This window comes from Homarus americanus, unplaced genomic scaffold (genome assembly GCF_018991925.1).
Source record: "Homarus americanus isolate GMGI-L3 unplaced genomic scaffold, GMGI_Hamer_2.0 scaffold13802, whole genome shotgun sequence".
In the NCBI taxonomy this organism is placed as follows: domain Eukaryota; kingdom Metazoa; phylum Arthropoda; class Malacostraca; order Decapoda; family Nephropidae; genus Homarus; species Homarus americanus.
In genome coordinates, this window is record NW_024740460.1 from 1 (window position 1) to 113,703 (window position 113,703).

Genomic DNA, 113,703 nt, shown 5'->3' on the forward strand with positions numbered 1-113,703 from the left:
ATCAAACAGGAGATTCCTTACCACCAGGATCCTTTCCTAGGCCTAACTAAACGTTTCACTAATACCTGATACCCCTAGGGCATTGCAGAAGACTGGACAAGGCACTAGACAAGGGTCAAGGCTAGAGAACGAATGGACACGTCTACCATATGCGACGGTTTTTCGCTACTGGAGAAGCGTGCCCACGTGGTGGAGAAGCGCGTCTCATATCACGTGATCCAGGACATTTGCTAGATAGTTTATATGATTAATTAATACTACTCTTGATTTGACTTAACAGAGTAAGACAATGATGCATATTAATAACATACATAAATATACAATTAACCTAAGTAACTAAGAACAATAATAATATAATAAGTACAATTAACAAGTTAATAGCTTGTGTGAAATGTAGGCGTGAACATATGCCTCACGCTATGCGAGTTCCCGAGCGCTCAGGCACGTGACAGTATATACCTGGCCGCTCCTAGACACAGGAAAGGGGTAGTACTCACAGCGGCATACACAGGAAGAGGGCGACGTTGGAGTCCTTTATGATGTACATCTGTCCCTTCAGCAGTAAGCCTCGGATGCTCTGTAGGGACGACTCTTGGGAGGCCCACGGCGCCTGGCTGGACCCTCGCCTAATGGGACTGTCAGGTGAGGAGAGATGGTTAGGTTAGGTTAGGTGTTATTGTTGTAAGTTGGTTGATTCTCTGATGTGTTATTGTAATCATTATTATTATTATTATTATTATTATTATTATTATTATTACTCATGGTTGTTCTACAGGAGTGCAATATATTAAATATAAATCATACTAATAAACAACAATAAATAATTACTGAGATCTTATTTAGTCAAAAGTAAACTTCTGGCAATAATTATGGAAGACAAAAGATGAAAGGCTTTGATCATACAATTAGGGATGAGGGGATATTGGTAGAGATATTAATGAGTACAATTATGGTTACGGGAAGACAAGAGACAAGAAGCGGAGAGTTAAATTAAAAGCTGTGATCCCTGGAGACATGTGCTGGTTGAGAAGGTTGGCCATCACAGCCCAGCCCGATATCGCTTGAAGTGGAGGGATGTGGTAGCCAACCCTCAGAGATGAAATTGGGCAGCAGAAACCAATGTTATATGACATTGTATAACTAGCCTAATGTAACAACAGGTGGCAGATAATTTTACTCAATCACGGAAGGTTAGGTTAGGTTAGGTTAGGTTAGGTTAGGTCAGGATAGGTCAGGTTAGGTTAGGTAATTAGCTCACTTGTCTCTGACACTGACGAGGCTTGTTGCCTTGGTTCCCGCACCTGCACTACCTGGCGTGCTTCCCGTCCCCACGTTACCTGGGTGGGTGTCACGTAGGGGCAACTTCTTGGACACTACCTCCCACGTCACGTTCTGGAGCTTCGTGATCTGCAAGGTGAATACATGGAGTTAGTGGTGGTGTGGTGTGGTGTGGTGTGGTGTGGGGTCATATGATGGTGGTGTGGTGTGGTAGTTGTGTGTTGGATAAGTTTAGGTTTAGGAGGGAGATAGGAAGGAACTGGTTCACAAATAGGGTGGTGGACGAGTGGAACAAGCTTAGAAACTTTGTAGTAAGTGCTGGAACTCTGGAAAGTTTCAAAAGGAGGCTATGTAGATTCATGGATGATAGAGAGTGGTAGTAACTCTCGACAGGAGCTGCCATGCACAGGCCAACCGGCCTATTGCAGATTCCTTATTTTCTTAGGTTCTTCTTATGTTCTTTTGTGGTGGTGGTGTAGTGTAATAAAGGGTCACGTGATTGTGGTGTGGTGTGGTGGTGAGATAGTGTAGAGTGGTGGTGTAGGTTGGTGATGTGGGGTAGTGTGGTGGTGTGGGGTAGTGTGGTGGTGTGGGGTAGTGTGGTGGTGTGGGGTAGGGTAGTGGTGTGGGGTGGTGGGGTGATGGTGTGGTATGGTATGGAATGTTGTGTGGTGGTAGTATGTGGTGGTGGTAGGGTGTAGTGGTGATAGTGAAAGTCAGAATCAATCTCTCTCTCTCTCACACACACACACACACACACACACACACACACACACACACACACACACACACACACACCTACACCTCCTTTACTTACCGAATCCCAGGATAGGGTCACGTGAGGTCGCTGAATACTGAAGTACTCCACAAACTCTGACCCCAGCAGCTCCTTCCCCAGTAGGTGCAGGATGCGCTCCCCGGCGAACCGTACTTTCAGATCCGGGTCGAGGACGATGCCGAAGGGGAAGAGAAGAAACTGTGGGTGAAATAGAGACGTCAGTGTGGGTTAGTTTGGGTTATTGACGATTTGTGTGGGCTAGTGTGGGTCTTTGTGGGTTATTGGTGGATAGTGTGAGTTATTGTTGATGAGTGTGGGTTGCTGTGGGTTAGTGTGAGGTATTGTCGATTAGTGTGGTATGCTGTGGGCTTTTGTGGATTACTGTGGGTTAGTGTGGGTTATTGTCGATTAGTGTGGGCTAGTATAGGTTATTGTGGGTTAGTGTGGGTAACTGTGGGTAACTCTATCTGTATGTACTGCACGTAAATCTTCTATACATACATTTGTTTGTTTTTTGTTTTCATTAATAATACTTTGAATTCTCTCTATCTGTCTCTCTTTTCTTTCTTTCTTTCTTTCTTTCTTATTTCAAATTTTTCTCATATTTTACTTTCTTTTCACTTTAATCATTCTCTCTCTCTCTCTCTCTCTCTCTCTCTCTCTCTCTCTCTGGTTGATTGTCTGTCTGCCTGTCTCTCCCTGTCTCTTTAATTCTGTCTGTCTCTCTCTCTCTTTAATTCTCTCTGTCTCTCTCTCTCTCTTTAATTCCGTCTGTCTCTAGTTGATTGTCTGTCTGCCTGTCTCTCCCTGTCTCTTTAATTCTGTCTGTCTCTAGTTGATTGTCTGTCTGCCTGTCTCTTCCTGTCTCTTCAATTCTGTCTGTCTCTCTCTCCTCTTTAATTCTGTCTGTCTCTCTCTCTTTAATTCCGTCTGTCTCTAGTTGAATGTCTGTCTGCTTTGTCTCTCTCTCTCTCTTTAATTCCGTCTGTCTCTAGTTGATTGTCTGTCTGCCTGTCTCTCCCTGTCTCTTTAATTCTGTCTGTCTCTCTCTCTCTTTAATTCCGTCTGTCTCTAGTTGATTGTCTGTCTGCCTGTCTCTCCCTGTCTCTTTAATTCTGTCTGTCTCTCTCTCTCTTTAATTCCGTCTGTCTCTAGTTGATTGTCTGTCTGCCTGTCTCTCCCTGTCTCTTTAATTCTGTCTGTCTCTAGTTGATTGTCTGTCTGCCGGTCTCTCCCTGTCTCTTTAATTCTGTCTGTCTCTCTCTCAATCTCTTTAATTCCGTCTGTCTCTAGTTGATTGTCTGTCTGCCTGTCTCTCCCTGTCTCTTTAATTCTGCCTGTCTCTATTATTATTACGTCTGTTTCTCTGTCTACCTTCATCACCTGAAAAAAGTAAAAAATTGAGAAAAATTTGAAATAAGAAAGAGATAAAAGAAAAGAAAGAATATTGATTAAAAAGTGAAAAGAGAAGAGAGAGAGAGAGAGAGAGAACCATGCTACAGACACCCCAATTTAAGAGGCCTTTGAGAATCACTTGGTATGGGCAGGAGGAGGATGAGATCACGCCATGTAGGGCAGGCAGGTGGGTAAGATTGCTGGTGGGGTAGGGGTGTGAGGGGGCAGAGTAGGGGGGTGTGAGGGGCAGGGTGAGGAGTGAGGTAGGGTGTGAGGGGCAAGAGTGGGGTGAGGGGCAAGGGTGGGAGCGTGGTGGGGTGTGAGGGCAGGTGGGGGGTGAGACTGAGGGTGAGACGTGAGGGTAGGGTGTGAGGGGGCAAGGTGGGGGTGAGGTGGGGGCAAGGGGTGAGGGTGGGGTATGGTGTGAGGGCAAGAGTGAGGTGAGGAGTGTGAGGTGAGGGGTGGGGTGTGAGGGCAAGGTGAGGGGTTGAGGAGTGTGAGGGGTGGGGTGTGAGGGACAGGTGTGGGGGTGAGGTGTGAGGGTGAGGTGGGGTGTGAGGGGCAGGTGGGGTGGGGACTGTGAGGGCCAGGGGTGAGAATAGGGGTGGGGGTGTGAGGGACAGGGGTGAGGGAGGGTAGGGGTGAGGGGTGTGAGGGGCAAAGGTGAGGAGTTAGGAGGGAGGGGTGAGGGTGGGGAGTTAGAGGGAGGGGTGAGGGTGGGGAGTAAGGAGTGAGAAGTGAGGAATGCAATGAGAGGTGAGGAATGGTGAGGACTGAGGCGTGAGGCACACTCGTCTGTCTCACATCAAAGGCACAACAATAATGAACCAGTCAAGGGTTTTGTCGGGGGTTCACCTCACAACACATGGCCTCCTGCCTACAACCAGAGGTTCTATTGTGGGTTCTAATAAGGTTCTTTCATTCTCTGGAGGTTCTGGTGAGCTCTGATGACCTACTGCTTTCAACGTTAGCCTCTGGGAGACTTTTGGAGCCTACAGTTGAATTTAGTGGAGGGAAGACAGGTGTGGAGGGAAGGACAGGTGTGGAGGGAACACAGGTGTGGAGGGAACACAGGTGTGGAGGGAAGCACAGGTGTGGAGGGAAGGACAAGTGTGGAGGGAACACAGGTGTGGAGGGAACACAGGTGTGGAGGGAAGCACAGGTGTGGAGGGAAGGACAAGTGTGGAGGGAACACAGGTGTGTAGGAAACACAGGTGTAGAGGGAACACAGGTGTGGAGGGAAGGACAGGTGTGGGGCGGGGTGTGGGAGGGGGAAGGGACTGGAGTGTGGAGAGGGAAGGACGGAGTGTGGGAGGGGGGGGGAGGACAAGTGTGTGGAGGGAGCGTGCTGCTTGCCCACGGAGAAGCTAGGTAAGGTGGGTCTGTTGAAGCCCTGTGGCTTTCTGACGCATCTCCCAGTGCAGGCCTCAGTTTGTTTGATTCAGTCTGTGAGACAGGAAGGTTTCATTAAAACTTCACCATTGGAAGCTTCACAAGTAGGCTTCCACCATTAGCCTGATAACCTTGATAACTCTCTATAACACCACAACAATGCTATTAACATCTTCTTTTTGAAACACTTGATAACATTTAATAACACCTGGTAACTTACTTGATAATACTTAATACCACCCAGTAACACCTGAAGTAAGCACAACTAGTAACATTTGATTAAATCTGATATCAGTAACACAGTATTGCTCATAAGTTTTTTGTCTGTGGTGACCTGCATTGGCTGGAGTCAAAGATTAAGGTAAAAGGTAGAATTAGAGGAGACATTAGAAATTAGAATTGAGAACAAAATTAGGGTAGAATTAGGAGAATTACAAAGGAGTAGGGAGTGAGAATTACAAAGGGTAGGGTAGGGTGCCAGGGTGAGGTAGGGTAGAAGTGGGTAGAGAATTACAAAAGGGTAAAGGGTAGGGAGTAGGGGTAGGGGTAGGGGAACAAGGGTGGGGGGGGTGGGGTACCAGGGTAGGGAGTGGGGTGGGGTAAGTGGGGTGGGGTACAAGGGGTGGGTGGGGTACCAGGGTGGGAGTGGGGTGGGTGCCAGGGTGGAGGTGGGGTACAAAGGGTGGGGTAGGGTGGATTTGATGGAGTGACTAACATAGGTTCGGGTCCCCCAAATTATGTATACTATCGTTAAAACAATACAAAACTTAATAATGAAACACAATTATGAGGCAAATTATATTAAAGATTTAAACTGAGTTATTAGTGATAATTGCTTGAATTTTCTGATGATTTCGTAACGAGCGGTTGTTAAGGTCATTACAGGAGAGGTGGTAATTAAGGGGCTAATGACGGTGGGGGGTCATAAAAGAGGGTGTGATGAATAATGAATCAAGCCAAGATTTTAATAATGTACTGAGTAATTTATTTGAGGTGATTAACTAATCTAACCTAACCTAACCTAACCTAACCTAATGTAATTTAACCTAACCTAACCTAACCTAACCTAACCTAACTACCTAACCTAACCTAACCTAACCTAACCTCACCTCACCTCACCTAACCTAACCTAACCTAACATAATATAACATGATTCATGAGAAGGTTACATATGGGAGTATTTAATAGGTTCATATATTACATAACAAAAGGTAAATATTTTTCAGGACCGAGCGGAAAACGATAAAAAAACAACAACACTTTTTAGTTTGTTTTTTGAAGTACCAAATTGTGTTTAATATCACAGTTAGTGTCAGTTGGTACAGTCAAGTGTCAGTTGGTACAGTCAAGTGTCGATTAGTACAGTTAGTGTCAGTTGAGTGTCAGTTGGTACAGTCAAGTGTCAGTTAGTACAGTTAGTGTCAGTTGGTACAGTCAGTGTCAGTTAGTGCAGTTAGTGTCAGTTGGTACAGTCAAGTGTCAGTTAGTACAGTTAGTATCAGTTAGTACAGTTGAGTATCAGTTGGTACGGTAGTGTCAGTTAGTACAGTTAGTGTCAGTTGGTACAGTCAAGTGTCAGTTAGTACAGTTAGTGTCAGTTGGTACAGTCAAGTGTCAGTTAGTACAGTTAGTGTCAGTTGGTACAGTTGAGTGTCAGTTGGTACAGTCAGAGTGTCAGTTAGTACAGTTAGTGTCAGTTGGTGCAGTTAGTGTCAGTTGGTACAGTCAAGTGTCGAGTTGTACAGTTAGTGTCAGTTGGTACAGTCAAGTGTCAGTTAGTACAGTTAGTGTCAGTTGGTACAGTCAAGTGTCAGTTAGTACAGTTAGTGTCAGTTGGTACAGTCAGAGTGTCAGTTAGTACAGTTAGTGTCAGTTGGTACAGTCAAGTGTCAGTTAGTACAGTTAGTATCAGTTAGTACAGTTAGTATCAGTTGGTACAGTCAGTGTCAGTTAGTACAGTTAGTGTCAGTTGGTACCAGTCAGGTGTCAGTTAGTACAGTTAGTGTCAGTTGGTACAGTCAAGTGTCAGTTAGTACAGTTAGTGTCGGTTGGTACAGTTAGTGTCAGTTGGTACAGTCAAGTGTCAGTTAGTACAGTTAGTGTCAGTTGGTACAGTTAGTGTCAGTTGGTACAGTCAAGTGTCAGTTAGTACAGTCAAGTGTGTAGTGATGGGTTGTCAGACCACAGCTTATATCTCAAAACTCCAGTCTGACCCGACATTAGGGAGGTCAAGTGTGAAGGAACTCGCACCCACCTGATGACTTCTCCAGAAGATATAACTTATAGTCTCTGAAACAGTCAGACTTGACCTGACATTAGGGAGGTCAAGTGTAGGGTAACTCTCACGGTTGACCAAGTTGTAAATCAGCCAGGCTCCTCCATGTCACACATGTAAGGGGGCACCGGCCGCTCTCTCCCAATATACCACGGCCCCACCTGATGACTTTGAAGATAAAACTTATAGTTTCTGAAAAGGTCAGACCTGACCTCCATTGGAGTCAAATGTAAGAGACCCTTCGCCCCACCCGACCAGCTGAACCATGACATAATATATAGGGCGTCCTAGTCCTCCTCAGAATTTAAGTCAGAGACACACAGGGATCGGGAGGAGGTCCACCACAGCCGAGTCGCTCAGGAGAGTCATGCAGAATTCTCCCGACTTCCCTCCGTGTCCCAGCTAAGCAGTCGCCCTCCCGACACCAGTGTCCCAGCTAAGCAGTCGCCCTCCCACACCAGTGTCCCCGCTAAGCAGTCTCCCAGGCCTTCCCTAGGTCACGTGAGTGTTTGTCAGAGCTTTCCATGGGATGAGTTACTTATGTGGGAAGTGTATTCATTTCATGTTCGTGTCCAGAATCAGTGTCTAGTAACATAATATGATGTCCTAAACGTAAATATAATGTCCTAGTAACTTCAATAGAAGGTGTTATTAATGTGTCCATGTCATGTTCATATAAAGAGTTGTAACGAAGCGGTGTTTAGTCGCCTTTAAGACGTAATAGATGTGTATTGACGTATAAGATACGATAAGTGTAAATAACTATCACGGTCACCACCAAAATCTTCTCTCTTTTATACTCTTATACTATCAATATTCGAACTATATGTAATCTTCTTCTTGCAAGATCCCGTCTTGTTATAAGTGTCAGTTAGTACAGATAGTGTCAGTTAGTACAGTCAAGTGTCAGTTAGTACAGTTAGTATCAGTTAGTACAGTTAGTATCAGTTGGTACATTCAGTGTCAGTTAGTACAGTTAGTATCAGTTGGTACAGTCAAGTGTCAGTTAGTACAGTCAGTGTCGTTAGTACAGTTAGTGTCAGTTGGTACAGTCAAGTGTCAGTTGGTACAGTCAAGTGTCAGTTAAGTACAGTTAGTATCATTGGTACAGTCAAGTGTCAGTTAGTACAGTTAGTGTCAGTTATTCAGTCAGTGTCAGTTAATTGATTAGTGTCAGTTAGTAGAGTTAGTGTCAGTTGGTACAGTCCAAGTGTTAGTACAGTTAGGTGTCAGTTAAGTACAGTTAGTGTCAGTTAGTAGAGTTAGTGTCAGTTGGTACAGTCAAGTGTTAGTTAGTACAGTTAGTGTCAGTTAGTACAGTTAGTGTCAGTTGGTACAGTCAGTGTCAGTTAGTACAGTCAGTGTCAGTTGGTACAGTCAGAGTGTCAGTTAGTACAGTTAGTATCAGTTAGTACAGTCAGTGTCAGTTAGTACAGTCAGTGTCAGTTGGTACAGTCAAGTGTCAGTTAGTACAGTTTGTGTCAGTTAGCACAGTCGAGTGTCAGTTAGTACAGTTAGTGTCAGTTAGGTACAGTTAGTGTCAGTTAGTACAGTCAGTGTCAGTTAGTACAGTCAGTGTCAGTTAGTACAGTTAGTGTCAGTTAGTACGGTTTGTGTCAGTTAGTACAGTCAGTGTCAGTTAGTACAGTCAGTGTCAGTTGATACAGTAAAGTGTCAGTTAGTACAGTTAGTATCAGTTAGTACAGTTAGTGTCAGTTAGTACAGTTTGTGTCAGTTAGTACAGTCAGTGTCAGTTAGGCAGTCAGTGTCAGTTAGTACAGTTAGTGTCAGTTAGTACAGTTTGTGTCAGTTAATACAGTCAGTGTCAGTTAGTACAGTCAGTGTCAGTTGATACAGTAAAGTGTCAGTTAGTACAGTTAGTATCAGTTAGTACAGTTAGTGTCAGTTGGTACAGTCAAGTGTTAGTTAGTACAGTTAGTGTCAGTTAGTACAGTTTGTGTCAGTTAGTACAGTCATTGTCAGTTTCAGTCAGTGTCGTTGGTACGGTCAGTGTCATTGGTACAGTCAAGTGTTAGTTAGTACAGTTAGTGTCGGTGTACAGTTTGTGTCAGTTAGTACAGTCAGTGTCAGTTAGTACAGTCAGTGTCAGTTGGTACAGTCAAGTGTCAGTTGGTACAGTCAGTGTCAGTTAGTACAGTTGGTGTCAGTTAGTACAGTTTGTGTCAGTTAGTACAGTCAGTGTCAGTTAGTACAGTCAGTGTCAGTTAGTACAGTTAGTGTGTCAGTTAGTACAGTTTGTGTCAGTTAGTACAGTCAGTGTCAGTTAGTACAGTCAGTGTCAGTTGATACAGTAAAGTGTCAGTTAGTACAGTTAGTATCAGTTAGTACAGTTAGTGTCAGTTGGTACAGTCAAGTGTCAGTTAGTACAGTTAGTATCAGTTAGTACAGTCAGTGTCAGTTAGTACAGTTAGTGTCAGTTGATACAGTAAAGTGTCAGTTAGTACAGTTAGTATCAGTTAGTACAGTTAGTGTCAGTTGGTACAGTCAAGTGTCAGTTAGTACAGTTAGTGTCAGTTAGTACAGTTTGTGTCAGTACAGTCAGTGTCAGTTAGTACAGTCCAGTGTCAGTTAGTACAGTTAGTGTCAGTTGGTAAAGTCAAGTGTCAGTACAGTTAGTGTCAATTGGGCGAGTCAGTGTCAGTTGGTACAGTCAGTGCCAGTTCAGGGGTGCCACAGTCAGTGTCACCCCCTACAGTCTCAACATCCAGGTTACATCATGGCACTACACAATAATAACACCGATAATTACACTGTACACGAGGGGGAGTTCTTACGAGTATTAACTAAAACAACTATGGAGGTGGGTGAGGTGTGAGTTGAGAGGGGGTAGGGAGTTGAGAGGGGTAGGAGTTGAGAGGGGTAGGGAGTTGAAGGGGGAGGTGGGAGGTCTGTGAGGTGAGGGCAGAGGCGATGTGAGAGTGGAGTGAGAGGCAGGAGAGTTGTGAGAGGGGAGTGAGAGGCAGGGAGGGTGGGGAGGTGAATGAGAGCAGGGGAGAGTTGTGGGGGGGAGAGAGAGGCAGGAGTGTTGTGAGAGGAGGTGAGGAGGCAGGGAGTGTTGTGGGGGGAATGAGAGGCAGGAGTGTTGTGAGAGGAGAGTGAGGGAGGCAGGGAGTGTTGTGAGAGGGAGGTGAGGCAGGGAGTGTTGTGAGAGGGAGGTGAGGTCAGGGAATGTTGTGAGAGGGGAGGAGGCAGGGGATGTTGTGAGGAGGAGGTGAGAGGCGGGGGGGTGGGAGAGGAGGGAGGCAGGAGGGGAGAGGGGAATGAGAGGCAGGGAGGTTGTGAGAGAGGAGAGGCAGGAGTTGGAGAGGAGGTGAGAGGCAGGGGTGTGTGAGAGGGGGGGAGGGGGCAGGGGGTGTTGTGAGAGGAGGAGAGTGAGGCAGGGAGGTTGTGAGAGGAGGTGAGGAGGGCGGGGGTGTTATGAGAGGGAGGAGATGAGGGGCAGGGGAGGAGAGGGAGAGGTGAGGGGGCAGGGGAGGTGTGAGAGAGTGAGGCAAGGAGGTTGTGAGGAGGGGGTGAGAGGCAGGGAGTGTTGTGAGAATGAGGGCAGGGCAGGAGGGAGAGTGAGGCAGGGAGGTTGTGAGAGGAGGTGAGGAGGCAGGGGAGTGTTGTGAGGAGGGAGGTGAGGGCAGGGTGTTGTGAAGGGGAATGAGAGGCAGGGAGGTGTTGGAGAGGAGAGAGGCAGGAGAGGTGAGGAGAGGGAGAGGACGGGAGGTTGTGAGAGAGAGTGAGAGGCAGGGAGGTGTGTGAGAGAGTGAGGGAGCAGGGGTGTTGTGAGAGGAGAGTGAGAGGCAGGGAGGTTGTGAGGGAAGTGAGGGCAGGGAGTGTTGTGAGAGGAGAGGAGAGGCAGGGAGTGGAGAGGAGAGGTGAGGCAGGGAGTGTTGTGAGGAGGAGTGAGGGCAGAGAGAGTGTGAGGAGGGAGGAGAGAGGCAGAGTGTTGTGAGAGGAGTGAGGCAGGGGTGGGAGGAGGGGAATGGGGCAGGGAGGTGTGGGGAGGAGAGGGAGAGGCAGGAGAGTTGTGAGGGAGAGTGAGAGGCAGGAGGTTGGAGAGAGGTGAGAGGCAGGGAGGAGGTGGAGAGGAGAGTGAGGGCAGGGGAGTGTTGTGAGAGGGAGGTGAGGAGGCAGGGGGTGTGTGGAGGGAGAGTGAGGAGGCAGGAGGTTGAGGGGAATGAGGGCAGGGAGTGTTGTGAGGGAGGGAATGAGGGCAGGGGGAGTGTTGTGAGGGCAGGAGAGTTGTGAGAGGGAGGTGAGAGGCAGGAGTGTTGTGGGGAAGAGGGCAGAGGTGTGAGAAAGAGGAGGCAGGAGAGTTGTGAGAGGAGAGAGGCAGGGAGTGTTGTGAGAGGAACTGTGAGCATTACCTGAGGGTGGTGCAGAAGGTGGTGTCTCTGTGTGTCTCTGCAAGATCTCCACATCGAGGTCATCCTGTAGAAGTCATGTGGCGATCTGCAGAAGTTGACCTGTGATACACGCAGGCAGTAGGGGGATGGGGGGAGGAGGGAGGGAGGGAGGAGGGAGGGAGGGAGGGAGGGAGGAGGGGAGGGAGGAGGGGAGGGAGGGAGGGAAGAGGGAGAGGGAATGGGTGGAGGGAGAGAGGGAATGGGTGGATGGAGGTAAGGAGGTAGGGAGGGAGAGAAGGTTAGTTAATGAGGTCCATAATAAATGCATTATTGATCCTTCCATCATCATGATCAGACTTCCTAATACTTTATCATTCTAATAGAGAGAATAACAGAAGGATAAGAAAGGGAGACGGAAGGACACAGGAGGAGACACAGGACACACATACACTCCCACTATTCCCATGTTTCCCTCGCCTCTGGACATCAACATCACATCAGGTCGAATCCCACATCTTCGCCAACAGATGCGGGTGACGTCATTCCTCACATCAGGTAATCTCAACCAATCATCTTTTTCATAGTTTATTTTATGAACTTAGAGTGGGATAGGGGAGGTGTGTGTGTGTGTGTGTGTGTGTGTGTGTGTGTGTGTGTGTGTGTGTGTGTGTGTGTGTGTGTGTGTGTGTGTGTGTGTGTGTGTGTGTGTGTGTGTGTGTCTTTCTCTCTGTTTGTCTCTCTCCCTCTGTTTCTCTCTCTTACCCTCTCTCTTATCTTTCATTCCCCCTTTCTCGCTGGTTCTAAAATCAACTTTAAAACTCTCTAAATTGAACCTTAAATACTCACAAGAATCATTCAGATACAGATAGATAAATAAAAAGATATTAACAAGGAAATAATAAATAAACACGAGATACATTACCATTAAGTCGAGTAGATCCTAAAGTCAGCTCATGTGGTTGGCTAGTTGTACAGTTGCTTACACTTTATGCCTGGTACATTGGCTGGTGTGTTTTGTGAGACGTGGTAACTATGTGGAAGGTTTATCAATCATCCTTAGTCTTGCTACTATAGTGAAGTTCCTTAGGGCCATTCTGAGAGTTTTAATATATGATGTAAACAAAAACATAGGTGCCACATCTCACAAAAACACGTCGCCACTGTACCAGGTATAAGTGCAGGCGACTGTACTCTGAGTCATAAGTTTAAGAGAAAATCATTGAATATTTCCTATGTATTCTTTACCTCGATGTCGCTTAAAACTTACTTTATCCATTTACTGTTCCTCTGAGTTTGTCTGTGTCAACTCTGGTTCTGTAACTTATGTCCACATCTCTGCCTGTCTCTGAACCTTTGTCCATGTCTTTGAATCTCTGTAATTTCCGCTTCTGTTTTTGTCTGTAACTTCCTTCCCGTCTCTGTAACTCTCATCTCTGTATCTCCTGAGTTAGTGTAACATTACGAGTCAGTGACGGGGTACAGGACTCATCTAAGACTCAGTGACAGGGTACAGGACTCACCTAAAACTCACGGGGTATAGGACTCACCAAAGACCCATTGACTCACCTACGACTCAATGACTCACCTACGACTCAGTGACTCACCTACGAGGTAGTGAGAGAGGCCGGGGCGACAGGAGCGGTACTGCAAGATGGCGCCGTCACTATCGTAATTCGTCACGACCATGGAAGGAGACTTCATCTTAGGGAACCTGAAACAATGACTAAATTATAATCTGGATGACGCTAGTGTGACCTGTACGACACAAAATGACCTGGACGACTCAAATGTGACCTGGATGACTCAATTATGACCTGGACGACTCAATTATGACCTGGATGACTCAAATGTGACCGGATGACTCAATTGTGACCCGGATGATTCAATTGTGACCTGGATGACTTATTTATGACTTGGATGACTCAAGTGTGACCTGGATGACTCAAATGTGACCTGGATGACTCAAATGTGACCTGGGTGACTGACTTATGACCTGGATGACTTAAATGTGACCTGGGTGACTGACTTATGACTTGGATGACTTAAATGTGACCTGGATGATTCACTTATGACCTGGATTACTCTAATGTGACCTGGAGGACTAAGGTGACCTGGAGGACTGCGGTGACCTGGATGACCCGGTTGACTTAAATATGACCTGGAAGACTCGCTTATGACCTGGATGACCTAGGCTGACCTGGATGATTCTAGTGTGACCTGGAGGTCTCAAGTGTGATGTGGATGACTCAAATGTGACCTGGATAACTATGACCTGGATGAATCATGTATTAGCCCGTCTCATGGTGAAAAAGGGTTTACAAGGTCTCGGTAGCAGGAACAGTTTACAACTCGGTTAGACAATGACGACATCTCGATGACGTCATCAAAGAAACAGAGAAAGCGGAGGACGTTTTCACTGGGGGACTCAGAAGGTTTTGTGGATGTGTAAGCGTAATATGAATCCTTAAGTTTAACAGCCTAGCCGTTATTACGATCATGACATCATGGCAATAACAATTACATAAATTTGGGTTAATACAGTATGCCGACCTTGAGAATGAAAGCCCAGTATCTCCTTCAGAGCTCCTCTCACAGGCACCAGTCTTGACTTGAAGCTCACGAGAATAGGACGGGTGACCTAACTCAGTCAAGCTGAGCCCCGTCCATTAGCACACTCACAGCTTAAGTTAATTACGGTGCATCTACTAATAGATCTGACCACAATAGTTTTACCAATAAATGGAGAAAAGACCATTTGGGGTTTGTAACTAACCCCTCAATTTTATATATAGCAGTTGGAACTCACCCAAAGCGAAAAGATAGAACCATTAACTGAACCAGTGAAGCAGTGTAACTAACTGTGCAAGGAACCGACGTCACTGTAACCCAAGTATCAGTGAAATTTTCCAAGTGTCATTCTCCAAGGCAACAGACTATATACCGTATACTGTATATTCTCGTGAGCAACGTTATATGTCAAGTGATATATTTAAATGTAATCCCAGAACAACATACAAAAAAAAATTCTCAATAACATTTAATAAGTGAGTTAACAATAATTCACTGTAGAGTGGCAACACCCTGTGACGACAGGCCGATGACTTGAGTCCCCATCTCAAGTGGACGTGGCCCAGTACATTCTTTTAGCCTGCTGATTGAGTACCCATCACTACAAAGACTCCAACATCTCAGACACTGTCCCCAACTCTCAAGTGTTATGGAGACGCTCTCTGTACATTTTTCCCCTCTCAAAGATCAACAGTACAACTCTGTGCCCAAGGCACAGTTGAGATAAATACCTGTTAGATATTCCAAGTTGTTTAACTAAGTGTTTCTGTGGTTTGTAAAAACAGAGTGTTGTAAATTCTTTGTGGAACCAGCTACATCTGGTACAGGCCAACTACTTGACCTGTCATACTCAATCAACTCCAAGAGGTCTACCAGCTCCAAGGTGCATTAACCTATGTGTCCTCACAGGATCGCCTGACGACACCAGTGAACTCCAGTCGCAGTCTGACCACATAAGAGGACAGACGTGTGCCCATGGGTGCTTCTGTCCTCCCGATCGTCAGACAAAGGACACCTCAGTCTCTACCTACCCCTTCGCCGGCAAGTGTTGCCAGCGATGAGGTCGACATATAAGCGCCCCAGAAGAGTCCCCTCTCTCATGGACAGTTTCAGAGACGGATGTCATAGTGCATCTATGGGAAACACTTGCCGGAGTGGCAACACCAATGCCAAGGGCAGCTCTCCCCTCGCCACCCGCCCCTCTGCCAACCAACCAAGTAAATTGCATCTGCACTTCCCCAAGGACTTATTGAAAACCGTCGAGGAACGGTTTAATTGGACAACAAAGTATTGGAGACAACGCAGTCTCACCATTCAATTCCAAAAAGATAAGAACCGTAACTTTATCAAGTGTCAGACACCCAAGGTCTATGAAACGCTCAGTACTGTTGGATTTGACCGGGTTGTCCTCGTGCCTCCACCTGCTGACGCAGCGGAATGTTGCCACATCCTAGTTAAACAGTTCCCCCTATACGCTGAAGTCGAAGATACTTGTAACTTTAATCCACGTATACTCAGTATACGTCGACACTACCGAGGGAAGACCCCACACTGAACCATATCACCCCGGGCCTGCTTTTTGTGTCATCTGCTCCCATTGGGGTCACACCTTCACCTCCTGCTGCCGATGTGATCGTCCCAGATGTCGCTTCTGTTCATGTAACCATCACTCCTCCGTCTGTGCCCCAAAAATCAAAGACCACCTCAATGGGGGTGGTGTGGGCTATGTTGTTGACCCCAGGTGTTGTAATTGTGGTGGCTGGCACAATGCTGACTCACGACAATGCCCCAAACGTCCGTCTATCCCAAGAGAAAAGCCTCCCCGAAGGCTGCGTCAATCTCAACCTCTCCCCCAGCCTACCGAGCCGCATCCCTCTGCGTCCCCTCTGTCTCCAGCAACGCCTTCTTCAACAACACCTGCCGCTGCCTGGCCTCACCTAGCTGCAACACAGCAGTCCCGGCCGTTTCCTAACTCAGCTACAACTGGGCCTTCTCTCCGTCTCTACTCTGATGCTGTCAGGCCTTGTGCCCCCCCACAACCCTCCTCCGGTGACATGACATAGATCATATCCCTCTTACACGAATTTACCAACCGTGTTGAAAGATTCTTTGATACTGTGCTCTGTACCGCCATCTCCAACCTACACAGACTACCCCTGCCTCCAGATGCTACTCAGTCACCCCCCTCTTCTGGTTTGACGCAACCTGGTAGCCTCCCTGTGTGCCCCTCTTGCTCACGGCCTACTCCACCGCCGCCTGGCACCACTGCTGGCGTCCACACCGAGCCTGCCACGTGCCCAGCTGCCCCCGTCCACACACCACGCGCTCATGGACCCGAGGACACCACCCCAGGCTCCCTGTCCCCCACCGGCATGCCGGCACCTGGGGCCCATCCACTCCAGTTCTCCACATCAATTGACCACCATGCGGACATGCTAGTGGACTACATATCTACGCCAAGAAGCACGTCCCCTACCAACCTCTCGACGACCCCCTTGAAACCGACCCTACCGACGTGCACTCCATCACACTCATACTAAAAGGTATGTCCCTCAATGTTGTCAATGCCTATGGCCTGGCACTTGACATTATTAGGGTCCTGCCACGCTTTGCCATAAACAGATAAATTGTACCGGGAACATGCTGACAAAACCCATGACCCTTCAGGCTTTTACTCCCTTAATGCATGAGTCATAAAGGCAAGCATGAACTCCGCATGCTTCCCAGTTGGGCGCTGTAAACGATTCTGCGCTTCACTTCGCACAGGATGTAAGGGGGTGCCCAATAAACTAGCCCCCTCGGGGGCAATCTAATCTAATCCAGTGAACTCCAAGTTCATCGAGTTCGCCATCCATCATCCCTCTAGTGGTTGACCGTGGTTACTCTCGTCAACACCGGACGCCATCACGAATTCTTCAAGGACGTCATCTTGAAGCCACACACCAGCAACCCTGACTGTGAATCTCGACCGGCTGACTGTCATCCAAGCCGCTGAAGTCTACAGGATTAAATGCCAGGTTTTGAAGAAATTCCCAGAATTCTACAAGCCAACAGTAATGGGTAGGACAAGGACACACTATATTAAACACATTAAAATATGCTACAGCACAGCATCACATGTTAGGATACGTCGTGTAGGATAATGTTAAATTTATAAGTGTCTTACTTATTATTATTTGATATATACAGTATATAACTACACTGTAGTTCTCTAGAACCAGTATTTTTTTTTTCTTGCCAATTATTACGATATTTTTCAAAAATTTACAGTAAATGGCTAGTCAAGGTTTTTGTGTAGATTGACTTTTCATGTCTATTTAACACTGATGGATGATTTTTTTAATTTAATGAGTTCCGATATTACCAATTTGAAGTAGATTTATGATAACGTTTCAGATAATTCTGAAGTAGGCACTCAAGACTGACACTGTACTAGCCACTGGTACTAGTGTAAAAACTGAACACATAGAATTAATAGATTCGCAAGAAACACAAGCGCCCTCACTGAGAGACACCTCTGTTGAGAGTAGTGAACACTTCAGCGATCAATCGCATAACGATTTATGTCGTGGAACCCTAAGGTCAGGTAATACATACAATACAACACCTGATTACAGGCAGGATACCTCTCAGTCTTCAGAATCTCACAGTGTCAGATTAGTTCCCTCTTGCATCCACGTATCTTTCAGTTAGTTCTAAGTTGTCTAGCAACTCACTAACCATGGCTACATCTAATACCAGCATGTCATCTAACCAACCTAACATTTGTATTGCCACCCAGTGATCGCATTCGTGAGTTTACGGCGGAGGATGACTATCGTGTAACCACATTTATAAGGTCATGTGAAGATGTAATGAAAAACATTCAATAACAGGCGATGATGAATGCAAGGCGTTTGTACGCGGTCACATCAAAGAAGGAAGTTATGCCAGCCAACATTTGGATGCTAGTGGTCTGGCACATCCTACATATGCGAAGTTTAAGAAGACTTTAATTGGTCTACATGAATTAGGCTCACAGCAGGGTCACCTGAACTGGATGTTTAGGTGGGCTGATCATCTGCCATGGACGCTACGCCCAGAAGACACGATGAGAAGTGTTACCCTTGCTGGCGAGGTCTGTCAAGATATCTTAACCAATTTAGGTGGTTCACCCTGGGTGGACGAGCACAATTATATGTCTCTAGACAGTTTTGCACAATTAATAGAGTTCCTTGGTTTCATTCTAACAATCCGTGACCCGGCATATATTCATGCAAAGACACATGATTATAAGCTCGATGAGGACACTTTGGAGTATGCAGCCAAGACCGCTATTAAATCATCACGTACTCCTCTAGCAAGGACAGTAACACCTGTAGCGTCAATTCAGCAACGAGTTCCCAAGAACTCAGCAACAAAGAAGCAACATTTAGTATGCACTCATTGCAAGAAAAATGGTCATACTGTTGATTTTTGTTACCAACTCCAACGAAGTGGTGCTGAGCCTAAAACCAAACCAACCGCTCAACCACCACAGCGACTAGGCCCACCTAAGACTTATGCTGCTTCAGACCAGACAGCCGACGTGTGGTGTTTATACCATGATTCTCCCGCCCATACTACGGAGGATTGTGTAGCAGCCCGACGATGTAGACAAATAGGGATGGAGTTACCCAGGTATCCCACCACGGTAAGTCGAGTCGTCGCTTTCACAAGAAGTCGGGGGAAGACCAACGTCAGTCCCAGATCGACATAGGGTAGCTACACCACTACCAACACGCTATAACGCTTCTGTTACAGCCTCGTTAATAGCGGCGCTAACCAAAGCGGAAGTGTTATCAATTCCGGCGGGGGGGGTTGGGTCAGTCAAGTTAGCGTTAGACATTGATAAGGGTGCTTGTGCAAACGTACTTTCTTTGGCATTCTATCAAGAGTTACAACATAGATCCCCTCACCGACAATTTTCGATTCGACTTACTGACACCGATCTCTCTGGAGTTTCCGGTACTCAGCTGGACATAACAGGAATGGTAACATTACCACTACGTTTTTCTAGACGTAGTATATCCTTTTCTGTAGATTTTTATGTGGTCCCAGACTTTAATTTACCAGCTGACGGTTTAATAGGTCTTCCAACTCTTAAAACTAATTTGATAGATGTTCAGCCAAGCAAACATACTATCACTGTTAATGGTATTTCCTACAGTGCCATGCACACGTCTGTACCATTGCTCTCCGCAGGGGTGAATGTGTTGTCCAACACTCCTACTACGAGGACGATGGATTATGAGTCAAAGCGAGTCCAAGACCCCACAGACTCACTTTCCCAGCATGATTGTAGCAGCAATAGTTGGACGATCGTACCTGCAGTTTTAACGGGTACTCTCCATTTTCAGAATGAGGAAATCACCAGAGCCACTGTTGTTTTACATGACGTGTACACGGGGACGGATGTAGTCTGTCTTACGGAAACATGCAAGGTTAAAGGCTTATCGTGCGAATCTACATTGAGCACGATTCGTCCTGGTAGTTTAACAGACGTTCTAGTTCTCAACAGAACAGGCGCGTTACGAATATTAAAAGAAGGATGTTATTTGTGTAATTTTCTAGTTTATCATAACCATGTTGCCCAACAGCCTACGCAATTCCCAATTAGTAGTGTTTCACCTTCAATTAAACAAACCAGACAGGGGAGGATAGATCATATAACACCACATGTTAAGGTGATTGATCACCCTCAAGGCAAGACTAAGCTCCTAGAGTTGCTTGCCGACGATCGAAACATTGTAGCTTTACCTGGGGAACAGCTAGGTCACACAAATTTAACCTCACATCACATATCCCTAAAACAAGGCACAAACCCAATTTACATACCAGCTTACCGACTACCACATAGCCAGCGCGCTGTATTCCAGGATATGGTTCAGGATATGTTGGATCAAGAGGTTATCACACATTCAAAATCCCCTTTCAATAGTCCACTATTTTTAGTCCCTAAGAAGAATGGAGGTTGGCTCCCAGTAATTGATTATAGACGCGTCAATGAAAATACTATCCCAGATAGGTACCCAATGCCTGTCTTAAGTGATATTTTACAATCCTTAGGCAAGGATAATGCTGTACTTAAGCAACCTTAATTTGCTTAGCGGTTATTGGCAAATACTTCTGGATGAAAAATCTCGAGACATTGCTGCTTTTAGTACGCCTTTAGGCCATTTTGAATTTCTGCGGATGCCTTTCGGTCTCAGAAATGCCCCACTGACTTTTAAAAGGATGATCAACACCTTGTTCGCAGGGTTGATAGGGACCACAGTATGTGCCTACTTAGATGATCTCATCGTAGTCAGTAAGGATGTAGATACGCATATTGCTAAACTCAGTGAAGTTTTCCAAAAACTTTCTACAGCAGGACTCAAAGTCAACTTTCTAAATGTGAATTTTTAAAATCTAGAATCCAATTCCTTGGTCATGTAGTTGACGGTGACGGCATTCATACAGTTGATGACAAAGTTAAGGCTGTTGCCCAGTTCCCACGCCCTATAACTGTTGATAAAGTACGTAGTTTTCTTGGTTTATCTGGATATTATCTTTCTTTTATTAAAGGTTATGCGACATTAGCGTCACCCTTGACTAAGCTACATAGGAAAGATGTAACTTTTGTATGGAATGTTGAGCAAGAAGATAGTTTTAGTGCATTGAAGACAGCACTTACTAATTAAGCATTTCCTGACTACTCTCAAGAATTTACTCTGTATGCCGACGCCTCAATACAGGGAATCGGCGCTGTACTTATGCGGCTGGACGCACGAGGAATAAATAGAGTGATTGCTTTTGTAAGTCGTAAACTTAATGATTATTCAGTAACGCATCTAGAAACGTTAGCTGTTGTTTGGGCACTGAGGAAGTTTAAAGACATAATTTTTGGTTATAAAATAACCGTCTATACAGATCACGTGGCAGTGACAGCTGTTCCACGGTAAAAATCTTTCAGGTAGACTAGCACGCTGGTATCTGACCATTCAAGAATTTGAACCCGAGTTCAATTATTTACTGGGATGAGCGAATGTGGTCACAGACACTTTGTCCAGAAATATAGCACCAGTGATGCCTCTATCATCGTTCTCCCACTCGCAAGTAAAGGATGAACAACGACTCGATCCATTGTGGTCTACAGTCATTTTCGGGGGAGGAGGCTAATCTTCCAAGGTTACCTCTTCCGTTCAATCAATTTGAACTACAACAAGACATACTCCTTCGCTCCAAGCAGACAACTGAGGGTATTGTTACACAAATTGTCGCACCTGATACACTTCGTGAGACGATACTAATGTTGTATCACGATGCTCCCCAAGCAGGTCACCCCGGACGTGACAAATGTCTGGTGGAGGTCAGAAAGAAGTATTTTTGGAATACTATGAAGAAAGACATAGAATTGCATATTGTTAAGTGTTTGTCATGTGCTCAGCATAAGGGTACAATATCCTACACCAGAACGTCCGTTTGACAGTCACGATCGACTTGTTACAACTTCCGAGGAGTCCTCAAGGATCCTCGTACGTCCTAGTGTGTGTGTATCATTTTTCTAGATTTGTGATTTTAGTCCCACTGAAGGATAAAACAGCCGAATCTGTGGCTTATGCCTTAGTTATTCACCTCATATGTCCTTTTACTACTCCCAAGGTTCTTCTCTCCGACAACGGATTAGAGTTCAAGAACCAACTTGTAGTGCAAATATGTCGACAATACGACATCCAACAAAGTTTTATCTCAGCCTATCATCCACCGGCTAATGGCCTTGTTGAAAGAACCAATTGCAAAATCCTAGAGATTCTTCGTCCAATAGAGAGTCAAATGCACTATGCATGGGAAGATTGGTTACCGCAAGTGGCCGCATCTATTAATGGGTCGATCACCAGCTCTACAGGCAAATCACCCTATTATATTGTTTACGGCATAGACAAACGTCTACCGTATGACGTCCTTACAGACAAGCCATGCCCAGTCTATAATGTGGACGATTTCGCTACCAGGAAAATCAACGTACTCACGGATATTTATGGTCAAGTATGTAAACATTTAGCAGCGTCACGCACTGAAATGATATACAAGCAACATAAACACGCTAAGCATGTCATGCTAGAAATAGGCGATGCTGCTTTGGTGCGAGAACTTGAACGAAAGTCCCAGCTTTCACCCAAGTTTGACGGATCATTCCGCATTATTGCTGAAGAAGCGTGCAACAAATTTAAAATTTTGAAGCCAAACTCACAAACTTCAGACGTTGTGCATGCGGACTGACCTAAAAAGGTCCATTCAGATTCATTCCCCAGGAATGATAATGATGTCTCAGACATCGATGTCCCAGACAACTGTTCAAACAGCAAACACGTCAAATACACCCAGTGTATCTGATGATTATCGTTTAAAACTACGTTCTGCAAAACGTATATAATAACGTTCCTAACATTTATACAATGATATTAACACAAAAAGATTTCTGATCTAATCATTTATTTTTTTTTTTATAATTTCATGAATTCAGTGCCTACACTGGAATGATTCATTTCTTTTTCCAAGCATTTTGCATGCTACAAAAACTTCAACTCAAGCTGCATCAATTAACAAAAGCGAACTAATTGCAAGTATGGTTGGTGCAGGGTTAGGACGAGTGGATGCACAGCATGTGTACTGTATGTGAAAATTCTTCTTGAAGCCTTACAAACAGCCAAGACGAGTTATCTGTTAACTCCAATTTTCGCAGATGAAGAGGGAGAATAATATATCCTTCTGTTAGAGTCAACCCTCAAGCACTATGCTTTCCTCATCCACGTAACTATGCTAGTGCAAAGCAATTTAATACATGGTATGTAGAACCTTTTCCATTATACTCTGATGACACACTGTTTACTCTGGATGTACCAACTGATCTTTTACTAATAGATGAAGACTACTCTTTGTTAGAAGTGGGTGATTTTAGGGTACGATCACGGTGTAAGTCTTCATGTATACATTTACACATATGCCCAGCCTATGTGTGCGCGTTAATTCTGCTTCAAATGGAATATACAAATTGGCGATCATACAAACTAACGTTCGCCCAGCCCTGAAACAATGTAAATATACACCGATTTGCCAGGAAAACTGTTTCATGCGCATCTATATAATGTTCAGTATATATATATATATATATATATATATATATATATATATATATATATATATATATATATATATATATATATATATATATATATATACATATATATCTTTATAAAAAATCACACGGAAAAGGGAAACAACGGAGTGCCTTAGCTTTCTCTTTATTCACATATCTTATCCACGTTTTTCATTGTGGGATTCATATGAAATATATATATATATATATATATATATATATATATATATATATATATATATATATATATATATATATATATATATATATATATATATATATATATATATATATATATATATATATATATATATATATATATATATATATATATATATATATATATAGTTGTTGTTATATATAGTATATATATATATATTTTATTTTTTTATATTTTTTTAAGAAACCTAACGTCACTTTACGATGCCAAGACGGTGGTAACCAGTTAGTTGTGAAAGGTTATTATAAGGCTCTGGATTACTGCACGATAACCTTTAGTTCGTTGAAAACCTTGCCTTCCCATCATCATTTTGCATTGAATTTAAATCTCACTTTGGATCTGATTCCATTGTACCAAGTTTCTAGTTTGAGTCCGTGAACTCAATCTTATGTTAGATAAATTAAAATTTATGTCTTATCTGAAAGAGTCACATTTTACTAATATAGAAGATAAACAGCTATTTTATTTTGTTTTTCACAGGATTTGTTATACCCAGTGTCGCGATCCCACTACTCTTTATACTTGGGGAGTGAATCCTACCCCAAGTTATTAACAAATAAAGGTACAAATAGGGAACACGGCAATAATTATCCCCACCAAATACCTACTCAACTAAATGTACTTGAAAAAGTAAGAACAGTTGAAATAAGTGAATCACAAAAGGGAAGATAATTAATTAATTCAATTTATGTTTTAAAGGGAGTAATGATTAGCAAACATGAATTTAAGGGAATAAGTAATTGTATAATAAAATAAGAGTGATGCCGGAAGGGCGAAAATATACTGTAAGGAGTTAGACCAAACAAATATTACTTAACATTACTATATTACACAAGACATACGAAATATATATATACAACAATCACTACAAAATGATTATCCCTACCAAACAGGAGATACCTTACCACCAGGATCCCTTCCTAGGCCTAACTAAACGTGTCACTTATACCTGATACCCCTAGGGCATTGCACAAGACTGGATAAAGCACTAGACAAGGGTCAAGGCTAGAGAACGAATGGACACGTCTAACCTATGCCACGGGTTTTTCGCTACTGGGGTGGCGTGGGTACGCCGCCGAAAAGCGCGTCTCATCTCACGTGATCCAGACATTTGCTAGATATTTTATATAATTAATTAATACTCTCTTGATTTGAACTTAACAGAGTAAGACAATGATGCATATTAATAACATACATAAATATACAATTAACCTAAGTAACTAAGAACAATAATAATATAATAAGTACAATTAACAATTTATTTATAGCTTGTGTGAAATGGAGGCGTGAACATATGCCTCACGCTATGCGAGTTCCCGAGTGCTACAGGCACGTGACACCAGTTTAAATATTCCCACTACTGTGTAATATTGGCAGTAATATTTTTGTTTTGCTCCTAGAGAACAGTATCATTTTAATTTATCATTGTACATAATATACTCTTCTGTAAGGCACTTAAGACTAGGACCCTAGTAACTGCTGAACCCCAGGTGGCAGTTGTTTAAGTTTAGTGTTTTCACACATATGTATGTAACATGGATAGGTTTATGTAAAGGGTTTTTTTTCTCTCCGAGAAGCTATTTCCCCGTAGAAGCTTGGAAGGTGGTGACCGAGCGATGTATTAGCCCGTTTCATGGCAATAACAATTATATAAATTTAGGTTAATGCATTTAGTTTATATAATCCAATCACCCTACTGTAATTTTCCATAAGCTGTGAGGTGCCATGTGCTGTTCACGTGAAGGGAAATTCCTCTATCAGTAAGCCGACCTTGAGAATGTAGGGTTAGCCCAGCCTCTCCTTCAGAGCTCCCCTCACAGGCACCAGTCTTGACTTGAAGCTCACGAGAATTGGACGGGTGACCAAACTCAGTCAAGCTGAGCCCCGTCCTTAGCTAACACTCACAGCTTACAGTGTTAATTACGGTGCATCTACTTATAGACTGTGACCAATATAGTTTTACCAATAAATGGAGAAAAGACCATTTGGGGTTTGTAACTTAACCCCTCAACTTATTTATATATAAGCCAAGTTAAGGGAACTCTACCCAAAGCTTATACACTCAAATATGACCTAGATGACTGAAATTTGACCTGAATGACTGAAATATGACTTAGATGACTCACCCAAACCTCATCTGTGAGTGGAGGTTGTCCATCTCCTTGAGGAACTGGCAGAAGTGTCGGCCCGTGACCCGCAGCATCTTGTCGTACTGGTAGTGGCTGCAGTACCTGACGAAGCACCTGTGTGAGGGAGGTGGTGGGAGGTTACTCTGTCTGTCTGTCTGTCTGTCTGTCTGACTAAAACACACACACACACTCTCTTCATCCTTGACCACCGACGGGTCAGACGCACCTGGCGCTGCTCAGCAGCAGCCAGGTCAACTGTTATGTTGGCCCATACCAGCTCTCTCCCCTGAACCCTCCTCCCCACCGGAATATCAACAAGTTCTCGCCAGAAGTTACTATTTCATCTGGGAAAGGAATGGAACTAGTGTTGAATAGTGGTGAACAGTGCTTAAGTCAGTGAAAAACAACTCGGCAGTTGAGTCTTACCCAAGCTAACCTTCACACAGTGAGGTCCCAGGTACCCAGTGATAATTCCCCTGAGACTCCACGATAGAGAGGCCTGGGACCACAACTCAGACCACGTGGTGTCCCCATGATGCTACGACACCACGTAGTGAATGAGTTGCTACAGCATCATGTGAAGTTCCTCATACACCATCTGTGAGGGAATTACTACGCCATGTGATGCCCCTCATAACACCATCTGTGAGGGAATTACTATACCACATCAGGCCCCTCATACACCATCTGTGAGGGAATTACTACACCACATCAGGCCCCTCATAACACCATCTGTGAGGTAACTACTACATCATCAGGCCCCTCATACACCATCTGTGAGGGAATTACTACACCACATCAGGCCCCTCATAACACCATCTGTGAGGTAACTACTACATCATCAGGCCCCTCGTAACACCATCTGTAAGGGAATTACTACACCACGTCAAGCCCCTCACAACTCCACCTGTGAGGGAACTAGTACTCCACGTGATGCCCCTCATAACACCATCTGTGAGGGAGTTACTACACTACGTGTCTGCTGTTCAACACCTCAGCTTACATGATCTTCGTGTGTAAACATTAATCTGTATGTTCACTCCATATGTTCCTTCACCTTTCTCTGATGAAGGCTTTTGTTAAACCACCAATGTATGCAATAAGTCATTTGTGTCCAATGTATATTTTCAGCCTTCGGGCTGCAAACTTTTTCAATAAACCGTTTATTATTATTATCTCACACACACACACACACACACACACACACACACACACACACACACACACACACACACACACACACACACACACACACACACACACACACACACACACACACACACACACACACACACACACACACACACACACACACACACACACACACACACACACACACACACACACACACACACACACACACACACACACACACACACACACACAGGAAATTTTTAACTACTGGAGAAGAGGGTCTTACCTGCCGAAGAACCTGAGGTGGTCATTATCATCCCCTTGGCGGGTGACGATAGCACAGGCGTTGGCGAGCTTACGGAAGATAGAGTCAGGATAGATGTGGTGGATATTGAAGTCAGCATTACGACATCCAGCTGTCTCCTTGATCACCTCCCACACCACCTCACCGTACTCCGCCTACAGGTGAGAGAGAATGAGGAAGAGGGTGTTACTGAGAGAGAGAGAGAGAGAGAGAGAGAGAGAGAGAGAGAGAGAGAGAGAGAGAGAGAGAGAGAGAGAGAGAGAGAGAGAGAGAGAGAGAGAGAGAGAGAGAGAGAGAGAGAGAGAGAGAGAGAGAGAGAGAGAGAGAGAGAGAGAGAGAGAGAGAGAGAGTGTGTGTGTGACGGAAAAGATACAGCAGCTTGTAATTAATTGCCACTTCATTTTCTCTTTTGTTATTATTGTTAGTTGTTATTGCTATTTCTCGGTCCAAATCCTACTAGGCCCCAACCTAACCTAACCTAACCACTGAAACTGCATTGCATTAAGACGAGGGCCCCTTATAATTAGGGGCCCATTAGGACTGAGGACCATTTTATCAGTCACACTTTGATGTCATAGCTGCTGTCACCTCCCCCCTCACCTGTGTAAAGGTAAAAGGTAGGAGGTAATTAACTCTCACGTGTCATCTCCCGGGCAGTGGTTCTTGAAGGTTCCCCAGGGTGAGTAGGTTAGGTTAGGTTAGGTTAGGTTAGGTTGACCTTATTTACCTTAGGGCCACCCACTAAGAGAAAGAGAGAGAGAGAAAGAGAGAGAGAGAAAGAGAGAAAAAGATACAGTGAGAAAAGGAGAAATTGAGTGAGAAAGAAAGAGAGTGATAAAGAGAGAGAGAGAGTGAGAAAAAGATAAAACAAAAAGACTGAGAAAGAAAACCAGAGAAAGAGTAAGAAAGAGAAGAAAACAGAGAGAAACTAAATTAGAGAAACTATACTAAAAGCTTACACCCAGCTGAGAACATCCGCTCCTCGACACAGGAACACACTCGTCAATATTATTCTCTTAACAGTGAGAGTCGCTCAGTCGTGTAACAAAATCCACCAGTGAATTTTGCGACAACGGGAAAGTAAATATTCTCTTTAAATTCAGGCACAGCATCACGTATATTCAAGACCCAGTACAAGCCCCAGTATTTGCCACCAGTCCAAGGTTAGCTAGACCAACACACATTCAAGACCCAGTACACGCCCCAGTATTTGCCACCAGTCCAAGGTTAGCTAGACCAACACACATTCAAGACCCAGTACAAGCCCCAGTATTTGCCACCAGTCCAAGGTTAGCTAGAACAACACACATTCAAGACCCAGTACACGCCCCAGTATTTGCCACCAGTCCAAGGTTAGCTAGACCAACACACATTCAAGACCCAGTACAAGCCCCAGTATTTGCCACCAGTCCAAGGTTAGCTAGAACAACACACATTCAAGACCCCAGTACACGCCCCAGTATTTGCCACCAGTCCAAGGTTAGCTAGACCAACACACATTCAAGACCCAGTACACGCCCCAGTATTTGCCACCAGTCCAAGGTTAGCTAGAACAACACACATTCAAGACCCAGTACACGCCCCAGTATTTGCCACCAGTCCAAGGTTAGCTAGACCAACACACATTCAAGACCCCAGCACGCCCCAGAACTTAACAGCGAAACGACTCACCAACCCAACAGCCCAAGAACCCAACAAGCTGACAAAGATAATAAAATAAATACACAAAGTAATTAAGTAGAATAGGTAGTGAAAGTCTTGATACTTCCTGGTGAGTGTGGGAGGAAGGAGGGGGAGGAAGATGGATGTCTCTCTCTCTCTCTCTGGCAACAAATTAAAGAGTAGTGTCAAGGAACGCGTAAACGGGGGATGAGTAATGTTTCATCCATTCAGAGAGAAGGAGAAGAGGAAGGAGGAAGAGGAGAGGAGGAGGAGGAGGAGGAGGAGGAGGAGGAGGAGGAGGAGGAGGAGGAGGAGGAGGAGGAGGAGGGGGTGTAGTAAATCTAGGAGAGAGATGATAGAGGTGTGACCCAGATTGTGACCCAAATTAAGGTGGAATAATAATAATAATAATAATAATAATAATAATAATAATAATAATAATAATAATAATAATAATAATAATAATAATAATAATAATAATAATGATAATAATAAAGCTGTAGGAGGAAAATAAATAACATTAAACACCAGAATAAATAAACAGAAACGAATACAAATATATATCAGATTTTTTTCTTAATAACGTTTTATATAACATACACAAGGAGGGAGGGAGGAGACGAGGGGGGGGACGGGGAGGGAGGAGGGGGAGGGACGGGGAGGGACGGGGACGGGACGGGGGACGGGGAGGACGGGGACGGGGACGGGACGGACGGGAGGGGACGGGGGGAGGAGGACGGGACGGGGAGGGACGGGACGGGAGGGACGGGGAGGAGGACGGGACGGGGAGGACGGGACGGGGAGGGGAGGGGACGGGATGGGACGGGAGGGGACGGACGGGGAGGGGAGGGGAGGGGGAGGGGGGACGGGGAGGGGAGGAGGGGACGGGGACGGGACGGGAGGGGACGGAGGAGGGGACGGGACGGGACGGGGAGGGGACGGGAGGGACGGGACGGGACGGGGGGAGGGGACGGGAGGGGAGGACGGGACGGGGACGGACGGGAGGGGACGGGACGGAGGGAGGGGACGGGGGAGGGAGGGGACGGGAGGGAGGGGAGGGGACGGGACGGGGGGAGGAGGGAGGGGAGGGGACGGACGGGACGGGACGGGGACGGGACGGGAGGACGGGACGGGGAGGGAGGGGACGGGACGGGGGGAGGGGACGGGACGGGGAGGACGGGAGGACGGGGACGGAGGGGACGGGACGGGACGGGGGGAGGGGACGGGGAGGACGGGAGGGGAGGGGGGGGGAGGGGAGGGAGGGAGAGGGGACGGAGGGAGGACGGGAGGGGAGGGGACGGGACGGGAGGGGACGGGACGGACGGGAGGGGAGGGGAGGGAGGAGATGGGACGGGGAGGGGAGGGGAGAGGGAGGGAGGGGACGGGGAGGACGGGGAGGGGACGGGGAGGGGAGGGACGGGGAGGGGAGGAGGGGAGGGGACGGGGAGGGAGGGGATGGGAGGGGAGGGGACGGGAGGGGACGGGAGGGGGACGGGGAGGGAGGGGAGGGGAGGACGGGGAGGGGAGGGGGAGGGGACGGGAGGGGAGGACGGACGGGAGGGGAGGGAGGGGAGGGGACGGGACGGGACGGGGAGGGGAGGGGACGGGGAGGGGAGGGGACGGGAGGGGGGGAGGACGGGGGACGGGGAGGGACGGGGAGGGGACGGGAGGGGACGGGAGGGGACGGGAGGGGACGGGACGGGACGGGGAGAGGGAGACGGGAGGGGAGGGGACGGGATGGGGACGGGACGGGACGGGGAGGGAGGACGGGGAGGGGACGGGACGGGGAGGGGAGGGGAGACTCACCTATCCCCTCTCCCCAGTGAGCCACCACTTTTAACTCTCGCCTAAGTGGGTTAACTCACTAAGTGGCCGGAACACTCAGGGTCGTGTTGTAGGAAAAAGGTTTCTCATGGCAGCGAAAACAGAATATCTCCGATACTTATATAGAGAAATATTGTTTATCTTAATTTATTCTTCACTCTAATGTCCACAAAATAATGTAACCAAACCAACCCAACCCAACCCAACCCAACCCAACCCAACCCAACCCAACCTAACCTAACCTAACCTAACCTAAATTAACGACAGAGAGACGAGCAGACAGGACGGAGAGTTTGACGGGTGGGCGAAGTGACGGGACAAAGATCTGGGTATTTGTATAGTCGTATTGAGGTGTACAATCGCCTGCACTTATACCTGGTACAGTGACTGGCACGTTTGGTGAGATGTGGCAACTCTGTGGAAAGCTTACCTATCATCCTTAGTCTGGCTACTATTGTGAGGCTCCTTAGGGCCACTCCTGGGAGTTTTAACAAGATGTAAACAAACAGTGTAATGTACTCCCAACACCTGTAAACTAGCACCATACAGTATACAGGATGTCCCAGAAAATTGTCTCTAAAATAATGTTGTTCGGAAAAGTACATTACACAAAATTCTTTATTTATTTTTGCTGTATTTTAATGCCAAAGTCTGAAAGTTTTTTTTCACACCACATGTTCAGTGTAAGCCCCTTTCACACCACATGTTCAATGTTTGTATTCTAACGGCTGGATTGTTCATCACTCTTGGGAAATTTTCAAGTGGAATATTCTGAATTCCACGTCGGATGTTGTCCTTGAGTTGTTCAAGGTTCCTTAGTTTCTTGTTGGCGTAAATCCCATCCTTTAAATACCTGCAGTAGAAATTCTCTAATTTCCCTTGCGGTATGTGGAGGAGTTCCATCTTGCTGGAACCACAGAGTTCTCGTACGTATTTGCCCATTCCTACGACGAACTTGTCTGCGCAGTTCTGGAATGTAGAAGTCCTCTAACATCTGACGATCACTTGATTGACAGTCACTGTTCTTCCATCACCACCCTCGAAAAAGTATGGTCCAATGATACCATACCAGCCTGTGGTCACCCACATTGTAACTTAAGAACAGACCGAGGAGTTTGTTCAACCCGAAACTAAGGAACCTTGAACAACTCAAGGACAACATCCGACGTGGAATTCAGAATATTCCACTTGAAAATTTCCCAAGAGTGATGAACAATCCAGCCGTTAGAATACAAACATTGAACATGTGGTGTGAAAACAAACTTACAGACTTTGGCATTAAAATAAAGCAAAAATAATTAAAGAATTTTGTGTAATGTACTTTTCCGAACAACATTATTTTATAGACATTTTTCTGAGACATCCTGTATTACCTGCCATACCTGTAAATCGGCACCATACATTACCTGCCATACCTGTAAATCAGCACCATACATTACCTGCCATACCTGTAAATTAGCACCATACATTACCTGCCATACCTGTAAATTAGCACCATACATTACCTGCCATACCTGTAAATTAGCACCATACATTACCTGCCATACCTGTAAATTAGCACCATACATTACTGCCATACCTGTAAATTAGCACCATACATTACCTGCCATACCTGTAAATTAGCACCATACATTACCTGCCATACCTGTAAATTAGCACCATACATTACCTGCCATACCTGTAAATTAGCACCATACATTACCTGCCATACCTGTAAATTAGCACCACATTACCCGCCATACCTGTAAATTTGCACCATAGCACATATACCTGTAAATTAGCACCATACATTACCTGCCATACCTGTAAATTAGCACCATACATTACCTGCCATACCTGTAAATTTGCACCATACATTACCTGCCATACTCCAAAAATTTGCACCATACATTACCTGCCATACCTGTAAATAGCACCACACATTACCTGCCATACCTAAATTTGCACCATACATTACCTGCCATACCTGTAAATTAGCACCATACATTACCTGCCATACCAAATTAGCACCATACATTACCTGCCATACCTGTAAATTAGCACCATACATTACCTGCCATACCTGTAAATTAGCACCATACATTACCTGCCATACCTGTAAATTAGCACCATACATTACCTGCCATACCTGTAAAATAGCACCACATTACCTGCCACACCTGTAAATTAGCACCATACATTACCCGCCATACCGTAAATTAGCACCATACATTACCTGCCATACCGTAAATCAGCACCATACATTACCGCATACCTGTAAATAGCACCATACATTACCTGCCATACCCGTAAATTAGCACCATACACACCGCCATACCTGTAACACCATACATATCCTGCCATACCTGTAAATTAGCACCATACATTACCTGCCATACCTGTAAATTAGCATCATACATTACCTACCATACCTGTAAATTAGCACCATACATTACCTGCCATACCTGTAAATTAGCACCATACACACTCCGCCATACCTATAAATTAGCACCATACATTACCCGCCATACCTGTAAAATAGCACCATACATTACCCGCCATACCTGTAAATTAACACGTTATTACCTGCCATACCTGTAAATTAGCACCATACATTACCTGCCATACCTGTAAAATAAACACCATACATTACCTGCCATATCCGTAACACCATACACATTACCCGCCATACCTGTAAATTAACACCATACATTACCTGCCATACCTGTAAATTAGCACCATACATTACCTGCCATACCTGTAAATTAACACCATACATTACCCGCCATACCTGTAAATTAGCACCATACATAACCTGCCATACCTGTAAATTAGCACCATACATTACCTGCCATACCTGTAAATTAGCACCATACACATTACCTGCCATACCTGTAAATTAGCACCATACACTACCGTGCCATACCTGTAAATAAGCACCATACATTACCCACTACCTGTAAATTAGCACCATACATAACCCGCCATACCTGTAAAATTAGCACCATACATTACCCGCCATACCTGTAAATAACACCATACATAACCTGCCATACCTGTAAATTAGCATTACCTGCACATACCTGTAAATTAACACCATACATACCTGCCATACCTGTATTAGCACCATACACTACCTGCCATACCTGTAAATAAAGCAACTACATTACACATACTCAAATTAGCACCATACATACCCGCCATACTGTACAAAAGCACCATACATACCCGCCATACCTGTAAATAGCACCATACATTACCTGCCATAACAAATTGAGCACCACACACTCACATGCACCTGTAAAATTGAGCACCATACACATACCTGCCATACCTGTAAATTAGAACACATTACCGCCACACTGTAACACCATACACCTGCCATACCTGTAAATTAGAACTACATTACCTGCCATACCTAAATTAGCACCATACATTACCTGCCATACCTGTAAATTAGCACCATACATTACCTGCTATACCTGCAAATTAGCACCATACATTACTCCCATACCTGTAAATTAGCACCATACATTACCCCATACCTGCAAATTAGCACCATACATTACCTGCCATACCTGTAAATTAGCAATCATACACACTATACCTGTAAATTGCACCATACATTACCTGCCATACCTGTAAATTAGCACCATACATTACCTGCCATACCTGTAAATTAACACCATACATTACCTGCCATACCAAATTAACACCATACATTCCCCTTCATACATGTAATATATATTCCAACCCATATGGAAAAGGGATCGTCTTACCCCACGCATAACCTCCCCCACACATAACCCCCATACATATACCCTCCCCCACACATAAACCCCCACATATATCCTCCCCCACACATGACGCCCCCACATATTGACAGCCTCCTAGAGTGATGGGGAGGAATGATAAGGTGATGGTATTGTACAAGTTGAGCCGGATGCTGGAAGATGCTGACACCAGATGAAAGGCTGGGAGAGGGGAGGGTCCTTTACTGTTGGGGATTAAGAAGAGGAAAAGAGGAAGAGGAGAGGGAGAGTTACTGCAAGATTAAGAAGAAAAAGGAGGAGGAGAGAAGGAGAGAGACAAAAGAGTACTGCTACAGATTAAGAAGAAAAGGAGGAGAAGAGGAGAAGAAGAGCTGCTACAGATTAAGAAGAAAAAGGAGGAGAAGAGGGACAGGAAGAGTTACTGCTACAGATTAAGAAGAAAAAAGGAGGAGAAGAGGAGAGAAGGAGAGAGGAAGAGGGGAAAAGAGAGAGAGAGGAAGAGTTACTAAGCAAAGAAGAACAAGAAGAACTAAAAAGAACAACTAGAACAAGAAAGGAAAAAACAAGAACAAGAACAACAAGAAAAACAAGAAAAAAAAAAACAAACAACAAAACAAACAACAAGAAGAACAAGAACAAGAAGAACTAGAAAAACAAAAACAGGAACAAGAAGACATTTGCCCCAATTAAACTTTCAATAAAAGTTCTGGCCATTTTAGCAAAAGTTATCACCTGGCATGGCGATAAGGGGGAGACAAATGGGAGATAGGTGAGAGACAGGTGAGAGATAAGTGAGAGATAAGTGGGAGATAGGTGAGAGATAAGTGGGAGATAAGTGGGAGATAGGTGAGACAGGTGAGAGATAAGTGAGAGATAAATGGGAGATAGGTGAGAGATAAGTGAGACAAATGGGAGAGGGAGAGACAGTGAGAGATAAGGAGAGATAAGTGGAGAGAAGAGAGATAAGTGGGAGATAAGGGAGATAGGTGAGAGATAAGTGAGATAAGTGGAGATAGGGGAGAGATATGGGAGATAAGGGAGATAGGTGAGAGACAGAGAGAGATAAGTGGAGAGATAAATGGGAGATAGGTGAGAGATAAGGAGAGACAGGTGAGAGAGATAAGGGGAGATAGGTGGGAGATAAGAGAGACAGGTGAGAGATAAGGAGAGATAAGTGAGATAGGTGAAGTAGACAAGGGAGATAGGTGGGAGATAAGGGAGAGACAGGTGAGAGATAAGTGAGAGATATGGAGAAGGAGACACGTGGGGAGAGATAAGGAGAGATAAGGGAGATAAGGAGAGACAGGTGAGAGATAAGAGAGAGATAAGTGGGGTGGATAAGTGAGAGATAAGGAGAGACAGGTGAGAGATAAGCTAGAGAGATAAGTGGAGATAAGGAGAGACAGGTGAGAGATAAGGATAGATAAGGAGAGACAGGTGAGAGATAAGTGGAGACAGGTGAGATAAGGAGAGATAAGTGGGAGATAAGGAGACAGGTGAGAGATGAGAGTGGAGAGATAAGGGAGAGATGAGAGATAAGGGAGACAGGAAGAGAGATAAGTGAGAGATAAGTGAGAGTAAGTGGAGAGGCAGAGAGATGAGTGAGAGATAAGTGGGAGATAAGTGAGAGACAGGTGAGAGATAAGTGGGAGATAAGTGAGAGACAGGTGAGAGATAGAAGTGAGGAGATAAAGTGGGAGATAAAGTGAGACAGGTGAGAATGAAGTGAGAGATAAGTGGGATAAAATTGAGACACAGGTGAGGAGATGGAGGTGAGAGATAAGTGAGGACAGGTGGAGAGATGGGTGAGGATAGGTGGGAGATAAATGGGGACGGTAGGGGGAGATAAGTGGGAGATAAGTGGGACAGAGTGAGAGATAGGTGGGAGACAGGTGAGGGGAATGAGTGAGGAGACAGGTGAGGATAGGTGAGGAGACAGAAGAGGGAGATAAGTGGGACGGGTGAGGATAAGAGGTGAGGAGATAAGAGAGAGGGGAGACAGATTGAGGAGATAGGGAGAAGGAGATGAGGTGGGGACAGGTGAGAGATAAGTGAGAGTGAGGTGGGGAGATAAGTGAGACGGGTGAGGAGATAAGTGAGGACAGGTGAGGATAGAGGTGAGAGATAAGTGGGAACAGGTGAGAGATAAGTGAGAGATAAGTGAGAGACAGGGGGAGATAGAGGTGAGGGAGTGAGACAGGTAGGGAGAGATAAGTGAGAGGATAGAGTGGGAGATAGAGTGAGGAGACAGGTGAGATAGAGTGGGGAGAAGTGAGAATGGGGAGAGATGGGGTGGAGATAAAGAGAGATAAGTGGAGATGGTGAGGTTAGAGTGTGAGGAGATGAGGTGAGATAAGTGGGAGATAAGTGGAGGATGGGTGGGGACAGAGTGAGAGATAGAGTGGGGAGATAAGTGGGAGACAGGTGAGATAGGTGGAGATGAGGTGGGGATGGGTGAGGAGGACAGGTGGGGATAGGTGAGACAGGGTGGAGATAGAGTGGAGATAAGTGGGAGATGGGGTGAGACAGATTGGAGAAAAGTGAGAGAACAGGTGGGGAGACAAGTGAGAGAAAGAGTGAGAACAGGTGAGAGATAAGTGGAGACAGGTGAGAGATAGAAGAGAGATAAGTGGGAGACAGGTGAGATAAGTGAGACAGTGGAGAGACAGGTGAGATAGAGAGTAATGAGAGACAGGTGGAATAAGTGAGAGAGACAGGTGAGAGATAAGTGAGGGATAAGTGGGGAGATAGAGGTGAGACACAGGTGGGGAGACAGGTGGGAGATAAGTGGGAGACAGGTGAGAGAATAGAGTGGAACACAGGTGAGGAGACAGGTGGGGAGATAAGTGAGAGATAAGTGGGAATAGGTGGGACAGGTGAGAGATGGTGAGGATAAGTGGAGATAAGGTGGGACAGGAACAGAGATAGGTGGAATGAGAAGTGGAGATAAATGAGATAGAGGTGAGATAAAGTGAGAGACAGGTGAGGAGATAAGTGGAGACAGGTGAGGATAAGTGAGAGATAGAATTGAGAGATAAGTGGGAGATAGAGGAGGGAGACAGGTGAGGAGATAAAATGAGGATAAGAAATTGAGAGAGATAGAGTGAGAGACAGGTGAGGAGATAAGTGTGAGAGACAGGTGAGAGATAAATGGAGATAGAGTGAGAGATGAAATTGAGACAGGTGGGAGGAGGAAGCACTACAGAGAGAGAGAAATGGGACAAGATAACACAATAAAACAAGTTGAGAGAACATGTGGGGAGAACATACAGAAGATGAAGGAAATAAAGGAAAAATATAATACTGAATAGATAAGAATAAAGAAAGAACGATGGGAAAGATAACAATGGGATAGGTGTGGAACAGAACTACTGCACACACACACACACACACACACACACACACACACACACACACACACACACACAGGCTGGCTGAGTGATGGACATTATCGGAGGAAAGGAGAGGGGAGGGGAAGTTATCAAGGCCGACTGGGAGCGATGGGCACCATTAAGTGAGTCACAAGATGAAGGAAGCGGCTGGATTCAAGGGATGTGCAACTCTGTCACGAGGAGGAGAGGGAGACGGGGGGAGGGGGACGTGGATGTGTGGGAGGATTGGGAAAGGATAAGTGGATAGTGGACACCCTCAGATATGTTCTATAAAGCGAGGGCGAGAGAAAAAGAAAGAAGTGGGAAGATTGGAGTGATGTGTACCACCATCATGAAGAGGGTGACAAGAAGTTGTGATGGTTGCCCAAGGACGACAGAAGGAAGAAGGACAGTATTACAAGAGAGGATAGAGGAAGGGAAGGAAGAAGACTGTACTTGTTTCTTGGCTAGTGTCTCCACCTATATTGTACTGTATATTAAACAAGTTAACAAATTTATTGACAGCTGTAGTACAGTTTCCTATTCTGAGTAATTCAGTCAAGTCTTGACACTGAGGGTGATATCACTGTTCACTGTCACGCAGGACAGAGGTTCATATACAGTAGACGTAATAATCAGTCAATGGGCCAGCAGCAAATTTGGGATAAACAGCAAGAATGTCCTCAAGCACTCCTAATTTAATGTAATAATTACATTCATGATACAATAAGTCAGGTGGCCAGAAGTCTTTGGCAGTGTCACACTCAATAATATAGTGTTCAAGCCTATAGCTTTAAAGGTGTATCCAAAAGTTTACATGCTGAGTGTTCCGGTATGGGTACAGCGTCACTAACTTGCCAGATGTGTCTGTATGTTGGCCACGACTACACCACGTTGTGTGTATGAGTGAGAGGGATGAGATGAGAGAGGGAAGGAGGTAATGGGAGAGGGTTGGAGAGAGGGGTGGCGAGTGAGAGATGACAGAACCAGGGAGAGGTGATGGGCGTGAGAGGGAAAGGTGATGGGCGTGGGGAGGGGGAGAGGGGTGAGGAGGGAGGGGGTGGAGGGCAGGAAGGAGACACAGGGATCCAGTCAGAGGAAGTTATGACGGTGAAGGAGGACTGTGTTAAGATGAATGACGACGCAGCCCTAACCCAGGAGAGGTAAGAACATGCAAATCAGCTGAAACAAATATGATCAGGCAAGACAATTTAGCACGTGATGATGTGTGTGTGTGTGTGTGTGTGTGTGTGTGTGTGTGTGTGTGCGTGTGTGTGTGTGTGCGTAGAGCCAAATGGTCAAGGTCAGGAACAGTGTAGATTAAGAGTCATATAATAAAACTGTGAGAGTAAAGACTGCCAAGAAGCCACAACCAACACCCAGGACCAGCTACTGTGTTGTGTGAGGGGTTAGTTAGGTTAGGTTAGGTTAGGTTAGGTTAGGTTAGGTTAGGTTAGGTTAGGTTAGGTTAGGTTAGGTTAGGTTAGGTTAGGTTAGGTTAGGTTGAGTTAGGTTAGGTTAGGTTGGGTTAGGTTAGGTTGGGTTGGGTCAGGTCAGGGTCAGGTTAGGTTAGGCTAGGTTAGGTTAGGTTAGGTTGAGTTAGGTCAGGTCAGGTTAGGTTAGGTCAGGTCAGGTTAGGTCAGGTCAGGTCAGGTCAGGTCAGGTCAGGTTATACCCTCAGCCCTCATCGCATCACTAAAAAAATGAAATACGAATATAAATGACTTGGTTATCTCTCCTGCTCCTGTTATCCTAATCTAACATCGGCCACTTTGTACGTCCACAATGGCGAACCTGTTCTCCCACCTCATCGCCAGACTCCCAGCTGTGAAAATGAACCTCCACAGCACATTAAATCATCTTCCTCAGGCTTGGCCAATGATGCAGAAGAAAATAAATAATGTGTCGGGGATTGGAAGGGAGGGATGAGAGGATGCAGAGAGGAGTGTTCGGGGGGAATTCGTAGGAGGGGGGGTCAGAAAGAGAGGATTTTTGGTGAAGCTAAAGGGACGAATTGGTCACTGGGAGATCAGAGGGAGAGGTCAGGTGAGGAGGGCTGGAGGTCAGGAAGGCTGGAAAACAGAAGAGGGGTTTAGTTAGTGGCGGTTGGAGTCACCGGTTACAGCGTCATAGTGGCGTGGTGTGACGCTGCCCTGTTGTTTCAGGTGTGTCCATTTTACGTCGAATGCTTCTCGTTGTGTGGCGTGTATGCGAGATTTGAGATGGTCAGTGTGAAGTTAAGATCTTTTTTTTATTGCCACCGAGGGTGCTAGTTTATTGGGCACCCCCTTACACCCTGTGCAAGGTGAAGCGCAGAATCGTTTACAGCGCCCATCTGGGAAGCATGCATAGTTCATGCTTGCCTTTATGACTCATGCATTAAGGGCGTAAAAGCCTGAAGGGTCATGGGTTTTGTCATTCTGTCACATAAAGTAACAGAATGATGAGTGTGTGGGGGAAAATTCCCGGTACAATTTATCTGTTTATTTTATCCCAAATTTGCTAGCCCACACTGATTAGTCTTCAATTAGAATATGACGTCCAATGTGTATGAACCACTGTCTTGCATGGCAGCGAACAGTGCCATCACCCACATGACTCTGACCTATATATACTGCTTATGAATATGATGCATTTCTTTGTGTACGAACCTCTGTCCTGCATGGGAGTGAAGAGCGACATTACGCACATGAATCTGACCTACTGTATATACATATATAGCTGTTAATGAATATGATGTATCTCTTTGTGTATGAACCTCTGTCCTGCGTGGCAGTGAGAAGTGATACCACCCTCAGTGTCAAGACCTGACAATAGGCAAACTGTACTCCAAGCTTTGTCAATAAATTTGTTTAACTAAAATTATCTATTTATGGCAAAGCGTGGCAGGCGAAAAGGGATTTAGTCAGTTTTTTTTTTGTGGGCACTCCCCTTACATCATTGTGTAAGGTGAAGCGCAGAAGCGTTTACAGCGCCCAACAGGGAAGCATGCTAAGTTCATGCTTGCCTTTATGCCTCACGAGTTAATGGCGTAGAAGCTGAAGAGTCAAGGGCGTAGAAGCCTTACTGCTAGGTGAACAGGGACTAATGAGGGCTAGGAAGTAAGTCCAAACAACTTCCACCGGCCTGGGAATCAAACCCGTGACATCTCGCTTGCGAGGCAAGAACGGTACCGCCTCTACCACCGGTCTCCCCGATTTAGTCAGTGTGAAGTTAAGTTGGGATGGTCAGTAAGAGGTCAGGGTAGGGCAGGAGGTCAGGGCAGAGCAGGGCAGGAGGTCAGGGGGTCAGGGCAGGGAGCTGGAGCCGAGTTGTCTGAGGGAGGGCGGTGGCAGCTGAACCAACATTCCGTCTGTGTTACGTGAGTCCTGACGCCTTGTACTGACGCTGCTGTAACTCTCCCCAGTGTGTTCAGGGAAGGGTGTTGTTGGGGGGGGGTAGATGGTGGTGGGGTGGTGTGTGGTGGTGGTGGGGGGTGGTGTGGTGGGGGGGTAGTGTGGTGGGAGGTGTGTGGTGGTGGTGGGGGTAGTGCTGGTGGTGGTGGGGGTGGTGTGATGGTGGTGGGGGTGGTGTGGTGGTGGTGGGTGGTGTGGTGGTGGGGTGGGGGGTGGTGTGGTGGTGGTGGGGGTGGTGTGGTGGTGGGGTGGTGTGGTGGGGTGGTGTGGTTGGGGTGGTGTGTGGTGGGATGGTGTGATGCCGGTGTGTGGAGTGGTGTGGTGGTCAGGGGTGGTGGGGTGGTGTGGTGGTGGTGGTGGTGGTGGGGTGGTGTGGTGGTGGTGGGGTGGTGTGGTGGTGGTGGGGTGGTGTGGTGGTTGGGGTTGGTGTGGTGGTGGTGGGTGGTGGTTGGTTGGTGGTTGGGTGTGGTTGGTGGGTGGGGTTGGTGTGGTTGGTGGTTGGGTTGGTGTGGTGGTGGTTGGGGTTGGTGTTGTGTGGCAGTTGGTTGGGTTGGTGTTGCTGGGTGGTGGGTGGTGTGGCACGGTGTGGGGTGGTGTGGTTGGTGGTGGTGGGGTGGTGTGGTGGTGGTGGGGTGGTGTTGGTGGTGGTGGGGTGGTGTGCTGGTGGTGGGGTGGTTTGGTGGTGAGGTGGTGGTGGTGGGGGTGGTGTGATTGCCGGTGTGTGGGGTGGTGTGATGCCGGTGTGTGGGGGAGTGAGTGGTGGTGGTGGGGTGGTGTGGTGGTGGTGGGGTGGTGTGGGGATGGTGGTTGGTGGTGTGTGTGGTGGTGGTGGGGTGGTGTGGTGGTGGTGGTGGGGTGGTGTGGTGGTGGGAGTGGAATGATGTGGCGATATGATGTCGCATGGTGATGGTTCGGTTGTGTGATGTGGAGTAATGTTGTGTTGTTGTAATTTGTAATGGCAATAATAGGTGTCAATGGTGCAATGTGAAAAAAATTATACATATATATATATGGTGTAACTGGATTTTAGAATTGCTAGTTTATTGTGCACACCATACCCGTCCTGTGAGGGGTGGCAGGCGAGGGATCACAGAGCTGACGCTACAAGGATCAGGTCAATGAGGCAGAGGATTTTTCAGAACACAATCTTCACGTAAAAGTTTCTATCCTCCCATAAACTATGACACAGTGTTTTAGTATGGCCATATCTCTGTCCAAATGCCATATTATATAAACTATGACACGAGGGAACGTATTGCCAGAGGTACTTACATCCTTACATTAGTCTCTTATAACACCTAACAGTCTAATGACCTTGTTATTTGCTTCATAATTATACTTGATACATCTTATTACGGTAGACAATTGATCAACTAACACCTGTGTCACCTCTCTACTCTCCTCTAATTAACCTAAAAGTTCTTTCTTAATTAGTGTCTTCAGGTAAGTTTAATTAAGGCATCAACTCTGTACTGCTTTAGGGAGGAGGGATGGGGGGGGGACCTGTGTGTTACTGGGTAGATGCTAAGGTGTTAGTTCTGTCTCGTGTGTGTTACTGGGTAGATGCTAAGGTGTTGGTTCTGTCTCTTGTGTGTTACTGGGTAGATGCTAAGGTGTTGGTTCTGTCTCTTGTGTGTTACTGGGTAGATGCTAAGGTGTTGTCTCCTGTGTGTTACTGGGTAGATGCTAAGGTGTTGGTTCTGTCTCTTGTGTGTTACTGGGTAGATGCTAAGGTGTTGGTTCTGTCTCTTGTGTGTTACTGGGTAGATGCTAAGGTGTTAGTTCTGTCTCGTGTGTGTTACTGGGTAGATGCTAAAGGTTGTTGGTTCTGTCTCTTGTGTGTTGCTGGGTAGATGCTAAAGGTGTTAGTTCTGTCTCGTGTGTGTTGCTGGGTAGATGCTAAGGTGTTGGTTCTGTGTGGGGTGTTGGTTCTGTCTCTTGTGTGTTACTGGGTAGATGCTAAAGGTGTTGGTTCTGTCTCGTGTGTGTGTTACTGGGTAGATGCTAAGGTGTTAGTTCTGTCTCTTGTGTTACTGGGTAGATGCTAAAGGTGTTAGTTCTGTCTCGTGTGTGTTACCTGGGTAGATGCTAAGGTGTTGGTTCTGTCTCTTGTGTGTTACTGGGTAGATGCTGGGTGTTGGTTCTGTCTCTTGTGTGTTACTGGGTAGATGCTAAGGTGTTAGTTCTGTGTCTTGTGTGTTACTGGGTAGATGCTAAGGCGTTGGTTTATTGTCTCTTGTGTGTTACTGGGTAGATGCTAAGGTGTTGGTTCTGTCTCGTGTGTGTTACTGGGTAGATGCTAGGTGTTGGTTCTGTCTCGTGTGTGTTACTGGGTGATGCTAAGGTGTTGGTTCTGTCTCTTGTGTGTATTTACTGGGTAGATGCTAAGGTGTTAGTTCTGTCTCTTGTGTGTTTGGGTAGATGCTAAGGTGTTGGTTCTGTCTCTTGTGTGTTACTGGGTAGATGCTAAGGTGTTGGTTCTGTCTCTTGTGTGTTACTGGGTAGATGCTAAGGTGTTGGTTCCTGTCTCTTGTGTCTGTTTACTGGGTAAGAATGCCAGGTCTTGGTTCTGCTTCCTGTGTGTTACTGGGTGATAGATGCTAAGGTGTTAGTTCTGTCTCTTGTGTGTTACTGGGTAGATGCTAAAGGTGTTGGTTCTGTCTCTTGTGTGTGTTACTGGGTAGATGCTAAGGTGTTAGTTCTGTCTCTTGTGTGTGTTGCTGGGTAGATGCTAAGGTGTTAGTTCTGTCTCTTGTGTGTGTTACTGGGTAGATGCTAAGGTGTTGGTTGTGTCTCTTGTGTGTTACTGGGTAGATGCTAAAGTGTTGGTTCTGTCTCGTGTGTGTTACTGGGTAGATGCTAAGGTGTTAGTTCTGTCTCGTGTGTGTTACTGGGTAGATGCTAAGGTGTTGGTTGTGTCTCTTGTGTGTTACTGGGTAGATGCTAAGGTGTTGGTTCTGTCTCTTGTGTGTTACTGGGTAGATGCTAAGGTGTTGGTTCTGTCTCGTGTGTGTTACTGGGTAGATGCTAAGGTGTTGGTTGTGTCTCGTGTGTGTTACTGGGTAGATGCTAAGGTGTTGGTTCTGTCTCTTGTGTGTTACTGGGTAGATGCTAAGGTGTTGGTTCTGTCTCTTGTGTGTTACTGGGTAGATGCTAAGGTGTTGGTTCTGTCTCTTGTGTGTTACTGGGTAGATGCTAAGGTGTTGGTTGTGTCTCTTGTGTGTTACTGGGTAGATGCTAAGGTGTTGGTTCTGTCTCGTGTGTGTTACTGGGTAGATGCTAAGGTGTTGGTTGTGTCTCGTGTGTGTTACTGGGTAGATGCTAAGGTGTTGGTTCTGTCTCGTGTGTGTTAGTCTGAGGCACCGTAACAGCTCTCTCTCACAGGCGGTAATGAGAGAGACACCAGTGTAAGATAAGGCGGTGTGATGGTAGTGGCATGTTGAAGTTATGGTGCACATGGTTGAGGTATAATGGTGGTAATGGTGACAAGTATGGTAGTGTGGAGAGAGAGTTTCTACCACTATAATGAGCCAATCCAAGACCTAGAATCGAGCTACAACCGACCAATAATGTCCTCGGGTACAAATCAAAACAAACACCTCAAACCCACAGGTGTATAGTAATTAAGACCCACGGGTGTAGGGGAAGCTCAGGTGTATTATGAGCAGGTGTGAGGAGCAGAGGGTGTTGAAAGGGGGGGGGGGAGGAGGTAGACACAATAACACAGTTGTATAATAGCGAGAAATTGTAGGGAAGAAGAAGGAAGAAGGAGAAGAAGAACAAGAAGAACAAGAAGAAAAAGAACAAGAAAACAACAACAACAAGGACAACAAGAACAAGAACAGGAAGAACAACAAGACGATGATCAGGACGGGCCAGCGGTATTTGTGTCGACTGACTGGTGACGTAGAGAGGAACACAGGAGGATATTTTAGGGTAGACCGATCACAGTAATGGAGGAACCAAGGCTGTGTGTGTGTGCTTAGAAACTTTAGAGGGAGCCCTACCATAAATCACCCACCCACACACACACACACACACCGATTGTTTTGTATCAACTGTGTGATCTATTTAGGTTAACGCTGCCTGCCTGTCTGTCTGTCTGTCTGTCTGTCTGTCTGTCTGTCTATACTACTACTGTTAATAAAAATAATAATTAATAATAATATACCCCGACCTTTGCATCTCTCAAGGGACTATAACATTCAACTTTAATTATCCTTCCTCCCTTCACTTCTATCCATCAATAACCTGATTGGATTATTACTCTAACGTCTAGAGTTTTGTTGTGATCATAGAAAATGTTTCGGATCACCAGATGATTAGACACCCCAGCTTGTTTTACCTAACCCTCTAATTCCTTCTTTAACCTTCCTCCCTTATTCCTTTCTCTTTCTCATCCTCTTCCTCCCTTCTTTAGTCCTTAATCTTTTTTTATTCCTCCTTTGTTCCTTTCTCTTCCTCCTCCTCCCCCTCCTCACCCCCCCTTTCCCTCCTCTCCTATCCCATCCTCTCCCCTCTACTCCTCTCCCTTCCCTCTCTCTTCTGTCTACTCCTATCCCCTCCTCTCCCATCCCCGTCCCCCCCCTCACCCCACCCCTCCCTTCCTCTCCCATCCCCGTCCCCTCACCCCACCCCTCCCCTCCTCTCCCATCCCCTCCCCTCACCCACCCCTCCCCTCCTCAATCCCTCCTGGGGTGGTGGAGTCGCCATCATTAATTAACAACTTGTGGTACTCGGTAGATAACTTTCTCGTCCCTCAGTAAAGCCTTCCGCCTCTGGAATCTGCCAGTGTTTGTAGAGGGCGGGAGAGGCTGAGGGCAGGAGGTGGGCAGGAGTGGAGGCGGGAATGGACGGGGTGGAGGGTGTGAGGGCGGGAGGGGAGGGGCAGGGCGGGAGGGGAAGGGAGGGGCAGAGCGGGAAGGGAGGGGAAGGGAGGTAAGAGGAGACGGCAGAAGGAGAGAGGGAACGGGAGAGGGCAGGGGGTGGGTATTCAGGGATCCTTATAATGTAAGTATACCCTAAAGCTGAATAAACTTAACTGGAAAAACCACATACAAGCCATTCACAGCCATAAACAGTGCGGTATCATGTATCACACTCGACAGTCACTCACTCTCACAGCAATGAAAGAAATCTATCATGATCTTGTTTACCAACACCTGATACACTATCACACACTATGGGGGCCTCTGGCTCTTCAAAAACACGATCTCTGGTTACTGCACAAAGGAGAGTTGTACGGACAATGACCTACTTGAAAAAAACATCACACAAACGAGAAATTTGCTATATTGAAAATTTTTAAATTCGAGGATATTAACACCTACTGCTGTGCCCTCTTTGTTTACAAATCTATCAATCACTTGCTTGACAATAATTATTTCCAGCTCCGGAATAATCAGAGATACAACTTAAGGCACCCAGAGCTACTAAGACCACCCCCCATGCGCTCCTCTCAGTCCCAGACCTCCATAAAATATCAGGTGTGAAGGTGTGGAACAACTTACCCCCACCCATCCGAGCAAAGACTACCCTCCCTTCCTTTAAATCATCTCTAAAAAAATATCTATTGTCTAAGTATTAATACTTCTTGTAACACTTACTATATTTACAGTACCTGCTGTTATTGCACCATCAAAACCGTTTTATCGGTAATTATCATGCAAATAAATAAGTAATTACCATTGCAATAAACATAATTGCCAACTAGACATAATCCTGACAGCTCTGTCCTCTTGTTCAACCTTATTACTGTACATCCCAGGTTGTACTGCTCCCCCATTATACTTATGTTTTTCAATTCCACTGTAATTTATGTATATACTTATAATAAAAAAAACAATAAGTAAATATATAAATAAAATAAATAAATATTGAAGTGATAACCGTGGTAACATTATGAGACGTTCTTATTACCACCATGCTATTGTACTATTCCAGATGATACTAAATGTTACATAATACTTCCTTGAGATAAATGTATAGTATATATCAGGTGCAGCTCAGGTTCTCAACTGGCTCAGCCATGTTAATATTGTTATTATTATCTACTCTGTATCTGTGTTTTTCTGGCTAAATAAACTGTTTCAATTCAATTCAATTCAAACACACACACACACACACACACACACACACACACACACACACACACACACACACACACAGAATACAGTAGCTACTTACTCTGCCGAAGTACATAACACTCTCAAGCAGCATCCCATACATTTTGGCGTCCTGTTGCTGTTACTGCTGCTGTTGATGTTGTTACTGTTGAAGCTGTTGTTGTCGTTGCTTCCGCTCGTAGAAGCAATGATGAAACTGACACCTTCAAAATGTCATCAATTATTCGTCGTCCATTTCAATTTGATGTTTATCTTTTACTCTATTTATCTTTTTAAGCGTCACAGCTGTTGTTCTTATCACTAACGTGCTTTAACAGCTATCAAGGTCAAGACACACCATCACGTGTCACGAGCAGAGGTTTTCTTTGGTTAATATTTAAGGGGTAACTATTGAAGATTTTCCCCTCTACCTCCTCCTCACAGTTTACAGAGGTGTGGGAGGTAATGCCACAGACGTTCGGGACTTTGGGTTTCTTCAGTTGAACGTGAAGTTATCTGAAAGGAAAAAGAAGTAAGTGATTTGTTCCTTTCAGAATATTTAATGATGGTTCAACCTGACTCTGCGCTTCGAGATTCAGTGAGTGAGTGAGTGAGTGAGTGAGGTGAAGGAAAATAAGGAGACGAAGAACTAGCAAGGAGAGAGTGAAACGTGGAGAGAGGAAGAGAAGGTAATAGGATACAAAGATGAAAGGAGGAGAGGAAGAGCAGGGGTTGAGAGAGAGAGAGAGAGAGAGAGAGTAGAGGGGGTGACTGAAAAGAAAGAGACGTACCGTGTAAATGAAGAGTTGGACCCCAATTTCCACCATTCAGAAAGCATCAACTGTTGTCGGGTGAGTCACAACCAACTGACCTAGCACCCTCCTCCTCTTCCTCATCCCCCTCTTCCTCCCCTTCCTCCTTCTCCTCCTACAGTATACACACACACACTCACCTATCTGTTACCCGACTCTACCTGACGAAGTAAATCAAATTAAACACTACTTAACTTAGCTTGGGGGACCTGAGTTAAACCCAAACCACACACACACACACACACACACACACACACACACAGAGGTGACCTTACCTTGACATTCTCACCTGATGTCTTGTGCCTGATGCTGTTGACGTCATCATCTAGTTATCTGAAGTCATCTCTCTCAATCTTTATCACTCATTGCCTCTCACCTTCTTCAACATGAGTTACTGAATCATTAATGAGTAACCAAGTGAGTTACCGGTCTGTATTATCGATGGATTACTTTCTCGAGTTACCAAAGATGACAGAATGTTTGGGGACGGGACTCTGAGTAACGATTGGGGAGGAACTGTTACTCACGACGTTTTATTGAGTCTTTAATTTTATTTAATAATATTTTCTTTAAACAATTGGACTTGAACGTGGCTTTTGATTGAGTGACGGCTCTTTAGTGACGGCTCTCGATTGACAGCTCTTGAGCGACGACTCTTTAGTGACGGCTCTTTAGTGACGGCTCTTGAGTAACGGCTCTTTAGTGACGGCTCTTGAGTAACGGCTTTAAGTGACGGCTTTAAGTGACGACTCTTGAGTGACGGCTCCTCGAGTGACGGCTCTTCGAGTGACAGCTCTTCGATTGACGGCTCTTGAGTAACGGCTCTTAAGTGACGACTCCTGAGTGACGGCTCTTGGGTGACAACAGAGTGACGATTTTTGTGTGACGGCTAAATGAGTGACGGCTCGAGTGACTGATTGGGCGTTTTTTATGAGTGACGCCGCTCGAGCGTGAGTTCCATGGCGAGTAACCAGTCAGTGAGAATACCTGTTGTGGGTGACTGCTTGAGTATCAAAGCCGGATTCAGCAACCACTTGAGTGTCAGGTCAGGGGATGAGTAACCGCTTGAGTTGCAATTCTCGTCTTGGATGACCGCTTGAGTGCCAGATCAAGAGGTGGGTAACAGAGTCTGAAATGAGATAAGATATAAATAACCATCTTACCTGTAATATACCTGTCTTAATTAATGTTTGTTTATCATCTTACCTGTGTACAGTCGACCACAGGAATAAGTAGCTGTTAGGCCTGAAAATGGTCTGGAAACGTTGAAACTGCGCATCCAGACGCATGATGAAACTCAGCTCCCCCACATGTTATCTCTAACTATTTTCTGTTTTTCCTTCTATATTCTTCTATTTACTCCTCTTCCTTCCTTTACTAATCCAAAAATCAGTAAAAAAAAGTAAGGCAAGAGAAAAAGTGGGGGAGGAGGAGGGAGCTGTACGATAACTGCAACCAGTGCCGGATTTAGACCTGTGGAGGCCCATGGGCAGCCTCTTTGTGGAGGCCCCCCTCATTATAACTACCCAAGAGGTTTTTTTTTTGTAGAGAAAGAAGGGGTGAAAGAAGATTAGAGGTGGGGGAAGGAAGTTACAGTTCGGAAATTGAAGAAGTTTAGGAGGAGGAAAGAGAGGGCGGGCTGACCGCCTAGCTAAGCTAATAGTGTGTTAGGGTTGTGTCATGGGTTAGTTATTGTCTGCCGGTACAGGCACTAGACAGCCTACCCTGTCCCATATATGGGTGTTTTAAGGGCCTTATTTCATATTCCGTCGACCCTACTGGCGGATGTTGGTCTAGGGAGGTTGTCTATTGCCTGGCCGTGTAGATCGGGGTGGTAATGGACCTTTTGAGATTTGGTAACTTTTTGGGAACCATGTATGGTTGTTGTCGTTATCTGGTGGGAGTCTTTGAAGGAGTTCTTGCTCTGATCGTTCTATCTTTTGCCAGATTCCGTTGGCCAGGGTGTGCAGCTGCTGGTTGATGGGTTTCATTCTCAGGTCTCTATGTATCTCGGCTCTGGTTCTGGTGAAGGGGTATCTTTCACCTGTGACGAATCTTAGGACTTCATTTTGGACCACCTGTAATTTTAATATTTGAGTGGTGCTCATAGTATGAAGAGGTATTGCTGGGTAAGTTAATATCGGTGTGATAAATGATGTCACCAGGCGGAGTTTTATTTTCTCAGGAAGCGCTTTAAAGCGGTATAGTTTTCTCAGCTCTCTTCTTGCTTTTTCCTTCCTGCTGTGGACATGATGGGAGTAACCTGTCGTGGATATATGTAGGCCCAGGAGGGTGCCTCTGCTTTTGTATTCTATCTGGGCATTATTGGTTACTAATGGATGGGTTTTCCTTCTGCATAAGGGTATCACTGTGAATTTCGGGAGACTGGTTTGGATTTTCCATTGTTTTTCGTAGTTATTTACCCTTTCTAATTCCCGCCTGGTGTTTTCGGCCTGTAACGCTCGCGATTTTCCTTGATGTGTTGTTATTTGAGTGATGTCATCTGCATACATAATATCTTCGTTACCTGTTCTAGTGGGAGGCGGGGTGTCACTTGTGTAGATAATATATAGGGTGGGGGAGAGGACGCTTCCCTGAGGGACTCCACTCATGAGTGGGAAGGTCTCTCCAGGGTAGAGTGGCTAGTGAAGCGAGCCTAAACATCCGGGAGTTCCGGGGGGCGCTGTAAGCCCCCCGGGAAAATGTTGAAATTTGAACACTTCTTTGGAGAATTTTGAAGCCATGTGCCGTTATATTGAGGAAATTAGAACATTGAGAAATTTTTAATTAACTGTACATTTTATTGATAGTGTGCAAATTCCCAACACACACACACACAAAAAAGTGAGACATGACTGGAGTCATTCATGTGGTTTCAAGTCGACCAGCCCTGATATAGCTACTACCGCACATGTCAAAAATTTTCAAGATACTTCACAGAAAAGAATATATTATTAGTTATTACAGAGAGATGATTCTTTGCATTATTAATCAGATAAACCTCTACTCAAATAATGGTTCTGTCCAAGATTGCATGTATAGGCTTCTTTAAGTCCAAGGTCAGATGTAATAAGTGGAGGCCCCCAGATTGTGGAGGCCCCTGGGCAGCTGCCCACTTTGCCCACTCCTGAATCCGGCCCTGATTGCAACAAGTTTACCACCATTGGATACAATATATTACTTGTAATATAAACACAAGACACTAGTAAAACATAACAACAAATGTATTTATAACATATATGTAGGAATACAACATAAATTACAGGTTATTTTGTAATTTTGTCTGATCTGTTCAGGACAGTGTTACCAGATACAAGGTCTCAAACACGAACCGTAGGTGTATACTTCTTCTTGTGGCCGACTGTACGCAAAAGACGCAGATATGTACGCAATACAAGCGTGTAAGTCCTCTCTTCCTCCTTATTCTCCTTCATTCTTCTTCCTTATTTCCTTTAACACACTTCCTTCCTCTTCATCCGTTTCCTCCTCCTCCTCCTCCTCCTCCTGCCTCTCTTTCCCCTTCCCTTCCCCTCACTTTCCTCCTCCCTCATCCTCTTCCCTCCCCTCTCCTCCTCCTCCTTCCCCCTCCCCTTCCTCCTTGAAGACCACTCATCCCTTTATGGCAAACCGGTCACCAAAGGGGCGCCACATACCTTCCCTGACGCCAATACCTCCACTAACACCTTTACTACCTGATCCCTTATACTCGGCCCTTATCCACACAGACCCTTATATAAGTCCACACTATCCATTATATAGTTAGGTTAGGTTAGGTTAGGTTAGGTTAAGTTAGGTTAGGCTAGGTTAGGTCTCTGGCCTGAACCGCCTCACCCTTGACTACAGGGAAAGACCATTAGCATAATATTATCAAGTGGATGACGTCAATGTCCTATTAACAGCTGATGCGAATGAAACTCTCTCTCTCTCTCTCTCCCTCTCCCCTCCCCTCCCACTCCTCCCTCCCCCCTTCCCCCTCACCCCTCTCTCCCTGGAGGTGAAGGAATTCTTTATAAGCCCATACCTCACCTAATGCCCCCGGCCAGAACACCCTCTAAACGATATTACATCCATCATATTTCCCGTGTGATAAAATGACAAAATGGCGACGAATTTGCACCGAGACTCCCGTTTATCTATGATGTTGGATGAGGGGTGGATGAGTGGATGGAGGGTGTGGATGAAGGGAGTGGGTGGAGGGTGTGGATGAGTGAGGATGAGTGGGTGGAGGGTGTGGATGAGTGGGTGTAAAGTGAGGATGAGTGGATATGGGAGGTGGATGAATGAGTGTGTGGATGAGGATGGAGGTGGAGTGGAGGTGTGGATGAAATGGATGGAGGTGTGGATGAGTGGATGTGGGGGTGGATGGTGGATGGAGGTGTGGATGAGTGGTGTGGACAGGTGAGGATGGTGGATATGGGGGGTGGATGAGTGGATGGGGGTGTGGATGGTGGGGTGTGGATGGTGGATGAGTGGAGTGTGGAGACGGATGAGTGAGGATGAGTGGGTATGGAGGGTGGATGAGTGAGGAAGACTTAGTATGAGGGGTGGATGAGTGAATATAGGGTGTGGATGAGTGAGTATGAGTGAGGTGTGGATGAGTGAGTATGAGTGAGGTGTGGATGAGTGAGTATGAGTGAGGTGTGGATGAGTATGAGTGAGGTGGGAGGAAGAGGTGGAAGGAGGTGTAGGAGGTGAGAGGAAGAGGAGGAGATGGAAGGAAGAGGAGGAAGTCTCAAAGTCTCAGCGTAATAAAGACGCCATTTTGTCCATCTTCTCCGTGTTAGGGTAGGTTAGGTTAGGTTAGGTTAGGTTAGGTTAGGTTAGGTTAGGTTAGGTTAGGTTAGATACATTCCTACACCTCCAGTTAAGGTAAAATAACATTAATTAACATTATAACTCTCTATCTATGTGTTCAGTTGGGTCAGTTAAATACATTCTGTCGTCTAAAGCTATTAAGAGGAGAGTTTCTCGTGTGTGTGTGTGTGTGTGTGTGTGTGTGTGTGTGTGTGTGTGTGTGTGTGTGTGTGTGTGTGTGGTCGAAGCAGCAGAAAGGAGGTAGGTGCATTGTCAAGGAGGAAGGAAGGAAGGAAGGAAGGAAGGAAGGGGAAGAGAGGGAAGGAGAGGTAGGGGAGTGAATGAAGGAGGGAAGGAAGGAGGTAGGGGAAGGTAAGGCAGGGTGGTGTGGCGTGTCTGCAACAAGCTTCACTGATCGCCAACATCACTCTCCTAATTGCCAAAAGCTCTAAACCAGACCTCGGGCGGATCACAGAGAGAGCAGTCCTACCCCCCCTGGCTCTGTGATGCAGTGAACGGCTCGTGGTTCATCGTCATCAACTACATGCAATTATTATCATCAGGCGACCCATTATCTGTCAAGGGAAGATAATTTGTATTCCTTCCCTGCAGAATTATACCACTGGAATTAATTATACCACTGGAATGAATTATACCACTGGAATGAATTATATCACTGGAAAGAATTATACCACTGGAATGAATTATACCACTGGAATGAATTTTACCACTGGAATGAATTATACCACTGGAATGAATTATACCACTGGAATGAATTATACCACTGGAATGAATTATACCACTGGAATGAATTCTATAGGTTTCTGGTCTAACGAAAGGAAATCGGGTTTATGTTGCATTAAAGTTCAACTATTTGGTACTAATTAGTTAAGGTGTCAACAGGTGAATCTATCCAGGTGAGTCACAGGTGGTGGAAGAGAAGGTCACGTACAAGCCCTACTCCCTGATTGACTGACTGACTGACTCTCTGACTGACTGACTGACTGACCGACTGACTGACTGACTGACACTCTCCCTCCATCAACACCACCAACATCAACACCACCAACATCACCACCACCAACACCCACTATCTCAACCACCACTACCACCACCATTACTTCAACAACCACCACCACCACTTTTATCACGTCTGTCAATACCAGAAGATGGAAGAAGATTTCGATGTGGTTTTGAGAAAGAAAGAAAGAAAGAAAGAAAGAAAGAAAGAAAGAAATACAGACAATGGATATATAAAGACAGACAGACAGACAGACAGACATTCAAAAATAAGGTCCACAATAATATTCAATAAGAAATTTCGATTACGTATTGACAGGTGATACAACTCCCACTAAAGAACAAAGGGACACGAGACTGGTAGTACTTGAGGGAGTGTGTGGGAGTAGGGAGTGTGGGGGAGTAGGGAGTGTGTGGGAGTAGGGAGTGTGTGGGAGTAGGGAGTGTGGGGGAGTAGGGAGTGTGGGGGAGAGAGTGTGGGGAGAGGGGAGGGGGAGAGGGGAGTGTGTGGGGAGAGAGTGGGGGAGAGAGGTGGGGGAGAGGGGAGTGTGGGGGAGAGGGGAGGGGAGAGAGGGGAGGGGAGTGTGGGGGAGCAGGGGAGTGTGTGGGGAGAGGAGGGAGGGAGTGGGGAAGATAGGGAGTGTGGGGAGTAGTGAGCAGAGGAGCAAGGAGGTGAGGGGAGAAGGACAGGGGGAGGGAGGGGGAGAGGGGAGGCAGGGGAGGGAGGGGGAGGGGAGGCAGTGGGAGAGGCAGGGAGCATGAGTCCAGGGAGTAAGGAGGTGTGGAGAAGGAGGTGGGGGAGTAGGGAGGGGGAGAGGGAGTGGAGAAGGAGGTGGGGGAGGAGGGGAGTGTGGGGGAGTAGGGGAGTGTGGGGCAGGGGAGCGTGGGGAGGGAGTGTGGGGAGGGGAGCAGGGGAGTAGGGGAGTGTGGGGGAGGGGAGTGTGGGGGAGTAGGGGAGGTGGGGGGAGTAGGGGAGTGGGTGGGGGAGAGGGAGGGGAGTAGGGAGTGGGGGAGTAGGGAGTGTGGGGAATAGGGTGGGGAGAGGGGAGGTGGGGAGCAAGGAGGTGGGGGGGAGAGAGTGTGGGGAGTAAGGAGGTGGGGGGAGAGAGTGTGGGGAGGCGGGATTGGGGGGAGGAGGTGTGGGGAGGCAGAGTGTGTGGGGAGAAGGAGGTGGGGAGGGAGGGGGAGTAAGGAGTGGGGGAGGGAGGGGTAAGAGGGGAGGCAGGAGGGAGGTGGGGAGAGAGTGTGTGGGAGGTAGTGGGGAGAAGGAGGTGGGGGGTGTAGGGATTGTGTGGGAGCAGGGGAGGTGGGGGAGGAGGTAAAGGAGTAAGGAGGTGGGGAGAGGGAGTGTGTGTGGTGGGGAGTAGGGGAGGGGGGAGAGGGGACTGTGGGAGAGAGGTGGGGGAGAGGGGAGTGGGGAGAGGGGAGTGTGTAGGAGTAGGGAGTGTGGGGGAGTAGGGGGAGTAGGGGAGTGTGTGGGGGGGAGGGGAGCGTGGGGGAGTAGGGGGGTGTGTGAGTAGGGAGTGTGTGGGGTGTAGGGGAGGTGGGGAGTAGGGGGTGGGGAGTAGGGAGGTGTGGGGAGTAGGGAGCGTGGGGGGAGTAGGGGGTGGGAGTAGGGTGTGTGGTGTAGGGAGGTGTGTGTATAGGGGTGTGTGAGGGAGTGTGGGAGTAGGGAGTGTGTGGGAGTAGGGGGTGTGTGGGGGTAGATGGCTTAAGATTACAAAACAAAGTTTATTCAGACTTTTTTTCGTATTATCATTTGTTGTTGTGATATAATTGATGACGGGAAATAATTAATTAGCAAGACACTAATTATATATGACCTATAATTAGATACAATAGAGGTCATGGTCTAGCTAAGTTCTTCAGAGAGGACGCTTAGTTTACGTGGCGGTGCTCTCAAAGTGTTGTGGTTGGGAAGAGGAGAGACGAGAAGAAGAGGAAGTATTAGATGGAGAGAGAGGGGAAGGAAGGAAGGAACGAAGGAAGAAAGGAAGGAAGGGGGGAGTTGCTTAGTGGAGGGAAGTAATAAAATGAAAAAGGGAGGGAGGGAGGGAGGGAGGAAGATATTTGGTGGAGAAAAGTAACGAAAGGAGGAAAAAGGAAGATAGGGAGGGAGGAAGGGAGGGAGGGAGATGCTTATTGGAAAAGAGTAAAGGAGGAAAGAGTGAGGAAGTTTTGGGCTGATAAAGAGGGAATGTGGGGAAGATTGTGGATGAGAAGAGTGAGGGAGAGTGTCGAGGAGAGGGAGAGTGTGAGTGAGAGGGAGTGAGAGGAATGTCTAAGGTTGTGAAAATTTAAGGAGCTGTCGAGGAGAAGTGAGGGGCCCTTCATGAGAGAGAGAGAGAGAGGGAGAGAGAGAGAGAGAGAGAGAGAGGAGAGAGAGAGAGAGAGAGAGAGAGAGAGGTAGAGATTGCTGCGTCACCAGCCAGTCAGTCATCCTATGGTGTCACCATTTAACCAATCAATCATCCCTCATGTCACCAGCCAACACAAAGGTCACACACATCACTCAGCCCGGCACCAATCATGTTGTACATCACACACACACACACACGCACACGCGCACACACACACACGCACACGCGCACACACACACACACACACACACACACACACACACACACACATACACACACACACACACACACACACACACACACACACACACACACACACACCATTTCATGCACAGGAATATCATCGCTCCAGAGTCACCCGGCAGTGGCACCGAGGAGTCCCATCCATCGTGTGGGGCCCCGACAGTAAGGTAACCCTCGGGCTATCCTCGGGCAACCCTCTCTCTCAGGTCCTAAGTGGCATCCCTTGCTCACAGAGGACCCGCAAGGCTTCGAATTTTGACGCCCAGGTCCTCGTTGTGTGAGATAATGGAGGGTATCGGCCGTGTAATCTTAGTGGTGCTTGATCCGTGAGACGTGACACGGGCGAGGAGGAGGGGTGGGGAGGGGTGAGGTGGGGGGAGGGGTGAGGTGGGGAGGGGGAGGGAGGTGGGGAGGGAGGGGTGAGGTGGGGTAAGGGTGAGGTGGGGGGGAGGGGTGAGGAGGGAGGGGTGAGGTGAGGGGGAAGGTGAGGAGGAGGGTGAGGGAGGAGGAGGAGGGAAGTGGGAGGAGGAGGGGAGGTGAGGAGGAGGGAGGGAGGAGGGGAGAGAGGGGTGAGGAGGGAGGGTGGGAGGGAGGGGAGGGTGAGGTGGGGAGGGGTGAGGGAGGTGGAGAGGAGGTGACGAGGGTGAGGCGAGGTAAGAAATCAGCAGTGGGCCCAACCCCATCTAACGTAACCTTAACCAAACCCAACCCAACCCAACCAACCCAACCCAACCCAACCCAACCCACCAAACCAAACCAAACCAAACCAAACCAAACCAACCAACCCAACCAAACCCAACTCCAAACCAAACCAAACCAAACCAAACCTAACCAAACCAAACCAGAATATGTACCCAAGTTCATATAGTATCAAGATAAATGAACTTATCAGAGGGTCAAGCAAGTAGTGTTTTGATGTCGTTGGTCTTCTTCAGTAGGTCAAGATCTGTAGCTGTGTGTGTGTGTGTGTGTGTGTGTGTGCTTACTTTTATGTGCGTGATGAAGGGCTAGTGGTCATCTCTACATTCTATCTTCTCTCTGTCATGCTGTACTGTATAAAGAGAGAGAGAGAGAGAGAGGAGAGAGAGAGAGAGAGAGGAGAGAGAGAGAGAGAGAGAGAGAGAGAGAGAGAGAGAGAGAACTGGTCAGACAAAGAGAAAGAGAGAGATAGGACGACAGAGGGGAGATAAACAGTACTAGGAGAGAAAGGAGATAGAGAGATAGTTAAACGAAATAGAGATACACAGATTACAGCTAAGAGACACAGATTGCTAAGACACAGATTGCTAAGAGACACAGATTGCTAAGAGACACAGATTGCTAAGAGACACAGATTGCTAAGAGACATAGACAGTTAAGAGACACATTAAATTAAGAGACATAGATTGCTAAGAGACACAGATTAGTTAAGAGACACAGATTGCTAAGAGACACAGATTGCTAAGAGACACAGATTAAGTTAAGAGACACAGATTAAGTTAAGAGACACAGATTAAGCAGAGACATAGATTAAGCAGAGACACAGATTGCTAAGAGACATAGATTGCTAAGAGACACAGATTAAGCAAATATACAGATTAAGTTAAGAGACACAGATTGCTAAGAGACACAGATAAGAGACATAGATTGCTAAGAGACACAGATTGCTAAGAGACATAGATTAAGAGAGACACAGATTGGGTTAAGAGACATAGATTGCTAAGAGACATAGATTAGCTAAGAGACACAGATTAAGTTAAGAGACACAGATTGCTAAGAGACATAGATTGCTAAGAGACACAGACAAAGAGACATAGATTGCCAAGAGACACAGATTGCTAAGAGACATAGATTGCTAAGAGACATAGATTGCTAAGAGACACAGATAAGTTAAGAGACACAGATTGCTAAGAGACACAGATTAAGTTAAGAGACATAGATTAAGTTAAGAGACACAGATTGCTAAGAGACACAGATTGCTAAGAGACACAGATTGCTAAGAGACACAGATTGCTAAGAGACATAGATTAAGCAGAGACACAGATTAAGTTAAGAGACATAGATTAAGTTAAGAGACATAGATTGCTAAGAGACACAGACAAGTTAAGAGACATAGATTAAGTTAAGAGACACAGATTAAGTTAAGAGACATAGATTGTTAAGAGACATAGATTAACCAAAGAAACACAGATTAAGCAAGAGACATAGATTAAGTTAAGAGACATAGATTGCTAAGAGACACAGATTAAGTTAAGAGACACAGATTGCTAAGAGACACAGATTAAGTTAAGAGACATAGATTGCTAAGAGACACAGATTGCTAAGAGACATAGATTGCTAACACAGATAGTTAAGAGACACAGATTAAGTTAAGAGACATAGATTGCTAAGAGACACAGATTAAGCAGAGACACAGATTGCTAAGAGACACAGATTGCTAAGAGACACAGATTAAGTTAAGAGACATAGATTAAGTTAAGAGACACAGATTAAGTTAAGAGACACAGATTGCTAAGAGACACAGATTAGCAAGAGACACAGATTGGGTTAAGAGACATGATTGCTAAGAGACACAGACTACGATGCTAAGAGACAACAGATTGCTAAGAGACATAGATTAAGCAAGAGACATAGATTAGTTAAGAGACACAGATTGCTAAGAGACACAGATTGCTAAGATATCACAGATTAAGCTAAGAGACATAGACATGCTAAGAGACATAGATTGCTAAGAGACACAGATTGCTAAGAGACACAGATTGCTAAGAGACACAGATTAAGTTAACACAGATTGCAAGAGACACAGATTGCTAAGAGACATAGATTGCTAAGAGAGATAGATTAACCAAAGAAACACAGATTGCTAAGAGACATAGATTGCTAAGAGACATAGATTAAGTTAAGAGACACAGATTAAGCACAGACATAGATTAAGTTAAGAGACACAGATTGCTAAGAGACACAGATTGCTAAGAGACACAGATAATTAAGAGACATAGACAAGCAAGAGACACAGATTGCTAAGAGACACAGAAAGTTAAGAGACATAGATTAAGTTAAGAGACACAGATTGCTAAGAGACACAGATTGCTAAGAGACATAGACAAGTTAAGAACACAGATTGCTAAGAGACACAGATTGCTAAGAGACACAGATTGCTAAGAGACATAGATTAAGCAGAGACATAGATTGCTAAGAGACACAGATTGCTAAGACAGATTAGCAAGAGATGATTGCTAAGAGACATAACAGATTGCTAAGAGACACAGATTGCTAAGAGATAGATTAACTAAAGAAACAAAGATTAACTAAAGAAACACAGATTGCTAAGAGACATAGATTGCCAAGAGACACAGATTGCAAGGCACAGATTGCAGAGACACAGATTACAAGAGACACAGATTAAGCTAAGAGACATAGATTAAGTTAAGAGACAGATTGCTAAGACAGATTGCTAAGAGACAGATTACAAGAGACACAGATTGCTAAGACAGATTAAGTTAAGAGACACAGATTGCTAAGAGACACAGATTGCTAAGACAGATTAAGCAAGAGACATAGATTAAGCAAGAGACACAGATTAAGTTAAGACAGATTGCTAAGAGACACAGATTGCTAAGAGACATAGATTAAGCAAATTACAGATTGCCAAGAGACACAGATTAAGTTAAGAGACATAGATTAAGTTAAGAGACACAGATTAAGCTAAGAGACACAAGATTGCTAAGAGACACAGACAAGTTAAGAGACACAGATTGCTAAGAGACATAGATTGCTAAGAGACACAGATTGCTAAGAGACACAGATTGCTAAGAGAGACATAGATTAAGTTAAGAGACACAGATTGCTAAGAGACACAGATTGCAAGTTAAGAGACACAGATTAATTCTAAGAGACATAGATTAAGTTAAGAGAAGAGACACAGATTGCTAAGACAGATTAAGTTAAGAGACAGATTGCTAAGAGACACAGATTAAGAAGACAGATTGCTAAGAGACACAGATTGCTAAGAGACATAGATTAAGCTAAGAGACATAGATTAAGTTAAGAGACATACAGATTAAGACAGATTAAGTTAAGAGACACACAGATTGCTAAGAACACAGATTGCTAAGAGACACAGATTGCTAAGAGACATAGATTAAGTTAAGAGACACAGATTGCTAAGAGACACAGATTGCTAAGAGACATAGATTGCTAAGAGACAGATTAAGTTAAGAGACACAGATTGCTAAGAGACATAGATTGCTAAGAGACACAGATAAGTTAAGAGACACAGATTAAGTTAAGAGACATAGATTAAGTTAAGAGACACAGATTAAGAGACAAGATTGCTAAAGACAAGATTGCTAAGAGACATAGACAAGTTAAGAGACACAGATTGCTAAGAGACACAGATTGCTAAGAGACACAGATTGCTAAGAGACACAGATTAAGAGACACAGATTGCTAAGAGACATAGATTAAGTTAAGAGACACAGAAAGTTAAGAGACACAGATTGCTAAGAGACATAGATTGCTAAGAGACAGATTGCTAACATGAAGAGACACAGATTAAGACAGATTAAAGAGACATAGATTAAGTTAAGAGACACAGATTAAGTTAAGACAGACTAAGTTAAGAGACACAGATTGCTAAGAGACATAGATTGCTAAGAGACACAGATTGCTAAGAGACACAGATTAAATTAAGAGACATAGATTAAGTTAAGAGACATAGTATGCTAAGAGACACAGATTAAGTTAAGAGACATAGATTGCTAAGAGACACAGATTAAGTTAAGAGACAGATTAAGAGACATAGATTAAGTTAAGAGACACAGATTGCCAAGAGACACAGATTGCTAAAGAGACATAGATTGCTAAGAGACACAGATTAAGTTAAGAGACATAGATTGTTAAGAGACACAGATTAAGTAAGACAGATTGCTAAGAGACATAGATTGTAAGAGACAGATGTACACAGATTGCTAAGAGACACAGATTGCTAAGAACACAGATTGCTAAGAGACACAGATTGCTAAGAGACACAGATTGCTAAGAGACACGATTAAGTTAAGAGACACAGATTAAGAGACATAGATTGCTAAGAGACATAGATTAAGTTAAGAGACACAGATTAAATTAAGACAGATTGCTAAGGACATAGGTTAAGTTAAGAGACATAGATTAAATTAAGAGACATAGATTAAGTTAAGAAACATAGATTAAGTTAAGAGACACAGATTAAGTTAAGAGACATAGATTAGTTAAGAAACATAGATTGCTAAGACAGATTAAGTTAAACACAGGTTGCTAAGAGACACAGATTAAGTTAAGAGACATAGATTAAGCTAAGAGACACAGATTAAGTTAAGAGACATAGATTAACTAAAGAGACATAAATTAAGTTAAGAGACACAGATTAAATTAAGAGACATAGATTGCTAAGAAACATAGATTGTTAAGACAGATTAAGTTAAACATAGGCTAGTTAAATTACAGACAATTAAGAGACATAGATTGTTAAGAGACAGATTGCTAAGAGACATAGATTAAGAAGAGACATAGATTAAGTTAAGAGACATAGATTAAGCAAGAGACATAGAATATTAAGAATTAAGACACATCCAAAAGGACTTCTCATCAGACAAAACCTCGAGGATCAATTAACCTCAAACTATTACTTAAGTAAAGTTATGACTGCACATAACAGGAAAGAGCAAACATAACAGAGTCTTGACTGTTGACGTTGTAATACAGGACAGAGGTGTGTGTGTGTGTGTGAAGGTTAAGTACTGTATTTCTGCTTAATGTGTCAGTCGCTATTTCCTGTCTGTCTTTATACTTTTCTTCCCTCTTTCATCACTTCACCCCCCTTCACCTCCTCTTATTATGAGACTTCATTCCACAGTCCTCTGAGCAAATACATCCAGCAAGGCTTGGGGCCTGGGCTTGGTCTGTGTCATAATGCAGATATCATCAGCATAACATATTACAGTTTCATTCGGCTGAACTGGAATGTCAGCCATAAGCTTGTGCATCAGTATATTAAAGAACATAGGACTTAACACTCCTCCCTGAGGCGTGCAAGGTTAAATGCTCTCATTCTGGTACTTTTAACTCCCTAAACAGAACACTGGCATACCTGTTGGACAGATAACCCCTTTATCCATGTCAGGTTACCTTGGATGCCAAAATAGCTACTTGCTCAAGTATAATGTCTCTATAAGCTACATCAAAGGCTGATTTAAGGTCTATGAAGGCTGTTTGTGTCTTATCTTTGAGGAAAAAGACATTCTGCAAAACATGTCTAGGTGCTGCCATGCAGGCATGAACCAATACAGATTACTACATCATTGACCACCGAAGGGTCAAGACGTACCTGGCGCTCCTCTCGAGCAGCCAGGTCAACTGTCGTTGGCCCATACCAACCCTCCCCTGAACCCTCCTCCCACCGGAATATCAAAAGTTCTCGCCAGAAGTTACAACAGTGTTAAACAGAGGAACAGTGGTGAACAGTGCTTAAGTCAGTGAGAACAACTCAGCAGTAACAGTCGTACCCAAGTTAACCTTCACACAGTGAGGTCCCAGGTACCCAGTGATAACGGCCCGTGAGACCCAACAACAACCAGCGATGTGTTAATCCGTCTACGATAGGAAGGCCTAAGACCAAACCTAACTCATATAACACCATCTGTGAGGGAATTACTACACCACATGTCCCTCATAACACCATATGTGAGGGAATTACTACACCACGTCAAGTCCTCATCACACCATCTGTGAGGGAATTACTACACGTGAGTTCCTCATAACACCATCTGTGAGGGAATTACTACACCAGTACACCACGTCAGGCCCCTCATAACACCATCTGTGGGGAATTACTACACCACGTGATGCCCTCATAACACCATCTGTGAGGGAGTACTACACCACGTGAGGCCCTCATAACACCATCTGCGAGGGAATTACTACACCACGTGATGCCCCTCATAACACCACCTGAGGAACTACTACACACCACGTGAGTTCCTCCTAACACCATCTGGGGAGGAGTTACTACACTACGTGTCTGCTGTTCAACACCTCAGCTCACATGACACGTGTGTAAACATTAATCTGTATGTTCACTGTATGTTCCTTCACCTTTCTAATGAAGGCTTTTGTTAAACCACCAATGTATGTAATAAGTCATATGTCCATGTATATTTCTTCAGCCTTCGCTGCAGAATTTTTTCAATAAACCGTTAATTATTATTATTATATATATTATTATTATTATTATTATTATTATTAGGGCAAGTTTGTCTTTCACTTGAAACATGAGATGGTTGAGAACCTCTTCCATCACCTCCTCTCCTTCACCTCCTCCTCCTCCTCCTCCTTCCTGTTGTAATCCTTGGTTTACTTATACAAGAGAGAGAGAGAGACGAGTGATGGTTAGGTTAGGTTGTTTGTATCTCAGTGGTCACGTGTGTAGTTCCCTAGCCACCACCGAGTACCAATAGGGATTTAGGAGTGGCAAATAAGCGGACTCCCATCATCACGTTCAGACTCCCTAATCACTGAACCCAAACCCAGGCTGATTTAATTACCTTAAGTGAACCTAACCTACCTGACCTAACCTAAATAAACCTGTTCTATCTTAATCTAATCGAAGTTAATTTGACGAATTTTAATGTAATTTAGACTAATTTAATATAATTTAATTTAATTTAACCCAACGTATCCTAACCTAACCTCAATCAACTCCAACCAAATAACACGAATATATTAGGAAAAAAATCGACCCCTGTACCCCCGGCGTTCTTATTTGTGAAAGGAATATTATTAGTTGGTCACCAGCACAAGACCTCGTGACAAAAGATGACGGCCACAAACCTTAACTCGACGCCAAAGTTGACTTCTGGTATTGAGAAGCTGTGTGAGGCAAGAGAATTACGGCTTTGACACACACACACACACACACACACACACACACACACACACACACACACACACACACACACACACACACACACACACACACACACACACACACACACACACACACACACACACACACACACACACACACACACACACACACACACACACACACACACACACACACACACACACACACACACACACACACACACACACACACACACACACACACACACACACACACACACACACACACACACACACACACACACACACACACACACACACACACACACACACACACACACACACACACACACACACACACACACACACACACACACACACACACACACACACACACACACACACACACACACACACACACACACACACACACACACACACACACACACACACACACACACACACACACACACACACACACACACACACACACACACACACACACACACACACACACACACACACACACACACACACACACACACACACACACACACACACACACACACACACACACACACACACACACACACACACACACACACACACACACACACACACACACACACACACACACACTCCCTCCTGAACCTCTCCTCCCCATCGAATATCAACAGTTCAAGTTAGAAGCTACTTCATTTAGGAAAGAAATTGAACCAGTGTTGAACAGAGGTGAAGAGCTTAAGTCATTGAGAAGAAATTAACAGTAACAGCTGAATCGTACTCAACTTCATCCTTCACTGAGTGAGGTCCCAGGTACCCAGTGATAACGGCCCGTGAGACCCAACAACAACCAGCGATGTGTTAATCCATCCACGATAGGAAGGCCTGGGACCACACCTCACCCATATAACACCATTTGTGAGGGAATTACTACACCACGTCAGGTCCCTCATAACACCATCTGTGAGGGAGTTACTTACACCACGAGGCCCTCATAACACCACCAGATAACACAACATCACGAGGTCCTCATAACACCATCTAGAGGAATTACTACACCACGTCAGGCCCCTCATAACACCATCTGTGAGGAATTATTACACCACGTGAGGTCCCTCATAACACCATCTGCGAGGGAGTTACTACACCACGTCAGGCCCCTCATAACACCATCTGTGAGGGAATTACTACACCACGTGAGGCCCCTCATAACACCATCTGTGAGGAAATACTACACCACGTGAGGTCCTTATAACTACCATCTGCGAGGGAGTTACTACACCACGTCAGGCCCCTCACTAACACCATCTGTGAGAATTACTACACCACGTGAGGCCCTCATAACACCATCTGTGAAATACTACACCACGTGAGGTCCCTCATAACACCATCTGCGAGGAGTTACTACACCACGTCAGGCCCCTCATAACACCATCTGTGAAATTACCCACGTGAGGCCTCATAACACCATCTGTGAAATACTACACCACGTGAGGCCCTCTCATAACACCATCTCTGAGGTCACTACACCGTGACCTCATAACACCATCTGTGAGGAAATCTACACCACGTGAGGTCCCTCATAACACCATCTGTGAGATACTACACCACGTGAGGTCCTCATAACACCATCTGTGAGGAATTCGTACACCACGTAATCCCTCATAACACCATCTGTGAGGGAGTTACTACACCATGAGTTCCTTAATAACACCATCTGTGAAATTACTACACCACGCCAGTTCCTCCTTACCATCTGTGAGGAACTACTGCACCACGTCAGGCCCACTCATAACACCATCTGTGAGGGAATTACTACACCACTTCAGGCCCCTCATAACACCATCTGTGAGGAAATACTACCACGTGAGGTCCCTTATAACACCATCTGTGATTACCACCACGTCAGGCCCTCATAACACTATCTGTGAGGAATTACTACACCACGCCAGGTCCTCATAACACCACCTGTGAGGGAATTACTACACCACGTGAGGTCCCTTATAACACCATCTGTGAGGGAATTACTACACCACGTCAGGCCCTCATAACACTATCTGTGAAGATTACTACACCACGCCAGGTCCCTCATAACACCATCTGTGAGAATTACTACACCACGTAGGTCCCTTATAACACCATCTGTGGGGAATTACTACACCACGTCAGGCCCTCATAACACCATCTGTAAGGGAGTTACTACACCACGTGGTCCCTTATAACACTATCTGTGAGGGAATTACTACACCACGCCAGGTCCCTCATAACACCACCTGTGAGGGAGTTACTACACTACGTGTCTGCTGTTCAACACCTCAGCTCACATGATCTACGTGACCTCCACTGTAAACATTAATCTGTACGTTCACTGTATGTTCCTTTACCTTTCTCAATGAAGGCTTTTGTTAAACCACAAATGTATGTAATAGTAATTTTTTGTCTAATGTATATTTTCAGCCTCCGGGCTGCAGAACTTTTCAATAAACCGTTAATTATTATTATATTATTATTGAAGACTCATGCAGCCTTTATCTCAATGACCACAACCGCTACAGGTCTCTTCGCAACCAAGTCATCCGCAATACGCACTGCAAAGAAGTCTCACTACCCATCCAAGTTGCAACACACAAGCAGACCAACATCAGTCAGTGGTATGGTGCTTAAAGAACTCTGTGGACTAAACACAATAAGACACCCCCTCCTTCCTTAGCCATCTCACTAATGTTGACGCAGCTGAACAAACAAATAACCATTTCCTACTATATGCCAGACGCTCCCCTGGCTTGACACAACCAGTCTCCCTGCTTACCTACCAGCCCCCTTTCCCACTGACTTAGTAGAAGAATTTGAAGTAGCAAAACGTCTGAATAAACTGAAGTTAAAGCGCTTGAAACTCTTCAAGGAGTTCTCCCCAGAACTAGCAAAACCCCTCTGTTCCATCATCAATACTTCCCTCAGCCAAGCAAGATGACCAGCTAACTGAAAGACCTTATATGTGTCACCAGTGCCCAAGTCAACCAGCCCACAATCCTTGAATGAGCTACGACCCATTGCCATCACCCAAAACCCAACCAATCTGTAGAAAGTTTCGTGTTTGATAGGCTTATGCTGATATTGGAGAGCGCCATAGATCCTCAACAATTAGGCAATATTAAACTTCCTCCACCACTCACCTGTCTTGTCAGCTTTCTCGACTACATATACCGCCATATGGAAAAACGAAACGTCGGTGGCTGTCACCTTCATTGACTTCACCAAAGCATTGACCTAGTCGACCTGAATTTAATCGGGGATAGCCCAATTCAGCGCCGCCAATTCAGCGCCGCCGTTTCAGCGCCGCTGTTTCAGCGCCGCCGTTTCAGCGCCAGCCCATTTCAGCGCCAGACTATTCAGCGCCGAGACCTCACAGCGCCTGTGCGTTCCGTTCAACTCAGAAGCTATCTGTCTTTCATTAACGTGGTTAGGTTAGGTTAGGTTAGGTTAGGTTAGGTTGGTCGTCCATACCGGAGAGGAACTGGGAGAAGACAACAATTGTTTCCCACAGAGATGTTGAACGGAACGCACTGGCGCTGAAAGGTCTCGGCGCTGAATAGTCTGGCGCTGAAATGGGCTGGCGCTGAAACGGTGGCGCTCAAACGGCGGCGCTGAATTGGCGGCGCTGAATCGTACCCTACCCAATTTAATCATCAACAAAGCTATCGACCTGTGGCGTCTCCCGAGGCACCAAGATGGGACTGCTCTGCTTCCTCTTGCTTATCAATGATGCCCTGCTCTGGAAATGTTCGACAACGAGTCCACCATTGGCATCAGTGTCAACAACTCTGCTCCCGACTACACCGCCCTCCAGAATTTGTTGAACCAGTCTCCTAAAATTTAGCCGCAACCTTGCAAGACCATCGTTATGCACATCAACCTCTCCTCTGGCGTTGTCCCACCTTCCATTACTTAGGCCCCAGCTTACACTCCAGGTTGCTTAGACTCCACACTAAGCTCTCCTCGGCGTCACCATAGACAACAAACTAAATTAGAAACCACACGTCAGTGAAAGTTGTCCAAATCCTCCAGTTTCGTCTCCACCTCCTCCGCCGACTTAGGTCCCTCAGGTTCCTGCACCCGAAACTCCTCAGTGTTTACTCAACGTTCATACTTCCCAAAGCTCACCTATGCCTCCCCTGCCTGGTCTTTCTCCCTAAATGCCTCACAACGTAAACACCTAGAACTAATTACAAAGAGGGCATGCAAGATTATTCTCTCCTTCCTACTCCACATATCAAGTGACGCTCAACACACTGACCCTCTCGGCTCTCTCTCCTGACCATCACCGACCTCATCTGCAAGTTTGGCGAGAAGCTTCTGCATCATCCTCGACACCGGCTACTACTACCACCAGAGATCCTCGTCTGAATTACTGATCCACACCACAGCACATCCAGTCCATACGAGGCAAGTACACTGATCGCTATAAGAACAGCCCAGTCCCAGCCATTGCAAATTATACATCAACGCCAATCAACAGGTGTATTCACTCCCCAATCAATCTTACCTTTTTACACTGTCTTTATGTTGAAAATGCCCTGTAGTATGGCCTTCTCCCCACCTGGTTAGTATATATCATATTTATTGTCACTTATATTGCTTGTATATTATTTAAATGATCAAGTGACCCATTCCCCCAATTAATATGGCTTTCATATATATTTCAGCCTTCCGGCTGCCATGCTCTTCAATAAACCGTTAATTATTATTATTATTATTATTGTTATTACACACACACACACACACACACACACACACACAAACACACACACACACACACACACACACACACACACACACACACACACACACACACACACACACACACACCCTATATGCATGAATCTACATATTGAAGGGTGAGTCCTCCTCCACCTTCATCGCCTCCTTCTCAATGCCAAGTGTTTCAGGAGGAGGGAGAGACAGGTCAGTCCTTCAATCATAAAATGGTTATAGGATCAGTGGACCACCACGACTCCTTCAACCATTTATCAACCTTCAGTATCCTTCTATCTGTATTATATCACGGCTGTCTCACGCTCTCCTCTCCAGTCACTCCAATATCACTCTTCCATCACCCTTACTCACCTCCTGACTACCCCATCACCCTTCATCACCCTTACTCACCTCTGACAATCTCCATCATCCTTCTATCTCCTTATTCACCTCCTGGACACTCCATCATCCTTCCATCCTTCTAGCCCTCCTTCATCTGGGCGACCTCACCATAACCCCCCTTTTTCATATCATCATCCCTGTATTAATTTCCTTACCACAATACTTATTTATGCCGTTGCCTTCCTGCCTTCCACTGCCCTCCACTTCCTTGCCTCCTCTTTTTACCCCTCCACTCTCCTCTCTGCGCCATCCACCCTCCATCCCACCTGCGCCTATCTTCCTCCTCACACACCTCTATCATCCCTTCACTTCCACGCCTACCACCCTCCATCACACCTCCATCACCCCTCCCTCACCTTCACATACTTCCACCACCCTTCACACACCCCTACCGCCCTCCACACCTCCCATTACCCCTCCATCCTCCTTTCACCTTCACACCTCTCCTCACCCCTCCACCAGCACCAGTCACTAAGCCCGTAATTACAGGCACCAGGTCTTGTGATGCCAGTTGGGAAAAAGTTTCAGGCCCAGGCGACGAGGAAGACAACTGGTCAGAGTAGGGACCAACAGGAGGAAGGAAGAAAAGAGAGAGTATATGATCACCCACGACAGACTGACAGACGACATCCATCCATCCACACGACATCCATCCATCACGACATCCACCCATCATATACTACATACTCTTGTACATACATACATACATAATGGATGCCCCTCGAATCAGGATACAATACATTAAAAACCCACCTCGGCGTGAATTTGTTTTAAAGGTGTAAAGCTGTCGTCCTTTACAACAACCACACACCCTGGAGTTAACAGGCTGCATGACCCAGTGTCAGGAATAGCCGAAAGAAGACCCGGACAACTCATAACTGCACTGACTAACTATTTACCCCCGGAACACGATCCGCAAATCGATTGACATCAGGTCCCCAGTACTGCTGGGTAGACAGAGGCAAATGGCGTAAAAGAAACTTGTCCATAATTTCACCTGCAGGATAGAACCAGAGTCCACTCACTTGCGAGGCAGAACATGGTGACCATTACACCACAGGTCGCCAAGCAAGCAAACTTTCTTCTATACATACATACATACATACATACATACATACATACATACATACATACATACAGCACTGAATGACCTACGCATACGGCCTCGTTAACGTCAGCTGTAAACAAACTCTTTTTTTGAATCTTTGGGACGTGTTCGATACAGGTAACAAAGTGAATAGGAAAAAAACAATACATCTGGTGACATACTCGTAGGTGTACAGGGTATGTATGTATTTACGTATGTATGTATTTACACACACACACACACACACACACAATCTCTCTCTACCTCCACCCACACCCACACCTCTCTCTGCACCCCACACCCTGTCTCCTTCTCACCCCACTCACACACCCACACGCCCTCTCCCCCCACTCACATCCTTGTTTCATTAAGTACTCAGGATACAACTCAGAGTGCCCAGGTAAAGGCGTCAGTGTGCAGAGATGTGTGTGATGTTGATCATTATTATTATTATTATTATTATTAATTATTATTGTTATTATTATTATTATTATTATTATTATTATTATTATTATTATTATTATTATTATTATTATTATTATTATTATTATTATTATTATTATTTTTAAGCTAGTAATAATAATAATAATAATAATAATAATAAAGGAATCAGGAAAAACAACAATTAATATAACAACAGCAATAACAAAAATAATAACCTTAGCAACAACAAAAGAAACAGCAATCCATAACAACAAAACAACAACAAACAAGAAAATAAAAAGCAACCAGCAACAACACAAGAAAGAAAAACAAAAAACAACTTCGTATCATCACTTCGGTCGGTATGAAAAACAAACTCTCTGACGTCCAAAACATATCCCACGTCAACACACCTCACCTTCCCCCCGTCAGCACACCTCACCTTCCCCGCGTCCTTTACCCCTCCCCCACGTCAACACACCTCACCCTCCCCCACGTCAATACCTCACCCCTTTCCCCCGTCAACACACCTCACCCCTCCCCACGTCAATACCTCACCGCCTTTCCCCACGTCTTCCTCACCCTTTCCCCCCCGTCAACACCTCACCTTTCCCCCACGTCAACCCCTCACCCTTTCCCCCCACGTCAACACACCTCACCCCTTCCCCCGCGTCCTTACCTCCACCTCCCCCACGTCAACACACCTCACCTTCCCCACGTCCACACCTCACCCCTTCCCCCGCGTCAACACCTCACCCCTCCCCCACGTCCTTTACCTCACCCTCCCCACGTCAATACACCTCACCCTTTCCCCCGTCCAACACACCTCACCCTTTCCCCCGTCAACACACCTCACCCTTTCCCCCACGTCAACCCCCTCCCCTTTCCCCCGTCAACACACCTCACCCCTTTCCCCCACGTCGACACCTCCCCACGTCAACACACCTCACACACCTCCCCACCACGTCAACACACCTCAACCTCCCCCACGTCCAACACACCTCACCTCCCCACCGTCAACACACCTCACCTCCCCGTCAACACCTCAGCCTCCCCCCACGTCAACCTCACCCCTCCCCACGTCAACACCCCCCACCCCCCTCCGTCTCTGTCTCCACCACGTCAACACCTTAACCCTTGATGCTAGAGTTAATTAGCTTCCCTCGCCTCACCTGGTGTGAGTACTGAGTGAGTGTAACCTTACACGCTTAATTTGCGGATTTTGTGTGTATATTATGAACTGTGGTGATTGTGGTAGTTTATATCATTTAATGTGTGTGTGTGTGTGTGTGTGTGTGTGTGTGTTGATGAAAATAGGTAAGGACAGGTTCATGATTAGTTGATTACCAAGGAAGGAGTTAAGAGAAGGAAGCAAAGGAAGGGAGAGAAGGAGGAGAGAGGAGGAGGAGGGAGAATGTGGGAGAATTAGAGGCTGGAGTGGAGGGAGACTGTTGTTGGGAGGAGGGTGTAGGAAGGGGGGTAGGTGGAGGAAGAATGGCAGGAGGATAGAAGTGAGGGTGAATGTGAGCCAGAGTCACATTGAGTTTAATGGGACTCAAGGCCAGTCAAGCACTGTTGCTGGTTAGCCCTCACCTGGCAGCCCTCAGCCCCACTACCCAGCCCCTGGTTCCCCTACCTCCTCATTCCAGACCTCTATCTAGCCCCCCAGGCCCTCTTTCCCTCACTCCCAGCCCCTCGTTCCCTCGCTCCAGTCCTCTACTCAGCCCGTAGTGAGGGAAGAGAGAACGTGGATGAGAAAAGTGAGAATAAAGGGTGGGAAGAGGGAGAGCAGGAGGAGGGAGAGGAAACGGGGAGGAAGAGTAGAGGACGAGACGACAAGGTGGAGGAGAAGAAGAAAGGGAGGAGTAGGAGAATGAAGACAGACAGGGAGGGAGGGAGAGATTGGCACGGAGTTACCTGGGCGCCTGTCAACACCAGCGGGTACACCTTTATTATACAGTATCACCTGGTTGATTCTCACCTGCCAGAGCCCCCCAATAATCATCTGTGTACATTACATTACACCTGAATCTAGGAAAGGTAACTTGCTATTTTTCAGCCAATTTATTTATTTTTGTTATTTTTTTATTTCCGACGAGTTCACTTTTCAGATGTGTCATAGTTTTTTTTTTCTCACCATTTATTATTTATAGTGAGTTGATTCATGGAGCGAGACTTTTTATTTATTTATTTATTTATTTTTAAACGACTTTTATACTTGAATATTTAGTTGATTGCAGATATCGACTGTGAGGCCTTGATCACTGAATGCCGCCAGATCTGCGGCTCAACTGACTCAACACAACTTGGTAGTTACTTATGTATTGGATATTTAATATTAAAAGTAATAAAATGACGGCGAGAATTGTTAATGGCTATTATTGGGAGGCTGGGCCACTATCCCCTGATCTGGGGTCCTCTCCACCCTCCTGGAAGAAGCTAATAGCGTCAATTTCATTCCCAAATTAGTGAAACACCCTCACTTAACCCCAACAGAAAGATCACTCCTTGCTACCACCGAGACTGGGAGGAATGGGCAGTGCCAGTTGAACCTGTGGAGGCCCATGGGCAGCCTCTTTGTGAAGCAGGCCTAAATATCTGGGAGTTCGGGGGCTGTATAAGCCCCAGGAAGATTACAGAAATTTGAACACTTCTTTGGAGAAATTTTGAAGCCATATGCAGTTATATTGAGGAAATTAGAACATTGAGAAATTTTTTAATTCACTGTATATTTATTGATAGTGTACAAATTCCCAACACACACACACTAAAAAATTGAGACATGACTGGAGTCATTTCATGTGTGGTTCAAGTCGACCAGCCTGATATAGCTACTACCGCACATGTCAAAATTTTCAGGAGCTTCACAGAAGAATATATTATTAGTTATTACAGAAACCGTCATTAACATAGTTAATGTACTCAAAATATATAAAAATAACTCAACTTACTTGCAGCCAATCGACCTTATAGTATCTTAAGCACAATTATATATGTGAACATGTATTCTAGGCACACCACCCACACTCAAGCACAAGCATCAATCGACTCTCTCTCACTCGCACTCTCACTTTCTTATTTTACCCAAAGATATTTCTAGGAAATGACAACTGACCAAGATCATTCATCACTGAGGGCGACTCAGCAAGCACACAACAATTCTCTCTTTCATTTTACATCTGCAAGACATGTTTACGTCTACTCGTGGGAAGTTCACGAATCATGGGCGACGCAAGTCTCCTCTTTAACCGACAAGACACATGACAGCCGATGTGCCAGATGCTACATGACCCAACCCCCTCCGACCGACTGTCAACAAACACAGTGCCTGATGGCATTCGTAATGGAAGTAATGAAAATTTTTTTTTTTTTTTTTAATTTCGTTATTCCATGTGGATTTCATTTAAATCATTATATGTTTGAGGAATTCTAAATATATTATTAGTAGCACAAACAATAGCACTCATTAAAAATATACGGTTCCATAGGAAAACCAAGTATTCATAATTTCAAGTAGTTAACCTAATTTCTATCACGCATAGATCTGTGACTCTTCCGCTCAACACTGCTAGGATAGCTACTTATGTATTAGGATATTTAATATTAAGGTATTAAAATGGCGGCGAAGGTGTGGCTATTGGGGGAGGCTGGAGGCCACAATAAAAAATAAAATAAAAGCAGCAGCAGCAGCAGCAGCAGCAGCAGCAGTAGTAGTAGTGCTGGCCACCAGGCTGGTGGGGAGGCGGCCATTCACGCCATGAGATTGATATTTGAGCAGCGTGATTGTGAGGCCGTTCTCCTGGTGGATGCTTCAAATGCATTCAACATACTTAACCGCAAGGCTGCACTGCACAACATCAAGATCAAGTGTCCAAGCTTTGCGATGTATGTTGAAAATTCGTATAGGAATCCTTCAGACCTCTACATAGTAAACAACAAGGCTCTATGAGGTGATACCATCCTACAGTCGACCGAGGGAACAACACAGGGGGACCCCGTTGCAATGGCAATGTATGCAATTGGCCTATCAGTGCTCCAACAAGAAATAAAATTTGAAACAACTGGGGTCAAACAAGTGGCATATGCTGATGACCTTACAGGAGCAGGAAAAGTGGAGGGCATCAAAAAGTGGTGGGACTTGGTAACATCGCGAGGTCCACAAATAGGGTACCACCCAAACGCCAGCAAGTCCTTCCTCATCGTGAAGCCAGAACATTATGAACGGGCATTGGAGGTTTTTGGCGGAAGTGAGGTCAAAATAACTAAGGACGGCCAAAGACATCTAGGCGCAGTAATTGGCACTACGGACTTCAAGACCGAGTACGTAGCGGGAAAGGTGAATGAGTGGGTTAGTGAAATCCAAGCTCTGTCTGAGATTGCTAACACAGAGCCACATGCGGCCTTTGCAGCATTCACCCATGGAGTCAAGCATCGCTGGAACTACCTGATGCGTACTATCCCTGAATATCGGACCCCTCCTCCACCCTCTGGAAGAAGCTATCAGTGTCAAGTTCATTCCCAAATTAGTGAAACACCCTGACTTAACCCCAGCAGAAAGAACACTTCTTGCACTTCCACCAAGACTGGGAGGGATGGGACTAACTAATCCAGAGGAGATTGCTGACACTGAACATCAAAATTCACTTAAGCTCAGTGCAGCCCTCACGGACCACATAATAGCCCAGAATGCAACAGGGGAAGTGGATACCAGCGAAGTAAATAAGATTCGTAGGTCCATTACGACAGATCGACAGCACTGCCAAAATGAAAAGTTGCAGCAACGATTGCTGCAGGTTCCAGAAAATTTTAAAAAAAAAGTAGCTATAGCGCAGGAGGTGGGCGCCTCGAACTGGTTAACTACGTTACCGATAAGGGCAAATGGTTTCAGTCTTAATAAACAAGAATTTACAGATGCCATTGCTCTAAAGTACGGTTGGCTAGTAGAAGGTTTGCCCTCCCAATGCGTGTGTGGCTCTTCCTATGATGGCGATCACGCCATGGTCTGCAAGAAGGGGGGCTTCATATGCATGAGGCATGACGAGGTAAGGGATCTCACAGCAAATATGTTGAAGGAAATCTGTCGGGACGTCATGGTAGAACCGACCCTCCTTCCATTGGATGGCAAGATCTTTCAACACAGGACTTCAAACACATCTAACGAAGCCCGTGTGGACGTCAGTGCTCGAGGATTCTGGACGCGGGGACAGCGAGCTTTCTTCGACATCAGTTTTTGATCCCATGGCCGCTTGTCACCGTAACCTAGCTCTCGATGCTGCACATAGGAGGAACGAGAACGACAAGAGAAGGGCATATGGGGAGAGAATTCAAAACGTTGATCAAGGCAGCTTCACTCCTCTAGTGTTCCAACCTCTGGTGGGATGGGCCCAAGTGCAAGATGTTTCTACGCCAGACTCGCGGAGTTGATCTCCGAACAGAAGCAGCAGCCCAGAAGTTATGTTACAGCCTGGATGAGATGTCGACTGTCCTTCTCTCTCCTTCGGTCGGCTCTGCTCTGCCTCAGGGGAACGAGAGCTTCTGCCCCTACTCCGACAACTGCTGCAGATATTGACTGAGGCTACAGTCACTGAATGCCGCATAGATCTGCGGCTCAACTAATTTAACACAGATAGGATAGCTTCTTATGTATTAGGATATTTAATATTAGGGCAAATAAATGGTGGCTGAAGGTGTGGCTATTGGGAGGTTGGAGCCACGTTGAAAAAAAAAAAAAAAAAAAAAATGGTAGTAGTAGTAGTAGTAGCTATCCCTTTAAGAGAGGAGGAGGAGGAGGAAGAGAGGAGGAGGAAAAAGTGAGGAAAGAAAAGAGGAGGAAGAGGAGGAGGAAGAAGGAGGAGAGGAGGAGGATTGATATCCGTTCATTTCGCCACAAACGTCAGGACTGAGGCAACAGAATGATAAGAAACTGTGCTTGCTCGCTCTCTCTCTCTCTCTCGTTTTCTTTAAATTCATCTCACTTTCATTCATTGTCTTACGTCTTTCTCTGTGTCTCCCCCCCTCTCTCTCTCTCTCTCTCTCTCATTCCTTCTTTATCTCCCCCCCTCAAGCTTTCGACCTCACTCTCTTTTGCATGCCCCCTCTTCTTCATCTTCCTCCTCCTCCTCTTCCTCTCAGCCATCCCTTCCACCACTGCCCACTCTCACTTAACTCTCCCTACCCACTCACTCAACTCTCCTGCCCTCACTCCAGCCTCCTGCCCTCCTCCAACTCTCCTGCCCTCACTCCAACTCTCCCTGCACCTCCTCCAGCTCTCCTGCCCCTCCACTCCCAGCTCTCCCTGCCCACTCCACTCCAACTCTCCTGCCCTCACCTCCAACTCTCACGCTTATAAAATGAAAGGAAAAAAAAGGGAACTTTGGCCCAAGTTATTTTCACAATGACCTCCTCACTAGATTAAATTTTTTCCCTAGTCCTCCAACTTTCCTCCCTATCAATATCAGCTTCTATGTCATTAATGTCCCATAACAAGCAAGTCTTTTTTCCCTATTTCCCCACATAACCTCCCTAGGAATAACAGTCCAATGTATATTATTTCCCTTGCTAAATAAGTATTTCCCTATCCGTGTTAACAAAAAAAATCCCCTAAAATATGAATCTTCTTCCCCATTTCCATTCATTTCCCCCACCAAATTAATATTATTTCCCAAACTGGTGACTATTATTTCCCCATTTCCCCCACCAGATCAATGTCACTTCTATCTTTTCCCTCACATTCTCTCCCCCAACAATACCAATCACAGTAATTTCCCCTAGACATGAGTTTTACCAAGCATTCTAAATGTTTTTTCCCCTAGCAGACGAGATTATTTCCCCTCCAGGCTCATCACGTCTCCCCTAACAATAGCAGGTCCCAGTCCGTCCTTCCTTTGTCCTCTCTCCTTCCTTCTCATTCCCTCAACGTTAAATGGCAAGGAAAATTCCCCTTCTTCTAATAACTAATTCATTTAAGGGTAAAATAACTACTTGAAAGAAAGTTATAATCTCTCAGGTGAATAACGACCTCACCTGACATTAATTAAACTCATTAACAACATCACAGGTAAACATTACTCACACCTGTCCTGTTGCGTTATTGTGTCCAGGGTGTGGGAGGGCGATGGTGTTGTGTATCCTGGAAGAAAAAAAAATGTGAAATTAGTGATTGAAGTTACCTGTTTCCTTAATTCCAATGTCTACAGGTGGGGCCGTGTAACCAGTGGGGTTCCCCAGGGGTCAGTACTAGGCCCACTCTTGTTCATAATCTACATAAACGATCTAGATACTGGGATCAGCAGTGACATAAGCAAATTTGCGGATGACACCAAAATAGGGCGGCAGATTAATTCAGGGCAGGATGCAAATGCACTACAGGAGGATCTAAATAAACTGCAGGGGTGGTCTGAAAAATGGCAAATGGAATTCTTTTAGAAGTACAGCGCACTTATGGTAAATACTGGTAATGTATACAGCCTTAACAACATCAACCTAGAAGTCGACTTGTGAAAGAACACAAAGGGGGTGCTGTAAGTTCGGACCCTACAATAAGAAAACAGTCGTTGATATTTCAGTAAGGCAAACAAGGTATTAGGTTTATATCTAGAAGTGTAAGTAATAAGAGTGCAGAGGTCTTATTGCAACTATATCTTGCGCTAGTCAGGCCGCACCTCGATTATGCGGTTCAGTTCTGGTGCCCTTATTATAGAATGGATATCAATTCACTAGAGTCGGTGCAGCGAAGAATGACAAAAATGATTCCGGGACTTAGAAACCTTCCATATAAAGATAGGTTAAAGAAACTTAACTTGCATTCCCGAGAAAGACGAAGAGTGCGGGGAGATATGATAGAAGCATTTAAGTGGGTGAAAGGAATCAATAAAGGGGATATAGATAAAGTTCTTATAATATCCGAGCAGGATAGGACTCGGAGCAACGGATTTAAGTTGGATAAGTTTAGGCTTAGGAGGGAGATAGGAAGGAACTGGTTCACAAATAGGGTGGTGGACGAGTGGAACAAGCTAAGCAACTTTGTAGTAAGTGCTGGAACTCTGGAAAGTTTCAAAAGGAGGCTAGATAGATTCATGGATGATAGAGAGTGGTAGTAACTCTCGACAGGAGCTGCCATGCACAGGCCAACCGGCCTATTGCAGACTCCCTATTTTCTTATGTTCTTATGTTCATTCTATAACCAATTACCTGATTAATGGGTTTGTTTTCTGTACAATTATTTACTTATTATCTTTAGCCTATGTCCAATACTCTCTCTCTCTCTCTCTCTCTCTCTCTCTCGGGAGGCAAGTCAAATAACCTCATCAGAAAGTCAACAGCAAGTCCATCTTCAAATCAATTAACACTGATAATTCAAGGTGAGGAAAGCAGGTGTACACAAGGAACCTGTCTCTCACACACACACGGAGGTTAGGTTAGGTTAGGTGTGGGTTCGTTTGTTTAGGTTAGGTTAGGTTAGGTTAGGTGTGGGTTCGTTTGTTTAGGTTAGGTTAGGTGTGGGTTCGTTTGTTTAGGTTAGGTTAGGTGTGGGTTCGTTTGTTTGGGTTAGGTTAAGTTTACTAGATGTGTGAAGTGTTAATAGCGGTGTTGAAAGATTTTTCTTTTTTTCTAAATTAATTCCACACTTTCTTCCTCAAAGACTAATGTCACTGATGGAAAAAGTTGGTCTTCAGACAGCAAACAGCCTCGAGGAGTGTCCACAACGTAACAACCCTCAAAGGTAGTTACTGTATGTTACGACCCTTGGGCCTCTTAAGGGTGTAACAATATCACAAATTACACTTTGTACTATAGGTCCAGGAATAGATCCCACCAAATTGTCACCTCATTACTATGGGGTATATTGAAATACATGCAGTAGTTTAATAACAGAATATATTAACAAATAAACAATAAAATAAATATATCAGTATGGACAAAAATAAACAAATACAAGTTAAATCTGATCAAATAAATGACTCAACCGAGTGACAAAATAATGAACACAAAAGTAAAGACTTATTTAGTCTAGAAACTACGATGAACAACGTGGTCTATCCACCACACGAAACCTCATAAATAAGTAAGTTATTTTCCGTGGAACTCCAAAAGATGATTAACAATAATCTTTCACAAATAATACTTTACTTGGTGTTATAAAAGTCGAGCAAAGTTTACACGTTATACCACTAGAAACATACTGTACAATAAGAAAGGAGATACTCTGTACTTAACACTGCCGGGCCCATACTAAAGTAAACAAAGCGAGCGGACACGGCAGAAATGACGTCCCAAACAAAAGACGTTCACGTTGAGAATCCACAACCAACGATGGACCGCTCACTCGTAACACCGCTCACTCGTAACACCGTATCTCTAACACTTCGCAAAATCAGAACTAAACTTGTTACCAAACGAAGTCTTATCAAATGAAAATCCTAAAGTAAATTATTATACTTCAAAACTGTGATTACTGTAAAGAATAAAGCTCAGACAATATTTTTCATTTGTATTCATAATATATACAGTATAGAGCATATACATCATTATCAGGTGTATTATAATGTACACTAGAGAATTGTTATTATTATTCATGAAATTTAATCAAAATATCCCCTCAAGGTTAAAAAGTGGATTGAATTAATGACATATGCATCTAACTTTACATAGTGTTATAAAAGCCATCATATATTACACACTGCAACACTAACTTAACACAATATAGTCAACACAGTATAGTTCACAATATAGTCCACACAATATAGTTCACACAATACAGACAACACAATATAGCCCCAGTCTTTACCATTTACCCTCACAGTGTACAGGTGTGTCACAGTGTACAGGTGTGTCACAGTGTACAAGTGGGTCACATTGTGCAGGGGTGTCACAGTGTACAGGTGTGTCACAGTGTACAGGTGTGTTACAGTGTATAGGTGGGTCACATTGCAAAAGGTGTGTCACGGTGTACAGGAGTGCCACAGTGTACAAGTGTGCCACAGTGTACAGGTGTGTCACAGTGTACAGGTGTGTCACAGTGTACAGGTGTGTCACAGTGTACAGGTGTGTTACAGTGTATAGGTGGGCCACAGTGTACAGGTGTGCCACAGTGTACAGGTGTGTCACAGTGTGCAGGTGTGTCACAGTGTACAGGTGTGTCTGGTGAGTGTGCAGGTGTGTCACAGTGTACAGGTGTGTTACAGTGTATAGGTGGGCCACAGTGTAAAGTGTGCCACAGTGTACAAGTGTGCCACAGTGTACAAGGTGTGTCTGGTGTACAGGTGGGTCACAGTGTACAGGTGTGTCACAGTGTACAGGTGTCTGGTGTACAGGTATATGCACAGTGTATGGGTGGGGCCTGGTGTACACAGGGAATGTGCCACAGTGTACAGGTGTGTCTGATGTGCAGGTGTGTCTGGTGTACAGGTGTGTCTGGTGTACAGGTGTGTTACAGTGTATGGGTGGGCCACAGTGTGCAGGTGTGCCACAGTGTACAGGTGTGTCACAGTGTGCAGGTGTGTCTGTGTACAGGTGTGTCTGGTGTACAGGTGTGTCTGGTGTACAGGTGTGTCTGGTGTACAGGTATGTTACAGTGTGGGTGGGCCACAGTGTACCAGTGTGCCACAGTGTACAGGTATTGACCACAGTGTACAGGTGTGTCACAGTGTGGGTGTGTCTGGTGTACAGGTGTGTCTGGTGTACAGGTGTGTCTGGTGTGCAAGTGTGCCACAGTGTACAGGTGTGCCACAGTGTGGGTGTGCCTGGTGTACAGGTGTGCCTGAATGTAGTGTCACAGTGTGGGTGTGTCTGGTGTGGGTTGTTACAGTGTATGGGTGGGTCACGTGGCACAGGTGTGCCACAGTGTACAGGTGTGCCACAGTGTGCAGGGGTGTGTCACAGTGTGCAGGTGTGTCACCAGTGTACAGTGTGCCACAGTGGGTGTGCCACAGTGTACAGGGTGTGTCTGATGTACAGGTGTGTCACAGTGTGCAGGTGTCTGGTGTACAGGTGTGCCACAGTGTAGTGTCACAGTGTAAGGTGTCACAGTGTGCAGGTGTGCTGTGCAAGGTGTGTGTCTGTGCAGTGTGCCACGGTGTACAGGTGTGCCACAGTGTACAGGTGTGCCCTGAGTGTACAGGTGTGTCACAGTGTACAGGTGTGCCACAGTGTAAGGTGTGTCACGGTGTACAGGTGTCACAGTGTACAGGTGTGTCACAGTGTACAAGTGTGCCACAGTGTACAGGTGTGTTACAGTGTACAGGTGTGCCACTGTGTAAAGGTGTGTCACAATGTACAGGTGTGTCACAGTGTACGGGTGTGTCACAGTGTACAAGTGTGCCACAGTGTACAGGTGTGTTACAGTGTACAGGTATGTTACAGTGTATAGGTGGGTCACATTGTACAGGTGTGTCACAGCGTACAGGTCACAGTGTACAGGTGTGTCTCAGTTTACAGGTATGTTACAGTGTATAGGTGGGACACATTGTACAGGTGTGTCACCGTGTACAGGAGTGTCACAGTGTATAGGTATGTCACAGTGGACAGGTGTGTCACAGTGTACATGTGTGTCACAGTGTACAGGTGTGTCACAGTGTACAGGTGTGTCACAGTGTACAGGTGTGTCATAGTGTACAGGTGTGTCACAGTGTACAGGTGTGTCATAGTGTACACGTGTGTCATAGTGTACAGTGTGTGTCACAGTGTACAGGTGTGTCACAGTGTACAGGTGTGTCATAGTGTACAGTGTGTGTCACAGTGTACAGGTGTGCCACAGTGTACAGGTGTGTCACAGTTGTTACGCTGTCTCTTAATTTACTTTAATATCCAGGTTCTAGGCGCAAGCAAACAAAAAGAAAAGTAAATCAAAAGGGAATAAAAATAAATAAAGTAAACCTTTAAGAATTTAATTAAATTAAATATTAACACAATAAAGAGCCTCGTAGGCTGTCACAACAAATTGATTCACTATCGAAACCTTTAAGACACAAATGATACTAAACATCGAAACAGGATTACGTTAACACTGCATAAACATATAAATAACTATCACTAAAATTTTACTATCGTGAAACAACAGTGAATTACTTAAATGTAACTAAACAAACACTGATGGACACATAAGAGACATAAATAGGTACTCACATAGATATACCATATTGGTGGCGACAGGAACAACACAGGAATAAAATGAAGTATAAGTAACAGGTGACGGGTGTCACTCAAAAGAACGTGAACTGAATGACAAGAGGACTGGAATCCCCTCCGTCTACTGGTGACTACTATATATAGGGTCGGCTCCCGCCAATGCGACCAGCCGGTGAAACATGGGTCGTTTAACGATGCAGATGGTCGTTAGAGAAACAAAGAATGCTTGTTACAATACTAAATCAAGAAATAAGATGGGTTTGAACAAATAATAACAGTTAAAACCTTAACAGCACAGGGTTAAGGTGACTAGATTATATAATAGTAAATATAACACATCATTACAGGAATAATATGGAACAACATGGAAGGATGTTATATAAAAAAAATAGAAAAATACGACACGGTCATAACACAGTGTACAGGTGTGTCACAGTGTACATGTGTGTCACAGAGTAAAGGTGTGTCATAGTGTACATGTGTGTCACAGTGTACAGGTGTGTTACAGTGCACAGGTGGGTCACAGTGTACAGGTGTGCCACAGTGTAAAGGTGTGTCACAGTGTACAAGTGTGTCACAGTGTACAGGTGTGTCATAGTATACATGTGTAACACAGTGTACTGGTGTGTCACAGAACACAGGTGTGTCATAGTGTACAGGTGTGTCACAGTGTACAGGTGTGTCACAGTGTACATGTGTATCACAGTGTACAGGTGTGTTACACTGTACATGTGTGCCACAGTGTACAGGTGTATCACAGTGTACAGGTGTGTTACAATGTATAGGTGGGTCACATTGTACTGGTGTGTCACAGTGTACAGGTGTGTCACAGTGTACAGGTGTGCTACAGTGTACAGGTGTGTTACAATGGTATAGTGTGACACATTGTACAGGTGTGTCACATGTACAGGTATGTTACAGTGTACAGGTGTGTCACAGTGTACAGGTGTGTTAGAGTGTATAGGTGGGTCACATTATACAGGTGTGTCACAGTGTACAGGTGTGTCACAGTGTACAGGTGTGTCATACTGCACACGTGTGTCACAGTGTACAAGTGTGTCACAGTGCATAGGTGTGACAAATTGTACTTGTGTGACACATTGTACAGGTGTGTCACAATGTACAGGTATGTCATAGTATACAGGTGTGTTACAGTGTACAGGTGTGTCACAGTGTACAGGTGTGTCAGTTTACAGGTGTGTCACATTGTACAGGTGTGCCACAGTGTACAGGTATGTTACATTGTACAGGTGTGTCACAGTGTACAGGTTTGTTATAGTGTACAGGTGTGTCATTGTGTACAGGTGTGTCACAGTGTACAGGTGTGTTATAGTGTACAGGAGTGTCACAGTGTATAGGTGTGTCAAAGTGTACAGGTGTGTCATAGTGTATAGGTGTGTCACAGTGTCAGGTGTCTCATAGTGTACAGGTGTGTCACAGTGTACAGGTGTGTTACAGTGTATAGGTGTGTCACAGTATACAGGTGTGCCACAGTGTACAAGCATGTCATAGTGTACAGGTGTGTCATAGTGTTCAGGTGTGTCATAGTGTACATGTGTGTCACAGTGTACAGGTGTGTCATAGTATACAGGTGTGTCATAGTGTACAGGTGTGTCATAGTGTACAGGTGTGTCACAGTGTACAGGTGTGCCACAGTGTACAGATGTGTCATATTGTACAGGTGAGTCATAATGTACAGGTTTGTTATAGTGCATTGGTGTCATAGTGCACAGGTGTCATAATGTACAGGTGTGTCATAGTGTACAGGTGTGTCATAATGTACAGGTGTGTCATAGTGTACAGGTGTGTCATAGTGCACAGGTGTGTCATGATGTACAGGTGTGTCATAGAGTACAGGTGTGTCACAGTATACAGTTGTGTCATAGTGTACATTTGTGTCATAGTGTACAGGTGTGTCACAGTGTACAGGTGTGTCACAGTGTACAGGTGTTACAGTGTATAGGTGTGTCACAGTGTACAGGTACAGTGTGTGTGTCACAGTGTACAGGTGTGTCATAGTGTACAGGTGTGCCACAGTGTACAGGTGTGTCACAGTGTACAGTGTGTCACAGTGTACAGGTGTTACAGTATACAGGTGTGTCACAGTGAACAGGTGTGTCAGTTTACAGGTATATCATAGTGTACAGGTGTGTCAGTGTGCTGGTGTGTCACAGTGTGCTGGTGTGTCTGGTGTACAGGTGTGTCACATTGTACAGGTGTGCCACAGTGTACAGGTGTGTCACAGTGTACAGGTGTCACATTGTACAGGTATGTCACAGTGTACAGGCATGTTACATTGTACAGGTGTGTCACAGTGTACAGGTTTGTTATAGTGTACAGGTGTGTCATTGTACAGGTATGTCACAGTGCACAGGTGTGTCACCGTGTACAGGTGTGTCACAGTGTATGTCACATTGTACAGGTGTGTCACAGTGTACAGGTGTGTCATAGTGTACAGGTGTGTTACAGTGTATAGGTGTGTCACAGTGTACAGGTGTGTCATAGTGTACAGGTGTGCCACAGTGTACAGGTGTGTCACAGTGTACAGGTATGTCATAGTGTACAGGTGTGCTACAGTGTATAGGTGTGTCTCAGTGTACAGGTGTGCCACAGTGTACAGGTGTGTCATAGTGTATAGGTGTGTCACAGTGTACAGGTGTGTTACAGTGTACAGGTGTGTCACATTGTACAGGTGTGTCACAGTGTACAGGTGTGTCACAGTGTACAGGTGTGTCAGTGGTGCCTTGAGTGTTCCTCCTGTAGGCTCATCTATCACGTCCTCATTATCAGGTCCCCGTCTTATACATAATACCCGCTGACGATAACCGATAGTTCCAGAGTTTGTTTTTGATGAAGTAAAGTTAACCTGAATGTATGCAGCTACAGCGTTTATGCCCGGCTTTAGCTAAAATTAACTTCATACAAGAAAAAAATAACCATAGCAAATTTCAGATATTTTAAAATCTGTGGGTGTGCATGGTAAAAAAATATTGTTTTTAATTATGGGGGAAAAAGGCCATTGAGAGTGTGTGGGATTGAGAGGGTGGCAAATTTGAGCTCTATCTTTACACAGGAAATATCACGAACACAACAGATAGTAGTAGTAGTAGTAGTGATAGTAGTAGTAGTAGTATTCGTAGTGGGTGGGTGTGTTGGAGTGCCTTCCCTGATCTAAAGTGTTATTGGTGGGGATATACTCAGTTTGTGGGAGCGAGAATTTCACAGTGTGTCGATGAATGTTGGATGTCACCTTGAGCATCGTCACTGACGGCTCTTCCCATCCCTTCGGCATTAAACGCAAATGTTCACCGGCGATCTTCAGTAAGCCTGTGAGTATTTGAATGGACAGCGACTGCAGTTGCCAAGTGTCAGTGCCAATGTGTCGATAGGCCTACTTGAGCAGGGGTGGCATCGCGACTCTCGCCCCTATGGGGCCAAGTGCCTTGCGCCTTCGGTCGCCCCTCCCGCCCCCCCCCCCCACCTCAAGTAACGGCCACTTCATGTAGTGTCGGCTGACCAAGTGAGTATATATATATAACTAATACTACATCAGTGACACCATAGAAATAGTGGTTATCTCTGCCAAGGATACATAAGCAAGTGTTAGGTGTGACAATTCTTGCTCCCAGTGGCTCATTCTGATGTGTGGGCTGTCGCCCACGGGGGTTCCCGACACAACCGTGTGCGCGCACGTATGCCCCTACTACCCGGACACCGCAGGCCAGCCCGCCACCTCTTCGCACTTTACTTATAAGAACTAGTTTCTTCGTCTGTATGGGACCAAAGCAAAGGTCGGAGGCGGAAGTATCTGTCGCCCAAGGTGCTGGTCACTATGCCTGGTAACAGACATTGCTGCGTCTGTGCTAGCCAAAACCAAAACTGCACAAATTGTGAATGTGCGAGAAACAACCGACCATGTGTGGATTGCAGAAAGGGAGACCATTGTCGGAACCCACGTCGCAGGGAGCCGACACAGGAGGCCACAGTGGATATCGCCGGGACCCAACCGCCCGATGATATCCTAAATGATAGCAGTGAGTCTACTCAACCCGAAAATGTAGTACTAATAAATGCTGCTCCCTTAGTAGCAGACGTCCACGAGGAGAATGAGAGACAGCCACCTCAGTGGAATGGCATGTCAATGGAAAATGCAGACATATAGGTCAAAGAAACCTACTCAGAAATTGTCAAGTGGTCGCCCGCTAACCTATTTGAACCACCCAAGTGTGCGGCCACCAAAGAAATGATTCGGGAGATGACTCGCCTCATGACTGATTACACTCAGGACCGCTTCCTCGCCCCTTTAGCTCTTCAAATTCTGGCAATAATACCACATCTATTTTATCAGAGGACACACACAAAGACTAAGCACAAAGAAAATGTGGCAGCAATGAAGAGAAGATTGGCAATGTGGTAGACTGGGGCCCTTGATGATCTCCTATGTGAAGCAAGAACACTGCAGGAGAGACTAAAAATTACGGGTGATGGAAAGCAAAACACCGATGACGTGGCAAGAAAATTTGGAAACAAAATGCGTGTGGGAAAAGTGTCTCTGGCAGTAAGATCTCTCACAGAGGAATCCTCCGGTGGGGTTATGCCAATAAACAGAGAGACATTAAAACTACTGAAAGAGAAACATCCCCCTGCAAGTGATGAAGAAGGCATCAGGTTCGAGGGTGACTATATCCCACCAAATGCTGTCCTGTTCGAGAAAATAACAGGAGAGATGGTGTGGAAAAAGGCACTGAAGACTCGAGGAGCAGCCGGCCCTTCAGGTCTGGATGCAAACGGTTGGAGAGTCATCCTCAGCACAAACAAGTTTGGCCCTGCAGCAAGCGATCTCTGCACTGCCTCTGCCGTCCTTGCAAGAAAGCTGACATCCTCTTGCTGCCATCACCTCCAGGCCCTGACGGCCTGCCGCCTTATTCCTCTGGAAAAGAAACCAGGATGTAGGCCTATAGGGGTGGGGGAAGTGCTGAGGCGGATCATCGGAAAATGCATAATGGAGGTGGTAAAGGATGGTGTCAGGGCAGCAGCAGGGAACCTAAAAGTGTGTGCTGACCACCAGGATGGCGGGGAGGCGGCCATTCACGCCATGAGATTGATATTTGAGCAGCGTGATTGTGAGGCCGTTCTCCTCATGGATGCTTCAAACGCATTCAACATACTTAACCGCAAGGCTGCACTGCACAACATCATAATCAAGTGTCCAAGCTTTGCAATGTATGTTGAAAACTCGCATAGGAATCCATCAGACCTCTATATGGTAAACAACAAGGCTCTAAGAGGTGATGCCATCTTACAATCAACCGAGGGAACAACACAGGGGGACCCAGTTGCAATGGCAATGTATGCAATTGGCCTATCAGTGCTCCAACAAGAAATAAAATTTGAAACAACTGGGGTCAAACAAGTGGCATATGCTGATGACCTTACAGGAGCAGGAAAAGTGGAGGGCATCAAAAAGTGGTGGGACTTGGTGACATCGCGAGGTCCACAAATAGGGTACCACCCAAATGCCAGCAAGTCCTTCCTCATCGTGAAGCCAGAACATTATGAACGGGCAATGGAGGTGTTTGGCGGAAGTGAGGTCAAAATAACTAAGGGCGGCCAAAGACATCTAGGCGCAGTAATTGGCACTATGGACTTCAAGACCGAGTACGTAGCGGGAAAGTTGAATGAGTGGGTTAGTGAAATCCAAGCTCTGTCTGAGATTGCTAACACAGAGCCACATGCGGCTTTTGCTGCATTCACACATGGAGTCAAGCATCGTTGGAACTACCTGATGCGTACCATCCCTAATATCGGACCCCTCCTCCACCCTCTGGAAGAAGCTATCACTGTCAATTTCATTCTCAAATTAGTGAAACACCCTCACTTAACCCCAGCAGAAAGAGCATTTCTTGCACTTCCATCAAGACTGGGAGGGATGGGACTAACCAATCCAGAGGAAATTGCAGCCACCAAACATCAAAATTCACTTAAGCTCACGGCAGCCCTCAAGGACCACATAATAGCCCAGAATGCAACAGGGGAAGTGGATACCAGTGAAGTAAACAAGATTCGTAGGTCCATTACGACAGATCGACAGCACTGCCAAAATGATAAGCTGCAGCAACTGTTGCTGCAGGTACCAGAAATTTTGGAAAAAAAGTAGCTATAGCGCAGGAGGTGGGCGCCTCGAACTGGTTAACTACGTTACCGATAAGGGCAAATGGTTTCAGTCTCAATAAACAAGAATTAACAGATGTCATTGCTCTAAGGTATGGTTGGCCAGTAGAAGGTTTGCCCTCCCAATGCGTGTGTGGCTCCTCCTATGACGTCGATCACGCCATGGTGTGCAAGAAACGGGGTTTCATATGCATGAGGCATGACGAAGTAAGGGACCTCACAGCAAATATGTTGAAGGAAATGTGCCGGGATGTCATGGTAGAACCGACCCTCCTTCCATTGGATGGTGAGGTCTTACAACATAGGACTTCAAACACATCTAACGAAGCCCGTGTTGACGTCAGTGCTCGAGGATTCTGGACGCGGGGACAGCGAGCTTTCTTCGACATCAGGATTTTTTATCCCATGGCCGCAAGTCACCGTAACCTAGCTCTCGATGCTGCACACAGGAGGAACGAGAACGACAAGAGAAGGACATATGGGGAGAGAATTCAAAACGTTGATCAAGACAGCTTCACTCCTCTAGTGTTCACAACCTCTGGTGGGATGGGGCTGTGCAAGATGTTTCTACGCCAGACTCAGGGAGTTGATCTCCGAACAGAAGCAGCAGCCCAGAAGTTATGTTACAGCCTGGATGAGATGTCGACTGTCTTTCTCTCTCCTTCGATCGGCTTTGCTCTGCCTCAGGGGAACGAGAGCTTCTGCCCCTACTCCGACAACTGCTGCAGATATTGACTATGAGGCTACTGTCACTGAATGCCGCATAGATCTGCGGCTCAACTAATTCAACACAGATAGGATAGCGACTTATGTATTAGGATATTAAATATTAAGGTAATAAAATGGTGGCGAAGGTGTGGCTATTGGGGGAAGCTGGAGGCCACGATTTAAAAAAAAAGTTGTAGTAGTAGTAGTAGTAGTAGTAGTAGTAGTAATTATTATTATTATTATTATTATTATTATTATTATTATTATTATTAACTCCACCAGTCAGATTTATTCTCTCATCTCCAACACCAGGAAATATTCATCATAGGAACCACTTAAGTCTCGTGCTTACATTATGCCCATATCATCTATATACCTGAACCGACCATCCACACACCTGAACCGAACATCCACACACCTGAGCCGACCATCCACACACCTGAGCCGACCATCCACACACCTGAGCCGACCATCCACACACCTGAGCCGACCATCCACACACCCGAGCGACCATCCACACGCGAACCGACCATCACACCTGAGCCGACCATCCACACACCTGAACCGACCATCCACACACACCTGAGCCGACCATCCACACACCTGAGCCGACCATCCACACACCTGAACCGATCATCCACACACCTAAGCCGACCATCCACACACCTGAAGTGACCATCCACACACCTGAACCGATCATCCACACACCTAAGCCGACCATCCACACACCCGGAACCGACCATCCACACACCTGAACCGATCATCCACACACCTAAGCCGACCATCCACACACCTGAGGTGACCATCCACACACCCAACCGATCATCCACACACCAAGCCGACCATCCACACACCTGAACCGACCATCCACACACCTGAACCGACCATCCACACACCTGAACCGATCATCCACACACCTGAACGACTATCCACACACCTGAACCGATCATCCACACACCTGAACCGACCATCCACACACCTGAACCGACCATCCACACACCTGAACCGACCATCCACACCCTGGCCCGTCTTGCATACCTTGTTACCTTGGTAACCACACTTATTAATCGCCCGAAAATAGTGCAATATTGATTACCCCACTCTCCAAACGCCCTTCCTGATCACGGCCGCCCATAGACACGCCCACACAGCATCCTTGACCACGGCCGCCCATACACACGCCCACACAGCATCCTTGACCACGGCCGCCCATACACACGCCCACACAGCATCCTTGACCACGGCCGCCCATACACACGCCCACACAGCTGTCCCCAACTACTCAGCGTCTATATACAGTATACGCCAACACACACGTCCCCACGCCTTCTCAGTAACTCCCACCCATATGCACGCCCACACTCCCACCCACCCGCCCACGCTTCCCTTAATGAACTAGGATCAACGGGAACTAATCGATCACAAGTCCACTGTCCTCCTCGACATAGTGCAGAGGTTGACCTTGATGTGGTGCTTTAGAGGAAACTTTGTGTGTGTGAAAGCTATGTGTACCTGTGAGTGTCTGTATATAACTGTGCCTGTGTGTGTGTATGTAGATGACTATATTCACATGTACAAGTGCCACCCAACCTAACCTAACCTAACCAACACTCGGAGTTAACCAGCCAGCATTATAGTTCACTGCCCATTGTAAAAGCATCTCGTAATTGCATAAAAAAGTTGAATTACAATACACAAAGCTCACAGTAATGACATCACAGTGCAATATCATCCTGTTGCAAATCGGGAGTTACTTGTTGACAAAAGTTACAGAATTTTGATGGCACCGCTCCCGTTGACAGCAAATAACGTACCCTGTGTTGGTTCATATCGTGTGTTGCAAAGAGGGAGAGAGATGCTATTGAAACTGATATTGCCAAAGGGAATTTAAATATGCAACAACACTGTATTGCACGAGCTCTGTTCTCTAAGGTAGAGCACTGTATAGTTCTGCTTTGAGGGCAACCAGAGTGTGTGTGTGTGTGTGTGTGTGTGTGTGTGTGTGTGTGTGTGTGTGTGTGTGTGTGTGTGTGTGTGTGTGTGTGTGTGTGTGTGTTCAGGGAGAGAGGCAGACAGACAAACAGACAGAGAGCGAGAGAAAGAAGGGACGAGAGATATGTGACTAGACATGAAATAAATCAAAAGGAAGGGGAGAGAGAGAGAGAGAGAGAGAGAGAGAGAGAGAGAGAGAGAGAGAGAGAGAGAGAGAGAGAGAGAGAGAGAGAGAGAGAGAGAAATCAGCCCTAACCACCACAAACCACACACCACGGTAGTATTGATCAATGCAATTTGTCCCGGACAGTGGCAGGTAATTACATCAATAAGACCTGTCCCAAAGGCTGAGGTTGTAAAGGGAATTTATGCAACAAAGTTTTTGTAATATTTTCTTGTGCAGCGAAGACTGTGATATACTTTGATGCAACAGAGTTTTTTATACTTTGATTCAACAGATATCTTGCTATAATATGTATGTATGTATCTATGCATGTATGTATCTATGTATGTTTTCCAAGTACTTATATACAGGTAGTTTCTGACCTCACATTAACACCTGTCCAGTTAACAACAACACACTTATGTAATTTCAAGGTAAGGTTAGGTTAGGTTAAGTTAGGTTAGGTTAGGCTCGACTCTTTATTACATTACATTAGTCTTAAGACCCAATCATTCCTACCACTCCCAAAACCTCCATTAAAACTGATCCAGTGACCCATCTCACCTGTCTCACCACTTAATTGACCCAGGACAGGAAAGGTGACCTGGTGTGACCTCCTGGATGACCCCTAACACTGGAGGGAGTGATAAAGTAACCATGGTGACAAGGGAGGGCAGAGGCGAGTGGCCCACGAGACGAGGAGCCCCTGGGACCTTGAAGATGCAGGAGATGGGGGAATACCTGATCAATTTGTCCACTGTAGCGAGATACGAGACAGGTGTGTGTGTGTGTGTGTGTGTAAAAAGATATTTGTCTAAACATAATATGATGTATCGTTAATGTTACAGCAAGCAGTAATGAGTAGGATGACACACAAACAAACACTATGTTAGGCTGTAAGTCATGTCATGTTTATTGGGTGTGCCTGACCGTGTACAGTGTGTAGAGTGTTGAGATGGTGGAGATGAGAGACCTAGGGGAGGTGAGGTGTTGGGTGGTAGTAAGGGAGCTTGTTTGTGTATAATCACCTGACTCAGCAGCCCTCACCCATCGAGAGAGGGTTGGGGAGGCGACAGCAGGGTATATCAGCACTGTAGCTATTCAGACCACAGAGGCAACACCTAACCTGGTTTCTCTTGAGACTTTCAACACGTACGTTTAACTGGTACTTATTGTGTACACAGGTAGACTGTGTCCATTGCATCGTTTATCATTATGACAATATAAAATATGGCGAATTAAGTACTCATTGTAAGTGTTAAGATTAGACTAATTACATGTATGATTTAGTTTAAATACTAAAATGAATTGTACTCAACAGGTTTGACCGAATTATAATGTTCGAGTTCAACGTCACAAGTTTCATTAAATCCTTTAACCACCCGGATGGCGGTTAAAGTTAACATGATCTAATCTAACTTAGCTAAATCTAACTTAACCTACCCTATACTAACTAACTTACCGCTTAGCTAACTTATTATATCCCTAACTTTAACATAACTTACCCTAAATGTAACGTAATCTAACCTACCCATAACTTAACTTAACCCAAAATTCTAGTTTGAACAAAAACTCGGGTTCGCTTCTGGGTTCCGGTAATACCATCAGTGACGTAACACCATCAGTGACGTAACACCATCAGTGACGTAACACCATCAGTGACGTAACACCATCAGTGACGTAACACCATCAGTGACGTAACACCATCAGTGACGTAACACCATCAGTGACGTAACACCATCAGTGACGTTCCACCATTAGTGACGTAACACCATCAGTGACGTAACACCATCAGTGACGTAACACCATCAGTGACGTTACACCATCAGTGTCGTAACACCATCAGTGACGTAACACCTGTCACCTGAGCTACATGAAGGGACAACACAGGTGTCTTGTTAATTAGTACGGTGCCAGGTGCCGTTTACCCTCATTAAGCTGTAACGACCTAGTTTGAATGCTCTAAACTAAAGTGACGAACCCAGTGCCAACCCTTACGTGATACTACGAATCTACGACCTACCCGAGGCCAGATGATACCACCACTATGGAGTAGCCAAGATCGCCACGACCCCTAGGACAGTACGACCCGCTGTCCCAGGTCACTACGAAACTTAGGATGACCCACGACAGCCAGAACAGTCTCATGACATTCAGAGCGATCTCATGACATCATGAACGACCTCAGGACGTCAAGAACGACCTCAGGACATAAAGAACGACTACCACAATCTATCAAAGATCACCACGACCTCTACAACCTACCTAACATAACCATGAACCCTCTGACAACATGACCCACTCACCAAGGTCATCACAACACCCACTACGACTCCACCACGACACTACGACCCCCACCACGACACTACGAGCCCCACCACGGCACTACGACCTCCACCACGACACTACGACTCTACCACGACACTACGACCCCCACCACGACCCATACTATCCCACCACGACACTATGACCCCACCACGATCCATACGACCCCACTACGACACTACCACGACACTACGACCCCCACCATAACACTACGACCCCACCACGACACTACAACCCCACTTCGTCTACACCACGACACTTACTACGACACTACGACCCCCACCACGACCCATACGATCCCACCACATCACTAAACCTCCACCACGACCCCCACCACGGCACAACGACCCCCACCACGACCCTTACGACCCGCTCAAGAAGACCAGGACGTCAAGCACCACTCAGCGAACATTACACTGCACTCGGGACGAAATAAGGCAAGTGTCTATGTCGTAATAAAATGGATCTATTGATAATGTTAGTATGGTAGCGGTACGGTGCTGAGACGCGGAGGAGGAGAGGAGGAAGAGAGAAGGAAGAAGGGGAGGAAGAGGAGGAAGAAGATGAAGGGTGAGAAGAAGGAGGAGAAGAAGGAGGAGCAGGAGAAGAGAAGGAAGAAGGGGAGGAAGAGGAGGAAGAAGAGAAGGAAGGAGATGAAGGGTGAGAAGAAGGAGGAGAAGGAGGAGCAGGAGAAGAGGAGGAAGAAGGGGAGGAAGAGGAGGAAGAAGAGGAGGAGTAAGAGGAAGAGGAGGGAGAAGAGAAGGAAGGAGAAGAAGGAGGAAAAGAGGAAGAAGAGGAGGAAGAAGAGAAGGATGGAGAAGAAGGAGAAGAAGAGCAGGAGGAGGAGGAGTAGGAAGAAGAGGAAGAATTAAGAGTAGGAGGAGAAGTATAGCAACAACAACAATGAAAAAACAAAAAAAATAAAAAATGTTAATCATAATAATAATAACAATAATAATAACAATAACAACAACAATAATAATAACAACAATAATAACAACAATAACAACAACAACAACAATAATCATAATAACAACAACAAAAATAACAACAACAATAACAACAACAATAATAACAACAATAACAACAACAATAACAACAGCAATAAGAACAAAACAAATAAAAACGAAAGAAGTCAAAATAAAACCAAAAATACAGAAAAACACAATAAAGGTAACGAGACACACACACAGCCATCACCCCAATACCCAGCCTAGTCTGTAAAAGTTTTGTGTTTGACTGGTCTTATGCTGATATTGCAGGAGTCGTAGACCCTCGGCAATTTGATAATATGAAAACTTCCTCCACCACTCACTGCCTTGTCAGCTTTCTCGATTACATATACCGCCATCTCGAGAAACGAAAAACGTCTGTAGCTGTCGCCTTCATTGATTTCACTAAAGCCTTCGACCTAGTCGACCACAGTTTAATCATCAACAAAGCTATTGACCTCGGGCTTCGGGGAAGTCTTATACCATGGCTTACAGACTTCCTCAGTGACCGACGCCAAGCTGTACGCTTCCGAGGGGCTGTCTCCACCTTTCAGTCACTCACCTGTGGCGTCCCCCAAGGCACCAAGATGGGACCACTCTGCTTCCTTATGCTTTTCAATGATGCCCTAAGAGAAACCCCTGCTCGCTGGAAATATGTCGACGACTCCACCATTGGGATCAGCGTCAACAAGTCTGCTCCCGACTATACCGCCCTTCAGGATTTATTGAACAGTCTCCAAAACTGGGCCACCAACAACCATGTCACCATCAACCATACTAAGACCATTGTTATGCACATCAACCTCTCCTCCGACGTTGTCCCACCCCCTTCCATCACTTTAGGTCCCAACACACTCCAGGTTGTAGATTCCACTAAGCTCCTCGGCGTCACCATAGACAACAAACTAAATTGGAACCCACACGTCAGTGAAGTTGTCAAATCCTCCAGTTTCCGTCTCCACCTCCTCCGCCGACTCAAGTCCCTCGGAGTTCCTGCAACCGAGCTCCTCAGTGTTTACTCAACATTCACACTTCCTAAGCTCACCTATGCCTCCCCTACCTGGTCTTCCTCCCTAAATGCCACACAACGTAAACACCTAGAATAAGTGCAAAAGAGGGCATGCAAGATTATTCTCTCCCCTTCCTACTCCACATATCAAGAAGCGCTCAACACACTGACCCTTTCGACTCTCACTGACCATCACCACGACCTCATCTGCAAATTTGGTAAGAAGCTTCTGCACCATCCTCGACACCGGCTCCTACTACCACCTGAGATCCCTCGCCCGAGAATTGCTGTTCGACATCCACAACCGCATCCAGCCCATGCGTGCACGAACTGATCGTTAAAAGAACAACCCAGTCCCAACCATTGTAAAAATTATCAACAACTTGTAATAAACCAGTGTATTCACTCCCAGGAAATCCCACTTCTTGCACTGTAACTATGTTGAAATGCCCTAAAGTTTGAGCTTTTTCCCATCTAGTTATTTTATATCTTATTTGTATCACTTATGTTACTTGTATATTATTTGTAAATCGAAACTCATTCCCCAATTATGTAACTGTATATTTTCAGCCTTCTGGCTGCTATGCTCTTTCAATAAACCGTTAATTATTATTATTATTATTATTATTATTATTATTATTATTATTATTATTATTATTATTATTAATATTATTATTCCACACACACACACCCGTAATACGGTAAAACAAATGGCCAGGTAATTACCACTCTACCTGTCTTTAATAGCAGCCTTCCCACTCTCAGATCAAGTCAAGTAAGCCAACCCAACGGGCCTGCCATATACCATACCATCAAGACTGTGGGAATACTCGCAGGGCTAACGTAACGTAACCTAACCTAACCCTTAATTTAACACTGAAAGTCACCAAACTGTGTAAACATTGGCAAACATCCAGAAATGAGGTAATTTATCGTAATAACCTTTGAGAATCGAACTTAACATCTCTAAGTTAAAGCTTAAGTTTTGTTGGTCCATTATCAATTCTTAATCCAGGGTAAAAAAATTTCGTAATAAGTTTTGAGAAATGAACTTTACGTCGTGGTCTTAAGTGAACCCGATAAGGTACGTACAAGAGAAATTAACTTAGCAGCATTTAAGAATCCCGGGTGTTGGAGGCTCATTTGTCTAGCCTCCTGCAAAATGACTCGTTTTAAAACTTTCCTCATGGTTTATGGTTTCGAGGAGAGAGAAAGTTAACCCCCAAAAAATTTGTATATATTTTCCTTTAACAATACCTGAAGGAGTTAGGTTAGGTTAGGTTAGGTAAGCGTAAGGTTAGGTTAGGTAAGCGTGAGGTTAGGTTAGGTTAGGTTAGGTTAGGTTAGGTAAGCGTGAGGTTAGGTTAGGTTAGGTTAGGTTAGGTAAGCGTGAGGTTAGGTTAGGTTAGGTTAGGTAAGCGTGAGGTTAGGTAAGCGTGAGGTTAGGTTAGGTAAGGTTAGGTTAGGCTAGGTCAGGTTATGTTAGTGTTACGGTATCTAACCTAGGGTGCTTAATCTTCACGTGAACCAAAAATAATGTAAACAAAAAATTATGTGCGACAAATCTTCGTCAGTTTCATTTTTACCCCAAGTGAAGCCGTGAGACAGTCATCAGTGAGTCATAGTAGTGAGTCAATAGGTTATCAGTGAGTCATAGTAGTCAGTAGTGAGTCAATAAGTCATCAGTGAGTCATAGTATTGAGTCAATAAGTCATCAGTGAGTCATAGTCGTGAGTCAATACGTTATCAGTGAGTCATAGTAGTCAGTAGTGAGTAATAAGTCATCAGTGAGTCATAGCAGTCAGTAGTGAGTCAATAAGTCATCAGTGAGTCATAGCAGTCAGTAGTGAGTCAATAAGTCATCAGTGAGTCATAGTAGTCAGTAGTGAGTCAATAAGTCATCAGTGAGTCATAGCAGTCAGTAGTGAGTCAATAAGTCATCAGTGAGTCATAGTAGTCAGTAGTGAGTCAATAAGTCATCAGTAAGTCATCAATGAGTCACTAGTTCAACATTGTATTAGTCATCATTATACAGTGGTACATAACTTATAGTCACCGAAGTGTTGTGAAAGTTCCACTGTAACAAAAAATACAGCAGGTACCACTGTAACAAGAACAATACTGCAGGTACCACTGTAACAAGAAGTACAGAAGGTACCACTGTAACAAGAACAATACTGCAGGTACCACTGTAACAAGGACAATACAGAAGGTACCACTGTAACAAGAACAATACTGCAGGTACCACTGTAACAAGGACAATACAGAAGGTACCACTGTAACAAGGACAATACAGAAGGTACCACTGTAACAAGGACAATACAGCAGGTACCACTGTAAAAAGGACAATACAGAAGGTACCACTGTAACAAGGACAATACAGCAGGTACCACTGTAACAAGGACAATACAGCAGGTACCACTGTAACAAGGACAATACAGAAGGTACTACTATAACAAGGACAATACAGCAGGTACCACTGTAACAAGGACAATACAGAAGGTACCACTGTAACAAGGACAATACAGCAGGTACCACTGTAACAAGGACAATACAGCAGGTACCACTGTAACAAGGACAATACAGAAGGTACCACTGTAACAAGGACAATACAGAAGGTACCACTGTAACAAGAACAATACTGCAGGTACCACTGTAACAAGGACAATACAGAAGGTACACTGTAACAAGTACCACTGTAACAAGGACAATACAGAAGGTACCACTGTAACAAGGACAATACAGAAGGTACCACTGTAACAAGGACAATACAGAAGGTACCACTGTAACAAGAACAATACAGAAGGTACCACTGTAACAAGGACAATACAGAAGGTACCACTGTAACAAGGACAATACAGAAGGTACCACTGTAACAAGGACAATACAGAAGGTACCACTGTAACAAGGACAATACAGAAGGTACCACTGTAACAAGGACAATACAGAAGGTACCACTGTAACAAGGACAATACAGCAGGTACCACTGTAACAAGGACAATACAGCAGTAACAAGGACACATGTAACAGAAGGTACCACGGGGATAATACAGCAGGTACTCACTGTAACAAGGATTAATACAGAAGGTACCACTGTAATAAGGACAATACAGAAGGTACACTATAACAAGGACAATACAGAAGGTACCACTGTAAGAAGGACAATGCAGCAGGGTACCACTGTAACAAGGACAATGCAGCAGGTACCACTGTAACAAGAACAATACAGAAGTTACCACTGTAACAAGAACAATACAGCAGGTACCACTGTAACAAGAACAATACTGCAGGTACCACTGTAACAAGGACAATACAGAATGTACCACTGTAACAAGGACAATACAGAATGTACCACTGTAACAAGGACAATACAGAATGTACCACTGTAACAAGGACAATACAGAATGTACCACTGTAACAAGAACAATACAGCAGGAATCACTGTAACAAGAACAATACAGCAGGTACCACTGTAACAAGAACAATACAGCAGGAATCACTGTAACAAGAACAATACAGAAGGTACCACTGTAACAAGAACAATACAGCAGGAATCACTGTAACAAGAACAATACAGCAGGAACCACTGTAACAAGAACAATACAGAAGGTACCACTGTAACAAGAACAATACAGAAGGTAACACTGTAACAAGAACAATACAGAAGGTACCACTGTAACAAGGACAATACAGCAGGAACCACTGTAACAAGAACAATACAGAAGGTACCACTGTAACAAGAACAATACAGAAGGTAACACTGTAACAAGAACAATACAGCAGGTACCACTGTAACAAGAACAATACAGAAGGTAACACTGTAACAAGAACAATACAGAAGGTACCACTGTAACAAGAACAATACAGCAGGTACCACTGTAACAAGGACAATACAGAAGGTACCACTGTAAGAAGGACAATGCAGCAGGGTACCACTGTAACAAGAACAATACAGCAGGTACCACTGTAATAAGGACAATACAGCAGGAACCACTGTAACAAGAACAATACAGAAGGTACCACTGTAACAAGAACAATACAGAAGGTAACACTGTAACAAGAACAATACAGCAGGTACCACTGTAACAAGAACAGTACAGCAAGTACCACTGTAATAAGGACAATACAGAAGGTACCACTGTAACAAGAACAATACAGCAGGTACCACTGTAACAAGGACAATACAGAAGGTACCACTGTAAGAAGGACAATGCAGCAGGGTACCACTGTAAGAACGATAGTTGTTAAGGTACTGCTGTAACAAGAACAATAAGAGAAGGCAACCCACTGTAACAAGGACATTAGAAGGTACCACTGTAACAAGAACAATACAGAAGGTACCACTGTAATAAGAAATAAATACAGAAGGCACCACTGTAACAAGAACAATACAGATGGTACCACTGTAACAAGAACAATACAGAAGGTACCACTGTAACAAGAACGATGAGCAGAAGGTACTGCTGTAATAAGAATAATACAGAAGGTACTACCTGTAACAAGGACAATACAGAAGGTACTACTGTAATAAAGAATAATACAGAAGGTACCACTGTAATAAGAATAATACAGAAGGTACCACTTCGTAATAAGAATAATACAGATGGGTACCACTGGTAACAAGAACAATACAGAAGGTACACTGCTGTAACAAGAACAATACAGAAGGTACCACTGTAACAAGGACAATACAGAAGGTACCACTCGTAATACAGCAGGTACTGTAACAAGAACGATACAGAAGGTACTACAACAAGAACAATACAGAAGGTACCAATGTAACAAGGACAATACAGAAGGTACCACTGTAATAAGAACAATACAGCAGGTACCACTGTAACAAGAACGATACAGAAGGTACCACTGTAACAAGAACGATACAGAAGGTACCGCTGTAACAAGAACAATACAGAAGGTACCACTGTAACAAGAACAATACAGATGGTACCACTGTAACAAGAACAATACAGAAGGTACCGCTGTAACAAGAACAATACAGAAGGTACCACTGTAACAAGGACAATACAGAAGGTACCACTGTAACAACAACAATACAGCAGGTACCACTGTAACAAGAACGATACAGAAGGTACCACTGTAACAAGAACGATACAGAAGGTACCGCTGTAACAAGGACAATACAGAAGGTACCACTGTAACAAGAACAATACAGAAGGTACCACTGTAACAAGAACAATACAGAAGGTACCGCTGTAACAAGAACGATACAGAAGGTACCACTGTAACAAGAACAATACAGAAGGTACCGCTGTAACAAGAACAATACAGAAGGTACCACTGTAACAAGAACAATACAGAAGGTACCACTGTAACAAGAACGATACAGAAGGCACCACTGTAATGGGCACACACAGAAGGTACCACTGCAATAAGAACAATACAGAAGGTACCACTGTAACAAGAACAATACAGAAGGTACCACTGTAACAAGAACAATACAGAAGGTACCACTGTAACAAGAACAATACAGAAGGTACCACTGTAACAAGAACGATACAGAAAGTACCGCTGTAACAAGAACGATACAGATGGTACCACTGTAACAAGAACAATACAGCAGGTACCACTGTAACAAGAACAATACAGAAGGTACCGCTGTAACAAGAACAATACAGAAGGTACCACTGTAACAAGAACGATACAGAAGGTACCACTGTAACAAGAACAATACAGAAGGTACCGCTGTAACAAGAACAATACAGAAGGTACCACTGTAACAAGAACGATACAGAAGGTACCACTGTAACAAGAACAATACAGAAGGTACCGCTGTAACAAGAACAATACAGAAGGTACCACTGTAACAAGAACAATACAGAAGGTACCACTGTAACAAGAACAATACAGAAGGTACCGCTGTAACAAGAACAATACAGAAGGTACCACTGTAACAAGAACGATACAGAAGGTACCGCTGTAACAAGAACAATACAGAAGGTACCACTGTAACAAGAACGATACAGAAGGTACCACTGTAACAAGAACAATACAGAAGGTACCACTGTAACAAGAACGATACAGAAGGTACCGCTGTAACAAGAACGATACAGAAGGTACCACTGTAACAAGAACGATACAGAAGGTACCGCTGTAACAAGGACAATACAGAAGGTACCACTATAACAAGGACAATACAGAAGGTACCACTGTAACAAGAACAATACAGAAGGTACCACTGTAACAAGGACAATACAGAAGGTACCACTGTAACAAGGACAATACATAAGTTACCACTGTAACAAGTACAATATAGCAGGTACCACTGTAACAAGGACAATATAGCAGGTACCTCTGTAACAAGGACAATACAGCAGGTACCACTGTAACAAGGACAATACAGCAGGTACCACTATAACAAGGACAGTACAGCAAGTACCACTGTAACAAATAAAATAAAATCATCAAGGTACCATTGTAATGATTATATATTATATTTATATTCTAAAAAAGTTCCATTAGACTAAATAAAATAAAAAACATTTTATAAAGTTCCACCAAAATTAAATAGAAAAAGAAAGAAATAATAAAGGTCCATTTCGTCAACAGTAATTAAAAAAAGGTCAATTTCTTCCACAGTAATTAAAAAAAGTTCCAATTCTTCCACAGTAATTAAAAAAAGGTCCATTTCGTCAACAGTAATTAAAAAAAGGTCCATTTCGTCCACAGTTATTAAAAAAGTTCCATTTCTTCCACAGTAATTAAAAAAAGGTCCATTTCTTCCACAGTTATTAAAAAAAGTTCCATTTCTTCCACAGTTATTAAAAAAGTTCCATTTCTTCCAGTTATTAAAAAAGGTCCATTTCTTCCACAGTAATTAAAAAAAAAGGTCCATTGAGTTAAGCAACAAATACCATTATAACTAAGGCTAAGAAATTGGAGCTTTTAAAACGTGTGATATAGTAGTTAATGTTAGTTAGGGCGGCCACTTAACTACCTTGGTTGGTAATTAGCTGTCGTAGATATTTTAACTCTTATCTAAATTATGGCGCCACGTCCAGGATATTGGTTAGGTTAGATTAGGTCAGGTCAGGTCAGGTCAGGTCAGGTCAGATCAGGTCAGGTCAGGTTAGGGCATTACAATACTCGCACTATAACACCTGAGGTTATAGGGCCAATAACTATATACAAATTAATGTTCCTGTATCATGTAACTAAACTTATACCTTATATCCGGTTACAGTTTCTTCATTCACATCAACTCAAATAATGTGATTAATGTTATCCTCACTACAGCCAAGTTACTGTACCTGTATTTTCAACCTAAGAGACAAGAATTAATACTTTACATCAATATTTATCTACTTTTCACTTATATGTACACTTAACAATGCTCTTTACGATGGTACAGTGATCACATGAAATACACTGTATCTGTAATCTGTATCTAAACATCTGTATTTTACCCCTACACCTGTGCTTTACACCTGTACTTTGTTGTTACACCTGTAATTAACATCTGTACTTGACTCTTACACCTGTTTCAACAATGGAATCCCTAAATAAAATATTAAATAAGTGTGTACTTACGTGAAGTCGACGATCTGTGCGGGAGGGAGGGAGTGAGAGAACGAGGGAGAGAGAGCAGAAGGACCACATCCGCTCTCACTGCAGGATGTTAGGACACTGAGGCTGCTCTCTACCTCCCCACCGCCTCTCGCACCCACCCACCCACCCACCCACCCATGCAGAGAGAGAGAGAGAGAGAGAGAGAGAGAGAGAGACTTGTACCGAGACACTAAAATGTTTGCTATCAGGAAAACCAATAATAATAATAATAATAATAATAATAATAATAATAATAATAATAATAATAATAATAATAATAATAATAATAATAATAATAATAATAATAATAATAATAATAATAATAATAATAATAATAATAATAATAAAATAATAATAATAATAATAATAATAATAATAATAATAATAATAATAATAATAATAATCCCAGTAAACAAAACACTCTCTTCTTACTAAGTGGCTATATATGCAAGTGTGTGTGTGTGTGTGTGTGTGTGTGTGTGTGTGTGTGTGTGTGTATATGTGTGTGTGTGTGTGTGTGTGTGTGTCCTCAACGAAGCCAATCAATGAACTATATACAGAACAAATTGTAATAATCTGCCATATTAGTTACTATTACCACGTGAAGGTTCTTGTACAAAGCTTAATGAAGAAGATTGATTTAAGGAACATGACGTATCGGTGGTGCCACTTCTCCGTGCAGTGCAGGTTTATGTGGCACCATCGCCTCGTTACGTCACAGGAGGGGCGCACTTCCACCCACCGTTAAGTGTTGTCATTACACTTAATGGTAAACTGGGGGACTTATTTCGGTTTTATAAGTATATGAAGGCTGGTGGAGTATATCGTGTCAAGGTCAGTCATTATGGTAATTTGGGTATTGATGATATAATGTGTTAGGGTGGGGAGTGACGACAGACAAACGCTCAAACAGAATACTGAGAGAGGTGTTGGTGGCGTGCTTACTTCAGCTATGGTTATTACCTTGAATATAACAACTTACTTAATTGAGTAAAGGAAAATTACGAATTGATTCAACTTTTCAGTAGTGAAAAAAATTCCACTTTATTGGTCGTATTTACGGATCCACTTACAGTATATTGACGTTGGTAGGTGCTGGTACCTTAGTATAACACACACACACACACACACACACACACACTACATCCTTGACCACCGAAGGGTCAAGACGTACCTGGCGCTCCTCTGGGAGCAGCCAGGTCAACTGTTAAGTTGGCCCATACCAACCCCCTCCCCTGAACCCTTCTCCCCACCGGAATATCAACAAGTTCTCGCCAGAAGTTACAATTTCATTTAGGAAAGGAACGGAACCAGTGTTAAACAGAGGTGAACAGTAGTGAACAGTGCTTAAGACAGTGAGAACAACTCAACAGTAACAGTCGTACCCAAGTTAACCTTCACACAGTGAGGTCCCAGGTACCCAGTGATAACGGCCAGTGAGACCCAAAAACAACCAGCGATGTGTTAATCCGTCTACGATAAGAAGGCCTAAGACCAAACCTCACTCATATAACACCATCTGTGAGGGAATTACTACACCACATGTCCCTCATAACACCATATGTGAGGGAATTACTACACCACGTGAGGTCCCTCATAACACCATCTGTGAGGGAATTACTACACCACGTCAAGCCCCTCATAACACCATCTGTGAGGGAATAACTACACCACGTGATGCCCCTCATAACACCATCTATGAGGGAGTTACTACACCACGTGATGCCCCTCATAACACCATCTGTGAGGGAATTACTACACCACGTGATAACCCTCATAACACCATCTGTGAGGGAGTTACTACACCACGTGAGGCCCCTCATAACACCATCTGTGAGGTAATTACTACACCACGTGAGGTCCCTCATAACACCATCTGTGAGGTAATTACTACACCACGTGAGGTCCCTCATAACACCATCTGTGAGGGAATTACCACACCACGTGAGGCCCCTCATAACACCATCTGCGAGGGAATTACTACACCACGCCAGGTCCCTCATAACACCATCTGAAGGAACTACTACACCACGTGAGTTCCTCCTAACACCAACTGGGAGGTAGTTACTACACTACGAGTTTGCTGGTCAACACCTACATTAATCTGTCTGTTCACTGTATGTTCCTTTACCTTTCTCTAATGAAGGCTTTTGTTAAACCACCAATGTATGTAATAAGTCATTTATGTCCAATGTATATTTTCAGCCTTCGGGCTGCAGAATTTTTTCAATAAACCGTTAATTATTATTAATATTATTATTATACACACAAAGTGAGGACTTTGTTTTTGAGTGGGCATTTGCCAGAATCTATCAGTCAATTGATCCACAGCAATTTGGCAATATGAGGACCTCCTCTACATCACACTGCTTAATGAGCTTTCTGGATTTTCTGCACAAAAACCCGCAGAAACGTAATACATCACTGGCCGTTGCCCTTGTTGACTTCAGGAAGGTCTTTGACCTTGTTGATCACTGCACTGTTATCAACAAGGCCATTGCACTAGGGCTACCCACCAACCTGGTCTCATGGCTCACTGATTTCTTGAGTGGACGCCGCCAGGCAGTGAGGTATCAGGGCTTGGTCTCCACATTCCAACACCTCACCTGCGGTGTTCCCCAGGGGACCAAGATGGGACCACTGTGCTTCCTCATCCTGATCAACGACGCTCTATTGGACACTCCTCACAGGTGGAAGTACGTGGATGACTGCACTGTGGGGGGTTTCAGTGGACAACACCACACCAGACTACTCATCACTACAAGGCACCCTGGACAGGCTACAGGCATGGACTACAGAGAACAAGGTCACCATCAACCACACCAAAACCGTAGTCATGCACATCAATACCGCCACCACTCCAGTGCAAGCCCCAGCAGTCACAGTGGGTGCCCATCCTCTCCAGCTGGTGCAGTCTGCCAAACTCCTGGGTGTTACTATAGACAACAAACTTGACTGGAAGGCCCATGTAAATAACACAGTCAAGGCAGCCTCGTACCGTCTCTACATGCTACGACGACTTAGGTCACTTGGGACACCCACGCCAGAGCTGAGGACTATCTACAACGCCTTAATTCTCCCTAAACTAACGTATGCGTCACCAGCCTGGTCGTCTTCCCTCAACTCCACCCAACAATGTCAGCTAGAGAAGGTACAGAAAAGGGCCTCCAGAATCATGCTCGGCGCTGACTACTCCGGCTACACCAACGCAATCTCCACCCTGGAAATGCCATCCCTCAGTGACCTCCACCACCAAGCACTGGAAGGGTTTGGCAGCCAACTATTGCACCACCCTCGTCATCGCCACCTTCTGCCACCGGCAGTCCCCCACCCACCTCGCCCAGTCCGCCACTACAACAAAATTCAGCCCATAAGAGCCCACACCGATAGATATAAGAATAGCACCATCCCATCTATTGTTAAAATAATAAACAACTCCTGATTTATGTACTGTACAGCCCTGTAAATGTATTGAACGCATATCATTATGTCTAAATCACATGTAAGTTTGTATATTTTCAGCCACCGGCTGCAACTCTATTAATAAATCGTTTATTATTATTATTATTATTATTATTATTATTACACACACACACACACTACTACTACTACTTTGCTGTCACTTGGAATCGAGGATGTCGATGTTTTAAGGTAACTAAAGAGACCAATACGGGACCGGCAGAGTTGTTCACAGATGTTGCACATGTGGGGGACTACGTCGAGTGCGGGAGGGGCGGCGGCAGCGTCTTTCAGGCGTTGGCGCTTGTCTGTCTCGGTTTGTAGTTGGGCTAACTCGAAAGTATTGACACCTTCTCGTGTGGTACTACTCCAAGCGTTACGATGTGGGGTAATCATTTCCCAGGTGAGGGGGTCGATTTGTCTTAAGATTATCCTTATACCTTTTCAGTTGCCCGCCGGCGTTACGTTTACTATTCGTTGGGTGACTGTAAAGTAGCTGCTTTGGCAGTCTACTGTCGTCCATGCGGGTAACATGGCCAGTCCGGCATATTTGTTCATGGATAATAGTAAGCCTCGATGCTCCTACAGTTGGTGTCAGCAAGAATACTGGCATTTGTTCTCTTGTCTTCCCAGCGAACTCGGAGGATGGAACGTAGACTACGTTTGCGCAAGTTTTCAAGTGCTTTGATGTGCCTCCTGTATGTAACCCATGTCTCGCTGCCATATAGCAGGGTGGGGAGGACCACTGCTCGATATACGTGTAACTTTGTAGATAATCTCAGCTCCCTACAGCAGAAGATACGGGTACGGAGTCTGCCATAGGCTTGAGATGTACATCTGATCCGATGCTGATGCCCGTATTATTAAACAACATCTTCCCTTGATGTGGGCCGTCGTGCTTCAACCCGAGTTTTAAACTAAATGGGTCATGGGAGACACCGCAGTACAGTACTTAATGGGGTGGTGTGGCGGTAAAATTAACTAATTCCAATAAAATTAATTTTAATAACACAAATTGGTTAATTTACTTACCACTTCATCGATGTCCACGGTGGTGGGCAGATGGGACCAGATACCGAAAGTGGATAACATTAGAGAGGGTAGGGCGGTTAGAAGGATGGATGGATGGATGGATGGATGGATGGATGGATGGATGGATGGATGGATGGATGGATGGATGGATGGTGGGGATGTGGCTGAACCAGGGGCAGGTTGAAAGAGAATCCAGATCTTACGTACATTCACTTCAAGGCCGAAGTGTGTATACGCATTTGCGTAGGTGTTCAGGATCTCCTGTAGGTCGCGTTCAGTGTGAGCAACGAAGTGAGAGTCATCTGTATTGAAGTTCACACACACACACACACACACCTTAATATCAATGCAACAGCTCACACGGGGCCAGGTTACTGACAGCAGGTTTAGTTTATACAGAAGGAGAGGTTCTATGATGGGTGATAATACACCTGTGCGAACTGGCCGACCAGTGTTGGTGACAGCGTGTCTTGAAGTGTGTTTTTTCCTCACCAATACGTGATGCCCAACAACTACCACACGTAAACTGGTGACTATAGGTGTGTGGGCATCAAATATCTCACTCTAAGTTTTTAACAGAAATTTGGATACTGAATATAACTTTGTGAGTAGATATCATTAAGTTTATTAATCTTGTTCCTAAGAGAAAACTAACATGTCTTGTGTCTGTAGAGTAGATGACGCCTTCAGTGGCGGTGCTGCTGAGGCTAGGGAGCTGTTGAGAGTTGTAACGACATAAGTTTCATAAAATCTCTCTGGGGAACCATTATTAAAAAGCTAATTGAATAAATCAACACTTAACATGTCTGTGATTTCCCTGTTGGTCCTCACCATTACTAAACCGTTTTATCCATGTGACAAGTTCTAACCTAACCTAACCTATCCACTAAGAGCAGCTCCCACAAGGACTCACAAATAACCTAACTGTTGGGACAATCTCATTCAGGTCCATTACAGAAAAGATTGCCTGGAGGCGGAGCTGTCAGAAGGATCTGTTGATCTTCCCTGTTGATGGTCTCGCTCCCTCACGCTCCCCACACACCCTCCCAAAATAATCACTGGGCAAGTATTTCGACCTACAGCCGCTAAGTCTATGTGTGAGGCCCTTGGTATAGGGCCCTTGGTCTAGCTAGCCACTGCAGCTACAGTGTTGACCAGTGACTACAGCAGAGCCTCTCTGTACTTATCAAGCGTCCTGGTTATTTGTCCCAATTGTAGCTATTACACACAAGTACAGTAAAATTACCAGATAACAGGCTCCTAACGCGAGGCTGTGCAATACCAACAATCAGGGGAGAGAGGAGAGAGAGAGAGACAAGGGAGAGAGAGAGAGAGACAAGGAGAGAAAGGAGAGAGAGAGAGAGAGAGAGACAAGGAGAGAGAGAGAGAGAGAGAGACAAGGAGAGGAGAGAGAGAGAGAGACAAGGAGAGAGAGAGAGAGAGAGACAAGGAGAGAGAGAGAGAGAGAGAGACAAGGAGAGAGAGAGAGAGAGAGAGAGAGACAAGGGGAGAGAGAGAGACAGGAGAGAGAGAGAGAGAGAGAGAGAGACAAGGAGAGAGAGAGAGAGAAGAGAGAGAGAGAGAGAGAGAGAGAGAGAGAGAGAGAGAGAGGGATCCACGTTATTGATCCTCTATACATCACCTCTATGACTGAGTGACTATACAGTAATATTTTCTCGGTCACTCTGCGCTGAAGACTATAGTGGACTCAGCCAGTGTAATTCCTTCACGAAAGACTTTTACATTACAGCCAAGACATCTGTTATTGGAGACGTCTATTATTATCAAGAATCATTCATTTTACTTAAGTTATCCTGTAAATAAAAATATTAATCGTTTTCTCTTAAGGTAAAGAAAATGTAAAAAAATATTTAAGTGTAATGAATGTAATCTTATGAATTAACAATAATAATAATAATAATAATAACAATAATAATAATAATAATAATAATAATAATAATAATAATAATAATAATAATAATAATAATAATAATAATAATAATAATAATAATAATAATAATAACAATTAAACGTTGCCAACACCTACTTATATATTGAGTCTCATGGGAGAAAGAATAACTAAACATAATTTATTCCTTTCATTTAAATCATTAGATATATTTTCAGAAATTTAACAGATAAATTACTCACAATATTAGTTCCCTAGAACAACTGAAACCATAATCTTTTCTCCTTATAAAAGGTCAAGAATCACTTTTGAGTTTATGGATCTCTCCATATTTGAACACCGAAAACAACACCGCTACTTACTAAACACCGAAAACAACACCAACACATGCTAAACACCGAAAACAACACCAATACATGCTAAATGCGAATAACAACGAATTTAAACATCAAAAACACGTCTACTAAACCGAAACAACACCGTCACATAAAACATAAACAACACCGCAACTAAAACAAACCACAACACATGCTAACACAAAAACAATACATGCTAAATGCCGATAAAAACACCAACAATTTAAACATCAAGCAAACACCGTCACATACTAAACACCGAAAACAACACGTCATACTAAACCTGAAACAACACCGCATCTAAACACAAAACAACACCAACACATGCTAAACTGAAAACAACACCAATACGTACTAAATGCCATAAAAAAACACCAACAAATTTAAACATCAAAACAACACAAATCATATACTAAACACTGAAACATCACCGTCACATACTAAACACAAGAACACGGCACATCTAAACGCAAAACCACCATCTCTCACACTAAACACCAAAACTCCAATATGGTGGGTTTTAGTTTCGGATTATAAGGTTAAACAAGATTTAGGTCAGGTTTACAAAGTTTTTTTTAAGTGTCTTTAGTATTTTAACCCACATTCCCTACTAACTCAAAGCCTTGCCCTTTGTACAAATTATAGTGGGTAAATTTATCGGATTCGTCTCATATACAGCCCATAGGGTGACTGAACCTTGAGGTGGAGTAAGAGGAAGGGAAGGGAGAAGGGGGAAGGAAGGAGAAGGAGGAGAGAGAAGGGGAATGGGGAAGGGAGAGAAGAGAAGAGGAGGAGGGAGAAAGGAAGAATAGGAGAGAGAAAGGAAGAAAATAGATGATACGAAAAGGTAAAGACGAAGACAGACAGACAGACAGACGAACGAACAGACAGACAGAAGACCTACATCACCATCAAACCAAATTATCCCAACTAAAAAGCTTAATAATGTTTACTCTTCTATAATTCTTAATGTTTACAAATGTTAATGGAAAATAAACACGCATTACATAAACACACAAATCCCTTAAATAATGATCAATAATATATATTTTTTTTTACCAGGATAATGAGTCAACATGATAGGTGCTGTGTGTGACGGACGGTTATATTATTTACGTACACGGACGATATGACCCTGAAATAAGGACACTTAAGGCTCCCTCGTCTATAACACAGACGTTATGACCCTGAAATACGGACACTTAAGGCTTTTTCCCCTATAACACGGACGATATGACCCTGAAATAAGGACACTTAAGGCTTTTTTCCCCTATAACACGGACGTTATGACCCTGAAATAAGACACTTAAGGCTTTCCTAACATGGACGTTATATACAAATACGGACACTTAAGGCTTTCCTAAACACGGACGATATGACCCTGAAATAAGGACACTTAAGGCTCCTCGTCTATAACACAGACGTTATGACCCTGAAATAAGGACACAAGGCTTTTTCCTATAACACGGACGTTATGACCCTGAAATAAGGACACTAGCTTTTTCCCTATAACACGGACGTTATGACCCTGAAATAAGGACACTTAAGGCTTTTTTCCCTATAACATGGACGTTATGACCCTGAAATAAGGACACTTAAGGCTTTTTCCCTATAACATGGACGTTATGACCTGAAATACGGACACTTAAGGCTTTTTTCCTATAACACGGACGATATGACCCAGAATAAGGACACTTATGGCTCCCTCGTCTATAACACAGACGTTATGACCTGAAATAAGACACTTAAACTTTCCCCTAACACGGACGTGAACCTAGAAATAAGGACATAAGGCTTTTTCCTATAACACAGCAATTATGACCCTGAAATACGGACACTCCTTCCCCTATAACAACTTTTCTATATAAATGTAATTATTTACAATATATTTTAATGTCTCATAATCTAACAGTCACTCTGTGCTTATGTGTGTGTCTGTATGTCTAATATTTTGGTATCCTATCTATCTATCTATCTATCTATCTATCTATCTATCTAGCTATCTATCTCAAGAGGAAGGAGGTGGGTGGTGGGTGGTTTGCTGGGTGGTTTGGGGGCAGTGGGTGGTTTGGTGGGTGGTGGGTGGCAGGCGTGGAAGGGTGGCACTAGGCTAACACAACACGTCCGTATGGTCACCAATAATAATCAATAGTGATGAGGGTTAAATAGGGGGTGGGGGGAGGGGGTGGTGGGAGAGTGGTGGGGAGGTGGTGGTGGGGGGAGGTGGTGGTGGGAGGTGGTGGTGGGGAGGGTGGTGGTGGGGGGAGGGTGGTGGTTGGGGAGGGTGGTGGTGGGGGAGGGTGGTGGTGGGAGGGTGGTGGTGGGGGAAGGGGTGGTGGTGGGGGAGGGTGGTGGTGGTGGGTGGGGGGGAGGTAGTGGTGTGGGGGGTGGTGGTTGGGGAGGTGGTGGTGGGGGGGTGATGGTGGGTGGGGGAGGGTGATGGTGGGTGGGGGGAGGTTGTGGTGGGGTGGGGGTGGTGGTGGAGGATGGTGGGGGTGGGGAGGTGGTGGTGGAGTGGGGGAGGGTAGTGGTGGGTGGAGGGGGTGGTGGGGGGAGGGTGGTGGTGGGGAGGTGGTGGTGGGGAGGGGGTGGGTGGGGGAGGGGTGGTGGTAGGGGGTGGTGGCAGGGGAGAGTGGTGGTGTGGGTGGGGGAGGGTATGGTGGGGGGACAGTGGTGGGGGGGAGGGGTGGTAGGAAGGTGGTGGTGGATGGGGAGGGGGTAGGGGGGGGGTGGTGATGGGGAGGATGGTGGCAGGGGGAGGGGTGGTGGTGGGTGGGGGGAGGTGGTTGTGGGTGGGGGGAGGGGGAGTGGTGGGAGGTGGTGGTTGGGAGAGGTGGTGGTGGGAGGTGATGGTGGGTGGGGGAGGGAGTGATGGTGGGTGGGGGAGGGTTGTGGTGGGGGTGGGGTAGTGGTGGGGGAGGATGGTGGCGGAGTGGGGAGGGTGGTGGTGTGGGGGAGGGTGGTGGTGGGGGGGAGGGTGGTGGTGGGTGGAGGGTGGTGGTGGGGGGTGTGGTGGTGGGGGGGTGGTGGCGGGGGTGGTGGGGGG

General features: G+C 45.0%; 2 protein-coding genes across 4 annotated transcripts; both read right to left on the reverse strand.

Annotated features, from left to right (window-relative positions):
• Nucleotides 1-466: 466 nt before the first annotated feature.
• LOC121875441 (soluble guanylate cyclase 89Db-like) lies at nt 467-7,336 on the reverse strand. Its single transcript, XM_042379997.1, has 5 exons — nt 7,326-7,336; nt 4,803-4,854; nt 2,096-2,257; nt 1,259-1,407; nt 467-635 (listed from the first exon to the last, which is right to left on the reverse strand). The coding sequence occupies exons 1-5, from the start codon at nt 7,334-7,336 to the stop codon at nt 494-496; spliced, it is 516 nt and encodes a 171-aa protein (XP_042235931.1). The 3' UTR covers nt 467-493.
• Nucleotides 7,337-11,530: 4,194 nt separating this feature from the next.
• LOC121875442 (soluble guanylate cyclase 89Db-like) lies at nt 11,531-103,998 on the reverse strand. Of its 3 annotated transcripts, none has more exons than XM_042379999.1 (8): nt 103,884-103,998; nt 77,924-77,978; nt 48,181-49,034; nt 47,176-47,609; nt 26,968-27,140; nt 25,545-25,661; nt 13,078-13,184; nt 11,531-11,593 (listed from the first exon to the last, which is right to left on the reverse strand). In XM_042379999.1, exons 4-8 carry the CDS (start codon nt 47,215-47,217, stop codon nt 11,568-11,570), a joined length of 465 nt encoding a protein of 154 aa, XP_042235933.1. In that variant the 5' UTR covers nt 47,218-47,609; nt 48,181-49,034; nt 77,924-77,978; nt 103,884-103,998; the 3' UTR covers nt 11,531-11,567. The 3 variants fall into 3 exon arrangements, with proteins under 3 accessions (XP_042235933.1, XP_042235932.1, XP_042235934.1); XM_042379998.1 differs by having other exon boundaries at nt 48,195-49,034; nt 77,922-77,978; XM_042380000.1 differs by lacking the exon at nt 48,181-49,034 and having other exon boundaries at nt 77,922-77,978.
• Between the last annotated feature and the right edge of the window lie 9,705 nt (nt 103,999-113,703).

What these genes read in the sequence shown, in the direction of transcription:
- LOC121875441 (XM_042379997.1), bottom strand. An exon ending in TGACCCTATCCTGGGATTCG is followed by an intron (nt 1,408 to 2,095) that starts GTAAGTAAAGGA and finishes TTCACCTTGCAG; the next exon opens with ATCACGAAGCTCCAGAACGT. An exon ending in CTCGTCAGTGTCAGAGACAA is followed by an intron (nt 636 to 1,258) that starts GTGAGCTAATTA and finishes CTCACCTGACAG; the next exon opens with TCCCATTAGGCGAGGGTCCA.
- LOC121875442 (XM_042379999.1), bottom strand. Translation starts at nt 47,217, where the DNA reads ATGTATGGGATGCTGCTTGAGAGTGTTATGTACTTCGGCAGA. An exon ending in CACCTCAGGTTCTTCGGCAG is followed by an intron (nt 25,662 to 26,967) that starts GTAAGACCCTCT and finishes TCCCTCACACAG; the next exon opens with GTGCTTCGTCAGGTACTGCA. An exon ending in CACTCACAGATGAGGTTTGG is followed by an intron (nt 13,185 to 25,544) that starts GTGAGTCATCTA and finishes TCATTGTTTCAG; the next exon opens with GTTCCCTAAGATGAAGTCTC.